This window comes from Lygodium microphyllum, chromosome 20 (genome assembly GCF_053477565.2).
Source record: "Lygodium microphyllum isolate KBCC chromosome 20, Lygodium_microphyllum_v1.1.10, whole genome shotgun sequence".
Classification (NCBI taxonomy): domain Eukaryota; kingdom Viridiplantae; phylum Streptophyta; class Polypodiopsida; order Schizaeales; family Lygodiaceae; genus Lygodium; species Lygodium microphyllum.
In genome coordinates this window covers 26,405,289-26,549,467 of record NC_141154.1, presented here as the reverse complement: position 1 = coordinate 26,549,467, position 144,179 = coordinate 26,405,289, and the positions used below count along the sequence as shown (strand labels likewise).

The window sequence follows — 144,179 nt, the reverse complement described above, 5'->3', positions numbered from 1 at the left end:
AAAGCCTCACAAATAAAGACACACAAATGAGCATACAAGGAAGGTTTTCCAGACCATACCTCCTCTGTAACCTGATAGGTCAAGAGCAATACATGGAGACCAATTTATCAAGTGCATGGTAGTAGTAATTGTCTCAACCTAAAAATGTTGTGGTAAGCCTACCTTGCTAAGTATATTGCGAACTCGCTCTTGAAATATCCTATTCATGTGCTCAGCCATATCATTCAAGGGTGGGGTATACAAAGTGATCAATTGATGCTTAATGCCTCTCTCATCAAAATTGCTTAAAAGCTTTAGAGACATACTCACCCCCATTATCTGACCTTAGGTATTTCAGTCTATACTCAGACTAGTTCTCGACTAAAGCAAGCCAATACTAAAATGTAGCAAAGACTTCCAATTTCTGCTTAATAGGATATGACCAAAACTTATTCGCATAGTCATCAATGAAGGTAATGAAATACTTCGCACCACCTAATGACTTATAGGGCATGGGACCACATACATGTGAATGAACGAGAGCTAAAGGCTCACCTATGCATGTCATACCAGACTTGTTATGCGTATTACGTGTTTGCTTGCTATATAAATAATGATCACACGACTGAAAGCACTTATAGTCAAGGGGTGGAAGATACTACAAATGAGTAAGCATTTTCATTCCTTTAAGGACATATGCCCAAGGTGACAATGCCAAAGAGATACATGTGACATTGCATCCACTGCCAAAATATGGTTTGACCCAAACATAAGCAAGGAGTAATTTGCCATGAGGAATCACCAAAAGAAACCACATGCATCATCCAAAGTGCTAGTAGACATATGGCTCTTTGTGAGAGCTGGTACATGATGTACATGATGAATAATAAACATGTAGCCAAACTGGACATCACCAATACCAACTATCTCCAATGCTAGGTCATTACCCAAACAAACAGATCGAGTCAAACTACGATAGGAGTGAAACCACTCTCTATGAGGGGTCACATAAAAGGAAGCCTCTAAATCTATCAACCAACACTGAGTATATCCTAATAAAGCATTAGTTAGCTATGAAGTATCAAGAGAAGAAGATCCAAGTGTGAAATCATCATTGGAATCAATCTACACAACATTAATCTCTTCAATCTTAACACTGGACTTGCTAGGGACGATGTTGCAATCATCATTTTTGTCATGTACTTTACCCTTGCCCTTTTCTTTGTGCTTGTCCTTGCGCATCTTATGGTGCTTTGGCCAAATATGCCCTACTTTCCCATAATAATGATAAGTCAATAAGGACTTATGGCCACGCGACTTACTACAAGATTGTCCATGTGACCGAGAGTGAGATTGTTGAGAGTCTCTTCCATGTTGATCATTACCACCCCTACCATTATTGCCTCTAACTATCAAAGCATGAGAGGTGCAAGAAGCATTGAAATTCTTTTTGTTAACCTTTTCAAACAAGAGTACACCCTCTACATCCTGCAACTATAACCCATCAATAAGTATGTTGGCACACATAGTAGTACAAAAGGTATTCCATGTTTCAAGTAGTGTAGCTGAGAGGAACAAGGGAAGAAGAGTGCCCTTGAATTCAATCCCTACGAAGACAAATGATTGATAATGGAATGAAACTCATTTAAGTGAGCTAAGATATAGAAGTATCCTCCTTTATGGGAAGGTCCATGAGTTGCTTCAACACATACATCTGAGAAGCATGGCTCTATTTGTCATAGACATTGGGAATCTTTTCCCATAATTCCCATGCGAACTGCCCATCAAAGACAATATTATAGAATGCGTGCTTAGAGAGGGAAAATATGATGGTGGACTTGCATAACTCATATCATTCAACCCAATCATTTGCATTAATAAGTTCAGGCTTGACACCCTTATGTTTCAAGGGCCTAACCTACATTTTTTGCATAAAAACTTACCAAATTTTGGCCTTCTAGTAGTTGTAGTTGGTGCCATCCAACTTGTCAATATTACAAATAGCATTATCATTTGACCCACCAGCCATATTGAAGGCAAATAAATCACAAACTATCAAAGCATGATGCTGTAATTACTACAAACATTCCTAAAACCACTGCTAGATCATGCTAAAAAAGGGGGTACTGGCCAAGTAATGAACTGTCTATAGTACTCAATGCAAAGAATTGTCAAATGAAGGTGATTGCTTGCACAAATAGTGCAATAAGCTACAATTACAACATGCTAAAGATGGAGTATATCAATAAGAAATCGATGCAAAAAAGGGCAATCACTGATATAAGACAAAATACAACTACCAGGGAATAGATCCAAATCATAGTGAGTGAAGATGTGATTGGCGTCGAGAATTATCAAAGGATCAATGTGTCAAACTAAGATATATCCCATAGACATAACCATCATGCATGGAATGGGTCTCATGGGTGACAGAAGAGACCAACCAAAGGCACAACGAATTGAGCAATGTAATGGAAGCTTAGTAATAGCCAACCAAGATGTATACATCACTGACAACATCTTGTGACAGACATAGGCATTGGCCCAAAAGTAATGTCAGATCAGCCCACTAATCATAAATTGCATATATAAAGCATGACAAGAGCATATACATGTTACTAAGTCCCATAGTCTCACTCGAAGTCCCTCAAGCTCAATTACATAACCAAATGCTCAATGTAATATCCAAATGTCAAGAAATGGCTCCTTCTAGAATAAAAGTCAAATGCTAGATGAGCAAACAAAGCTCAAAACATCTTGTGGAAGGCATTTGTACATCCAAGTTCCAAGTAGCATATAGCCAAGATCATCTGATCCAAGTAACTTGCAAAGCTCTTACTATTGGAGTATCAAATAACCATATATAACATTGAATGACAATCAATGTCAAGATTCAAAGCTCCAATCTTAGCTCAAAGGAAATCAAGAAGCATAACCAAGCATATAACACAAACCATAAGCATCAGTATATCAACCCAAGTAGTCGATAAGCATCGGGGAGCAATAGGCATGTATTTCATCAATTAAATGAGCTTTAGCCCTGGTTATTACAATAGTAAAAACCCTTTTTAAGACTAAGCAAAAGAGAGCTCAAATATGTCCCATAGCAGTCCAATACATTGGATAAATATCCTGAGATGTTCCGACATCAAATAGACATCCCAAAAAACATAAGTGACCTCCAGACAATGAGTGTGAAGAGCTATTTAAAACTGTAATACAGTAAACTGTCATAAATTGTGAGCTAATGGTTGAAGCTAAGAGCTTCAACTAATGACCAAACTCCTTCCAAAGATTGCCAAGAGTTGGAAGGAGTGGCAGGAGCTAGAGGATGGGCTCGACTGATCAAGAATGAGGGGACAACAAACATGTGCAAATCATGCTAATGTTATTGCTCCTATTGCTACCTTTGTTGATGGCACTAGGGCTCAAAACGATGGTGAATGACCTCTAGCAATGTGTGATTCACCTTCCTTTTATTCAAATGTCACTGAAAGAATAAAGAATAAAGTGATAGTGATGGGTGTCCACCACCTGCAATGTACAGGTGTACTGGTATGTGAGTACTATCAGTGTAACTAATACACGAGTGACTAGACACAAGCACCTTTACCCCCAACAATTTACATAGCTCATCCAACTCATTCATGGCATCCTAATCAATGCCTTTGGGCTTTAGAATTTTGGTTTTTAAAGTCCTAACCTACTTCTTTTGAACCAATAAATACCATATTTGCATCTTTAATAGGCAAAATTTGTGCCATCAAGCCTTTCAATATTGAAAATAGCACTATCGTTTGAAGAAGTAGCCATAATGACAGTATACCAATGAAAAATCCAAGAGAATGGGATTTTAAAAATGACTCTAAATTATCCCCAAAAACTAAGCCAAAAGAAGGGTAAAACAAGAGAGAATACCAAAGTATAGAGTTGTCCACTAACATTAAGTGCCAAAGTACAATATTTTCTCTCCAAAACAATGTTTGAAACTGTAATTGTAGCAATGTTGAAATAAAGACCGTAGTATATGTCAATCCAACTATGGAAAAATAGCTAAGAAAGAAAGCTCCTACTAGCAAGGATATCCGAGTAGCAAAATGGGATGCAAATAACGGAACGAGCAGTGACTGAGTATAGATCACTAGGTAGCAAAGAGTATCATGAACTCAAAGTGTCAGTAAACCATACATCCCATAAGAATATTCATCACTAACAAACTATTGATAGAGGTAAGTGCTAGTAGCCAAAGCATATGGAATCAAATCAGCCCACAAGCCGAAGTAACTACATCCAATAGCATATGAGAGAGTTCCACTATCTCAAAAAATCAAGCTTTGCCAAGTAAATATAAGTGTCTCCTACTAGAAGAAAATCTAGAATGCAAAGTGAGCAAGCAAAGCTCAAGAAATAAATATCAAAGCATCTAGGAAGTCCAAGCACATCACAAATACATCCAAGAACATAAGTGTCCAGTGAAGCTTTAATACTCGTAAGTGAGTAAGCACAAAAGCTCAAAGCAACAGTAAGCATGGAAGTTCAAAGCGACTAATCAAATCCCAAGTGCACTAAATGTAGCTCAAATCCAAGTGCCAAATCATGTCATAACCATATCTAGCCCCATACATAAATGCTAGATATGTGCATACCCAAAATATCATGCATGTACAATATGCATTTAAAGCATGAAGCTCATAGTTGTATGCTTTCTCTTAAAATTATTATGACAATAATAAACCTCTACAAAACTAAGCTAATCAAGCTCTAAACAATCCAAGTAGCATCTCAAAGCATAAGCATGCCATCTGGGTACCAAAATAGCACCCCTAAAGCATCAAACGTGCATTATGGGATTTACTATTTGTTGTCTAAACTTGTTTTTTTTTGTTTTGTGTAAAATAGAGCACTAAAAATTACACAAAAGTAACTTTATGGATTTGTAGTTCTCGTTAGGCTCTTCATTTCTAGCTAATAGGATGCCTAAATCGGACATTGTATGCAAAAATTATGACCAAAATATGTCAAGCTGCCATAGCCATCCACGACTTTTATAGCATCCTCTGTATCCACTCAAAATGGGTAGAATGACTGCTTCTCGACTCAATAAGCTTGACTAAGTCGTTGGGAAGCTCCTCAACAAGTCGGCAACAATCTGAAACAAGCAAGGAGGAGGGAAGACTCAATGCATACATCAAGAGAAAAAAACAATGGCTTCCATGAAACCTTGAACTAAAGCTTTGAATCCAAGCTAAAACAAAGGATAAAGAAGCTTCTCAAATGCCTGCTATGATACCCATTGAAAGATAGAGCTTGAATGGAAGTACATAAGTGGAAGCAAGAGCAAAGCAAGAGCTATGGTGGATGGAGCAAGAGAGCAATAGAGAGACAGCATATGTAGAAACTCCAACAATCACAATGTCTGGTTGGCCTTTCCTTATTCAATAGTCACTAAAAGAATAGAGAATAAAGTGATAGTGATGGTGGGCACCCGTTACCTATAGTGTACAAGTGTATGGTCATGATGTGTGAAGTAAATACATGGTGGCATAGGCACAAGTGCCTTCACCCCCAACAATCCAATCCTTGAGTTTCTTCTCATGATGTCCGAGAGAGGGGTGAAATGAGTAGTTGCCACATGAGATACCTAGGAGGATAACACCAAGGCCCAATCCTAAGAGGATTTTCCAACATTGTAGAGGTATAAAGCTATAATCAAGAAGAGCTTATACCAACTTGATGATGAGTATGGTTGCTCTGTTACTATGGTTCACCTCTTACAATAGGCTGATGTCTGTCTCCTCCACAAATAGTACTACGTTGCTGATGTGAGGCCTCTTAGTATGTTGAGAAGATATTAGTGGATGATTCATCAATTGGTCCTAATCTCCACCAAGTAATCCTTGAAGCTATCCTCGTGATCCATCTTGCTCATTAGTGATAGTGGAGATGCAAAATAAAAGTGTGGATACCAAGGCAAACATGGAAGAAGAAGTTGTATGGTAGGTTTTTTAAACTTCTTTTTTGTATATTTAAGAGTGGCCAATATTTCCTTAGAGAGAGAGAGAGGTGAATAAGAAGAGGAAGAGTAATGTTTCTATGTCCTTGCCCCAGCACCTACATCCAATCTTCCTTCTTCCATGGTTGTTTTGCCCTTACTTGTTGGGAGGTTTTCTTGTCACAAACTTACACTAGATGAATGCTTTAAAGCTCACTCGTTAGTCAATTACTACATAAAAGCCTTCAAGGTCTCTCACATTGGCTTTTGATCTCGCAAGAAGAAGACTTGCTCCCTGCGCCCCCCCCCCCCCCCCAACCACCACCACACCAGCCCCAAATTTGCCAACATAAGGCATGTCATAAATAGACACAGTATATCTAAGAATGATCAAATAAATCTTAAGAAAATTCCCTTACAGTAAGCCCTCTTTTAAATCTGATGTAGATGATGGTGGCAACATGTCTAACTCAAGAGGTTAACCCCTCCAAAAGGGTCCTCTTCATGCTAGCATTGCCACCAAAGGAGGGAATAGGTTGAGCAATGGGCATGAGCAATGGGCCTGCCACCTTGCTAGCCACCATTGGTCCCTTGTCCTCTTAGCTCATTCCCTCGGCTTCCTCCCCACTGCAAGTGCTAAGAGAAAATCTTGAATTGGAAAAGAGAAATTTTAATTCCAAAAGGGCCAACAAAAATGTTTGTAAACTTATAGACCAAACAAAGTGGATTATGCACAAACAATTCTTTTCATGACTTCACTCTAATGCAGTGCATCATTGCTAAGGCAACACCAAAGTAAATCGTGCTACTTCCCTTCTTAGACTTAAAATGGATGAATCCTATATGGTAAGATATGCAAAAAAAAAAAAGACTTTAATAGACTCTTGACTCCCCACAACCACTTTTCCCTACCGTTTATGATTTTCCATTCATTGGTAGGTGTAAAGAGTAAATTTTATGTGTTTTTCGTATATAAAAAGCAATGAATGTGCACTTTAACATAAAAATAAAGGTATCCAAATGCTAAACCTCATGCCCTAGCCCCACCGTACATTCACAGACACGTTCATAATTTTCTATAAATTTTTGGCACAATCTATTTTTTTCATATCAAACCCATTTTTCTTGATTTTTCCATGATTTATTTCAAATAAATTACTATATTTCTTTGATTTTTTTGAGTAAATAAATTAAGTCACACTCTAATCCACCTTGATATTTAATTTCATCCCAAATAAACACAATAAATCGTTGCCATGTTTCTGCATCGTGCAAGCAAAAAATGCCCCTCCCCCATCATGAAAATTAGGGCTCTCTTGAGGCACCAAAGGTCATATCTCTTGGCCACTAAAGTCTCATTCACACTCTCCATGCTCGGTCTTCATCTTCTCCCACATTCGGTGCCCAATTTCACTTTCGAAAAATTTTCCTTATCCGTCTCAAAATCCCGAACTGCCTAGAGCTTGTCCTACTTCAATTTGGCACCCAAAAAGATTTATGAAAAATTTGCAACCATTGTGAAGCCTGGCTTTCGAAGTAATTTGAATTCCCGTCTTTCATGTCCACTTAAAATGATCAAATCCACGTCCTCTACTTGCTTTGAGCTTTGGTTTTCACCTTGAATTCTCATGATTTGGCACTTGTCTTGCATTTCCTTGGTGTTTAAATGTCACTCTCATTGGCAACCACATGATAGGGTGATGTAGCCTATCAAATCCACAAACTAATTTGCACATAAAGAAATTATAAAAAGCATCAAGCTACTTCAAAGAAGGATACACAACAAAACACATACATAGCTCTGACCCTATCCCATCACCAAATCAAGGCATGAAAATCCACAAGGGATAGGACAAGTATAGCCTGATAGAGAGCTAGAGCTAGTCACTATAATCAACTACTCCAACAAAGTCACATATTTCATTTCTAGATATTTTTAATTTAACACTTATTGATACTTTAGAATTTGATACTTAGTATGTACAAAGGAGGAAGCTAAGCATATTGTGACCCAAGGAGAATAGGGCATTGTCCTCAGGTCCTATCTCAGTACCCAAGAACCTACCAAGCTCTCGCAAGGCAACACTAAATCCTTTTTCTTTCGCTCACTTTTATTTTTGCTCCAACCATACTTATTTATTTTGTCTAGCTGTACATCACCCCTAGGAATACAAGGCATTGGCCCCGGGTACCGTGGATCTTAACTCCTCCCCAGAAACCTATTAGGCCTTCGCAAGGTGATGATTATCTGCTCTTTAATTTTTCTTTTGTTTCATTTCTTTGTCTTTTGTTCAGGGGGTTAGAACCCCTTTTTACAAACCTCCATATACTATAGTCATTGGATATATGCATTTTTTCTTCTCTTTCTTTTAACTGGAAGGCTTCTCTAACTACCTCACAACTAGTACAAACTCAAAGAACCAACTACCTAGTAGGCTAGCAGAACAGGGTCGCTAAGGACTACCTTCTAAAACAGTTCTTAGAGTGCTCGACAATGTTTTCACAGGAGGCAGACGACTGCTTGCACCTTCCTAGACACACATCACCTAAACTTTGGGATTTCATGTCTTGAATGCCGGTTTCCAACAAAATAAAAATTCCCATATACATAACTATTCAGCATAAGGAGAAAAACTAGTAAAGGAAAGATATCACCTAGACTTGGCCTCAACAAGCATTGACACAACAAGAGGCTCCCTCAAGGCTCCATCGAATCTGTTAGGTATAGCAGTAAAACAAGAAACCATTAACTACACCCGCACCAAACAAAGACATCGCCCTTTTAGCCTAATGACAATCCAGCATTAAATTCAACCAAAATGACCCTCTTGGCCTAATGAAATAAACAAAAAAAAGCACCATTCAACAACTTATTGTTGAAAACAAACCCTTGGTCCCCATATAACTCTATTGAAGCATGAAACTAGACAAAAGATATGGGTTGCTCAACCCCTACCTTAAGTGCATCACAAATCAATGGCCAACTCCCTACATAAATAGCAAGGGGTGTCTGATGAATATGACATTGAATGATCTTTTGCAACCATGACAAAATAGGAAGGTGATCAAATGCTACCTAACTCATCACCCAAACTAGTCATCAACAGCCAAGATAGGATGTGTCAATAAGAAGTTCCCATAGTATTCCTAGACTAATATCTAAAGGCAATTGTAAGAGCCCATGAGGACCACAATTGAAATTTTTTTTTTCAAAAAAAGCACAATTGGCTAGGGAATCCACAAAGTTATTCCATTGTTGGGGAATCGGCTCGCAAGTCACAGTCTTAAAAATTTGTAACATATCCAAGGCTACACAATGATACATCCACAGAATGGGATCCCTCACACAACATGTCCCATTCAATTGGTTGATCACTAGTTGAGAGTCACCTTTCAATAATAAATGGCAAATACCACCATGTCGAGCTATATTCAGCCCATGATTAATGCATTGTATTCTACCATATTATTAGTAAAAGAGTTTCCTAAATGTACTTCCATTTTCATAACAACTCTACGCCATGTATCTTTAATGACCACCCCCACACTCTCATGTGTTTAGCGAGCCTCGAGAAGCTTCATCAAAATACAAAGTATAGACCCATTCTTCATTGATATGCCATGCCATATCGATTAGCCTACTTGTACTTATGATAGTCAAAGTCTGTCGACATAGAGGATGCATAACAAGTACAATTCCTTCATCCTCACCAAACTCAATAAGGATGCTAAAAAGCACCCTATGACAATTGTGGTAGTAGATCTTAATATCCCAAGTAAAAGTTCCATCTTACCACTCAGTGATATGATAACCTTTACTCCACTATATCACTCGACCTTGGTGGTAACGTTGCTCTAAGTACGGATCTTCAAGATAAGGAATGATTCTACCTATCTAAATGCCTCGGTACCCACTACATGTTTAAGCTGGATCTTGAAGGATCTGCAAAGGCGCCAAGTCCAATGTCAACCCTTACACATAGTAAGGCTTCAACTTATTAAAGTTCACTTTAGTTTTGATTTCTACCCCTTGAAAACCCACTAAAAGGGCTGTAGAGCCATTCTTTCCTATTCGAATAATCTTATATGGGCCATCGCATTTGGGTTGTAGCTTATTAGGAAATAACTCACAACGAGCATCATAATATAGCACCAATTGACCCTTCATGAATTTATATCTTTTAGCTTGAAGGTCATGAAGTGCTTTCATCCTCTCCTTCCCTACCTCTTAATGTAACAAAGTCTGCAATCATATTTCATCAAGATGTGCAAGGGAAGCGAACCTTTCTTGCAATGCTTATGCCTCACCCAATGAATGATTTAGAGCAAACCTCACAGTGGATAACTTAATTTCCAAGGTAAGGCACATTCTTGCCTATATACCAACTTGAATGGGGTGTGGTATGTTGCTCTCTTGAATGTCATGTTGTTATAATCCAGGACAGCTATATGGAGTTTCTTGTCCCAATCGCGCTTACCCTTAGATATTTTCTTGGATAAAATCACCACAAGCTATTTGTTAGTACTCTCTACTTGTCCATTTGCTTAGGGATTATATAGGGTAGTTTTATTGTGTTTAATTTTTAGAGCTTCCATCAAGGCTTCTATAACCTTGTTCAAAAAGTGCATCCCACAATTAGACACTAACTCTTTTGGCAGACTGAAATGATAGACAATTTGTTCCATGATAAAACTAGCTATTTCCTTGGAATTATCCTTTATTGTAGCTTGAGTTTCAGACCACTTTGTAAAGTAGTCTGCCGCCACAATGATATAACACTTCCTCGTAGTCGATGAAGGATGGATAGATCCAATGAAATCGATGCCCCACTTAAGTTGGGAAAAGCACTCCATGCACTGCTAGTGTGTCACACTTAGTATTGGAGCTCTCTTCATGCAAAGGCTGTAGGCGTGGAGCGATTTAGATAGGAAAGCTAGTTGTGGTTCATCATTATGGGTGGATGAAATAAGAATAAAGGTGGGAATAGAGATGACAAGGAAAAAATCTCGATGGCCCTAGGAATGGTCCAAGCTAACCTCCAATTGAGGTAGACAAAGGATATGCAACTAAACCTACAAATGAGATAAAAGAAGTGCTTCACGATGGGGATGTGCCTCAGTGCGACACCGACCTGATGGAGGCCATGCGGGAGATGATGAAAGACTTGTTGGCCACCATGCTACCCAAAGCTTTTGGAAAGGCTCAAGCCGAGGATTGATAATGACGGTGATCACAGAAGATGTAAGAAGAAATATATTGTTAACCTCAGCACACAAGAAGAAAGTAGAAAAAGTGGAAAAGTGCAAGTCGAGACCTAAAAGAGGTGGCCCATAAGGAATTCAGACACAACGGAAGAAGCAGGAAGGGAAAGGGACGAAATCGCAAGGGTAGCCTCAAAAGCTAAGTCAAATACAAAAGCACATTTTTAAATGCAAGGCACCCCTAAAAGTTTTTGTAAAAGAGCTCCAGGCTCCCTCCTATTCAAATTGTAAAGGTAGATGGGCAATAGAAAGAAAGCTAGGAAGATAGGAGGACAATGAGAAAAAGGGCCTAGGCCATGGTAATCCATGTAAAAAATGGGATAAAGGGATGACTGCCCAAAAGGGATTTAGGGTTTTGTATATAAAGTTGAAAAGTGAATGAGGAGCTCATTCTTTGGTGTGTGGCAAAGCGGACTCGTCTTCTTCTCTCCTTCTTGCTTGCTTGTGTGTACTGTTGAGTTAGCTGCAATGGAGCTTCTGTGTAGAGATACAGGTTGAGAGAGAGAAAAGAGACAGAGACACACAATTTGTAGTACTAAAGATTATATCTCAACAATGTTTTAGATATGTACTATGTACAGCCTGGCCCTTACGCGCAGACACGGGCACTACCCTTGATTCCAAAAATTTCCCCCCTAAAGGCAATGTGCCCAAAGGTAGAGGAAAAGAATCATCTAAGTCTAAGTATGTACAAAGCTGAAGAGACTATACTTATCCAATACCCATCATCTGCAGCAGGCAATGGGCAAACCTCTCTGCTGGAAGACCCTTCGAAGGTCTGCAGGGTTATCATCAGTGTGCACCTTGACCAACTCAATTCTCTTGCTATCAAGTATCTCTTTGATGAAATGATACTTCACATGTATGTGTTTTATCTTTCCATGAAAGACAGGGTTCCGTGCTAACATGATAGCACCTTGACTATCACAGTGGAGAACAAGAAGCTTAGTAATCCCAAGCTCAGCAACCAAACGTGACAACCATGAGGCCTCTTTGCATGCCTCAGTGGTGGCAGCCACATACTCTACCTCCGTAGTAGACAGTGCAACACACTTTTGGAGCCTAGATATCCAAGAGACAAATCCCCTTGTGAAGTTAAACACATACCTTGTAGTGGACTTCTTGCAGTCCGCATGTCCAGCATAGTCTGCATCCGTAAAGCCAACAACAGATGCCTTCTGTTTACTAAAGAAGATGCACAAATCCTTTGTGCCCTTGAGGTATCTCATAATACCTTTCATTGCTTCCCAATGCTTCTTACCAAGGTTTGCCATGTACCTACTAACCACTCCCACTACAAAGGAAATGTCAGAAGGTGTAGCAACCATAGCATATATCAAACTGCCAACGATTGAAGCATTTCAACATTCTCATCATTAGATATAGGGCTATCCTCTGCACTGAGTTTCACATATGGAGGCAATGGAACTCCAAATGCTTTCCCCCCCTCCATATTGAAACGTAGCAAAATCTTGGATACATACTCCTATTGAGATAGATAGAGTAACCCCTTCAATCTATCTCTGAGTATCTACATCCCAAGAATGTGATTGGCATCACCAAGATCCTTCATGTCAAAGCTTCCATGAAGACTTTGCTTCAATGAATCCAAGGCATGAGTATCCTTGCCAGCAATCAGCATGTCATGAGCATACAAAACCAAGATAATCAAGTTGCCATCTACTACCTTCTTTGTGTACAAGCAGTGATCAACTTGACTTCTCTGAAAGCCCTGAGACTGCATGAAAGTATCAAACTTATTATATCATTCCCATGATGCTTGTTTCAGCCCATATGAACTCCATTTCAATTACAAACCATCATCTCTTTGCCTTTAGCAACAAAACCCTCAGGTTGCTGCATATATATGTCCTCATGCAAATCACCATGTAAGAATGTAGTCTTTACATCCATCTATATGAGCTCCATATCTTCAGCTCCAACCAAGCCCAAAATGGTTCTTAGAGTAGTCATCTTGACTACGGGAGAGAAGATCTCGTCAAAGTCAAATCCATGTTCATAGTTGTATCCCTTTGCAACCAACCATGCTTTGTACTTTCCCAAAGAACTTGAAGTGACCTTCATCTTGTAAACCCACTTGCATGGAAGAGTTTTCTACCCTTTAGGCAGCTGCACTAAGTCCCAAGTACCATTCTTATCAAGTGATTCCATTTCCGACAACATGGCCTTGAACCACTTCTTGCTATCGAGTCTAGTCACCGTCATTGCTTCTTTAAAGCATGACGGTTCATCACAATCCATTAACATGACATAATCTGCAACATACTGTGCACCAAGAACAAATATGTCAAGTGGTCTCGATGGTCCAATCGACCTATGAAGCAAAGGCTCAGCATTTGCTGTGGCTATTGGGCATGAAAATTTTCATTTACAGGTTGTTGTCGTGAAATACAGGCCTATAATTCTGCATGTATAGGTTGCTGTCTTGAAATTCCAGCATGCCATCCTGATAATTCAGGTTGTCCTAACTACATTTTTTCAGGCTAAAACTGTGGTGTATCATGGGCAATACCTTGCTAGTCATTTCTAGCACCATTTCTTGCATTTTCAGGAGTACTTACAATAGGTATACACTACTGTCCACTAGGCACAAATGACTGTCTAAAAGGTACATCCTCCCTGAAAACAACATTCTTGACTTTCTCAGTCTTCTCAGGCTGCTTATGCGTGCGATCTTCATGAAAGATGACATCATTGCTGCATACTATCTTTCTTTTCTTGGGATCCCAATGTCTGTACCCCATCTCACCCTCGTCACCATATCCTAGGAATATGCATTTACAAGACTTTGGTTCCAGTTTGCTGCGTTCTTCTTTCCGTATGTGCACAAAAGTCTCGTAGCCAAACACTCGCAAATGAGCAGCACGACCACTCTTCTTGAGGGACTCTCCCCCCCAAAGACCTACTTGATGACCTATTAATTAGATAAACGGCTATCATAACAGCCTCTGCCCAAAAGCCATGGGGTAATGTAGCATGAGACGGCATCGTATGGACCTTATCCTATATGGTCTGATTCATGCGCTTAGCAACTCCATTTTGGGGTGGATTATGAGGGGCAGTGAGCTCCCTCTTTATCCCCTTGTTGTCATAAAATGCCTAAAAGGCTTTGGACACATACTCCCCACCGTTGTCAAAGTGAAGACACTTAAGTATCTTATCAGTCTGGTTCTCAACCAATGCCAAGAATTTTTGAAACCTATCAAGCACTTCATCCTTACTACGAATAGGGAAAACCCAAACCTTTCATGTGGCATCATCGACAAATGTAACAAAGTATTTCTTTCCTCATAAAGATAACCCTGGCATTTGACATACGTTGGAATGTACTAGCTCTAGATGCAAAGATTTCTATGAAAGAGACTTTTTATGAGATGTATGCGCATGCTTACCATAAACACAATGATCACAGTGCTCAAAATCAGCATAACGAAGACAAGGCAAGTAACCCCAACGAGAAAGTACTTCCATTGTTGTTTGACTCATGTATCGTCCAGCCACAAGGAAACATTTGGCTGCTCGATCACGATGTCAATATGGTCACGCGCACTAGATACATGAAGTGAATACAAAGTATCACTCTTGCAACCTCTAGCAATAACCCTAGATGAAACCCATCATCATCTAGCTAACCAGTACTAATCAAGATCTTCTTGAGGTGTGGAAAAAGCCTTACATTCTAAAGAGTGAAGACATATCCATGTTGAAATTACAGTTGCACATTGTCAATGCCTACAATGTCACATGCATAATTGTCCCCAAGATTGACAACACCATGTCAACCTCCTGTATAGCTTGTAAACCACTCACGGCGAGGGGTGACATGAAAAGAGGCACCTGAATCCAAAATCCAAGTGTACATGTCATCATCCATATCGGCTATCAAAGCATGTGCATTGAAACGTGAAGAGACAAAGAGTACATCATTCCCACTGTCGCTCTCATGGGTGACTACATTCACCTCTTTGACCTTTACACTACTCTTCTTAGCAGGCTAACTCTCTTTCTTCTCTTTCTTGCTGTCATATGTCTTCTTGCCCTTCCCTTTCTCTTTCTTCCATTTATAGTAGTCACGTTTAAAGTGACCCTTCTTACCACAGTGATGGCATTCAACATCCTTACCACATGATTTATTGTGTCCCTTGCTATCAGATTTGCCTTTCTGCTGTGAGCTACCTCTCTAGTATGCAAAGCACTAGAAGACTTACTGGATGCATTGTTCTATCGATTTATTTCTTCCATGAGTAGAGCACTCTCTACATCAACATACAAAAGCATAGCATTAGAATTGCTTATAGTAGTCTTGAAGGTATCCCAACTCTCTGGCAGAGTGTAAAACAAGAACGTATCTTTGAACTCATCATTAATATTGAACTTCAAAGCAACAATCTGGTTGAAAATGGAGTTAAACTCACTAAGGTGAGTAGACATTGCAATACCCTCTTTCATATGCAAATCCATGAGTTTCTTTAGCCAGTAGACTTTGCTTTTGCAACACTCTTCTGGTGGGCATACAATTCTGTCAGTTGCTTCCAAATGCCATAAGCAAAATCCAACCCTTCAATGTTAAATAGCAAGGCATAAAAAATCGATAGCTCAATGGTCGAGCGTGCAAGCTCATTTAGCTCATCCTAGTCGTCTTGCTCTACATCAATTGGTTTTGTTCCCTTGACTTTAATCGACTTTGCTTGCTTCTTCTACAACAAGATGTTATAGCACTGTTTTTGCCAAATTGCAAAGTTGTGTGCTCCTTTAAGCTTCTTGATATGCATAAGATGATTGTCACTACTGCTAGTCATGATTCATAGCCAAATAATTGTATGACAGTAAATTACAGCTAATGCCAAGCAATGGAACCTCCAAAATCCACTCAATAGTATGTTAGGAATATCCCCAAGTATGTAGCAGCAAGAACATACATCAGTTCATTGCCCAAAATGCCTCAAAAGCATTCAATGATAGTAAACATACCAATTTCTTGACAAAAACAAAGTGCATTCCTGAAATTCTTGACAATACAGGTGGTTGTCCTGCAATTCAAGAGTACAGTCCTGAAATTCCTAACAATACAAGTGGCTATCCTACAATTCAAGAGTGCAGTCCCCCAAACATTTAAGAAAAATCTGTCCTGAAAATTCAAAACTGAAATAACCTCTCAAACTGACTAAGATTGAGCTCCAAAGGCCATGCAAAGCTACTCAAAACATCAAATTTCCTGACAATGAGGTATGTTATCTTGGATATGCAGCCATGAAACTGTCCCTGAATGTACAGTAGTAGACCTGTAAGTCAAGCTGATCCAAAAAATGACATTTTATCACTACTCAAATGCATTCTAGAATCAAATCCAAGCATGTAACATCAGCCATAAGCATGAATACATGGTATAGAATGCCGGAGACTAAGTCTAGAAGCAAGACATAATGCATATGCAATCAAAATGTCATTCAGCCCTATTATTCCAACATTCACCAAAAATTGAGTAAAATATTAGTCAAAATCAGACCAAATGCACTTTAATACATAGGCATATCATTCCTCAGTGTCTTGACATCACTTCAGCATGTTAGGCATCAACATGCATGTCTAAGGACCAATGTCTTTAAAGGACAGAGAGCTACCTGTAAATTGCAGGTTGTGGACTGTGTATTCTAGCCACAAGCACATCTACAATCTGAGCCAAATCCTTGCTAAGATTAGCTCAAAATGGCCTTAAGACAATGCCACATGACTCCCAAAGCATCTAGCATCAAGATATCCACTAGCCATCAAATGAGCATGATCTGTATGCACCAGACACACAAACATATGTGCTGCTTTGTTTATTTCAGATCTGAATACTATGTATTTTAGACTTGAAGCTGAATGTATATCAATCCCAAGTGTAATACTATACTTCAATGCTCAATGCTAAGCATTAGATGCAAAGTTTGGAGCACAACCATGATGCCAAATGAAGAGGAGCAGCTGCTATAGGTCTTGAGCATGTTGAAAACCATATCTGCATATCCATGTTGATGGCACCTTCAGCCCTGAAGAGATTAGAATGCTGGTCCAAGTGTTGGAGATGATGGGGAAGGTCCCCAAGTGGCTGCCAACAAGCTCAAATGAAGAGGGAAGCTTCAAGCTTCAAGAAGAAGCTTTAAACCTTGCTGCCCTACCTGTAGACTCTTCACAGTGAACTCTTCTTCAACTTCAATCTCCTGCACCTGAAGAAATGCCAAGCTCCTGATTGCTTGAACCAAGTTCTGATACCAATTTGTTGAGTTATCTGCAATGGAGCTTCTATGTAGAGATGCAATTTGAGAGAGACAGAAGAGATAGAGACACACAATTTGTGGTATTGAAGAGTGTACCTCAATAATGTTTTAGATAGGTATATCTACTATGTATAGCCTAGCCCTTACAAGTGGACACAGACACTGCCCTTTATCCCAACATATGCTTGAGAGAGGGAGTATGAGAGTGTGAGGGAGTGAATGTGTGAGGGTGAGGGATCAAGGAGAAGAAGCTCTCCATCATCTCCTCTCTTCTTCTTTTCTCTTCTCTTCTTTTGTCTCGCACGTGGCTATGGAGGATGGAGCTTGAAGGTGGAGGCTTGAGCTTGCATCACGAATCGTGGAGCTACTGGTGTGCTTGAGGGAGGAGGCAACTCATTTGGGCATCAAGGTAAGCTCACTACACCCCGGTAGGATCGAAGGTGCATCAACTAGGTGTAGCGGACATGGCCAAAAATCGGTGGCACAAAGCGATTTTCGTTCCCATGGTTTACGTGTTGGTGGAATCAGATGTGATTCACAAGTGTCTGATTCCTAGAAGGGAACGCTTGGATGCTCTGGGTCTGTCAGATTCCCAGAATTGGATGGCCTACAATCAAACCAATCAAAATCGGACCAACCAAAATTGCCCGGACCACTCAAACTCAAACCGTTCGATCGGCTAATCGGACAACCCAATAATCGGACCACTACCACATGTCTAATCTTGAGGATTAGACACTCAGAATGACCTTGTCTGCTGATTCTAAAAATTAGACATTCGAACCACTATGTCTGATTCCTAGAATCGGACATATACAGAATCGAACACCTATCAAATCGGACATCTGATTCTTGAAATGGAACACTATAGAATCAAACTCTGCAGAATCAAACCAGATTTTGACACATCAAAATTGACAAAATTAGCGCGTCCAGGATGAGAGAGAGTACGACCCGCAACATGAGATTTCACCAAAAGCCTTACATGCAAATTTAACCCTAGAAATCGCAGTCAAACGTCCAGGCATAGTGCTGACACTCATATGAGCATATTCGACACACTTAGAGTTGTAGGCTAACCAGCAAACCCCATTTGACCTTGAGCACAAGTTGAACCACATAGCACAAATGCTAGAGACTAGAGGAAGCGGCTAGGAATCGAGCCTAGATCCCCACTAGGCCAAGTACATAAATGAGAGTGTGAGAGCTGCAATTATCACCTTGTATTTGCATCCACATTGTTTTCCAATACTTGATGTGCACGTAAGAAAAGTTGAAGGCCTGATTTCACACGATGCATGAAAGTGAGCACGCACACACACACTGAGTGAGTTTAATTGAGGATTGGTTGTAAATAATAAGGAACTCACTCAGACCTAATAATCAGAACAAACCCACTAGTAGGAGAAGACCTTAAAACGTAGTCGGGTGATTGAGAATCCCAAGTATGTCAGAGACATTGCAAGGACTGACACCATTGGAGAAGACCTTAAACCTAGTGGAGCACAAGACCACGGATATGGCAGAGTCAAGCACTAACCACAAAAATGGTGAAGAGCTTCACCTAGGCAATTTCCCGACTGAAATCCAATGGCTAGTCACCAATTACGACCTATAGACCTAGACAAACCACCACAGTAGAACATCTGAGGATATCATAGCGGACCTCGAAGAGGAGAGGAGACTAGTGTAGGAATCTTTGCAAGGTGTAACGACCTACAATCAGGAACAACAAGCCAGAAGCTTGCGGCAGAGCATAGAAATGCATGAGATTCACTGCTAGCCCTAGCAAGCAAAAATGGGACAGGTCTTGATGCAGACAGGGAAATAGTGCTAGAAGGCAATCTCACATTTACGAAGCGACTGCTAGACAACTCATTAGTAGAGCATACCTCTGCTGCAATAGCAACCTCATTGCTTGCAGGTTTAGGAGGTAACTAGGGCTCTAAGAGCCAATTAAGATTCCCTATCGTGGCTAAATAGCTAGACAAGTACCAGCCAAATGATGACCCATACAGTTTCGTAGAGCAATTCAAGCAAGTCTGCGAGGCCAATGGCCTCACCGATCTTACTCTGCACTCACAAGTTTTCGATCTATGCTTAGGAGATAAGGATAGGACCTAGTACATGAGTTTGGATGACGCGGCTGAGTGGACTGACTTCAACAACCTCAAGAGTCTCTTCATTAAGAGATTCTCCGAGCATGGGTACTCCGACAACCTTCTAATGCGGTTGATGAACGTCAAGCAGAAGGACAAGGAGGACATAAGAGACTACGTCACTCATGTGCGGAGTCTCTTCAAGAGAATCCCAACTGGTGAGTGACCTGCCGAAAGAGCGGTCTCCACAGTCTTCATCAATGGGATACGAAATGAGGAACTCTACAAGGCCTTGGCAAGCAATTCAAGCTTGCAGCGAGATGTGCTAGCTAGGGTCTTTGACACGAGGCAATCATAGTGGATGAATAGCTCAAAGAGAGAAGCTCCAAGAGCTTGACTCAAGAGGAGACAATTGCTAGAAACTCTAAGAGAGTTAACGTCAAGTGAAAGATCAGGTTCAAGTACTCAGGATAAAGGGAGGGCCACATATGCAAGTCAGGAGCTAGAGGAGATGAAGACAGATATAGCTGAATAACAAGAAATCATGAGATGACCAACACGCCCTCATGTCCAATGCGTGTATTGTGGTGGAAACCACCTACTAGTCGAGTGTCAAGACCCAAGGTCTCGACCTTGCACCAATTGCGGTAGGTTCGGTCATGATGTCATGCATTGCTGAGACTACCAAGGAGACTCTCGTACTCACAACCATATGGAGAACCTTACCTAGTGAATAGGCTGTAAATCATTTTCGGAAGGGGAGTCCCATTGGCTCTTCCAACACCTAATGATACCAAACCAATCATTCCTAGGATGGAGATAAACCCTACAAGCATATCTAGACCACTTGGACCTTACGTAACCCATCCACTAGCTCTAGTCCACTATCTGGAGGAGTCGAACAATGAAGAGCCTTATGTGCACCCCTATGTATCATATGATGAAGAGGGCAATGCAATTATTATGGATTACCAACCTGTACTGGTGATGGTGTTAGGTAGAGATAGAGGTAGAGGCTTTGGAGGAAAAACCCAAGAACCAATCTCGTGTTCGACTTCTGGACACCTAGGACATATCTCCTCACACTGCCCCAAATGGGAGCAAGCTAATCAGGAAGATCTTAGATGCCCAAATTGTGGAATCACTCACCTATTTGTCAAATGCCCTAGAAGAAAGCCACCCTCTAGTGCGACAAACAAGCCATTTGGGGTTGTTTGGAGTTAAGACATTTAATGGAGATTACACACCCATCCCGTTGCATGTCATGACCCGTGCACGCAGATACAGCAAGCTAGCATATCATTGCTAGGGCCGAGCAACTTAGATGCAATATCAATCAGAAAGAAAAGCCATAGACAAAGGAGAAAGAAAGCTAACGCTAAGGTCATGCTAAAAATCGAGAGTTCCATGACGCTACCTACGGAAAAACAGATGACGAACGCAAAAGCAAAAACATCTGCTCCAAAGATGACCGAGAAGGGGAGTGCAAAGGTCCAACCCAAAGTGCCAACTTGAGGCTATCAAAAAGGTCAAAGAGTGGGTGAAAGAAGCCTAGGAGCATCTAAAGGATGTTGAGTCCATATTGGAATATGAGATTGATGATCTCTCAAGCACAAGCACACCAGTCTCGCCTCCACGATCAAAGTCAAGGAACGCAGTTTTACCACAAGCAGTGCCACTGAAGCAGAGCCTACACACTACGGGCCAACAAACCAATTAGACCCATTGGCCGAGAAACGCAGAGTTAGGAGAGAGGCAAGTAGTCAATGACCTACTCATCATGCTAGTGACCACCCTGGTGACTCTAAGCCTAGGAGATCTACTTAGGCAGTATCCAAAATTGTGGCAAGAACTGAAGCAATGGATTGAAGGACCAATGGAGCAAGGGGTAGCTGATCTACACGATCATGATGTGGTATCTTAGATACCTTGTCAGATGTTGCACTCGATGCCCAAGTCCTTGCATGTCAATGCTTTTTGGGAAGGCACCAAAATGCATACAATCTTATCATTCTAGCATTAGGAGACACCACGAGAAATGGAATTGTAGATATAGGAGCAGGAGTTAGTGTGCTGAGCCACATAGTACTCCAGGACTGGGGCAACCCACCTGTTGAGAATGCTAGGTTCAATGTCACCCTGGCCAATGGAATGAATGCGCGGCCATTTGGAGTGTTAAGGAACTCGCTCTTGAAGATCACAAGAATCCAATTCTCTATTGACTTTATAGTCATGAAGGGAGTGGACTATGACATCCTGTTAGGCCGGCCCTGGATCCGCCGTAATGCATGGGTCATAGAAGATTTGGGCAATGGTTTGATCTTCTTGGGAAATCAAACAAAGGAAGTAAGAGTAGAAGTGGACACATGAAAGACCACACCAGTTAACATGGATGCCATCTCCACCATGCTAAAGGGTGACACGCAAATTAGAAAATCTTACAAACCACTGACCAAGTATATCCCCTATCCTAAGGATGAACGAGATTGGATGCACATGCTAGCCAATGTCGATCTACCATTCTCGAATGATGAGGAATATGAGAAAGCTGCTAGGGCAAGTGGTAAGCCTAGTGACACACCCTCAGTACTAGTATGCATGATGGCTAGGAGTTCACATGGACAACCTAACCCTATCAACGTACGAGAGGCCACTATCACGGAAATTGCAGATGAAGATGAGGAAGCCGTAGCTCCGGCTTACCTACACATGATTGTCACTGCCAAGCAAACACATGCCATGATGCATTGATTGATGAGGGTTTTGACTTTAATATCTTGACTCACAATCATTGGACTCAAATCGGCCAACCACAGTTACAGCCCACTAATGCCAAACTCAACCCATTTGGGGGTCGACCATATGCACTTCTAGGAAAGTGCAAGGTTGCAATCTCTATTGAGTCTGAAAGCATACCGATGATCTTTTATGTGTTGCCAAAAGCAAAGGATGCAAGTGTGGAATCACTGTTAGGACATATGTTTAAAAAGCAGACACTTTGCAACATCAACTACAACTCAAAACGTATTCACCTTGCTATCAGCAATGTACAAATAGTCACCACTTTCAGTAAGGATAGCATGGCTCCATCAAAGCCTGCAAAGCCATCGATAGAGCAACCCACCACCAAGCCTAAGGAGGGGGGTTGTAACTCATCACAACCTACCAAACCTCAAAGCCAGCAAACCGGGAAAATCAAAGCCAAGGCCCATGTACCACAGTTCAAATGGATGCCTAAACATCAAGGGCCACCATCCAAAAGTGCACAATCACGACCTCGCAAGGCTATGAACTCGTATTTAAAACCTAGGAGACAGAGAAGGAACTATAGGCATCGACGAATAGTCAAGTGATTATGGGTACCCAAGATCTTATTGCAAGTGAAAGGTTATTATGAGGGGAACGCTGGATATGGGTACCTAAAGCCAAGATGGCCAAGGGAACTACTCAAATGCCACCTACAACCTTGACCACACCAAGGCACATGACAAAAAACATCCCAATGCCACAAATGACTTAGGGTGTGAAGCCCATATAACCTCAAACACATAAGTTGGCAAAGACTCAACAAGTCTATCGACCAAGTTGCCATTCACACACTACCTCAACCCTATCTTACTAGTGCCCCTAAGACCTCTTCACTTGCAATCGATTACTTAAAGATCATGTCATGAGCCACCCTTACCTAGATCAAGCCCTTACTGAGAGACAGAGTTACACATTGCTAGCAGGATCGACTTTGGTAACTTCCTCACGGATGTTCTCACCTACATCACTCAAGTAGGCATTCGTTCTTTCGACATGGACCACTATGCTAATCTTGAATATAATCCAAACTTTTATGATTGGCTCATGTGGAAGTAAACCACCACAAGCCAGTGTTGAATGCCCTTGACCCCTCAAACCTTAATGCTAGGAAGGATTCTAGGGAAGGTGGAATCAAACATGTGAACAGGTAAGGTGAATGAAACACACAAATGAAATCTCTATCAGTGACCAAGAGCGGAAGAGAGTGGATAAAAATCAACTCGTGACTGATGAAAAGTTGCAAAATCTTTGGAATGAATGGATTACTTGAAGGAAAAATGCTCTTCTTTGTAATTAAGCATGTTATTATTCCCTAGAAAGCATAATTAATTCATGCTTACCTTTCTGCAAGAAATTACCTTGAGGACACTAATGGTAAACTATGGCATTAGGGAACGCACAAGACAGCTAAGGGTGTTAGCCTGCAGACACAACGAAAGCCTGGACGATATGAGGGAAAAAGCAGATGACTGGGTGAACATCAGCAAAGAAAGAGAGAGAGCCCTAATGAGCCAGCTGGCCCTTGTAGAAGGAAATAGAGTGCTAGCAAAGAGTAGGGAAGAGGCCGCTCAGACAATACTAGAAGCCCAACAACGTGCCTTCCTCAGCACTATAATGGATGTCACAGAGTCAAAGAAGGAGGAGGCTATTGAATCCCTAAAGAAGAAGCTAGAGATTGCATGCAAAGCAATAAGATATGGGCTATGTGTTCAACCCCAGGAAGAAGGGACTAGCCTAAGCTGCAAAGAGCAAAGGGATTACTTGCTAAGGGTACGGTTGATGGCCAAAGAGGTGGACCTACTAAGCTTCAAGGAAAAAGAGCCTAGGAGTGAAGGTGAAAAGCAAAGGCCACTTCTAGAAGCCAGGCTAGAATTTGAAGAGGAACTAGGACCACAACCTCCCTCTCCACAACCAAAGATGCAGGAAGAAGTGGACCCCACTGCCGAGCGTAGAGCAGAACTCGAAGAAAAGGGTGATGATGTTGGAGCAGGCAAGGAGAAGATTAAGAGCCCAACTAACAATAGCCATTCAAGATCCCATTCCACCATGAGTGGATTGCTTCCCAATGGATTGGAATGCGAAACTCATAGTGTGGAAGCAAAAAGAAAATGGCCGCCAACCCTTCGACTTCACCTTCAAAATCCCCTCCACCTTATGCAGATTCCTATAGACCAAAGTGGTGGAGGGGATAATAAGCATGGGAGGAAGGCTCGGCAATAGGTGGCACTAGGAGAGGGAGAAAAACTTGACACAATGGAAAATGAAGGCACCCGAATACTAGAAAGATAAAGTCATGGAGGTGCTCCGCGCAGTCCAAGGCTACGAGTCCAAAGTGGCAAAGGAGAATCTATGATGGCAATGTAGATGCTTGGATGTCATTTTGCAATACACTACCCTTCGAGAGAGATAACCCCACATATATGCCATATCCAAGAAGGGTAGGGGTGGATTTCAACCTTGACATCTATGGCAAATATGATTTTCCAAAGATATATAATGTAAATGCCACCAGGCTGGAGGATGCCCTACGAAACTGATCCATGGGACTCAATTGCCCATAGATCTAGGATGGCAATGTAGATGCTTGGATATAATTTTGTAATACACTACCCTTTGAGAGAGATGACCCCACATATATGCCATATCCAAGAAGGGCAGGGGTGGATTTCAACCCTAACATCTATGGCAAATACGATTTTCCAAAGATATATAACGTAAATGCCACCAGGCCGGTGACCTTCTCTGAAATCGGATCTATGGGACTCAATTGCCCATTTTCTCAACGAGTTCACTTTTTATCCAGATCTTGCCTTTATTACTGATTTCAATTATCTAAGATTGCTTAGGGTACTACTTAGATAGGGGCCTATGCCACATGAGTGCCACCTCTCACCACTCTTTTTTTATCTCAATGCCGGCATAGATAGTTGTGCAATGGCTAGGCTAATTATGTGTGTTGCCCTTCTACCCTCTTTTTGTGTAGCCCTCTTAGAGGATATGAGCGACAGTCGTTTCACTAGCTGCAACCATCCCTTCCTATCCACCACCCCTCTTAATGCTCAACTAGGCCTAAAAGGATACATCCAAAGTAGACAGTTTCTTAGCAAATCCGTTAAGCCTCCAACCCCTCCCTCTCATATCTCTGATGATGTGGTGCGCAGATCGGACGCAGGTAGCTCACGTAGTGAATTCCCAAAGGTCCCCAAGAACAAAGCACTCTACTTTTTAGCACAAAAACCAATGAGAAAGCAAGCACGACATGAGACAAAAGACAAATTGGGTTGAATCTCCCCCATGCCTTGTGTGAGCGCTTCACAAAGCATGTATTTAATATATATTTCCAATCTTTTTGCTCAAAAATAGCCCAATTACAAAAATATGGCAAGCTTTTAGCTTTTGAGTTTGCTTTCTACCAAAAATAGGAAAATAAAGCTAATGGACGGTGCCCAAAGAGTCTGGCACGCCCAATCTCAATGTCCAAATAAAAATAACATATCCAGGCGCATAAGCGCATACAAAATAATAATAAATAGTCGATGTCTCTATAGACATAATCAAAATATAGGCGTGGCGCCTATCAAAATATAGTCGAAAGATCGGAAACCCGCTAGACTCCAATGCTTTCCTCCGCACTGCTGCTATCTCTACACATCAACTGAAGCATTCACAATCGTTAGTAAAATAACACAATTAAACCGACAAAAGTGAATACCTAGCAGTCTTCAGCTACATAAATAAATCAACTGGTTAGAAATAAATCCTAACCTTAATTTATTACGAGTGCGCACTCTAAACTCATAAACGTTTATTAATTTAATATGCATTTTGCGGAATCACCCGCTATGGAATCACCCATGTACACACTAAATTAATGAAACGCCCGAAAAGGACAGGCGTCCCCATCAACTTCTCGCACAAAGAATCCTCTTTGCGTATGAGCCCCGGTCATCTAAGTTTACGGAATCCACCGTAAAACCTCACGGAATCCACCGTGGAATATGCCTCCTGGCATCATACCCCCGGGGTGGGATAGCAATTGACCTCAATTGCTATTAGCTCAATGTGGAGCTAACAGAGTGGGGAAAGCATTTAAGTCTCTAGCGTGCATCCATTGTGCTTCTTCTACAGGATGGTTCTTAAATTTCACGAGATATCTAGAGTACCTTCGGCCAGTTCTAGTGGTCATGTAATCAGTGTCTATGATGGCTTCTGGTTCAAGGATTTTAGTCTCTTCTTCTAATAAAGGTGGGTTTTCATAGACAGGGTGGATAGGTAATTGTCCTCTAAATGGTCTCAATAAACTAATATGAAAGGTATTATGAATTTTCCAATGAGATGGCAGTTCTAACTTGAATGCATTGTCATTAATCTTATGAATGATTCTAAATGGTCCGTAGAATCTAGGGGCTAATTTAACAACTGGATGTCTATCTACACTTTGCAGTCTACGCTTTTCTATTCTAAGCCAAACATAATCATCTACTTTGAAATTCATGGCTTGTCTTTTCTTGTTGGCTTGTTTGGTATATGATTGTTGGGCTTTAGCAATCATATCCTTTACCTCATCAAAAATAGTGTTATGCATAACAGCAATATCATCGGCACTTTGTATTCTATTAGACAAAGATGCAACAGGTGTAGATAATCTATGTCCATAAATAACTTCAAAAGGTGCTTTCTTTGTAGATGTGTGAGGTGTATTATTGTAAGCAAACTGTAATAAATGCAAATGAGTATCCCATGTTTGAGGTTTAGAGATAGTGTATGCACGTAAAAGATCTAAAATAGTGCTATTTGTGGCTTCTGTTTGTCCATTTGTTTCTGGATGAAATGCAGATGAGAAATCAATCTTTGTGCCTAGATTTGCAAACAGTGTAATCCAGAAATTATTACAAAATCTAGAATCTCTATCTGAAATAATCACTTTCGGCAATCCATGGTTAGTAAAAACAGTTTTCAAAAATAACTGTGCTGCTTGAGATGCTGTTAAAGTTTTCTTACATGCAATGAAATATGCTTGCTTACTAAATCTATCTACAATTGTCCAAATCATGTCATGGTTAGATTTAGTATTTGGTAAGCCAGTAATGAAATCCATAGATATATGTTCCCAAGGTTTAGATGGAATAGATAAAGGCATTAATAACCCATACTGTTTACCATGATGTCTTTTTATTCTTTGACAAATCAGACATTCAAAAACAAAATTAGACACATCTGCATCCATATGCGGCCAATAAAAATCTTCAGTTAACATGCGTAATGTAGAAATGATACCTCTATGACCTTGATATGGGGGACAATGAATTTCATTTAAAATAAAAGATCGGAATGGAATAGTAACACACAGTCTCTTTTCAAAGAACATGAATCCATCATTATATGATAATGAATCAACAGGAATGAAATTATTTTGAACTAATTTTTGCCAATCAGAATAAAAAATAATATCCTGGTGATATGTGTCTTTCATAGCAATCAAAGAATCAAAAGATATGATAGAAATGTTATGAATTGCAGGTCTTCTACTCAATGCATCGGCAACTACATTTTCTTTTCCAGGTTGGTATTGAATGATAGGATGGAAACTTTGAATGAATGAAGCCCATTTGATATGGCGGTCAGAAATTTGGGGTTGGCTAAGTAGATGTCTAATGCTTTGCTGGTCGGTCTTTATCATGAATTCTGAACCCATTAAATAATGCTTCCATTGTTTCAATGCTTGGACAACTGCTAAGAGTTCCTTGTCATAAGTGGAATATTTGAGCTCAGAGGGTTTCAGCTTAGAACTAGAATATGCTATTGGATGGTTGTCTTGCATTAGCACGGCTCCTATTCCTGATCCGCTAGCATCGGTCACAACTAGAAAGAATGGTCTATTAAAGTCAGGCAATTGTAGAACAGGGGCATTGGTCAATGCACGTTTAAGTAAATCAAAGGATTTCTGCTGGTTTTCAGTCCATTGATAAACAATACCTTTCTTAAGAAGTTTGGTCAGTGGTAAAGCAAGTAATGAGAAATTACGTACAAACTTCCTATAGAAACTAGCAAGACCAAGGAATGAACGTAGTTCATGTACATTTTTAGGAATAGGCCAATGCAATATTGCGTCAATTTTCTTAGGATCAACTTTTATTCCTTCTTTTGATACAATATGCCCTAGATATTCTATTTCTGTCTTAAAGAATTCACTCTTGTCAGGATTTGCAAACAATTGATTTTCTTTCAGTAATTGAAAAACTAATGATAAATGCTCATAATGCTCTTTTTCACTTTGACTGAACACTAAAATATCATCAAAGAAAACAATCACACAATATTGATATTTTAGAAAAATACGGTTCATCATTCTACTGAAAGTGGCAGGTGCATTAGTTAATCCGAATGGCATAACTAAGAATTCGTAATGGCCAAACTGTGTCCTGAATGCAGTCTTAAATATGTCGGATCTATCTAACCTCACCTGATGATATCCAGATTTAAGGTCAATTTTACTAAATATAGAAGATCCTTGCAGTTTGTCCATAAGGTCATCAACTCTAGGTATAGGATACCTATTCTTTACAGTGATCTTGTTTAATGCTCGGTAGTCAATACACATCCGATAAGTATTATTCTTTTTCTTGACTAAGAGCACAGGTGCACCGAATGGGGAACTGCTAGGTCGAATTAAACCTCTATTGAGTAATTCTTCTACTTGACTCTGGATTTCTTTTTGCTCTATTTGATTGTGCCTATATGGGGCTTTGCAAGGTGGTTGTGTGCCAGGTATTAGGTCAATCTTATGGTCTTCTGGACGTGATGGAGGTAAACCTGGTGGTAGATCTTCTGCAAAACAGTCCTTAAAATATGCGAGAAATTCCTTATGTCTAGGGTGCATATGAGTTTCTTTTGCATGCAATTCATTCACCCAAATGAGATATGATTTAGTATTCTTGCGTAGTGCACGTTTTGCTTGAGTATGCGAAAGCAGTGGAAACATATGAGATGCATGCATACCAAATAATGTAATAGATTTTCCTTGAAAATTAATATTCATTGTGTGTGTGGAATAATCTATATTGGGATTATGTTGGTGTCTCCATGGCATTCCTAGAATAATGTCGCTAGACTGTAATGGGACAACTAAGAAATTTCTTCTTTCAATATATGGACCAATTTGAATTTCTAAATCTTGAACTTCTTGTGTGCCATTGTACATAGTGCCTAAAAATGCAGCTTTTATGCGATAGTGCGTAGGTACTGTATGCAATTTCAATTCCTTTACCAATTTTGCTGAAATAAAGTCATGCGTACTACCGTCATCATGCAATACAGTTCTTTCTTTTCCATGCACCATACATTTCATAGTCAACAATGAATGTAAAGTAGGCATACCTGGTAAAGTATCGGAAGTAGTAGTAGGATCATCTTCTTCTTCAGTGAAATCTGGCATATCCTCATGCTCTTCTTCGTCCATGGCTCCAAGGTAGTTGATATGTGCTGATGGCTTCTTTGAATGACAATTTGCTGCGAGATGCCCTGGCTGGTGACACTTGTAGCATACAATGGGCTTGGCTTTGGTCACATTATTTGCAATGGCTGGGAGTCTGGGTATATTTGGATTTGCTTGTTGAATAGGCTTAGGATTTGGATTGACAGTGGATGGTAATGCAGGTGGTTTAGGCCAATTCTTGCGGAAAGATGGTGATGAAAAACGACCTGGATTAAACCTTCTGAAATTTGAATTGAATTGTTTAGATCCATAATTACCGTTTGCTTGGAATGGCTGTGGTCGTCGATCTCTTCCACGTAACTTATCTTCAGTGTCGTGAGCTAAGGAGATGGCATCTTCAAGGGTAGCAGGCTTGAACATATTCACCTCAGCGTAGTAATGTCCAAGAAGTCCAGACATGTACTTCCGCTTATGGGTCGTCTCTGGTACGTCTTCAAGCATGCGTAGCTGTAGGAGTGCATTCCAAAAACGCTCTGTATACTGTGGGATAGGCTCACGGTCGCGCTGTTGAAGTAAATCCCATTGCTTGATTGACTTCTCATGAAATTGCGGTGGAAGAAAATTTTGCATAAACTTCTTCTTGAAATCTTCCCATGTAGCAGGACATTCTATGCTCTTGCGGACGACAGTCCACCAAAGTGATGCTCTATCTATCAGATGATTAGTAACACACTTGATTTTATCTTTCTCAGGATAAGTTTCCTCATGGAAATAGTCATCAAACTGGCTAATGAATGATAAAATAGTCTTTCCTTCTCTTATGCCATTGAAAGTGCGAAACTTGAAACTTCGTTTACTTATCTTGGATTCCTTGCGAATGGTTTGTGCTTCAAGAGTGGCGTCGATGGTACGGCGAATCAGATCTTCAGCTTGAGGTTCTTCTTTGTCAGTGGACGCTCCTTGTAGCTTTGTCAATTGCGCTTGCAAGGCTTGCCTAGCTCTTCGCTCTTCGTCCAATTGCAACATGATAAGATCCAGCTTTTACTCCATGGTAGGCTCGGGTAGGTCGTCTTCAGCCATAGGATCATCCATATGTGGGGAAGTCATCCTGTAAAACTCAACAAACCTTTCTCACTCAAAATCAGTTAGCGGGATGAGCGTAGCTCAAATTTGGGGTTACAAGGCTATGTATTTTTGGGTATTTTCTTCTTCAATTTTCAGAAATTCTGAAATATTTCTGTCTCCGTTTGCTGAAAGTACTTCAACGAACTTGCAGATAGGTAAAACAGCTTGCTGCGAACAACTTTCCAGTTCTGAGTTTTTGCAAACGAACAAGTCTTCTAGGAGTTTTAGGCAATAGTCAGTTCTGATTTAGTCTGACTTGCAGAGTTGCAGACTTAACAGACTTGCAGGGTTGTGAACTTGCTGAACTTAGCTGATTTGCAGGACTTGCAGTACTTGATTAGTGTCGACTTGCGAAACTTGTCTTCTGGAGTGCGTGACCCGGAGTTTGCAGACTTGTCTGCCTTAGCTGACTTGCAGAAAGCTTAGAAGCTTTGTTGGACTTAGTGGATTAAGAAGCTTAAAGCTTCTTAATCCGTCGTGGATTTTGAGGACAAGAATATGTCCTTGACGGATTTGCGCCGCCCAGAACAGCCTCACGCCGCCGATAATCGAATCGTTGTTTTTTTAAGCTTTCTTAAGCTTATACTAAGCTTAGTAAGTGATAACTTTAAGCTTTGAAGCTTAATGAAGAAAAAGAATTACTCTTTTTGTCTGTTAACCACGATTTGATGAAGAGAATTGATGAGTGGTCCTCCGCCGACAGAGAGTGGTCCTTCGCGATCTGAGAGTGGAAACAGGGGTTCTTGATCGCCAGAAGTCTGCCTGTATCGACGGTTCGCGACGAGATTGACTGTAGAGGTCGTTTGTTCCTGGAGCTCCGCCTTCGCCCGAGATTGGTAGCGATTGGAAGCCCTTGATCTCTGCTCCGCTCTGATACCACTGGTGCGCAGATCGGACGCAGGTAGCTCACGTAGTGAATTCCCAAAGGTCCCCAAGAACAAAGCACTCTACTTTTTAGCACAAAAACCAATGAGAAAGCAAGCACGACATGAGACAAAAGACAAATTGGGTTGAATCTCCCCCATGCCTTGTGTGAGCGCTTCACAAAGCATGTATTTAATATATATTTCCAATCTTTTTGCTCAAAAATAGCCCAATTACAAAAATATGGCAAGCTTTTAGCTTTTGAGTTTGCTTTCTACCAAAAATAGGAAAATAAAGCTAATGGACGGTGCCCAAAGAGTCTGGCACGCCCAATCTCAATGTCCAAATAAAAATAACATATCCAGGCGCATAAGCGCATACAAAATAATAATAAATAGTCGATGTCTCTATAGACATAATCAAAATATAGGCGTGGCGCCTATCAAAATATAGTCGAAAGATCGGAAACCCGCTAGACTCCAATGCTTTCCTCCGCACTGCTGCTATCTCTACACATCAACTGAAGCATTCACAATCGTTAGTAAAATAACACAATTAAACCGACAAAAGTGAATACCTAGCAGTCTTCAGCTACATAAATAAATCAACTGGTTAGAAATAAATCCTAACCTTAATTTATTACGAGTGCGCACTCTAAACTCATAAACGTTTATTAATTTAATATGCATTTTGCGGAATCACCCGCTATGGAATCACCCATGTACACACTAAATTAATGAAACGCTCGAAAAGGACAGGCGTCCCCATCAACTTCTCGCACAAAGAATCCTCTTTGCGTATGAGCCCCGGTCATCTAAGTTTACGGAATCCACCGTAAAACCTCACGGAATCCACCGTGGAATATGCCTCCTGGCATCATGATGAGGACTGAATATTCATCTATTTATTATTTAATTATTTAAAAAAATAAAAAAATAGACCATGCAAGAAAATACAAAAAAAAGAGAAAAGCAAAGTAAAAGAATAAGAGATCACGAAAGGAAATCACAAAAAGAGCAACCAAACGATCTCGCTCCATGTAGGCCACACTAAAAAGGGATGAAGGTAAACACTGAATATTCTAGCAAGGCTCTCTCAAGGATGAGGGAGAACCTCCCAAGGCTCTCACAAGAAAAGCACGAGGTGCAATGTAATTCATTTTATAAAAAGTGTTGGGTTTCCTCCTGTGCACGTGGAAAAGTCTCAACAAACATAGGTGAAGGGATGAGGCAACTTGAAGGGAATCCAAAAAAGCCATGTTCCACTTTTGTCATCATAACCTCGAAGGGAGAGAGGGGATCCATCCAACCTCAACAGCACAAGAAGAAAGTGGAAAAAGTGGAAAAGTGTAAGTCGGGACCTAAAAGAGGTGGCCCAGAAGGAAATAAGACACAACGAAAAAAGCAAGAAGGGAAATGACCGAAAGCGCAAGGGCAGCCTCAAAAGCTAAGTCAAAGGAAAAAGCACATTTTTAAATGCAAGCGCCCCTAAAACTTTTTGTAAAAGAGCTCCAGGCTCCCTCCTATACAAACTGTAAAGGTAGATGAGCGGTAGAACGAAAGCTAGGAAGATAGGCGGACAATGGGAAAAAGGGCCTAGGCCACGGTCGACCATGTAAAAAAGGGGATAAGGGGATAACCGCCCAAAAGGGATTTAGAGTTTTGTATATAATGTTGAAAAGTGAATGAAGAACTCATTCTTTGGTGTGTGGCAAAGTGGACTCATCTTCTTCTCTCCTTCTTGCCTGCTTATGTGTGCTTGAGAGAGGAAGTGTGAGAGTGTGAGGGAGTGAATGTGTGAGGGTAAGGGATCAAGGAGAAGAAGCTCTCCATCATCTCCTCTCTTCTTCTCTTCTCTTCTCTTCTCTTGTCTCGCGCATGGCTATGGAGGATGGAGCTTGAAGGTGGAGGCTTGAGGTTGCTTGAGCTCGCATCAGGAATCGTGGAGCTACTGTGTGCTTGAGGGAGGAGGCAACTCGTTTGGGCATCAATGTAAGCTCACTAAACTCCAGTAGGATCGAAGGTGCATCGGCTAGGTGAGTGATCGCCATAGGTGTGCGCTTGAGACGCTTGAACAATAAGCGATCTGTGGGTCTTGGTGGTTGAGCGTGAGCTCACCACTACTACAGATATGAAGGATTGGGATGATTCCTTGTCAAATGAACTAGGGAAGTATAAGCCCCAGGCTCCAAGGAAGTATAAAGGAGAAAGGGACTTTATGGATCTAAATAGATGGATACATGAAGTAGATGGGTACATGAGGCTACTCAAACTTTCAAGCAAGAGAAAAGGACTAGTGGTGGCCCAGTTGTTGGAGGGTGATGCTTCAAAATGGTTGATGTATGAAGAAGAACAATATGGCAGGAAACTATAATGGGATGAGCTGTAGAGAAATATGAAAGATTAGTTTGTACCAAGGAATGAGCCATTTAAAGTCAGAAATGAATGGAGGAACCTCAAGCAAACTACTGGAAAAATGAGGGACTATGTGCAAAAGTACAGATCCCTAATGCTTTAGCTACCAAACATGGATGCTACTACAAAACTACATGGTTTTCTATATGAAATGCAACCATGGGCTAGAAGGGAAATAGAAAAACAAAAGCCAAAAAGTGTAATGGAGGCTATGACTATGGCCGAAAGACTAACGGACTTTGATGGTAGGCAAAGCAAGTCAGGGCATCTCGCAAGGAGGTAACACCACTCCCGCAAATTCAACATGGGAAAATAGATAATTTCAAGGATCCTTTCAAGGAAATGCTTCTGGAAGAAGTGGGTGGATAAACATGCAACCCCTTAGGCTAGTGTACAATGAGGGAATTCAGTCCGAGTCAACTCCTGGAAACAATTTTGCCAGCTCTGGAACTACAAACTCAAGGGTGGGCCAAAGTAATTACACAAATAGGGGAGGCCATGGAGGGGGAAACAGGTACAATCAAGGTAGAGGAGGCCCATTGACTTGCAATCTATGTGGGGGACCTCACTTTGCATGGGAATGTGTAAGAGATGCAACGGCCTCAACAAGTGGATCTAGATTTGCTTATGCTCAAGCAGAAACGAATGTGCATGTAGAAGAATTCCTTCTCAAATGGAAACAGTGAATGCAAGTGGCCCAAGAGAGTCTAAAAAACAACAAAATCTTGTTTGACAAAAGATATAATCCTAAGAGGAGGCACAAGCATGTAGAATTCGTCCCAAGTGACTTGGTTCTTATCAACTCCAAAAACATTGAACTGGCCAAGAATCTTACTCCCAAGTTCAACAACATGTACTATGTTCCATACAAACTGGTGACCAAAATCAATGATGTGACATACAAGATACAACTGCCACCTAATGTGTTAATTCATGATGCTTTCCATGTGCGGTGATTTCATGCAGATACCAGGTGTGGGCGGCAAAGACCCATTCTAGCTCAATTAGCCCAGCTTCCATTTGAGCCAAAACTCATCTTGGGAACTCTGCTCATTGCCAAATATCCTGAGTTCTTGATGAAGTGGAAGGACCGTCCAATCAAATAAGCTTCCCGTGTAGCCAAACCAATCGTCATTGAGCATGCTTGTGACTTGTTACTCCAATTCTATAATGAGCAAGAAAATCCTAACTTGTATCATCCTCCTTTATCTCATGAGTGACTATCGGCTTCACAAGTTGTAAGTGAGTAGTGGGCATATCAATTGTTGCATTTTCGACGTTTTCTTCACAAGTTGTACCAGACGGTGGGCAGACTATTTGTTGTTTTCTCAAGTCATTGCATCCACATATGTAATCGAGTTAGTGGGCAAGGCACTCAACCTCAATCAAATAATTGTAGTTTCAATAAGAAGTCCTTGTCTCACACTTGTATGCAGTCAATGGGCAAGGCACAATCCCCAAATAGAAGTCTTTTGTAGTGGCCAGACACTGATATGCTCTTTAGGAGCTAATTAAGACCCCCGATTTTCTAAGTCAACTAGTACCACTCTCGCTCAATGAGGACATTGAACTTTCTCATAGGGGGAGTGTATGAGGGAGGTCAAGTGTGCAAATAAGCACTGTAACAAACTTTCATCTTGCAAATATTTGATCTTTGTCACAAAGCTTCACTCCTCATGCTCTTCCTCTAAGCGTGAGCTCCCAAGGAATGCTCTTTTGATACCAACTAGGAGGGAAGCTATGGTGGGATGCTAGACAGAAGTTCTAGAGTACAAGAGGATAGAGAGAGAAGCACACAAGAGAGTTTTGTAGGTACAATGAATGGTACCCTTGTTCTTTATAATATTCACTTATATGTGATTATATAATGTATAATTATACAAGGGATGACCATTTACTAGCTATTGGTCATTGGCCTTTATCCCAACAAAGGAGGGATTTAATCAAATCTCTATGAGACATGGCCAATCTTATGCAAATGTGTAAAATGTGGTTAAATGAAGAGATCTCTCACCAATCTATGCACAAGATGTGAATTCCACATAGGTTCCCTCTCTTACAAGTGATGAGTTCAATCAATGGACAAAATTCACCATTGATCATGGGTACTTGGTTCATGATAGTTGGATATGTGCATTTAGGAAACGAAGACACGATGCCAAGTTTCTTTATGATTGTCATGATAGTCTTAGTGCAAGTCATTTAGGGATAAGAAAGACCAATGCACATGTACATAAACACTTTTATTGGGATATAAAACAATATGTTATTTAATGCCAAAAATGTCAAGTAAACAAAGCTTAGCACCTAAAGGTAAGTGGGCTATTGCATCCTTTAGAGCTGACTAATAGCAAGCGGAAAAGTATCTTTATAGATTTTATTATTGGATATTGCACTATCAATCATGGCCATGATGCTACTTGGGTCATAATGGAAAAATTTACCAAGGTGTGTAAACTAATTTCAATAAAATTAATAGTTAAGCCTTCCAAGTTAGCATGGCTAATTTTGGACACCTTTGAATGGTTATTAGCAAATATCGTAAGTGATCATGATCAAAATTCTAATAGTTACTTTATGGAAGAGCCATATTTAAAAGGTTAGATACAATGCCCAATCTAAGCATCCCATGATTACCCTCAAATGGATGGGAAAACTAAGTGGGTAAACTAAGTTCCAAAAGATATGCTATGAGCATAGCTAAGCATTAAACAATTTAATTGGGAAGGTTATCTACCCATCTTAGAGTTTGCTTATAATTGAGTTAAGTAGGTGACTAGAAGGTTTAGTTTCATTATGCTTGTGCATGGGTTTCAACCTCGATCACTAGCCATGGTGATTTGGCCAATGAGACAATCCAATCTGTAAAGGACTTTCTTCAATATCGTTTTGATATGCTAAAAGTAGTATGCTTGAATGCCAAGCAAGCTTAAGAGTCTTGTAAGAAATATATATATGAACATGGATGTATGGTTGCTTTTGATCAAGGTGATAAGGTCTACTTATGTGTTCCAAAACATTTAAAATGTCTAAAGTCTAGATCAATTCTCAAGTTGTCTCCAAAGTATTGTGGCCCATTCACAATCCTTAAACGTGTTTGGTGAAGTCACATACAAATTTGATCTATCATCCTCAAGTAGAGTCCATACAATGTTTCATGTTAGTCAATTGCAAAGGCAACTTGGTAATGATGATAGTCTATGGACTCAGGAGTGTTAGTAAATATCATTGAAGGATTGGTTCAATCTTATGAACTAGAACATATCTTGGATTTCCATGAGTATCATACATGCCATTAGGTTAATAAACAAGTTTTGGTTAAGAAGAATGTTGAACTTAATGAAGGTTCTACTTGGAAGAACATTAACGTATTTAAGAAGAGATTTCCTACTTTTGTTTACGAGGATGAAAACTCTTCCAAAAGGGGGAAGTTACATCAGAACAAAGGGTCTTGAGTAGATACAGTTTGTGGAAAACTGATAGTGAATAATGGGTTGGCATGCTAAGGCATTGATGGGATTAAGGGGTCAAGAGGTAGCTTATATTAGGGCATATGATGCCAAGAGATGAGTAAAAAGGTAAATGGGCAAATAGGTCAACGGATGGGTGATTAGTGTGAATGGAGTTACTTAAAGTCGGTTTAAATATAAAGTCCATGGATCTTCCTAAATATACTAGCGTTACACTAAACTAGGCTATTTGGTTGAGTGGTTGGGAGATTAACTGAGGTTTTTTGAACTTTCATGCTCATGAGAGGCTATGGTTTCCACACATGCATGATAATTGTCATGTGACTGCTAATTCTTTAAGGCTCATTTCATAGTCATTTAGACGCATGTGGGACTCCCTTGAAAACAGGGAAGCTTTGTATTCACATGTTTGGACAAAAATTCAACATGTTAACTTTTCCTAATATTTAATAATGGAATTAGATTAACAAGTTGGAACTAGGCTTTATCTCATGTATTGCTATGTTGTAGGTTCTCAATCCTTGCAATGTAAAAATGGGATACAAAAATTTTGGGCGATGAGTATAGGCTGATCAAAATTCTCGTCTTGGACATTTTTTTAAAGAAACCTCCATATGTGACATGTCACCCACATGTGTGTGTACTAAGATTTTGTGTGGACAAATGTATATCCCCTCAAAGGCCCATTTCACAATTCTTTAGACTTCTGATGGATAAAGGGGTCAATTGGAGAATGGGTTCCAATAACGAAACATATTCTTGGTGGTAGTGGGGGTCAACCATAGAATGATAGTACAACATGTACACATGTACAACAGGATGAGGAAATACATCATCTCATCCCACGCCTATCAACCTCGTAAGGAAGGCAAAGCGCTCTATAGAGAGGCTTTTCATGAGCAGATCTGCAGGATTCTGGTCAGTCGAGATCTTGACAAGATCAACAAACTTGTCCTCAACGACCCCACGTATGAAGTGATACCTTACCTCAATGTGTTTCGTCTTCGCATGGAAGACCAGATTCTTGGCTAACTGAATAGCACTCATAGAATCCGAATGCAGTGTAAGGATAGCATCAATACCAAGGTCAGCAACCAAACGACCCAACCAAATGGCCTCCTTCCAAGCCTCAGTGGGGCTGCAACATACTCGGCCTCTGTAGTAGAAAGGGCCGTGCATTTTTGCACCCTGGACATCCAAGAAACAACACCTCCAGCATATGTGAATACATAGCTAGAAGTGGACTTCCTTCTATCTGCATGTCCTGCATAATCAGAGTCAGTGTACCCCATGACTCATGTATCCTGGCTGTCATAGCATATGCACATATCTGCAGTGCCCTTCAAGTACCTCATGATACCCTTCATGGTATCCCAATGCTTCTTGCCAGGTGTAGCCATATAGCGTGCCACAACACCAACTACAAAGGTAATATCTGGACGAGTGGCTATCATGGCATACATAAGACTGCCCACTGCGGATGCATAGGGAATCTTGGCCATCTCGGCTCTCTGCTCATCTGTCTGCGGACAATCAGCCTGTGATACCTTCACATAAGAAGGCAATGGACAGCCAATAGGCTTTACGTCCTGCATGCGGAAGCGCTCAAGGACTTTATGAATGTACTCCCTCTGTGACAAGTAGAGGAGTCCCTGATGCCTGTCGCGTTTAATGCGCATACCAAGTATGTGAGCGGCTTGTCCCAGATCTTTCATCTCAAAGCTCTTCTTGAGCTGAGCCTTAAAAGGCATCTAGCTTTCCCTGATATCAGCATATCATCCACATAGAGTACCAAAATCAATAAAGAACCATCACGGGCTTTCTTCGTGTAAAGACACGGATCCATAGCACTCCTGCTATAGCCTTGTGACTACATAAAGGCATCAAACTTATGATACCACTCCCTAGGTGCCTGTTTCAAGCCATAAAGACTTTTCTTCAATTTGCACACTAGGTGCTCCCTGCCAGGTTACGTGACTTCCCACGAGACTTGGACCGAGATTTCTGAGAATCCCGTCCACGGCCACTGCCACTGCCACTGCCATGCTTTCCATATCCATCATTCCTGCCTCTAACTGTCATAGCATGCGACACACAAAAGGCATCCAAATTCTTATGGTTAACCTCTTCTTGCAGAAGAGCACTCTCAACATTAGATAATTTCAAGGTAGCAGTAAAGGCACATAATGCAGTGCGGAATTCATCCCATGACTTATTAAGAGTACCAAGCAAGAAAAGAGGAGTGACATCCTCTGCAAAAGTGATGTCCTGCGAAGTCAAGTTCTTGAGTATAGCATGGAACTGGCTCAAGTGAGCAGACATGGTCACATTCTCCTTCATGCACAGATCCATAAGCTGCGCCAGCCAATACATCTGACTCGCTGGGCTTTTCTTGTCATAGAGATTCCTGATTTTATCCCACAACTGCCATGCACTCTGTTCTTTCTCAAATACATTGTAGTGAACCTATTCTGTGAGAGATAATACAATAGTGGACTTGCATAACTCATTAAGTTGAAGCCATTCCTCATCTGGCATATCTGCAGGTGGATGCCCGCTCAACCTCAAAGGTTTGATCTGTGATTTCTGCACCAACATCTGCCAAATCTGGCTCTTCCAATAAGAGTAATCCGTATCATCAAGCTTAGTGATGTTGAAAATAGCATGTTCAGTGGACGAACTCGCCATAATGCAGGCTGGAAGACTACAAACAGTTCAAAACTGCTTGCTGTTTACTGCAGAAAATGACAAAAAAATCACCAAAATCGAGAGAAAATGGCGAGAAAAGTGTAACCAAAACTGCTGCCCACCAAGTACTAGTGAAAATACATCATTTCAAAATATTTCAGCATGAAAAATCTATGTCAGTCCATACATATATGCTTGCTATAATAAATTACAGATTTCAGTAAATGAGAGCTAACAGTGCCAAAATTGGATCCCAAGTCAATCAGATACTGCCAAGACCAAAGCCGGCATCGTGGGGGCATAACATAGGCATATGACAGTCGATAAGCATGAATCCAATACCCAAACATGTCATACAAACATCTGCCAGTGAGTAGGCACACCTCCTTCTTAATGGGGCAAAGTGTTCCTGCCACTACCAAAACTTGACACAAGTAGGTGTCAACTCACAAAGATACGGATCCAAATTTGAGACTCAACTCATAAGCATACAGTGAACCAAGATATATAAACCATGCATCATCCCAAAGGGTAAGAAATCCCAAAGTCTCAAGTGTCTGTAACTGCTCAATAGCATGTAACTGCTCAATGCATAAGAGCACCGCTTGCTCAATGTCTGATAAGCATTCAAGAATGCTCCCACTGGCACAAAAGCTGTATGTACGAGCTCAAGAGCTCAAACCAAGGCAAGACACAGTGCCAATAGCATAAGTCCAAGACAATACATCAATAGTACATCCCGAACATGTAGGCTGTAGAGCATCCGTATGTAGCATCCATAAGCATGTAAGACATCAAGTACATCCCAATCCAAACTCTGACGAGCCAAGTAACATCCAAGACAACTCCAGATAATCCAAAATGCATCCAAGGTAGAGCTTCAATGAGCACTCAAGCTCAACGTGTGCGTAGGATAATCAACCGGGACATGAGCATCAAGCCGTAGGCAACGGGTATGCATAAACCCAAGGAGTATCATTGTCAAAGCATATACCACTGTCAAGCATGAACCATGTCAATGAGTGCATAATGTCAAAGCTCTTCCAAAAGCATCCAGAATGAAATCCAAGCTCGAAGTCGTACCTTGAAGATCAATACTTCATGGCATATATCCAAGACATAGGCTGGAACCAACAGGCATAACCCAAGGCATGTGTAATAGCTTCAGCCCGCTTTTATTACAGCCAAGAATGACTGTCAAAACTGAGAAATTTCAGCATGCAAAATCAGCTCCAAATGGTTGCCAAACAATAGGCATACATTCCCCTAACATGTAGGCATCATATGGGACCAATCGGGCATCAAATGACAATGCCGGGCAAGCATAAACATCAAATGTTACTATAGCACTGTTATAAATAGCCTGTGGACTGTTATGATAGTCCCAAAACAGTGCTAAATCAGACCATAAGCAATGTCAATGCTCAAATCTTCGATACAAAGCATCAAAGCATGTGCAAATGCCTCAAATGAAGCCTATTTAAGTGCCCAATGGCCTGGAGCTTGAGTAGTACCTTGTGATGCAGATGGAGACCAGCCTAGAATCAGGCGCAAACAACGTGGACAGGGCTGGAGTGGCTGCTGATTAGCGTGGCCATAAAAGGGGTGGTAGGGGGCTTGAGGAGTGGCCAATGGTGGTCCACAATGAGCCCCAACAAGTCTCTTCCAAGACCAAGTGAGATACAAGAAGAGAGAGCTTCAATGGTGGCTGCCCCTTTCTGTTCACAGCATGCATGACCTGAAAACAATACAAAACCCTGTGGAGAATGAAGCAATACCTCTGATTTAATGCCCTGAAGGTGCCCAACAATGCTGGGAAGAAGCTCGGGAAGTCGCGGAGTGACGAGAGCTCGAAGGAGTCAGATATGGCTGCCGGAAAGGAGACCCAATGCAAGTTGGGAGTCGATGGGAAGTTGAGAATGTCACAAACCAAGCTCAAGAGTCCGAAAGCCGAGCTCTGATACCAGTTGAAAGGTGAGAAGGATCAAAGCTTGCACGTGAGAGCTATGGCGGGAGAGCAAGAGCAAGAAAGAGAGAGACAAGAAATGGGAATTCCAACAGTCACAATGTGTGACCGGGCCTTCCTTTATTCAAATTATCACTAAAAGAATAAAGAATAAAGTGACGGTGACGGGTGCCCGCCACCTGCAGTGTGTAGTGGCGGTGACTGTCAGTGTAGTAATACACGGGCGGCTAGGCGGAAGCACCTTTACCCCCAACAAATTTATGGTTAATCATCACTCAAAAATGTGTGAGAGATGATTGCCTTATGGCAACTAGGATGTTCCCATTGGGCAAGGATGACCGTTCAAACCCCTATTTCATCATTGGACCCACCACTTGGTATGTTTTTCCATAGAGTGTTTTTGATTGAAGAGCTCATTTTGTTTAATGTGATTTCATGTTTGACCTTCGCCATAGGGTCATTGTTCATCACATGAGCAAATAACTAATTTGGTACTTTGCCTTCATATTGTGAACACGTTTGAAGCAAGAGGGCTACAAAATTTTCATGAGAGAGAGAGAGAGAGAGAGAGAGTACGCCGTGCAATGAATTAAGTGCTTTACGACGAGTCCCTCCTAGCCTACTCTTTTCCTCCACAAAGAGTTGATTGGAGAGATGTTGGACCATTGGCAGCTGTTGACAAAAGAAAATTTTTGGGCGGGGAGGAGAGGTCGGTCACTTTTTCCAAAACTGGGACAATTCTCAGGCAGAGCCAGCCTATGTGCACCACCTGCACCAGGCCCCTCTGCGTGTGCAACCGCCCTAAATCGAAGTGTGCGTAAGGCTGTTAAGACCGTTGGGGAATCTCTGTCTTCAAAGAAGGGGTTCGTAAAGTCAAGTGGTCCTCAGTCTTGACAGTCCCGTCACCATGGAGGAGGCTTCTGTTGTGACTGCCCCAGAGGAGGCCTCTGACGATCTCGACAAGGATGACTTGCTCACCCTTCGCCTGCTGGATTCCATGGATCAGCTCCTGCAACTCAGAGATTCCCTTTCCCGTACTTTGTCCCGCGTACGTCTGGATTCCTTCTTTTGTCGACGTGATGATGTCTCTCTCAGCAAATTGAGCTGATAGAGTAAAACAGCCGTGAAAGATTTGGAATGCATTTGTAACTTCTCATGTGGACTCTGTGATTACAGGGATGGATGGAGATGGCGGCAGCACGGTACGCGATGGGGCCTTCCCGCATCAGTCAGGCACTTCTTAGTTTGAAACCATGCCATCCAACTACTGTGGTCTCCATCTCACGGTCTAAGATTCTTGGCCCCGACGAGGGTATGCCAATTCTCATGTAAGTGATTATGCGCTGTATGCATTCTATTTGAACGAAGACCCTAGGAACTTCACTTGGCTATGCAGGAGAAATTGAAGACTGGCCACGGTTTGAAGTACACCAGCATATCTCTGAGAAGGGGAGCGGTCCATCCTCTGATGGGGACCTGCTTATGCCCAAAACAGCGGAGTTAAACTGTACACAAGGTACTCTCTTTGCACAAGTTCTTTTTGAGAAGACATTAGAGGAATTAAAACTAGACTTGCATGGCTAGCCTTGTGAGGATACACTAGTGTTTGCATAGACAGTACAAAGAGTTTATGAACAAGACTAACACACAGTGAACATAGACAAGAATGCATATGAAGAAGAAGAAAATGAACTAATGCTAAGGAGCATAGCCATTGTCTTTTGTGGGAGCTGCCTGGGGGAGAGTGCTGTCTCTGAGATTGGAATCCAAGTGTAGCAAACCACCGATATCGGAAGAAATCTGATGTAGTCTACTCTGATAGTAGCATAGACGAAGTAATTGTCCCATGCAACAGGCCTGGAGAGGATAGATGGTGACAAAGGGCTGAAGACAGCAAGACAGCAGGCTGGATGTCAAAATGCATCTATGTTAGCAACTGAGGATGACAAAAGCCAACTGTGTGCAGCTTTTTGATTGCTTCTGGAGTCAAAATGCAGCATAGGAATAAGGCTGCAGATGAAAACACAGCATGTTGGAGGTGCAAGAGAAGCATGTGACAACTCCAGAAGATGAATGGCAAGCTGGCCACTTGCCTACAGGAAGGCGGTGAAAACACAGCCACTAGAGGTGTGTGGATTGAGGGTGGCATCAATAGCAATAGGGGCCAACAATAAGTAGATGGGTGGCAGTCTAGACAGCAGCTGGAGGTGAGAAGAAGAAGATGATGATGATGACGGAGGAGATCTGGCACTGAAGGTGGGATGAACAGATGAAAGTGTCAGTTCAATCGAGTCTCCCTTCTATTATCTACAGAACACCAATTTAAGGCAGTTGTCCTATTGAAAAGTTTTGTGTTTCGTATTAACTGAATAAATGCTTTTTGGCACTGATTTAAGAGCCAAAAAAAGCTAGCAAAATGTGATAATATAAATGGCAATTTCAGGCATCTAAACACCTCCCCAGGCCCAAAAAGGACGATGAAAGAGAGTGAAACGAAGGTTCTGGCCCTGACCTAAAAGGCCTCGCTTCAAAGAGACTAAGGTGTTGGGCCAAGGGTGTCACATAGGACTACCCAAGGACCTTACCGAGATCATAAAGGTGATGGATATCTTCTTTTGAGTTGCGCAAGTTGTCACCCCAGTGAAATCAAGACATCGGATAGAGGGTGCCATGATGGACTATCCATCGACTTGCAATGATGGCGAAGGTGATGAGCACTACTATGGGACTTACGATTTTTGCTTTTGTTATTGTTTCTTTTTGTTTTTTAGGTTGGTTTGTTTGTTTTTTAGGTTGGTTAGCTTAGTAGTTCATACGAAAACAAAACCCAAAGTATGAAATCACAATCAAGGGAGCTGATGTAGAAGTACGATGAAGTAGATGAGGGTAACTGTGACATTGCCCAACAGAGGAGGACCATGGAGAGAAGAAAAAGAAAATAGATGGAACCCCAAATAATAGAAGGTGCATTGGTAAAAGAAATTGATACAAGGCTGCATAGAATCAATCCTTGCACGGTACAAAGGTGCCTTAGTGACAGCGCTGGGCTGATGGTAGAAGATTTGATTGACGAAGATGTGGGAGAATGATGATGGGTGAAATGATGGACGAGTGATCTAATATGGGAGGCATGGGATGGGGTAGCTTTATATAGAACTTGATTAGTGAGTAAATGTATCTTTATTGGGTATAGTATTGAGAGCAGAGGCTATCGGGCTGTATCAACTGGTGATAGGCAAAGTGCTTATCTGTAGAGACATCGTCTTTACTGAAATTCAGAAATGCCTTTGCGTGATGATAAAAATCAGCCAATTGTTGGCCCCGAAGATGTGTTTGATTCACTTGTGCCATTATTCAGATCATTGTCTAAGATTGTTGAGCATGCACCTGCTCCATCTCATGCACCATTGCTGCTGTTCGGGAAGCAAAGATGGTGCCTAGATGGCAGTTGGATACCTTATGGGACGATAGATAGGCTGCCCCTCTTCCTCGACATACTAGAGCAACTTCTTGTTAGGCATCAAGGCACTTTATAGCCTGTGCTTTATTAGCCACTACTTGTCATGAAGAGACTCTTTGTGTTGAGGACCGTGGAGGATAAATATTGGCTGGATACTATGCAATTAGAGTCAGAGCATCGAACAATACTTGGGAGTGATGTGACTTGCCAAAAGGCAAGTGTGGCATGGACACTAAGTGGGTCTTTAAGCTTAAATGTCATGCACCCAGTAGCATTGATCACTACAAAGCTAGACTTGTGGCTAAGGGTTATACTTAGAGACAAGGCATTCATTACAAGGAGAACTTTGCACCTACCTTACGCATGACAATCATCCGTACATTGGTAAAAGAAATTGATACAAGGCTGCATAGAATCAATCCTTGCACAAAGGTGCCTTAGTGACAGCGTTGAGCTGATGGTAAAAGATTTGATTGACAAAGATGTGGGAGAATGATGATGGGTGAAATGATGGACGAGGTGATCTAATATGGGAGGCATTGGATGGGGTAGCTTTATATAGAACTTGATTGGCGAGTAAATGTATCTTTATTGGGTATAGTATTGAGAGCAGAGGCTATTTTGTATCAACCGGTGATAGGCAAAGTGCTTATCAGTAGAGACATCGTCTTTGCTGAAATTCAGAAATGCCTTTGCGTGATGATAAAAATCAGCCAATTGTTGGCCCCAAAGATGTGTTTGATTCGCTTGTGCCATTATTCAGATCATTGTCAAAGATTGTTGAGCATGCACCTGCTCAATCTCATGCACCATTGCTGCTGTTCGGGAAGCAAAGACAGTGCCTAGCGCAAGTGTTGAAGATCCATGCAACCCCCTAGTTTTTTTTGAGTTTTGTGGAGCTAGCGCGTGTAAGAGTGCATTTGATCCACAGAGTAGACCCGCTTGTAGACACACTCGCGTTAAACAACCACACCTCCTCTGAGGTTTTTTGAGTTTTGTGGACTTGGCGACAAAGCCTATAAATAGGCTGAAAATAATGGCTAAAAGAATGCAGGTCGGCTGCAATTAATGCAGTTGATTGCTGCAGTCCGACTGCAGGCCACGTGGCACCTGGTCGACTGCCTGCCATGTGGCGTCTGCCTGTTCGGGACTTGCTAACAGCCCCTCTCAGATCCTGGACATGGCAGAAGGCTAAGGGATCTGGAGTGCTGTCGAAGTAAAGCTTGGGGAAGCACCTTGGTAAACAAATCTGCAAGATGTTGGGATAAAGGCCCTTCATTCACCTCTGTGTATAGTACATGTGTATTATTTAGTTGTACATGTGAATGCACCCTTACTTGCCCTAAGTATAAATACATTTTATTCTTTGTGTACCAACACATTGTTGGTACACCCAAAATCAAATCGTACTTTCACACACTCTCTCTTTCTCTCTCTCTCTCTTTGTCACTCTTACTTGCGTGCTTACTCTTTCACCCGAGCTTCAACAATTGGTATCAGAGCTTATGGTACAAGATCGTGAGGCGTGCAGACGGTTGGAGTTCGTGTCCAACAGGGAGACGGTTGGAGTTTACGTCCAGCAGGGAGTCAGCTGGAGTTCCTGACCAGACTGGAGTCGGGCGACCATGCTACTAACCAGCGTTACCAGTTTGCACCAGGTGACAACATGCAGCGGGCAGCAGGAGTGTGGCGACCAGTAGGTGTGTTGTGACCAGTAGGTGCCACGACTGGTCACGGGCAGGCGGCGTGACTGACTTGAGACAGGCGCCGTGTCCACTAGGGAGCGGCGACCAGCGTGAGCAGTCGGGCAGGCGTGACGTGCTAGCGGCGGCCCCTCCCCCCATGCACCATTGCTGCTGTTCGGGAAGCAAAGACAGTGCCTAGATGGCTGTTGGATACCTTATGGAACGATAGATGGGCTGCCCCTCTTCCTTGACATACTAGAAATTTGTGGGACACAACTAACTGAGACTGCTGGAGACAAAGCCTATAAATAGGCTGAAAATAATGGCCAAAAGAATGCAGGTCGGCTACAATTAATGCAACTGATTGCTGCAGTCCGACTACAGGCCACGTGGCACCTGGTCGACTGCCTGCCATGTGGCGTCTGCCTGTTCGGGACTCGCTAACAGCCCCCTCAGATCCTGGACACGGCAGAAGGCTAAGGGATCTGGAGTGCTGTCGAAGTAAAGCTTGGGGAAGCACCTTGGTTAACAAATTTGCAAGATGTTGGGATAAAAGCCCCTTTATTCACCTCTGTGTATAGTACATGTGAATGCACCCTTACTTGCCCTAAGTATAAATACATTTTATTCTTTGTGTACCAACACATTGTTGGTACATCCAAAATCAAATCGTACTTTCACACACACACTCTTTTTTTTTTTTCGTAAAAGGTAATTGTATTAATTACGAAAAAAATACAAGATTACTTGATTACAAGATACATGATGACACAAAGCCATCATGTGAAGAGGTTTTCTCTTTCTTTCTCTCTCTCTTTTTTCTGATTACAAGATACACGAGGGCCCTAGGCCAACGTGTGGGGAAGCCCCGTAGTAATGCACTGAAAAGGTTACACCAATCATGGCAACGACCCAGAGGCAATTGCCATATGCCACGGATGCAAATCCTCCCGAGGGAGCAAGTCGGAGTGTCGGGTGAGATCCAGCTGCCAATGCAAGAGCCCTTTAAGCCTGGCAATATGTCGGGGTACATTAGAGGCCGAATCAAAGAGAAAAGCATTGCGCGTGGTCCAAATGTGCCAGCATCCCCAATATCTGAAAAAGTGAAATAAGATCTTCACATGCAACTGTGGCGGTGTGGGATACGTCGGGCGCACAAAAACCCAGTCGAAAGGAGTTAGCGAGGACCCCACCACCGCGCGCCAAATGTGCGACAAGAGTGACCAGATATTCTTGGCGAGCGGGCAAGAGAGAAAACGATGTCGGGCCGATTCCGCCGGTGTGGTACAGAAGAAACAATTGCCATTCGAGATGCGACGCTTGGCAAGGGCCGAGGCCAGAGGAAGACCACCAATCATCACCCGCCAAAGAAAAACCTTGCATTTGAAAGGTGTCTTATTTAGCCAGCCCTCCATCAGCGTTTTCTGCCCCACCATGACAGCGATTTCCGCAGTCCCCAAACAGTATTAGCTTTCTCACCCAGCCATTGGTGATCTTGAACGAGAAGATGATACACCTGATTAGTAGAGGCCTTTTCCAGACTCAGCCGGCCTGCAAGGTCCCAGTCCTGCCAAGGGCGATCCACAGCCAGGACAGGAAAGGGTTGCCTACCCTGAAGCTCCGACGAAAGCTGCTCCCATAAATCACGGTATCCACGCGGGATCTTGAAGAGTCGCCTAGCAGTCCGAAACGATACGAGGACATTGCGAGTGGCAAGGGTAGCATCCGCAACCGACGTCACACCTAAACGGGCCATGCGATTAAATCTTGGTCTGAGCTGATGTTTATCTTCCCATGAAAGGAGTCTCGATACTGCCAGCAATTCCAGCTGAAAGGAGTTAGTCTGCAAGCGGGCCCCTACTGGGTGCCAACGGGCCTTTTGGAGCACCACTTTCCAAGAGCCGACCAAGTGTAGTAACAAAGAGGAAGAGGGACTGGAAACACGAGAGTCAGCATTAAGGACATGCCACCAGGAGGCCCGAAGCCGTGTGTTGCCATGGCGGAGCCCGCTGTCCTCAAGAAAATAACGGGCTATGATGGTCCACGGGTGATGATCCACACACATGGCACGAAAAAGGGACCAACGGAGAGCTAACATATGAGTGTGTGCATCCAAAATAGCTCCACCACCCATGCGCTTAGGGGTACATGCATGTGACCATGAAATCCACGAAATGCCGGCCTGCAGTGAATCCTTCTTCCACAGCATGAAACGGATGGGATGAGTGAGAGCCTTCAAAGTAGTAGGCGTCCATGGCAACAAAGGCAGGAAATACGTTAGCATTGGTAGCATGATTGTTTGGGCCACTTTGAGGCGGACATGGAATGGCCACGCTTGCGACTTCCAATACATAAACTTCGCCGCTAGTTTTTGTGAAATCCACTCCAGCAGGTCTTTTGGTCGTACATCCACCCCCAATGGGTATCCAAGATGCCTGACAATGGAGCCATGGGAAACCACTTGGCCTTGCCAGCCTAAGGACTGTAAATCAGGCTCCGTACAACTGAGAATGGCTGACTTAAAGGCATTGATGCGAAGCCCAGAGGCCTGACCAAAGAGTGTCCAAACATCTAATGCCCTTCGAATGTTGTCCCTGTCCGCCCGCAAAATCATAAAGGTGTCATCAGCCAAAGATTGGCTAACGAAGTGCTGACCCAACGGAAGAGACAGCCCGGCCAGCTGAGCAGAGGCTGCCATGGAGGATAACATTGAAAGGGCTGGGTGAGTCGCCAGGGCAAAGAAGAGAGGGCTCAAAGGACAACCCTGTCTGACCGAGCGTGCAAGGACAAATGGCTCTGTAACCCCACCATTAAGCATAACTCTGGAGGAAGCCGCAGCACTAATGGTGTAGATCAATCGGGACATCCGGGTACCAAAGCCCATAGCAGACATGAGGTCTGCAATGAAAGACCAGTCCACATAATCAAACGCCTTTTCCAAGTCCAATTGAATCAATACCACTTCCTGACCGGAGTGCCGCGCATAGTCAATAGCCATTTGCACATTTAAGATATTATGCAGAATGTTGCGGCCCTTAATGAAACCATATTGGAGAGGATGCACAATAGCTGGAAGGTGCTTGTGAAGCCGATTCGCCAGCACTTTGGAGTAGATTTTATACATGGAGCCCATCAAAGAGATTGGTCTCCAGTCTTGGAGCTTTGACGGCGAAGGGACCTTTGGAATTAGTTTGATAAGGCCTTCTTTCCATGAGGAGGGCATGACCCCCGTTTCCCAAACCTGCTGAAACATGGCCACCAATGGCTTCACCAACTGCGTGGCCGAGGTCTGAAAGAATTCATTAGTGAGACCATCCCAGCCAGGACTTTTATCCGTCGGCAGGTGCAACAAAACATCCATAACCTCTTCCTCGCAAATATCCGTCTCCAAAGTGGCTTGCATATCAACTGGAACCTGCTGGCGGACCAGATGATAGAAGACCGAGCGGGCATGCGTAACCTGGCTAGAAGGCGAGGAAGAAGAACCAAGAAGTTCCATAAAATAGTTTCTGCACATAGTAACAATGGTCTGCGGATCCGTGACCATGCGACCTTCCGAATCCTGGAGTCTGGTCATATTTTCGCGAGCCGGAGACACATGCAAGGCGCGAAAGAACTTATGAGACTGGCAGGCACTATCTTGCAATGTGTCAGTCAAGTTGTGCAGCTTGGCCTGTTGATAAGATTTCAACTGAAACACTTGAATAAGATGGGCCAACCGCCTCTCCAGAGACAGCAGAAAATCATCATCAGGGGAATCCAGAAGCAAGGAACGGACCAAAGCCAGTAAGACTTCTGCTGCATGTCGACGTCGGCGGCAAAGCGAGGCATGATGGATCCCATACTGGCAAGCAACCCGCTGCACATTAGAGAGCAGCCGTGCAAATGAAGGCAAGTCCTCAGAGGCGAAGTCCAATAAGAACCTCTCAATCAGCTGCTGCATATAGCCCTGGAAAATTGAATGCTTCAAATAAGAGGAGTTGAAACGTAAAGGGAGCCTATCCAGCAATTGCACAAAAGGTGCAATAGAGTGTGCCCGCATCTCAAGCTGGAGGGGGAAATGGTCCGACTGTGAGAGTGCGCAACGGAAGAGGAAATACGAACACGGAGGGAGAGAGAGAGAGAAAGCAGAAAATAAGGAAGAGAAATCTGCACTGACTGAAATGAATGCTGAATACACTGAAATGGACTGATCAGTCCCTGCACGCAGCCCACAGCGTCAGTGAGGGCACCAGATCAGGCTGATGACGATGGCAGCACCACCACGGGGGAGAAGGAGTGTCGGAATCTGCAAGAAGACAACTGACCAAGTGGGGAGGGGGGCTGCCAATATATAGGCAACGGACAAACCCTAACCCTAACCCTAAAATGGGCGCAAACCCTAAAATGGGCGCAAACCCTAAAAGTGCCCTAAAATGGGCGCCCCACAACAGTGACCAAAAAGGTGGCCGGGCAGCCAGTGGCTGCCCACTAAAAGAGGCCAAAAAGAAATACACAACCTAAGACAGCCAGTCAAGAGTGACTAGCCTCCCCCATCATAACACATGACAGACATGTCAGAGCTCCTAATGTCCTCGTCTGACTCAGACTGAGGCTCACAGGCAGGAGATGACAAGGCATGACAAACATGACTGCTAACACCCCCTCTCAAATCCTGGATGTGGCTGAAGGCCGAAGAGGAAATAGATCCTGGGGTGGCAAGAGGAATGCCAATGTCGATGAAGTCCGTCGAAGTAGACTGCCGCTGAAGGAGCTCCTCACGATCCTGGAAAGCCCCCTCTAAAACACTAGGGGCCAGGGAATCCACAGCCGCATCACCAAGAGTGTCCCCCTCTGAAAGGGATGGGGGGTACGAGGGAACCACCGGAGGAGAAGGTGGGGGATGGGAAGGAACCTGTGGAATAGAAAGTGCACAAGCGGGAACGGGTGTAGCAATAGACTGCCTCGGAGGACCCTGCATCAAAGAAGGGGAATGGAGCCTGTAAAGCCCGCTCTCCTGCCAACCTGTAGATAAGACAGCTCCTGTAAGAGAATCCTCAATAACAACGGCATGCTCGGTGAAGATCACTCGTGTGCCAAGCCTCGTAAGGCCATAAACTGAGAGGAGGGAAAGGCCCAAGTCCGGAACATGTAGGGCCTGTGAAAGGAAGCTCGTAGGTCGGTCTGTAAACAAAGGCAATGTGCCAACACCACTAATAGGCACCGATAAAATGTCACCAACAGTGACTGAACCCTCTGATGGACGGAGATCCTGTAACAAATCACCTCGGGGAGTCATATGACTCGAAGCACCACTGTCCACTAACCAAGGCTGCGCAGAAGACACTGCAGCCACGGAAGAAGGATCCTCCTCCAAAGCATGGATATGAAGGAACACTGACTCATGGGTAACAGCTGGTGTAGAGGTAGAAGAAGGCTCCGATGTAGATCCACCCTTCGCTCCCGGACGAAGGTGAGGGTACTTCTTCCAGCATTTCTCCTCTGGATGTGTCCCTTTCCCACAGTGTGGGCACTTCGCTCTCTCTGAATCTGAGTCAGAGCCTGAAGAACTGTCCTTCTTCTTAGCCTTTGACTTCTTCTTCTTCTTCTTCTTCTGTCCTCCCAAACCTGCAACAAAGGCTCTAGTGGAGTCGGATCCACTAGCACTGACCTCTCTGAGTCGCTCGTCATGCTCCAAGACAAGCGGGGATAACTCCTCCCAGAGAAGCTTCTCACGGGTCCTCGATGTAAGAAGGCTGGTGGAGAAGACATCAAACCCAGGCGATGGCAGCTGAGTCAAAAGAATCATAGCCATGTCTTCAGAAGATATCGTCCGACCGAGGGATGCAAGCTCATCCCTCATATCCTGTAATCTGTTGATGTGGTCCTTCATGGAAGGACTATCATCAATAGCGAGCATCCGCAACTTCTTTTCAAGAGATATCCGGTGGGCAAACGTCTTCTGCTGATAGAGAGACGCTAGCTTCTGCCACACGTCCGCTGCAGTCTTCAACCTGTGAACATGAACAAGGACAGAATCCTGCAAACTCAGAAAGAGGAAAGATCGGGCTCTAGAATTGAGCCGATCCCATAAGGCTGCACGATCCATAGATGTCCCATCTGAGGGATCCACCATAGGCCGGGGAATAGGAACAGAAACAAGCTCCCAAAGATCGAAGGAGTCCAAGATACACTCCACCTTGCAGGACCATAGAGAAAAGTTGGAGCCATCCAACCGGTCCTCTTTGGGCAGCTGAGGAAGTACGGGTACCTGTACAGGGGGTACCAAAGGCTGCATCTTCGGCCCACTGGAAGGGGATCGCCGAGATACATGAATAGAAGGGGGACGGGAAAGAGGAATAGACTCCGGACGACGGTCCTCGTGATAGAAATCACGCCTCCGTTCAGATGAATGTCGAGACAAAAGCTCATCATCTGAGTCATCAAAACCTGTAGACTGATGAGAAGACATCTTCCAATCTGCAAACACCAAAACACAAGGGAAGGTTGCCGGTGCCGAAACACAAACACCAGAAGCTCCTGAGCTGGCCGCCTTGCACAGAACGCAAGGATGATGTCAAACGCAAATGCTGACGATGCAATCACCACAGAAAAACAGCCGCCTGCCTGAAAACGCAGCCTGGGAAGTAGTCGCCAGCAGGAAAAGAGCCGCCGGACGATGGAACAACAGCCAGAACAGCAAGGCGCAGGCTGGAAGGATGTCGCCCAGCTGGAGGAGGGCCGCCCAGGCTGAAAACGCAGGCATGAAGAGGGTGGTGATGTCGTGGCAGCCACTGGAGAAGGCGCCAGCAGCAAACGCAAATTTGTTGACACCAAAACAGGCCGCCCTGATCAAGGAGATGGTGCAGAGGATGACGCCTCAGCTGTTGGAGACGTCTTGACCAGCAAACGCAGAGTTGTGGGTGTTCTCCCGCGTAAAACTCAGCTCCGTGTACTCTCAGTTTGGCGATGATACCATGTGAGAGTGCGCAACGGAAGAGGAAATACGAACACGGAGGGAGAGAGAGAGAGAAAGCAGAAAATAAGGAAGAGAAATCTGCACTGACTGAAATGAATGCTGAATACACTGAAATGGACTGATCAGTCCCTGCACGCAGCCCACAGCGTCAGTGAGGGCACCAGATCAGGCTGATGACGATGGCAGCACCACCACGGGGGAGAAGGAGTGTCGGAATCTGCAAGAAGACAACTGACCAAGTGGGGAGGGGGGCTGCCAATATATAGGCAACGGACAAACCCTAACCCTAACCCTAAAATGGGCGCAAACCCTAAAATGGGCGCAAACCCTAAAAGTGCCCTAAAATGGGCGCCCCACAACAGTGACCAAAAAGGTGGCCGGGCAGCCAGTGGCTGCCCACTAAAAGAGGCCAAAAAGAAATACACAACCTAAGACAGCCAGTCAAGAGTGACTAGCCTCCCCCATCATAACACATGACAGACATGTCAGAGCTCCTAATGTCCTCGTCTGACTCAGATTGAGGCTCACAGGCAGGAGATGACAAGGCATGACAAACATGACTGCTAACACCGACAACGCATATTGCTGCAAGACCTTCATTTCCAGCATCTCGGGAAGAAAATCATCCCCCTGCATGATATACATTCTGTCCAGTCGCGACCAGGTAGTTGCATATTGTGCGGAATGAAAAGTAAACCCTGAAAAAGAAGGGTGAAGCCACGACCAAAGATCTTGCTTGAGTACGTGCAAAGCAAAGGAACTCCACACCCGGCTTTCTGGCGTATCCATTACCGAATGCCCTGAAGTGGACTGAGAAGAGTCAACACACATATTGAAATCTCCCATCAAAAACCCCCTTCGGCCGAGTGACATGGAGCCCTGCAAAGTGGACCAAAGATCCCGTCGGGATGCGGGATCATTCGGAGCATAGAGGCCCAACAGCCATAAAATCTCTCCTTCAAATAAGACTTCGATCACCAGAAAGCGGCCCTGCACATCATTTTTAACAAGGACAGGCTGATATTTCTCATGGACAATCGTCAGCACGCCCGAATAGTGCGTAGCATGGGTCCCTGCATAAAACAGACGGAATCCATGACAATCCATCACTTTTCCTGCTTCACTGTGACTTTTGTGCTCAACTGCACACAATACATCCCACTGGTTCTCATGCAAGATGGTCCACATGGCATGTTGCTTATGTCGAGAGCAAATGCCTCGCACATTCCACGTGGCTATCTTCATGTATCCTCAAAGAAGGAGGTCAGGAACGAGGCGCCTGCTGCCTCGATTTCACCTTTTCCGCGAGCGCATCCAGGACACCCTCATCTAGAAAATCAGCCAATACTGCAAAAGAATTCTGGCGACCTGCTTTGGAGGTAGAAGGGAAATCCACTGCCTTGGGAGAGGGGCGGGGATAACGCCGATCCCAGGGTGTAATAACATTACCTTTGGCATCGAACGCCAGCTTGGCAGGTGGGCCTTTGGGGCCGTCGGTATAGGCTCTCCTTGGAGACTGATTACGGGGGGCAGACGGGGCCGTAGGACGCGCAGCCTGCTGTGAAGTGGCCATTTCTTTCTGGCGCGTATACGTGCGCACGGAATCCTGGGAAGCGGTAGGCCCAGGATTCGCCAGGCCTGCATCCAACTTTTTACATTTTTTGGGACGTGCCTCAATCCAGTCAGTGCGACGGGAATCCACACTCAAGACCTGTTGTTTGCCTTTATCCATGACATGAGGAGACTGGAGGGCTTCCTGGGGCGTGGCATCAAGCACCATGTCGTCCTTGAACAGCACAACCTGCGCATCCTCCGAAGACGATTGCTTTTCAGGGCATTTGGCCATGAAATGCCCCAATTTACCACATGAAAAGCAGTGTCCCGCAAAGTTGCCCCATTTTAAGCGAAAATACAAAGGATGCATGCCCGAACAATTGAGGCGAAGCCACGCGGGCCTTTTCCTGGCCGTGTCCCATAGCATGCATAAACGGTTGCGGTTCATCGCCCTGAGGCTTGGGGGAACCAGCACTGTTCCCACAACTGCCATCGCATCCTTCAACATGGGCCAATAGACCGCCGGACAATTTTCCACCTCCACCCACACCGGGCATTCGCGTTGAAGCAGACGCTGGAAGTCGGCCATGGGGCGCCATGGCACAACATGGACCAAGCGGCGATCAAAGAATAGCGGCAACTTGGACAGGAGCTCAGCGCGATGCGTTTCCGATTTCAGCAGCACCTCATAAAAGCCGCGAGGTCCAAGGAAGATCTCCTCAACAGACTCCCCTTGCAATAGATGGTGCAACCACTAGCGAATATGCGAAAGCACTGGGATCCTGCCAGTGAAGAAAAGTATAACTGCACGGTCATAAAACACCGAGAAGGATCGCAAGACTGATTTGGGGTCCACCGTGGCTTCCAGCACATCATCCGTTCCCGCAACAGAAAAAGATTCGGTATTATGCTGGACATAATCGCCGAGCAGAGTATTGGCGAAGTCCAGCAAATGCTCCCAGTCAATTTCCTGCGAATCCACAGGATCAGAGGCCACTTGCGCATAGGAGCGTTCCGGAGGACTCATTGGCTCATCAGACGTATGCTTGGAGCGTTTGCCGGCAGGCGGCAGTTCAGAACTCGGCGGCAACTCCTCCGTGCATGGCACCATATCTTCCGGCTCCTCTGCATCGGAATCAGGGCCAAGGGCTGCCACCGTCCGGTCAAGAAAATCCATATCCAGGCCAGCCATACTGCTGTCTTCACACTCGTTCTGGCAGAGGGCGAGCTAGGTTAGGTGAGGTCGATCCTGCGCAGGGACGGATTGCTGGTCCCCAGCTTCACGCAGGATCCAGTCAAGTCTGCGCTGCCCTGGGGGAAGGGGCCAGGCGGCGCGCAGGGCAGGACGGCGAAGAAATCACAGGGCAGGGCGGCGCTGCACGCAGGCAGGTCAAAGACGTCACGTAGGGGGTGAGGAAAGGCGACAGGGCAGGGGGCGACGAAGGGCGCGCAGGGGGGCGACAGGTCAGGGCGGTGCGCAGGGCGGCGCCAAGCCCGCAGGTCAGACGGGCGGCGGCAGGGCGGGGCACGCAGCCAACGGGCGCCAGCGGGGCCTGCAGGCGATGGCGACGGGGGCTGCAGGCGAGGGCGACGGGGCACGGGCGACGCAACAGGCGTGGCGGACAGGGTCGCGACGAGCAGTCCCGCAGGCGATGGCGATGGCGATGGCGACAGCGGACAGGTCGCGATGGTCAACCAGTCGACGGCAGGGCAGGGCACGCAGGCGAAGCCATCGCGTCTCTCTCTCTCTCTCTCTCTCTCAGCCCTCAAAGGCTGCAGATTGCAATATACACTCTCTCTTTCTCTCTCTCTCTTTGTCACTCTTACTTGCGTGCTTACTCTTTCACCCGAGCTTCAACAATTGGTATCAGAGCTTATGGTACAAGATCGTGAGGCGTGCAGACGATTGGAGTTCATGTCCAGCAGGGAGACGGTTGGAGTTTACGTCCAGCAGGGAGTCGGCTGGAGTTCCTGACCAGACTGGAGTCGGGTGACCATGCTACTGACCAGCGTTACCAGTTTGCACCAGGCGACAACATGTAGCGGGCAGCAGGAGTGTGGCGACCAGTAGGTGTGTTGTGACCAGTAGGCGCCACGACTGGTCACGGGCAGGCGGCGTGACTGACTTGAGACAGGCGTTGTGTCCACTAGGGAGCGGCGACCAGCGTGAGCAGTCGGGCAGGCGTGACGTGCTGGCGGTGGCCCCCCCGTCCCATCAGTTTTTTCAAAGAAATAAAAAAATTTCTTTGATTTCAAAGTTACCCCCCTTTTTTGCCTTAACAAGGATTCACGCGTGGTAGCATAGATTACAGATTTGTGCAAATTTGAGCCTGAAAATTTTGGGCTTTTTCCAGATTTGGTTCCGTTTGTGCCTATTAGTGACATTCGTGTTAGAAATTGTAGACATTGTGCTTGTTGACCTCAATCAAATTGGAGATTTTACCAAATTTGTCGGAATTTCGCTCATTTGAGTAAAATTTCCTAACATTGGACCCTGAAAAATTGGGGCTTTTCATATTTTTGCTCAACTGGGTCAGATTGGCTGACATTTATGCATTGTCGGATCTGTAATTTTGGGGTTTTGTGCAGAATTTGGTAAATTTCTGCAGTATCTGTCCGTGTGGTGGCTAGTTTATGTATAAATAGCAGAGATTTATTACTGTTTGGGGAAGAACAACAGTGCATTTGCTGGTTCAGCTTGTGCTTCTGTAGTTTAGTGCATTTACTCTTGTGTTCGTGATAAAAATGGCAACTTCTTCCAGTTCAGACATTAAGAGTTTGATGGAAATCAAACGGTTTGATGGTCAGGGCTTTGACCTTTGGAAAGACCGTATGCAGGGCATATTGTTCTTAAAGGATTGTGAGGATGCTTTGCAAGAAGATAAGCCCGCACAAATGTCTGATGCAGATTGGGCCAGAGTTAACAAAAGGGCTGTGGCTTACATAAAGATGGGTGTGACTGATGACATTTTGATAGACATTAAGGGTTTAGATACTGGTTATGCAATATGGGAGAAGTTGAAAACTACCTATGAGATCACGACACTTGTTAATCGGGTGCATTTAATGCACAAGCTGGTGAATATGCGATTGGATGAGTCCAAGCTTGCAACAGCTGAGCACTTGAGTGTATTTACTGGCATTTTAAATCAGCTCAAGGATGCAAATTTGGATTTTGATGATAAGTTGAGGGTGATCTTTCTGATCATGACACTGCATGATTCTTGGGAGACCTTGGTGTTTCTCTTAGCAATAATCCCAATCTCTCATATGATGGTGTGAGGGGTTCAATCTTGAATGAAGAAATTAAACGTATGTCTAGTGGAGAAGGCAACAACTCAGCTTATAATGTAAGAGGCAGGGCTGAAAAGAAAAATGCAAATGCTGGACAGAGAAACAGAAGCAAGAGCAAAGGAAAGGAAAAGAGTGACATCACTTGCTATCATTGTGGTCGGAAGGGCAACAAGAAGCCTGATTGCAGGTATTACAGGAAGGAACAAGAGAGAAAGAAGAATGTAGGAACAAAAAGAAGAAAGAGGATAAGATAGATGCATCTGAGGCAGCCAAAGGCAAGGACAAGGCCAATGTGGCCTCCATTGTAGTCATAGAAGAGCTCTCAAATACAGAGGGTGATGTATTATGTGCAGTTGATTATGATGCCCTTGTATTTCACATGCAGGATATGCAAATTACCAAGGCTGATATGATTGATGCACTTTTGTTAGTTGATGATGGTGTCACTCAGACTTGGATTGTAGACTCTGGTGCCTCTTTTCATGTAATTCCTTGCTTGGAGTGTTTTGCTATGTTCAATGCAAGCAGTTATGGAAAAGTGTACCTTGGAAATAACCATGCTTGCAGCATTGATGGGATTGGCACTGTACACTTGTCTTTAGATAATGGGTAAGAGCTTTTGTTGAAAGATGTCAGATATGTGCCTGGCATCAAGAAGAGTTTACTATTTGTTGGTCAGCTTGACTTGCATGGTTACAGTACATTGTTTGGTAGTGGTTTGTGCAAATTGAAAAGGGGTTCCATGATGATTGCAAAAGGAACCAAGAAGGGCACTTTGCATTGTTTGCATTGTAAAGCTTTGAATGGAAAGTTTCTTGCAGTTTCTGAAATTGGTTGTCATTTGGAGTTGTGGCATAAGAGACTAGGTCATATAAGCCAGAAAAGACTTGATGTCCTTACCTCTTTGAAGAGGGTTGATGGAAAAGGCTCTAAACTTGATTTTTGTAATGACTGTCGTCAGTTTGGAAAGCAAATGAAAAATTCCTTTTACTTTAGTGTCTCTCGTAAGTCCAATGTCTTGGACTTAGTGCATTCTGATGTATGTGGTATGCCTGTAAAATCGTTGGGTGGTGCTGCATATTTTGTCTCTTTTATTGATGATTGTTCCAGGAAGATTTGGGTTTATGTATTGAAAAAGAAAAGTGAAGTGTTTGTTGTTTTTAAAACTTTTCATGCATTTGTGACCACCCAGACAGGTAGAAAGTTGAAATGCTTGAGAACTGATAATGGGGATAAGTTCACATCTATTGAGTTTAAGTCCTTTTGTGACTTGCATGGAATTAAGAGGGAGCTTAGAGCTCCTTATAGCCCTTCTTTAAGTGGGGTGACTAAAAGATATAATAGGACTTTATGTGAAAGAGTGTGGTGCATGCTGTCCACTGTTAATCTCCCTTATGAATTTTGGGGAGAGGCACTTAAAACAGCGGTTCACATTTGCAATCGCTCTCCAAACAAGTCTTTAAATAATGGCATCCTTGAGGATGTTTAGTCTGGCAAATCGGCCTCATATGACCTTTCGGTTGGATGCCTTCGTACATGTTAGAGATAAGTTGAGGAACAAACTTGACCCGAAATCCACCAAAGGCATTTTCATGGGCTATGGTGATGAGGGTGAATTTGGCTACAAAGTATGGTTACCTCAGTCTAAGAAAATTATTCGTAGCCGTAATGTTGTGTTTAATGAGGTAAAATTGCTGAAATATACTTTAGCCTCCAATGAAAACATGAAAAAGGTCAAATTTCAGAATTTGCAGCCACCGATTACTTCAAATGATGAGCCTCATGGCTGTACTACAGGCTGAAATTGACGATCGGCCGGTTATTTTTGAGCCAGATGATGATGGACAACAAATAGAAGCACAAGGAGGTCATGGACAACAAGATAGACTTGCTGATTATGAAAATGAAGGTGCTGTACAGAATGAACAGCATGTTGAAAATGGCTTAAGCAGCCAATAAATGTTGAAAATATATTATCTCCAGATGTAGACCCAATTCCTGAAAATGTAAATCATTGGGTACGCAGGTCTATACACGCAAGAAGGCAACCACATAGGTATGACCCCTCCTTGCATTATGTGATGCTTATGAATGAGGGTGAGCCTCTTACATATAAAGAGGCCAAGTCATGCAAATTCAGTAGTAAGTGGGAGCTAGCTATGTAGGAAGAGATTAAATCTCTGTATGCTAATGATACTTGGGATCTTGTGTCGTTGCCCAAAGGAAGGAAGTCTTCCAAACAAATGGGGTTACAAAGTAAAGATAGTTGATGGGAAACCCAAGTACAAGCAAGATTGGTTGCCAAAGGGTATGCACAAAAGGAAGGGATTGACTTCAAAGAGGTCTTCTCACCTGTTGTGAAGATGACCACTCTACTTGTGCTTTTTGCTCTCACTGCTGTATTGGACTTAGAGTTGTACCAAATGGATATAAAAACAACTTTTTTGCATGGTGACATTGATGAGGAAATCTACATGAAACAGGCTGAGGGCTTTGTAATTCCTTGAAAAGAGCATATGGTGTGTAAACTAAAATGCAGCTTGTATGGGCTGAAGCAAGCACCACAGTAGTGGTACAAAAAGTTTGACACTTTTATGCTCTCTCATGGGTTTACACGCAGCCATGCAGATCATTAATGTACATGAAAAAGGATATAGATGGCAGCCCCATCACACTTGTTTTGTATGTGGATGATATGTTGCTAGTTGGGAAAAGAAAGACCAGCTTGGATGCTCTCAAAGATCAGCTGAAATCAGCTTTCTCCATGAAAGATTTGGGGAATGCAGAGCATATATTGGGCATGAGGATTTGTAGGGATAGAATACAAAAATTGCTGTTTTTATCTCAAGAAAAGTACATTGAAAAGGTAATGGACAGATTTAACATGGCTGAAGCTAAGTCTTTTGGGATACCCTTGCCTCCATATCTTAAGCTTAGTAAAGCCAACAACCCAAAAGATGACATGGAAGCCAATGCTATGAAGGGAGTTCCTTATGCATCAGCTTGTGACTCTCTTATGTATGCTATGGTTGCTACTCGTCCAGACATTGCTCATACAGTGGGAGTTGTTAGCATGTTTATGCCAAATCTTGGCAAAACACATTGGGAGGCTGTCAAGTGTATTCTTCGATACCTAAAGGGCACACAAAAAAAGTGTATTTGCTATGGGCGAGGTGCACTTAGTTTGCAGGGTTATTGTGATGTAGACATGGCAGGTGACTTGGACACTCGTAGGTTCACTAGCGGGTATGTCTTTAGAGTTGCTGGTAGGGCCGTTTCTTGGTGTTCTAGGTTGCAGAACATCGTAGCACTGAGTACTATTGAAGCTGAATACGTATCAGCTACTGAAGCTTCTAAGAAAGCTATATGGCTGAGTAGACTTAGAGAGGATCTCGGCATGTCTATGGATACTGCAGTATTGGGATGTGATAGGCAGAGTGTTGTGTATCTGGCTAAGAATGCCATGTATCATTCACACACAAAGCATATAGATGTGTGATATCACTTTATCAGACAAATTCTGGAAGATGGTCTAATCACATTGACTAGAACAACCTTGCAGACGTTCTCACTAAAAGTCTAAGCAAAGCTCAGCATGAGCATTGCATACGACTAGTGGGAGTTGGTTAGAGGCTCACTTCGGACATTTAAGTGGGAGGTTGTTGGGATAAAGGCCCTTTATTCACCTCTGTGTATAGTATATGTGTATTATTTAGTTGTACATGTGAATGCACCCTTACGTGCTCTAAGTATAAATACATTTTATTCTTTGTGTACCAACACATTGTTGGTACACCCAAAATCGAATCGTACTTTCACTCACACACTCTCTCTCTCTCTGTGTCACTCTTACTTGCCTGCTCACTCTTGCAGCAAAGCTCCAACACAAGATTGTCCTCGGTCTTGCAATAGAGACAAGAGAAATGGTTGCATCCAGAGACTTCTCCCGAATGAAATGGTACTAGATCTCAATATGCTTAAGTCGAAGGATGAAACACAGAATTCTTGGCCAAGGCAATGCAACTCTCATTATTGCATTGTAGAATAGTAGGACATTGTTTGTGGGCAGCCATGCTTCTCTAGAAGCTTGCGAAGCCACACTGTCTCACATGTAGTAGAAGACGCCGCCCAATACTCTGTCTCAGTCGAAGAGAGGGCAATTGTAGGTTGCTTCTTGTTGCTCCAAGAAATAGCACCAACACTCAAGGTAAAACAATAACTTGCGGTGGACCTCCGATGTTCCACATCACCAGCCCAATCTGAATCACTCCAACCTATAAGGACCAAGTCCGTAGTATCTGTACTTGCATGATAATAGATCCCAAATCAGGAGCTCCCCATAAGAACCACAAAACCCTCTGAGTAGCTTGCCAATGCATCATCTTGGGTTCACTCATGAACCCGACCAAAACATCTACAGCATAACATAAGTCAACACGAGTATTAAGAAGCTAGATCAATAAACCAACCAATTGCCTATAACAGGTAGTATCCGCCAAAGGGAGAATCGGAATAAGCAGTAGCCTTTCAATTCGGATCCATACGAGTCGTAAGAGACTTGCATTCCTCCATCTCACATGTAACCAAGAGTTCCTGAACATACCGTTGTTAGAAAATAAAGATCCCCCTCGGAGTTTGATAGATCTCATGACCTAGAAAGAAGTGAAGAAGTCCTATGTTCGTCATCTTAAACTTCTCATGAAGTGCTGCCTTCGTCTGCTCGACCATCTGAATATGGTCACCTGTCACAATCAAGTCATCCACATAAAGGATAAACAACACGCGACCTCCACCTGAGGTGTGTACATACAACTGGGGGTCAGCTTTGGAAAGCCGATACCCTAATTTCTCTTGGAGAAACGAGTCAATCTTTTCATTCCAAGCACGGGGAGCCTGCTTAAGGCCATAGAGAGCCTTTTGCAACTTGTACACCTTACCATCAAAAGAACCGAATTTCTCTTGGAGGAACGAGTCAATCTTTTTATTTCAAGCACGGGGAGCCTGCTTAAGGCCATAGAGAGCCTTTTGCAACTTGTACACCTTACCATCAAAAGAATCGAAGCCTGGAGGTTGCTCAACTTAGATCTCCTTCTGCAACTCTCCATTCAAGAAGACAGACTTTACATGCAACTAATAAACCGACCATCTCTTGTGGCTAGCCAAGGCAAGAACTACGCGAATAGTGGCCATCCGAGCTGTAGGGGCAAAAGTATCATGGAAATCAATGCCTAGGCGCTGTACAAAACCTTTAGCAACAAGGCGGGCCTTGTGCTTATCCAATGTGCCATCATTGCGGTACTTGGTCTTGAAAACCCATTCGACTCTAATGATCTTATGAGGAGGCTTCAGTACGAGATACCAAGTTCCATTCCTCTCAATCAACTCCAGCTCTTGCTCCATTGCTTTTCGCCAATGATCATGTTGTAAACAAGCTTAGTGTGGTGTGCTTGGTTGCTCCGACAACGCCGTGGGCCATCCTGTGGTTGCCACTCCTTAGGGACCCCCTCAATCCCTGCATCACGAAGAGTGTCACGAGCCCAATGAGGAGGCTAGATCTTGCCTTGTCGCTCTCCATTTGTTGAAGTTTCTGGAAGGCCCATCGATTGCGGGGGAGCAATCAATGAATCCAATGGCTAGGAACTAAGCTCCTCATCTGAAGAAAAGTCCTCAAGAGGCACAGGCTCTAGAGGAACAATTGTTGGGGCCTGGCTATCACCGAGATCTCCAAGAACAGGGTGTTTCTCACCCCCCTCTGGGGTTGGAACATCCACGAACCAAATGCCACAGCTCGTGTAGACATCCCGCTTAACAGGATCACACAATCGGTAGCCTTGAGATTGCAAGCTATAGTTCACAAACACTTGTCTTTTGAAAGCTGCTTCAAATTTGTCACGCTGTGTCTTCGGGATGTGAACATAAGCATCACACCCAAAAACCCTGAAATAAGAAACATTCGGCTTGGACCCAAAGTACGCCTCATAAGGAGTCATACCAATAATAATGGGGTAGGGGAACAATTAAGGATGTGAACTGCGGTAGCCACAGCCTCAGCCCATAGATATTGAGGGGTTTGACGATGCTCCATCATGGTAAGAGCCATCTCAATCACACTGCGATTCTTCCATTCCAAGATGCCATTTTCCTGAGGGGTGTTTGTATTGGCAAACTCCTAGTGAATAGCACGGTTTGCACAGAAATGAGCAAACTCATTAGAAACAAATTCTCCGCCCTTATCCGATCATAAGGTCTGTTGCTTCCGGTCCGATCAGTTCTCCTCAAAGAGCAAGCAATCCTTAAAGTTGAAGATGGCCTCGGACTTTAGCTTCAAGAAGTAAGCCCAGTTTATCCTGCTGTAATCATCCAGAATTAGTATGAAATACAAGCTCCCTCTAAGGGACTTCGTCCTCATCGGTCCACAAAGATTGGTAGAAACAAGCTCCAAGGGTGTTGAAGACTGCCTTGAAGCCTTGCTAGGAACAACATCACGAGTCTACTTTCCACAGATACAGGATACACAAGGTTGTTGACTCACCACAATATTCGGCAATCCTCGAATAAGTTGTCCCTTTGACGCCTTTTGAAGGTAATCATAATTGAGGTGGCCAAACTGAGCATGCCAAAGCTCAGATCGAGTTTGTGAGATAAAAAGAAGAGAAGTCAAGGTAGAAGAAGACCGCAACTTGTAGACTCCATTCTCCTCATAACCTGAAGAAAGAACCTGTCTCGATCCTCGATTAAGAGTCCGAAAAGAATCCACATCAAATTTGACCAAAAGACCGAGGGTACAAATCTTGTGCATCAAAAGAAGATGGTACCCCGAAGTCGGTATATAAAGTACCTCGGAGGTATGAGCACCACCACGTCCATTTGGAATAAGATGCATGTTGCGCCGTCCCTGAATAGGAATAGACGAATTATCACCAATGAGAATCTGACCATGGGAAGGCCGTAAATGAGAAACACTTGTTGATGAAGGAGTCATGCACTGGGAGGCACCACTATTAACAATCCACTCCCGAGTGTATGGGGCTATCAACGCAGCATCAGAAGTTACTAGGGTCGAATTCTCAACTGCCTCCAAATGGAGGAAAGCAAGTGATGAGAGAGCAGCCACCGCTCTAGAATCCTTTGAAGATTTCTCATTCTTCTACTTGTCGGGGCAATCCTTCTTCCAGTTGCCACAAATGTAATAAGTAGACTCCTTGTCTTTGTCCTTCTTAGATTTGTCCTCCTTCTTTTGGTCCTTCCCCTTCTTTTGAGAGCACTGACCAACACGCTCTACCATAGATCTTTCAATGTCAGATACTTTGCTCTTCAACATAGAGAAACTGAAATTTGTCTATGATATGTAGCAAAGTGTCACGAGGACATGTATTTTTGAAACCTCACTTAACATGTGGATTAATTTTTAATCACATGATTAAGTAAATGTTGCATATGTAAGGTGCAACTGGGGTTAAAGTAAATTTACGAGCTCAGGACCCGAAGAAATCATGGGATGTCAAAGGCAAAAGTTGCTATAAGTTATGCCGCATAGATACTTGGTGGTATTTGGTGCCAGTTGTTGGCCATAAGTGTCAGTTGGTGACACTAGAGAAATGGCGTTTAATGGTACCTAACACCAATTTGATGTTCAAAGATGGTGCAGAGACACTCGAGAATGGAAGTTGCCTAGCCAATTTAATTATTGGCCAATCAGATTATTTTTCAAGGTACCGAAATAATTAGTAGATTAATTTTCAGTATTTAAAGACTGAAAATTAATATTTAATTATGAAAAATATTGGAAAAACCATTTAGGAAGTCTGCCACTTGTCAAAAATGCCCATGCAAGACTGAAAAACGTCTTTAGAGGCTAGACAGAGGCATTTTTTATAAATTCAGCCTGCAAGAGAGAGAGAGGGAAGGCTACTAGTCTGATTTGCAGCCATTGGAGGAGAAGACCAATCAACTGGAGGAGACAGTATCTACAGGCTGTTGAGACAGGAGGGCAACAACAGTAAATGATTGATTTTCTTCAGTTCTTTGTATCTACAAGCTGTTGTGGCAAGGCAATAGTTGCATTTGACTGATTTTCAGTCATTCTTTGCGACAAAACTCTGAATTTTCTCTCTCCACAGCTTTTCCTCTCGTCTCCCAGCCATTTCACAGCTTTGCTCCGAAGATCTTAGCATTTGGACCCTTGGAGGCTGAGAAATTTCAGATTTCTCTACTGTAAACCCTAATCTGCAGTAGAAATTAGGGTTTAGCAACAGCCTTGGGAAGCGTGCTAGAAATTAGAAGCTCCAAGACTTGGATTCAACAAGACTGAAGCTGTTTGGGACCGGCAAATAATTTAATTTGGAGCATTTTCCATCTCCATCTAAGCGGGTGAATTCAAGTGGAGGGACCGGCAAATAATTGAATTTGGGGCATTTTCCATCTCCATCAATGCGGGTGAAGGCCAATTGATTGCGCGAATCAAGGGGCAAATCGGATTAAAGACTTGCTGTGATTCATCACAGCAAGGGGAGTTGGAATACCGAAAGGGATTGAGAGAATCCCATTGTAAATCAACTTCTTCATTAATAAAGCTAAAGAAATACCGAAAGGGGCGCCAATTTTGAGGCCAATCGGGTGTGCATTGTTCAAGATCAGTAGGCAAATTTGTATTTTCAGATTTGCACTAATTGTTTGCTGCTGTAATTAAGTTGTAATTAGGGATTTACCACCCATCCACGGAAGGAAGGCTGGTTACACAAAGACTTGAGGAGTTATATGACCATAAAAGTGCAGCCAACTAGGTTTATTGGTTGAAAATTTTGATGGACCTTCGTATGAAGGAAGGTACAACCATGTTTGTACATTTGCATGAGTTTAACTCTATTTTCAGCTAGCTGATTGCTTTGAAATTTCACATTGATGAGGAGTTCAAGGCAACCTTACAAGGCAACCTTTTGCTATGTACTTTGCTTGAAAGTTGGGACACTTTTAGGACAGCAACGAGTAATTCTAATGCTATGTTGTTATATTCAGATGTGGAGAGCTCTTTACTCATGGAGGATCTCAATAGGCAAAATATATCAGCAAACAAGTCCTCCAATGCACTGCATACTAGAGGCAGATCCTAGCAAAAGGGCAACTCTAACAACAAAGCATGCAGCAAGTTTTGTGGTAAAAATGTGGACTGCCATCATTGTGGCAAGAAAGGGCAAAGACAAAAACATTAATAATAACAAAGATGAGAAAAAGGACAGCCAACATGCAAAGAAGAGCAGTGTGAAGATAGAAGAAGTCAATGTAGTCAGTCACGAGAGTGACAGTGGCAATGTTGTACTCTTTGCTTCTTCTTTTAGTGCACAATCATTGATTGCAGATTCTAATGATGATATGCACACCTAGATTCTTGATTCAAGTGCCTCATTCCATGTAACACCGCATTGTGAGTGGCCCTCTAACTATAGTGGTGGTAGATATGGTGTTGTCCACTTGGGGGACAATTATGCATGTGATATTGCAAGGGTTGGCAGTGTGCAGTTAACATTTTAGCACGGTTCAATGTTCACTTTGCATAATGTGAGGCATGTATCCTAGCTCAAGAAAAGATTGATAAGCACAGGGCAGCTAGATGATGAAGGCTATCATACCACTTTTGGGGATAGCAAATAGAAGATATGTAAGGGCCCTAGATTTGTTGCTAAAGGCTCTAAAAGTGACTCTATATCCATTACATGTATCTAGTGTGCGTGATCATGTTGTCACCATAATCGAGCAGCCAAGTGTGTCTTTGTGGCATAGCCGCTTGAGACACATGAGTCAAATTGGAATGAAAGCGCTTTCTTGTTTGGGTTATTAACCATATTTTAGGTATGCTGATTTTGATCATTGTATTTTTAGCAAGCATACTCAAACATCACATAAAAAGTCTCTTTCATTAAAATCTTCACCCTTAGAGTTGATACATTCAAAAAGGTTGTCTCTAGGGAAAAATAAATATTTTATCACCTTTGTTGATGATGCCATATGCAATGTATGGGTTTATCCGATCTGTTGTAAAGACGAGGCTTTGGATACGTTTAGAAATTTCATGGCACTTGCTGAAAATATGACCAACAAGACATTAAAGTGTCTTCGTTCTGACAATGGTGGGGAATGTGTGTTCAAATCCTTTCAGGCCTTTTGTGACAACAAAGGGATAAAAAGGGAGCTCACTGCCCCTTATAATCTGCCCCAAAATGGTATTGTAGAGCGTATATAGGACTATTCAAGAGAAGGTCCGTACCATGTTGTCTCATGGTACATTACCTCATGGATTTTACGCAAAGACTTATAACAACTGTACACTTGATAAATCGGTCACCAAACAGGTCTTTGGAGGGGAGAGTTTCTCAAGAAGTGTGGGCAAGCCACCTTTGTATACACACTTGAGAGTGTTTGGTTGCGAGGCATTTGTGCACATACACAAAGAACAATGCAGCAAATTGGAGCCAAAGTCTTGTAAATGCATTTTCCTAGGATATAGGGATGAGGGAGAGATGGGGTATAAGTTATAGGATTCCAAAAAAAGGAAAAGTATACGTAACAATGATGTAATCTTCTAAGAAGATTGCATGCATAAACAGCCCAAAAAGATAGAGAAAGTGAGAAGAGTTGTGTTTTGAGAAGAAATACGTGTAGGACAATAAAGAGTGCCCATTATACAATAGCAAATACTTGGTGTAAATGACCCTATAAATGCAGGAAATGATGTTGAGATTGATCAGCAAGAAGTTGCCCATGATATACCACAGTTTCAGCAAGAAAATGCGCCATTGAAACAACTGGAACAGGTAGGACAGCCTACTGAACCTTTGGAACAGCAAGCTGTTAATGCAGATTTGCAGGTTGAACAGCCAACAAACACTGATCATTGGGTTCGTATGTTGACGAGAAATACCAAACAGCCAAATAGGTTTGTTTCTAGTGCTAATTATGTTGTTGATTATGTCATGTTGATAGATTATGGTGAATTGTCATACTTGAAGGAAGCAATGGACATAGAGGACAACAAGAAATGGCATAAAGTTATGCTGTTAGAGATGGAATCTCTAAAAAAAAATGGTACTTGGGATTTGGTACATTTGCCTAAGGGGCAGAAAATCCTACCATGCAAACGGGTTTACAAGATGGTCATGTCTGGTTCCTCACCAAAGTACAAAGCATGACTTGCTGCCAAAGGGTACAAGTAGGAACGTGGGATTGACTTTGATGAGATCTTTTCTCTTGTAGTCAAAATGGTTACTTTACGAACCATATTTGGTTAACGTGGGTTTGACTTTGATGAGATTTTTTAATGGCTACTTTACGAACCATATTGGGTTAGTTTGCATGTGAGGATATGGAACTCATACAGATGGATGTAAAGACTGCTTTCTTACATGGTGATCTACATGAGGACATGTATATGCAACAACCAAAAGATTTTGTGGCTAAAGGGCAAGAAAAGATGGTATGTAAGCCATAGTTACCTGGAACGGGAACGGAACCCCTTGGAATGGGGGAACGTCCAAGGTCAAGGAACGGGAATGGGGGGAATGACACATGTCTTAAGTGCCCCAAATATGCCCTGCATGACCCAAATTGCCCCAAAGAATGTCCCTCTAATTACCCCAATACCCCTCAATGCTTGAAATTGACCCAAATGTCCCAAAATTGACTCGATTACCCCCATAGCTCCAAATTGCCTTGAATTGCCCCAATTATCCCAATTTCCCTTGAAATTAGACAATATAAATGGATGAATACCTTGGGATTGAGGATAGGCTGAAATTTGATTGTGATTTGCAAGAGTTGATAATGCATCAAATTTGAACTTTGCATGGACTCCTAATTAGCTTGTGGGTTGTCTTGACACTTTGAATCTTCAACCTGAGAGAGAGAGAGAGAGAGAGAGAGAGAGAGAGAGAGAGAGAGCTTTACGAAAAGAGAGAGAGAGAGAGAGAGAGAGAGAGAGAGAGAGAGAGAGAGATTAGTGTGTGCACATTAGGCAATGGAGATGGGTGAATATGTAGTAGAAGCAGTGTGACCCAAGCAAAAAGAAAAAACCAGAAAAAACGTCAATTTTCGGTCAACAAGCCTGGAACGGCCGTTCCAAACAAGGAACGACAGGGAATGGTAGGGAATGGCCTTGGGAACGGCAGGGAACGTTCCCTAGCCGTTTCACCTCCTTGGAGGGTTTAGAACGCGTTCCTACAAGCCGGAACGGCCGCCTGTTTCTATGATGTAAGCTCAACAAAAGCTTGTATGGGCTGAAACAAGCACCGAGTGAATGGTATCATAAGTTTGATACATTCATGCAATCTCCAGGATTTAAGAGAAGTCAAGTGAATCACTACTTGTATACCAAGAAGGCGGCAGATAGTAGCCTTATTATGCTGAATTTTCATGTGGATGACATGCTAATTGGTGGTAGGGATATTCATGCATTAGATGCCTTGAATCAAAACCTACATAGCAGCTTTGATATGAAGGATCTTGGTGAGACAAATCATATTTTTGGTGAAACCGGTCTATAACTCACATAAAGCGGTAGTTTCTTTAATTAACACCTGGTCTTCTCACACACACACACACACAAACAAAGACCTCTCTCCCTTGCTCAATACCAGATTGGCCCTGAAGACCGGTGCTCCTCTTGGTATTCCTTTATCAATTAAAAGATGGAAAGTTACAAAATAAACATAAGGACAGTACAGCATGACCCGAACAACATCCCTTTTAGGAAAGCATTTTCTGTGGCCATAACTCAATGATTCATGTGCATAATTGCAGTCTGTAGAACTCTGTATTTATTGTTCTTACTGCCCAGCATATCCAGAACAACATCCCTTTTAGGAAAGCATTTTCTGTGACCACAACTCAATAATTCATGTGCAGAGTTGCAGTCTGCAGAACTCTGTATTCACTGTTCTTACTATCCAGCATATCCAGAACAACATCCCTTCTACCCTGGCATCATTCCAGCAGTAAAACAGTCCCCACAAACAGCACTAAATCAGAGCTAAAAAACCCTCTTTCTGTGTGGCATGGTCATCACTTTCTTTAGTTCCTTCGATGGAATCAGCCCATCATGCAGAGCATTTCCTCTGAGAATAGAGAGAGAGTTGACCAGAGGGAGCAAGCTCTACATCCGTACATGAGTAAGAGACGAAGAAGTACTCTCCATAGCTGATGTACTTGCAGCAATCTACCCTCAGCTCCTCAAAACTTCACTCTCAGATCTGCCCCTCATGCCTGTTACGTTTTTTTTAATGCTCTCTCTCTCTCTCTCTCTCTCTCTCTCTCTCTCTCGGGAATTTGTGCCACATGGCATACATGTAACAATTTTCCCGTTTAAACCTTGCGGTCTAAAATTCTCCATGATTGGTGCAAAATTTGACCTCGGCACAAACCAAAGAATTAATCCTTGTGCAAAAACAAAGATAATGACGTGAACAGATTATGGGGTCCAAAAATAGTAACTCTCTAAATTTTAGGGATGGTGTTACGGTGACTTTTATTCTGCGAGCATTCTCACATATGCATCTTTTGTCTTGGCCAGACTCATTGTCCTGCACCATCTCCAGTAGCTAAGCACACAGTCCTAAACCACTGGCATTCTATTCTTTAGTGCCCATTCAATATGGAACCGGTCCTAAGGCTCAGACAAACCATTAGTCCAATTTGTTCCAATGGCTCTCTTTTGGCCATGCAAAGATACCGGCTTAATCTAAGAGAACTCTGGGGGTAAAAAGCAACAACAACTAAAGAAAAGAAAAATAAAATATTTATATAAGTAAACAAGGAAAGCAACTACAGAAAGTATCACCACCTGGTGACATACCCTCCTCTTGAAAGAAGCAAGCGATCTCGATTGCATGCCACACATGCTAACGGATGACATAGACGATAACAAGATTCTCCATGTTATTAGTACCATCGCATGTATCACTCGCGAACAGATGATACGGGGCAATGGTAGGAGTTTTCCCACTACCATTTGTGTCATTGCAAGTTTAAGTCTTACATAGGTGGAGGATCACATCCTGTATCCAACTATGATTACTAGGAGCCTTTTTAATATACATGTTTCCGGATGCAACATAGGGCGATAGCATGTATCCCCGAACTATTAGTGTCACAATATGTATAATCATTCAACTGAAGTGTAACAAATACGACTTCAAAGCACTGAGATTTCATTCAATGATACACATGTTAATGCTAAGTGTAAACCATGTGCATTATTCAATGAGACGCAGTATTCAATTGTACAATAGAGAATGCACATTGCTTCAAAAAGCAAGTCAATATAGATTCCAGCAAGAAAGCTTCTTGGTAAAGTTGCAATAATTGAGGCGAATCTGCCAATTCAGCCTCTTCCATCCATTTGGCATCCATTGGTGAATAGTTCTTGAACTTCACTAAAAATCTTCTTATAACTCTACCTTTTACTTTCCTATCCTTATATGCTAGGATCTGTTGAGGAACTAGAATCTCATCTAATTCCTCTACTTCAGGCTATTCCTCTTAAACCATATCTTCTGGCAGTTCACCAATAAAAGGCCTCAATAGGCTCACATGGAATGCATTATGAATTTTCCAATTCTCTGGCAATTTCAACCTATGTGCCACGTCATTGATCTTCTTTGAGACTTGAAAAGGGCCATAGTAACTCATACTCAACTTTGGAAACAAATGTTCCTTGCTCTTCTGTTTTCTCAAACGTGCCTTTTCAAAACGCAATAAGACCCAATCATCCTTTTTGAATAATAATTCCCGACGATGACTATCAGCAGCTCTTTTCTATATAGCTTGTGACTTTAACTTGACCATAATGATCTACTTCAAAAATGTTATCTTTTGTTTGCAAAATGGGAGGGAGTTTCTTTCCACCTTCCACAATCTCAAAAGGTGCTTTGCCAGTAGATGAGTGCACTGTAGTCTTATGATCTGAAACATAACACTTGGGTAGATCTAAAAGAATCGAATTTGCTTCTTCAGACTGTCCATCAATTTGTGGATGGAAAGAAGATGAAAATTTCAGCGTAGTGCCTATGTTTTCAAACAATGCTTTCCAAAACAAGCTAGTCATTCTTGGATCTCTATCACTCACAATTGACCATTGCATTCCATGGTACTTGAAGATATTATGCATAAATACCTTTTTTCTTACATGAATGAAATGTGCCTGTTTGCTGAATTTGCAAATGATAGTCCAGATTCCATCATTCCCTGAAGAAGTTCTTGGAAGATAAAAAATGAAATCCATGGCAATACTTTCCCATGGCCTTTTTGGATTAGGTAGTGGTTGTAATAACCCTAGTGTCCCCTGTCTATCAAATTTGACCTTTTGGCATACAAGGCAAGATTTGACATATGCATCAACATTAGATCTCAAGGCTGGCCAATAGAAGAAAGTCTCTACCACTTTGACTGTAGCATCAATACCACAATGTCCTGCATACAGTGGAGCATGATTTTCTAATAAAACTTTTGGCTTTAGTTGTTTTGTAACGCATAGTCTTCCATGCATGATGTTAAAGCCTTCTTTGAACATATAATAATCATGATGTTGGCCATTGATAAACTGTTCATAGATTTCAGAGAAATCTTCATCATCAAAATACTGCTCTTTCATATCAGCCAATTCATGGTGATAAGAAATTGAAACAACTGACACCTGTGGTTTGCGAGATAAAGTATCTACAACTACATTCTTCTTGCCTTCCACATACACTATCTGAAAATGAAACATAGATAGGAAATTTGCCCAATGCATGTGCTTCTCTGACAATTTAGCCTGTGTGAGAAAGTATCTAAGTGTTTGATGATCCGTTTGCACTACAAAATGAGCACCAAGCAAACAATGCTTCCAACTAGAAAGTGCATGGATCACAGCCAATAACTCTTTCTCATAAATTTGGTAAGTCCTTTCAATGACAGAAAGTACTCTACTCTGGTATGCCACAACTCGGCCATTCTGCATTAATACAACACCAATGTTGTTTCCACATGCATCACACTGCACTACAAATGGCTTAGACAGATCTGGCAAAATAAGTACTGGATTTGTAGTCATTTTCCCCTTCAAACATCTAAATGCTGATTTCTCTTTGTCAGTCCATTGCCATTTGACATCCTTCTTTTCAAGCGCATGTAAAGGAGAAGCAATCTTTGCAAAGTGTCTTACAAATCTTCTGTAGGAAGAGCATAGGCCAAGGAAAATGCGGACATCATGAATGGTTTTCAAGTCTAGCCAAGAGACAATTGCTTCTATCTTTGCAGGATCCATCTTCACACCATCTTTAGAAACTATATACCCAAGGAAGTGAATCTCTTACAAAAAGAATCCACTCTTCTTGCCATTAATGAGCAATCTGTTATGCTTAAACTCATTAAAGACTGTAACTAAGTGTTTTCTATGCTCCTCTTTATTCATTGAAAAGATAATCATATCATCAAAGAATGTGCCAACGAAACTTCGATAAGGGCGGAAAATTCTATCCATCATCGTGTTAAATGTAGCAGGAGCATTAGTCAATCCAAACGGCATGACTAAAAATTCATAGAGACCAAATGTCGTTCTAAAATCAGTCTTATGGATATCCTCTGGCGTGATTCTGATCCGATGGTACCCACTTTTCAAATCTATCCTGCTAAACATTCTTGCTCCCTGTAATTGATAAAGAATGTAATCTATGCTCGGAATCAGAAACCTATTTTTGATCATGTTCTTATTCAAGGCTCTGTAGTCAATACACATTCGCCAAGAGCCGTCCTTTTTCTGAACTAGCAACGCAGGTGAACAAAATGGAGAACTATTGGGTTGAATTAGTCCCTTCTCTAAAAGCTCATTAACGTGTGTCATAATCTCTTTCTGTTGCGCTGCACTGACCCTGTACGATGGCCTATTGGGTGGACTAGTCTCTGGAATAAGATCTATGGTATGATCTTCAGGGCTCTCAGGGGGTAACTCTCCTAGTAACGAATCTGAGAAACAGTCGTTGAATTTATCCAAGAAAGCCTTTCTACTTTCATCTAGTACATACACATTACTGTCAACTTCATTAACTTGCTTTTTAAAAACCAAGTACGCAGAAATATGATTTTTCATTACAGAAGTAATTGGAGAAGCAGAAACAACCAGGACAGACTCTCCTTTAAGCTTCACATCTAACACATGAGTCTTGCCCCTATGTACAAGAGTAATCGTTTTATTGTAAGTATCCAAGATAGCATGCTTCTTGTGGCACCATGGAATACCCAACAGAACATCACAGCTCTCTAAAGGCATAATATGGAACTCCTCTGTGTCCACATAGCTTTGAATGTGCATACGGAGTTTGCCAAGAATGGGGGTGATATGTTCAGTATGTCCTGGGCATGCCAAATCAGCCTGTCCAACCGGTCCCATTTCCTTTAGACATATACCCAGCTTAGCTACCAATGCTGGTGAGATAAAGTTTGCACGAGCTCCAGGAACAAAGAAAATAAGCACTATGGAATCTCTAATCTTTCCCCAAGCTTTGCACAATTCTGTAGTATCATTAGCTGATTGATCTCCCACCATATCAGGCACTAAGCCAATGCTGGGCTTCTTTTTACTTGGCGCATCTTTATCCTCCGCATCTTTAGAAGATTGCTGTGGGCACTTAGAAGCAATATGGCCTTTTTGTTCACATATAAAGCATTTCCCAGCCATCATTAAGGCCTTTCTTTCTTCAAATGATTTGCCAAAAAGTGGCCTCTTTTGTCCTTTGCTCTGTTTAAAAGAAGTTTGAGGTTGCTGCTGAAATCTTTTCTTCCAAAAAGACTTCTTTGTAAAGCTGGTCCTTTCTAGAAATTGCTTCTTCTTCTTGCCAGGATCCTACTTAAATTGAGAATCCTTCTTTTCAGTGCCTTTAAAGCTGTTAGCTTTTCCTTTCAACAATGCATTTGCCACACCGGCATTTTCAATTAACTGTGCCATATTTGTAACCCTGGTCTTGTGTAAACGCCCCGAACAACGTAGTATGCTTAACAATTATGATATTTGCTTGTTTTCGAGATTTAATATAAAAGAGAATGAACACTTAAAGCTGAAAATGAAAATTACTCACAAAATTACAACCATGAAAATGTAAAAGTAATGGAGACAGGATTGAGGGTTGAAGATGGGCAACCCCCCCCCCCCCGAAGGAATGTATTTCTGCTCAACCCAAGTCCCTTAGGGAAGAGCTCAGTTACAATCAATCTAAGAGTGAGGAGAAGTAATTCTCACTCTCACAAGATCATGCAAAGATGTACAAACACACGTGCATTATCTATTATGTAATGATAAGAACTGATTTCTTTACAGTATGAGAGAAGAAAGAGGGGAAATCAGCCTTTCTCCATCGTTGAACAGTAGTACATGGATAGGGCTTGCTTCTTGTTGCTAAAATGGAAGAAAGAGCTTGAGAAGGAGGTGCTGTAATGAATTTACAGGCTTGCTGTCCTGTAAAACAGCAGTGGATAGAAGAGAGAATATGGAGGAATTTGATAATAGAGAAGTGGGGGATGATGATGGGGATGGATGGGGCCAGTTTCTGGCTATCTGTGGGTGTTGTACATGAGTTTACAGCAAAGAAAAATGATGCTGAATGAAGAAAAACGAGCTTTTATTTATAGGAGAGGGAAGAGCTAGTACAAAAGGGGAAAGTGGAGTAGCACAAGACAAGTGTCCAGCCACGTGTCATGAGATGTGACAAGTGGTGGAACACTTGGAAACTTGTGTGACAAGTGTCTTGACACTTGTCTCTTCTCTATGGCCTTCCTTTTTGGGCTGAATACTGTCAAGAATAGAAACAACCAAATTTAGTAAGCACAGTCAGAGTACAGAACTTACTATTTTTAGAATGACATTCCTATTTTTTAGGACTAGCATTTTTAGGCTAATTCGAGGCTCCTAAAATTTAGGGATCTCCTAAAATTTAGGGACCCTCCCAATATGGGTGTCATATGAAAGCTTTTTCCGTGTACATCACAAAAATGGTATCAGAATCTTCATGTGACTTTCCTATGCAAAGAAATGTGCATTTTAAGCTTTCAGCCCACACATGCACATTATACAAGCATTTCATGATCATGTCATCTTGTTGATTGTAACTGTATATTCTGGTGGATCTAGCCCACACTTCAAGGCATCAATCCTTTCTGTGTGCGAGTCTAACCCTGATATGCGTGAGTTCTAGTCACAGGCGCCTAATCGGGCCATATAGGTGGAAGTGTGAACTATCTTTTCTCGAACCCACTGTATGGGTCCACCATAACCTGTGACCACTCATTAGTGGCCAGCTCCAATGCACACTGAACTATCTTTTCTCGAACCCACTGTATGGGTCCACCATAACCTGTGACCACTCATCAGTGGCCAGCTCCAATGCACTTTTCTTTATATCTAATTAGTGCAAAGGAAATAAATTTAATAAATCATTATATAGACAAATTAATGAAAAAGGATACAAATTCTGTTTCTATAGAGTTGTGACATCTTGGTACAATAATCCTTGATGGCTTTGGGCAAACCGCAACAGTACTTTTCAATTTGTTCTGACAGGGGCATTGTTCTGTAAGAACTCACGGGCAAAAGTGCTTCCCAAAATTTCTTATTGTACTCTTCTAAATCCTCACAATTTGCCGCGTCTAATTTATGCCATGCAGTCATGACATCTACTTCAAACGCGTTAGTTAACCATGAGGCTGCAAACAACTGTTTGAAATGGACCCAAGTGGCAGGTGCATATCCTTGCATCAACAATATGTTCCACCACTGCAAAGCTTTACCTTTCAAAAAAGTTGCAGCCTTCCGTACCTTAGAAGTCTCAGTAAAATTCTCTCCAGTGTAAGCTGCATCAAACTGCAATATAAATGTCAAAGCTTTCAGCTTATCTTGCATACCGCTGAAGGTTTGAAACTTTAATGCCTGACTACCCTCTTTGTAGTCTTTAGGCTTTGCACCTTTTGGTGTCAGGTTGTCATAGGCAGGCGGCTGTAAAAAGGGGAGTCCCGTAGGCGCATTATCAACATTCATTTCACCTGTCTTAGCTGCCATATGCCCACTAGGCTGAAAAAAACCAGCCACTGCATTTTGTACTCCAGGCATCAAATAAGGACTCTGCAAAGTCTGATACAGGACTGTAGATCAACATTAGCATAAAGTGGGTTCACTGTCTCAATAGGCATCATTCCTGGTGGCCCTCTAGGCAAGTATCCCTGATAACCCGTGGGTAATCCAGCCATTGCTTGAAAAATTGACCCACCACCAAAGTAACCAGGATAAGTAGCAAACTGAGGAGGAATAGTCTGCTGTGCCACTTGTGCATTACTGCCTTGACCATTCACTCCCCGGTCCTGTGCTTGTACTTCTTGTTGCACTGGACCTGTCTCCATGTTTGGTGTCTTTTCCGCATGCTTACGCACGTTAGAGGTTTGCCTTTTTGAGCGCTCCACGGTATGATGTGATGACTCAACCTGAGAATCCTCATTATGTGACTTCAAAATTTTTTGCATTCGAGGATTCTTTATAAGCTGTTGGAAAGAGCTAACCATACTGAGAAGTTGTGCCATAAACAAGTCCTCTTGTTCTTGCTCCTCATCTTGTGGTTCAATGTCGGTTCTAGAAGGTGCTGACACCTGTGCACCGATACTCTCTTCGGTATCCACGAGCACAAGAAGAACTCTCTTCTTCATGGGGAAGTTTTCCTTTGCCTTTGTCCATGTCTGCTATCTCTCTAGTTCTGTAATCTCTGTAAAACCTGTGTGTATGGCCTTTTCACCCAAAACTGTCCGAGCTTAAATTCTTACAAAAAAGAATTCAAATCCCGGGGAAAGAACCATGAAACTGGTCTATGACTCATATAAAATGGTAGTTCCTTCAATTAACACCTGGTCTTTTCACACACACACACACACACACACACACACATACACACAAACACCTCACTTCCTCGCTCAACACCAGATTGGCTCCGAAGACCGGCGCCCCTCTCGGTATTTCTTTATCAATTAAAAGATGGAAAGTTACAAAATGAAATGTTTCAAAATACATAACCTGTGAACAATTGGTTTTCATATTTTCTAAGTAATTCCCAGCTGCATAAGGACAGTATAGCATGACCAGAACAACATCCCTTTTAGGAAAGCATTTTCTATGACCATAACTCAATGATTCATGTGCAGAATTGCAGTCTCTGTAGAACTCTGTATTTACTGTTCTTACTGTCCATCATATCGAGAACAACATCCCTTTTAGAAAAGCATTTTCTGTGGCCATAACTCAATGATTCATGTGTAGAATTGCAGTCTGTAGAACTCTGTATTTACTTTCTTACTATCTAGCATATCTAGAACAACATTCCTTTTAGAAAAGCATTTTCTGTGACCATAACTCAAAAATTCATATGCAGAATTCCAGTCTCGTAGAACTCTGTATTCACTGTTCTTATTGTCTAGCATATCTAGAACAACATCCCTTCTACCTTGGCATCATTCCAGTAGTAAAACAATCCCACAAACAACACTAAATCAGAGATGAAAAACCCTGTTCATGTGTGGCATGGTCATCACTTTCTTTAGTTCGTTCGATGGAATTAGCCCATCATGCAGAGCATTTCCTTTGAGAATAGAGAGAGAGTTGACCAGAGGGAGCAAGCTCTACATCCGTACATGAGTAAGAGATGAAGAAGTACTCTCCATAGCTGATGTACTTGCAGCAATCTGCCCTTAGCTCCTCAAAACTTTACTCTCAGATCTGCCCCTCATACCTATTACGTTTTTTTTAATGCTCTCTCTTTCTCTCTCTCTCTCTCTCTTTGGGAATTTATACTACATGGTATACATGTAACAGTTTTCCCGTTTAAACCTTGCGGTCTAAAATTCTCCATGATCGGTGCACAATTTGACCTGGCACAAACCAAAGAATTAATCCTCATGCAAAAATGAAGATAATGATGCGAACAAATTATGGGGTCCAAAAATAGTAACTTCCTAAATTTTAGGAATGGTGACCCTTGCATTCCTAAAGTTATTATGAGCAACTTTTATTATTGCAACCACATCAAAAAGTGTAATGTGGCTCAGTTACGGTGACTTTTATTCCGTGAGCATTCTCACATGTGCACTTTTGTCTTGGCCAGGCTCATTGTCCTACACCATCTCTAGTGGCTAAGCACACAGTCCTAAACCACTGACATTCTATTCTTTAGTACCCATTCAATATGGAACTTGTCCCAATGGCTGCCTCTTTTGTCCATGCAAAGATACTGGCTTAATCCAAGAGAACTCTAGGGGTAAAAAGCAGCAACAACTAAAGAAAAGAAAAATAAAATATTTATATAAGTAAACAAAAAAAGCAACTGTAAAAAGTATCACCACTTGGTGACACTTGGCATGCATATACTTAGGGACAGATCGAAAGGTCTTCTTTATGAGTCACATCATGAGTATATATCCAAGTTCTAATGATGAAGAGGCTGAAATGGTCAAGATTTTATATGCCTCAGCTGTGGATAGCTTGATGTATGCTATGGTTGCTACACGTCCGACATAACATTTGTGGTGGAAGTAGTTAGCAACTACATGTCACATCCTGGCAGAAAGCATTGGGAAGTAGTGAAAGGTATTATGAGATATCTTAAGGGTACAAAGGATTTGTGCATCTGCTTTGGAAAGCAAAAGGCATCTATCATTGGCTTTACAAATGCAAACTATGTTGGTCATGCTAACTGCAGGAAGTCTACTTCAGTGTTTGTATTCATCTTCACAAGGGGAGCAATTTCTTGAATCTCCAAGCTACAGAAGTGTGTTGCATTGTCTACTAGAGAGGCAGAGTATGTGGTTGCCACTAAGGTATGCAAGGAGGCTTTATGGCTTTAATTTCTGGTGGGAGAGCTTGGTATTATTGAGACTCTTGTTCTTTATTGTGATAGTCAGAGTGCTATTATGCTAGCATGGAATCTCGTTTTTCATGCAAAGATGAAGCACATAAAAGCGAAGTATCACTTTACCAGGGATGTACTTGGCAACAGAAGCATTAAGCTTGTCAAGGTACATACAGATGATAATCTTGCAAATCCTCTCACGAAGGGGCTTCCAACAGAGTGGTTTGCTCATTGTCGACAGATGATGGGAGTTGGATAGTATATGTATTTCAGCTTTGTATATACTTAGACTTAGTTGATTCTTTTCTCAACCTTCAGGCACACTACCTTTAGGTGGGAGGTTGTTGGGAATAAAGGGCCACCGTGCCTTTTATACGTGCACATGTGTGAATATACCCTTAGCACTTGTACTTTAGTACTTTACATATAACTATCACAAAAACCTAAAAAGAGGTACACTCTTTCTACCCACACATTGTGCATTCCTCTCTTTCACTCTCTACTGCTGCTGCTCACTCTCTCACACACACACACACACACTCTCTCTCTCTCTCTCTCTGCCATTGCTACGCGTCAGCTACGACATGGAAACTACATATAACTATAGTACTTCACATATAGCTGTCACAAAAACCTAAAAAGAGGTACACTATTTGTACCCACACATCGTGCATCTCTCTCTTTCACTCTCTACTCTCTCTCTCTCTCTCTCTCTCCCTCTCTCTCTCTCTCTCTCTCTGTGCCATTGGCATTGCTAAACATTGAACCTTTACTGCGCATCGATCACCACATGGAGACTGCATATAAATAGCAATAACAAACAAAAATCGGTCGACTTGGTTCTATGGTGGCCATAAATGCTCGCCAACTATATAAAAAATAGGGGAATATACTTATCACCATCATCAATGCTGGCTGCCCTATCCTGGACAGTGTGAACATAGCCCAAACTCGCTGAAAAAGAAGTACATTGTGCTGGAAAATAACCAACCAGTGTAAACACACCTAAAATTCGACTGTAAAACAAATGCAAACTCTAGAGTCTAAATAGAGCTGCCTCCTCCATCAAAACACGTGACAAACTGAATATCAGAGCTCCTAATGTCCTTGTATGACTCAAACTGAGGCTCACAAGCAAGAGATGATAGTGCATGATAAACATGACTGTCAACAACACACTGTATGGCACTCATGTAGCTTTGGAAATATATCCTTTGTTTCCATTGACTCCGCCAAGTGATTTAACCATTTGTGCTTCATTTTTCATAGCAACGCTACCTATACAACATTAAGCAAGAAATCTCAACATCACAATAACTCAATGTTGTTAGCCTGCCTATGTTAGTTATGTTAGTTTGTCATCTCTTGGTTGTGAGCTCCTTCCTTATGTGCATTCCTAGGGTAGTTCCTACTTTTCACAAGCTGCCTACACCTGCCAAACATTGTCATTGTCGTTTAGGATTTTTTTGAGGTCTTCCCTATTTTTTTGGCATTTTCTTCAATGACTAGCATTAAATGCTGGTCGGCCAGCTTTTTTGGCACCTATTGATGCAACTTGGCCAAAAGAGCAAGTTTTCATCATGGAGGAGCAGCCCACGTCTTCAAAATGCAGATTTTCAGCCTGTGTTTGCTACATTTAATACACGTTTAGGTGGTCCAATCCCAGTTTGATCTTCCTGACAACTAGGCAACAGTCTCCAGGACTAAGGAGATAGCATTCAAGCATTAGGCAGCATCTATTTCTGCATTTTGCAAAAAATGTAAATTTACGTCTTGCAGGTAATCACATCCTACTGTGGGCGAAAACTTTTTGTGTAGGTGACAACTTCTTGGTGGCAAGCGACAACTTTTCCCTAGACGACACATTTACAGTCTCTATAGCTGACTACCTTCTTTCTTTCTTATTGTCTCATCCAAACGCAACTTTCTAGGTGATTGCAGGATCGAAGATGTCTTACCAATTCACAAGCTTTGATGACTCAGAGGAGGAGCTGTTAAGAAGACTACTAGGGTTTGCACTGAGGACACACAGAGTGTACGACCACGACAGAAACACAAAGACACAGACACAGACACAAACACAGAGGACAAAACTCAAACCCTAAACGCAAAACTCAAAATTCAAACCCTAAACACAAAACTCAAAACTCAAACACAAAAACTCAAACACAAACAGAAGAAGGGAGAGAGAACACACGACTCTGAAGTGAATGAATGCTGTAAATGAATGTAAGAGTGTACAGTGTGCTCAAGGTCAGAGCAATGTCGGAGTGTGACGTCCACCGAAGACGGATCCCAAGTCTGTGACCACCAATCAGAGTGTAGGAGTGCTGAATAGTGAATGGCAGCAGGGTGGTCACCAAAACACAGCAGTCTGGAGGTTGGAAACTAGTAAACGCAGCAGTGTACCACCGATCGGGGGCTGGAAACTGCACACAGTCTACTGTAAACAGCAGGCTGAAACAGTGTCTGAGAGTGTCAGGGGCTGCAATGCTGAAAACGCAGGCTGGCTGACCCTGGAGATGATGGACAGCAGGCTGAACAGCAGTCTGGGACAGTCTAGAGCAGTCGCCAGCAGCTGATAGCTATCGCCTAGAGCAATGGACAGGCTGAAGATGATGTGGCTGCAGTCGATGATGGCTGGACAGCAGATGGAGGCGGGCTGCAGGCTGGAAACTAGGCGCCAATAGCAGCAGAGGGTGTGTGGGCTGGTGTAACCTGCAAAACAAGGATGATTGCTGAATGGGGGCAGCCTGTCTATTTATAGATGTGGAAGGGTGCCCCAAAAATTAGGGTTTCCACTAAACTTTCTTGAACCGCTCCCCTTTTTAGGGTTTCCATTGAACTCTCTCGAACCGCTCCCCGTTTTAGGGTTTTACTCTAAAAGAGCATTTTTAGTGTGTTTTGGGGCTGTTTAAGAGGCTAATCGGTAAGTAATGCATATTTTAGCTCAACATCCCCTCTCAGGCCCAAAACTGAGCCGAAAGGTTAGGCCAGCCATTGTGATGTTTATGTACCCCAAGGCATCCGACCCCAAAGCAGCCAAGCCATCGGACAAAGGGTGCACGTCAGTTGCTCAGTGGCCTACCAAGACTACAGAGGCGATGGTTATCGTACCAAGGGAATCCAAGTAGTCACCCTAGAGAGGACAGGGCATCGGACAAAGGGTGCACGTCGGCTTCCCAGTGGCCTACCAAGCCCTACAAAGGCAGATGGAGCTACATGGAACTTTTGTGTTTTGTTTTTTTTAATTTAATTTTTATTTTTGAATATGTGTGGTAAATTTTATGGGATGCGGCCGATTGAGGAATAGTGACCCAGAAGACGGGAGTAGGGAGGGTACACCCAACACATCACAAAACAGTACAAGCTAACCTATCCACTCAGGGTGTTAATGACGAGGAAAAGTAGGTGATGAGGTATCCATGTGATGAAGAAGGATGGTGGTGTGGTAACAATAGCCGCCGGTGGAAACAGCTTAGGATCCGCTCAAGTGGTGCTCTGCATAATGAGATACAAAGTATGCTACATTCTGAAGAATGCTCATGCAGCAGGTGTCACTTGGACAGTGTCCCTCATGGAGAAATTGTTCACTTGCCCAAGCGCCCTAGTACAAAGATGATGAAATCATGCAATGTAAAGGGTAAGGTACAACAGGGGGGAGAAGTCGATGTCGAAGACAAAGTGCTGAAGCCTGTAGAATGCCAAGAAGGGTAGGAACCCCCTCTCAACCTGGATGTAGATGCCGAAGAAAGAAGAGGAGCCCGATGTCGGTCTTCGTGTGGTACCGAGAACCATAAGGAATGAAGAGGAGGAGGAAGTATCCCAGCTGGAAGAGCTAGGTAGAAGTTACCGCCATGATAGCATCAAGAGAGATGTTGCACGATCCGCCTCGGGAGGGGAAGCCTTCATGCTGGTAGAAGAGCAAAACTCCAAGGATGATGAAACCATGAAGGAACGACGCACATCCCAAGTCTCTAGCCCAAGTAGGACTGGGCAAACTTGCATGTTAGCCCTACACTGAAAACAAAACCTGCAAAGGAGATCAAAGTCTGCAATCACAGAGGTCAGTAGTGAGATGCTCCAAAAACAAAACAAAACTAAAATGAAAAGCTAACTGAAGGAACAGGTGCAAAGATGCAAATGTGTATGTGTGTGTGAGTAAATGCAGCGGAAGCCTTAAAATGTAGAGACAAAAATCCTATGGGCTTGACTCTAAGAGCGCGAAAAATGAATGCTAGACTGACCTAGGGTATCCGAAAGGACCTAGAGACATGCTAGTCTAAGAAGGTGGCTACCATCGCGTACGTCCAGTAGTAGCAGGGCTCTGCCAAGGGAACGCCTGACGAGGTGGGGAGGAGGTGAGATAGATGCATGAAGTGCAACGGGATCGAAACCTGCAGACCAATCAACCAATCCTTCAGGAGTAGAGAAGGATGGCCGCTGAGGCTGTCCGGGTACCACATGTCCTGTAGTCGCTGTTGGGGCTGGAGGAGCAGATGGGGCAGCAGCGGAAGGCGTAGCTCCACTGGATTGTGAAGTCGCAGCGGTTTGCTGAGGCTTTTTAGGTGGAAGACCTTGGGCCTTGGAGCGACACTCCTCGTCCATATGGCTTGCTCTCTGGCAGTATATGCAAAACTGGTTTTTCTTAGGGAGTTGCTGCCAGATAGGTCTTGATTCTTTGGTTCCATCGGAGGAAGAGAAGTCACCCTTTGATTGGCTTGCCTTCGCATCTAGCGAGTTCTTGCCACTGGTGGTTTTCCCTCGCGAAGAAGAAGCAACCAATCCCCTCTGCTCTAAATAAGGCTGTGATGAGGGTTTCTTGTGGACTTGATTATGCAGCCATGCGTAACGCAAGAACTGGCACTTAAACTCGTTGAAGGTTGGCAATCGAGGTTGGGAGATGATGTGTTGAATGAAATTGAAGTATTTTGTGGGCAGCTTATTCAAGAAGAATGTAACCTGATCGTCATCTGACTTTGGAGAGCCAGTAGTGGCGAACTCGGCAAGTAACCACCTATAGTTAGCCAACTTGACTTTCAGATCATCCCCTTTCTTAAGAGAGAACTCTTGAAGCTCAAAGTCGAGATTGATGCGCCGAGTGCGATGACGAGCCGCATAGCGGTCGAGAAGGTAACTCCAACACTTTGACGCGAGTGGGAAGTGCTGCAACTGAGAGTGAAACTCAGGAAACAATCCGTGCATTAGCTCAACATTGGCTGTAGCATTGCGGACTCTCCATTGAAGGATGTAGTCAGGGTGAGCTAGTCGAGGGTCTGACATAGGCTCTAGACCAATGACGAGGTCCCAAAGATCCTGAGACTCAAGCACTTTTTGCATGAAATTCGACCAGGTAGTGAAATTTGACCCGTTAAAACGTGTCTTATCCGTGAAGGCAGTCTTGGCCGTTGCAACAGGAGTGGTAGTGCTTGGGGATGGATAGTGTGAAAAAGTGTAGTGGGGGTTTGTTGTGATAGTACTCCTCAAAGTCCTCCTCTGTCATGTTAGTGAAATCTGGTGAAGGTGGAGTGTCGTCCTCCTCACCGAGTCCATAATGCCGTCTCAGGGCCTCCAATGATGGAGAAGCCTGATAAGACATCATAGGAACCGAAGAAGGTGTCTGGGACATTGTGATTCGGTTATGAGTCGTATTGTGTGCCTCGCACAAAGACTAGCTCTCAACAATATCCGCAGGATACTCTTTACAAGAGCACTGGCTCTGATACCATGTTAAGAAGAGTTCTAAGGTTTGCACTGAGGACATGCAGAGTGTACGACCACGACAGAAACACAAAGACACAGACACAGACACAGACACAGAGGGCAAAACTCAAACCCTAAACGCAAAACTCAAAACTCAAACACAAACAGAAGAAGGGAGAGAGAGAACACAACTCTGAAGTGAATGAATGCTGTAAATGAATGTAAGAGTGTACAGTGTGCTTAAGGGCAGAGCAATGTCGGAGTGTGACGTCCACCGAAGACGGATCCCAAGTCTGTGACCACCAATCGGAGTGTAGGAGTGCTGAATAGTGAATGGCAGTTGGCTCGTCACCAAAACACAGCAGTCTGGAGGCTGGAAACTGGTAAACGCAGCAGTGTACCACCGATCGGGGGCTGGAAACTGTGCACAGTCTGCTGTAAACAGCATGCTGAAACAATGTCTGAGAGTGTCAGGGGCTGTAATGCTGAAAACGCAGGCTGGCTGACCCTGGAGATGATGGACAGCATGCTGAACAGCAGTCTGGGACAGTCTAGAGCAGTCGCCAGCAGCTGAGAGCTGTTGCCTACAGCAATGGACAGGCTGAAGATGATGTGGCTGCAGTCGATGATGGCTGGACAACAGATGGAGGCGGGCTGCAAGCTGGAAACTGGGCACCAACAGCAGCAGAGGGTGTGTGGGCTGGTGTAACCTGCAAAACAAGGATGATTGCTGAATGGGGGCAGCCTGTCTATTTATAGATGTGGAAGGGTGCCCCAAAAATCAGGGTTTCCACTAAACTTTCTCGAACCGCTCCCCGTTTCAGGGTTTTCGCTGAACTCTCTTGAACCACTCCCTATTTTAGGGTTTTACTCTAAAAGAGCATTTTTAGTGTGTTTTGGGGCTGTTTAAGAGGCTAATCAGCAAGTAATGCATATTTTAGCTCAACAGGAGCTTCTTTCTAGGCGCTCTTCTGAGCAAAAATGTGATTTTCGCGATTATAGTCAGTGAGAGGAGTCCCCTATTCGCACCCATTTCCCTTCTATTCATCTATCATAGAAGGCTCTGTCTGAAGTGAAGATGCTGTCCTTGATACCCTCAATGCAAGTGCCTATCTTACCTTCATTACCCAAAGAAGACAAACTCGATGGTTTGAACTATTAGCTGTAGTTATGTGAGGTGGAGTGCATCCTCGACATCTTCAATCTTTGGGCTCTTGTTTTAGATTCCATCTCGGTCTGAAGAATCGAGCAACCTTGTGGGATCGACTCAACACTTAAGCTCGATTCTTTTGCTTTATGAGTTTGTAGAATTCTGTCCTTGTGCATGTTCGCAAGTTAAAGACTACGACAGAAGTGTGGAAGAAGCTTCCATCTTTGTATCAGCACAAGACGTTTTCCCACAAGATTTACCTTGAGAAGAAGTTGCGGATACTCAATCTTGATTCCACCTCTATGAAGGAGCACATCACGAAGATGGAGAACATGAGAGGTAAGCTTGCCTCTCTTGGTCAAATGATGTCCTCTGAAGACATGGCTACAATCCTTCTGACTTAGATGCTATCTCCTCGGTTCGATGTCTTCTACACTAGCCTTATCACATTGAGGATCCACGAGACACTCTTATGGGAAAAGCTTTCACTGCTTGTCTTAGAGCATCACAAGAGACTCAGAGATGTTGGGGCCAGTGGTTCTAGCTCCACCAAGGCATTTACTGGAGGTACAAGTGGAGGAAAGAAGAAGAAGGTGCCAGCTAAGGAGACGAGAAGCAGAAGGACAAGAAGGATGAGAAGAAGAAGCCCAAGTGCGCACATTGTGGGAAGGACACTCATCCCGAGAAGAAGTGTTGGCAAAAGTACCCCCATTTGAAGCCAAAGGAGAATGATTCGAAGGATAGGAAGGTTGCCTCTGCAATGATAGAGTCTGTCTTTTGCATGTCTTTGCCAAGGAGGATACAGCTCTTGCTTCTTCCGCTCAAGAGAAGCCTTGGCTCATTGATAGTAGGGCCTCTTCTCACATGACTTGTAGACAAGATTGGCTTCAGGATCTAAGTGTCAAAGGGGGCATAGTCGCCAATGGTGACAACTCTACCGTTCTCGTTCGAGGAGTTGGGACTATTCCTTTATTCCCAAATAGGTAGTCTTCTTCGGCCAAAGTTCTCTATGTAGTGAATTTAGGTTTTAACCTATTGTCTGTTTGTGGTCTTACATGGTACCCGCGTTGTATTTACATAGGATGTGATGATAGTGGAGAATGCTTCGGACAGGATCCTAGGATGGTGGGCTTTACACACTCACAACGTAAGCCGCGTGGTCTTCCCACGAGCTTGGGCTGCTTTGGCATGCTCATTATGGTCATCTCAAATTTGACACTATACGACGGGCTTCTTAGATGAAGATGGTGGAGGCACTTCGTGATTTCCCTCCTATTCAAACTTTGTGCCCTAGTTGTTTGAGAGGCAAGCAACATAGTTAGCCTCATCCCCAGGTTGCCACTAGGAGGGCTTCTACTCCACTTGAGTTGATTCATACTAACCTTTGCAAACCTATAGTTTTTTATGCTAATTATCAATGACTTTAGTCGTTATGTGTGGCCTTATTTTTTTGAGTACAAGAGCGAGGTATACTCCCATTTCTACAAGTGGAAGGTGTTTGAACTTTATGGAGACATAGACTACCTTCAAAGTTTGTGGCGTACGAGCCGATCATGGTGGAGAGTTTACTTCTAACCTCTTTCCTTAGTTTTGTAGGGATCATGGCATCTGGGTGGAGTATACACATCCAAACACACCTTCGGAGAATGGTGTGGTGGAGCATGTGAATTGGACCATGTTGGAGATGGCCCAATAAATGTTGGAGCATTGGGGTCTTCCTCATTTCCTTTGGGGTGAGATGATAGCTACTACGGTTCACATCCGAGGAGGAGGAGGGGGAGGAGCTGAAGACGAAGAACGGGTACTAAGAGGCAACCTGCAACCTAGCAGGAAGTAGAGTGGAGGGTGGGGGTGGGTCAATCGATGACAAAGAATCACTTGCAATAGAACCATCAATAGGATCCTCGAAGGCCGAGGCCTTATCCAAGATCACATCCCTACTCATCTCAAGCTTTCATGTCTTCGGGTTGTAGAGTCGATAGCCCTTTGTGGTAGTGCTGTAGCCAATGAAAATGAGCCTCCTAGCCTTTGAGTTGAGCTTTATCTTCCTCTTCTTCTTGTTCACATGGACAAATGCATCACATCCAAGGATGCAGAAGTGAGACATGGAGGGCTTTCAACCAAAGAAAGCCTTGTAGGAAGCCATGTCCTATAATGTAAAAGTCGGGGAACACCCATCGTGTAACAATTTTTGAGCCAAGAGACACACACCAAACCTTTGTTCCCCACCTTTGCTCAGTTTTGTTTCAATGCAGCAGTCTAATAGCAAAGCAGGGATAATGGTTAGCTATGGATGGTGGTGTTGTCAAACCAATGGATCTGAATCTCACGGATGGTGTTGGTCCTTTCCTTTCTGAACTTGCAGCTCTGAAAAGCCTTAGACTTTGTGGAGAATTGGGACCCTCTTTTTTTGGGGGGGCCTGGGGGAAAGGGGCAGGGACTGTGGCTGCCAGGACTAGTCCTCGGGGTGAGGGGGCAAATTGTGCCCACAGACTGGCAGCAATACTGCTAAAGATGGGAGTTGCAGTAGCAGCAGTGTTAATGATCAACAAATAATCTTCATGTTCCTGACATAAGAGGGGCCAGACTAAGCTGGTCAATATGAGAGCCGCACTAGCAGCACTAGCAACGTTGATGACAAAGAGTATGAAGTGTGTAGCCTTGGGCATGTCCAGCACCTCAATTGTTGTATCAAAGGACGCAAGGCCTCCTATTTGCAAAGGCTCGGGGTAAATTTTACAAAGGCAGTGCTATATTCAATATTAGATTTTTGGATTGTGATTAACCTTTAGTCTGCAATAATTTTCCCATGTGTGATGTAATGAAGTTGATGCTTTTTCCCATGCATTTGATTTAGCTTTTTTGAATCCTACTGCCATGTGTTGAGCTTACCATATTGACACATGATTTCATCAGCTTGTGGTCTTTCAAAAATTTATACTAGGCTAACCATGTGAAAAGTTAAAAAGGATCACAAGTGCTCCAATGTAAGCACTTAACATGATCAATAGCATATTTACGAGATTGAGAAATTGTGGATATAAAACTTTAAACAATCCTATTGCAACACAAACTGCCCATTATGGAGGAGGAGGTCATATTCTTAAGCGATTGAAAATATAAGTGGCTGCGCCCAATCTGCAGTACACTGAATAGAATGAACCACATGTGCTTGAAACTTTTCACAAGTGTCTCAATTGCGTGTAAGACAAGCCTAGAGACTTTTCTCTTGATTATTGTCATTAGCTGTTGTCTATGGCTTCATGACAAATGCATTAACAATGTTTCATGCAATTTGGATTAATTACCTGTCCTTGAAGAGTTGGAAGCTGCTGGTTTGATGGGTTTTAATGTTAATTCAAGTATCAAAGGATGTTCTCTTCATAGGCTTTAAGTGTCCCATATTATCATGATGCTTTCTTCAAAACTGTGATCATGGATATGTTGGAAGAAAGTGACTGATGCCTTTTATTGGAAAAAACCAGAATCCAAATGTCTTCTCATACCATGTTTCAAGTGCTTGTAATATGCTACTTTTTAATATTCTAGTTCTTGAAAGGTGTCTCAAAGGACGACATGATTGGAAAGGACAAGGAGATTAATGATAAGATTATGGAGGAATCAAGAAGTCAGGTAACGAGCTCTTAAGCTTATTAAATGTTTTTGTTGGCTTATCTTCAATATATATATCAAGTTGCTTGCAAGGTCTCACTCTTTGTATTGCTAGGGTGACATTTTTCTAATATGAGAGAGAGAGAGAGAGAGAGAGAGAGAGAGAGAGAGAGAGAGAGAGAGAACCTTTACACACACGCGCGCGCGCACACAGACACACACACACACACACACAAAGAAAGGTTAAGGTCTACCAAAGACCAAATTGGAGGCATATCCATGTACAAGAGAATATCCTTACGGTATCAGGAAAGTAAAAAAATGAAAAATCTTATCTAATGTGCAATGAGTGCGTGTCTCATTGTCTATGCGAGGCATTAATATATACAAGTATGTCCATCTAGGGACGTGAGATTACATGTGTGTGAGGTACAACATTGCCATGTGGGTGTAAGATGCGATAGCTGGGGGGGTGGGGGGGGGGGAACTCTAGGACCAAGCTCCTGAGTATCTCTTTGGTACAAGACAAGAGCTAGCATAGTAGACCAAGTACATTTCATGTTGTTGTCGAATTTGGGTGACCTCTCTTTGGTCAGTAGGGCTGCCTCCTACTAAAGATGTCGGGTTGTCTTGTGATTTTGATCTCTTGTTCCCTGTGTGTGTGTATGTGTGTACACACACACACACACACACAAAGCTCTTGCAAGTACACAACAAGTTGAATAGATTGATGTGATAGTTTGTGATAAAAGTACAAGTGATAGGGCTTGAATATATAGCCTAAGGTATCCACCTACATCTTTGAACCTTATTAAATGCTAAGTGGTGTAAAAGATTTTCACACCTAGACACATACTTTTACACACAATAATGTGTGTTCACACGAGGATAAATAAATGTAACAAATCCCCCCTTGGGGTCATGTGTTGTTGAACCTGTGACACGAAACATACGAGAAAGAAAAATAGAGGAGGAGTTTTACCTCGAAGAGGTAGTGTCTAATCTTGTAAAATGATTTTGGAAAGGAGATATATAAGTGAGAGAGATGCACCGTGAGGATCATGACATGGTCTACTGAAAGCTCAGGGACCTGAAGTAAGGCATAGTTCAAAGGTGTGTGTGCATGGCTCAGAGGCTAATCAAAAGCTAGTGTGGCTTAAAGGTATTGGGCGCATGACCGAAGACCAAATACATAAGTATAGCTTTTGGGATCAACTCAGAGGTCATGTGGGATGTGGTTACAAAATCTCCCCTGAAATATAGCTCCTAATAGAATCATAAAAGGGAAGTACAAATTGTTTTGGGTAAAGATCCGGGCAGAGTATCCCACACAATAAATGTTTGGAAAAGTCTTAATATATGCACGAGCATGGTCAATGTCTAATTCTGAAAAAGCATATACACTAAGAGCCTTATTAGAGGTGGTAGGTGGCTTGTCATTGATCAACAGTGTGACCAACACGCATGCAATATTGACACTTGGGCGGTTGTTTCTTGGTGTAGAAGGCTACCAGTGCGATGTCGGAATCTTTGTTGCGCCTTTCGTCATCCAAAAGGATGGTGACCATTTCTTCATATTTCATCTCTTGAGCCATCTTGAGTGCTGTCACGGTTTCATGGAATTGTGCTTCTTTCATCAGGCTATTAAGAAGTATAGCCTTTTTATCATCATCATCCAGACGGCTTTTGAGAGCGGTCAATTGTTGGTAAAGAAGGCTTAAATGATCAAGATGTTGTTTAAAGGTCTCCGAAGGATTGTAGAAGATGCTAAACAATTGCATCTTTACAAATATTTTGGAATTATTAATATATTCCCCAAATGTGATTTGAAGGCCATGCCGCCATCCCATACTACCTCTTTTGCTATTTTTGCCACTCTTGATGAAGTTGTGCATTGCTTCGAACATGCTTTGGCTCATCAATGGAGACGACTTTCCATGCACCTTCTTGCATGTGCATAAGTTGGATCTTTGTTTTCTAGATGGAGAAGCCGGCGCGGGAGTATTTTTTAATCGTGATGCCATATCTTGACATCTTGATGGTAGACGCCACGGGAAAAGCTCAAATTGAGAAATGATGAAATTTTGATGAAGAAATTTGAAGAAAGTAGGTTCAAATTTGAAAAGCCTCAAATTTTAATAAGTGACTGGAAATCTCGAGAAAAAAAAAAATCCCTAATTTCATGTGAACTACCTCTAACAAGCCAATGTTTCAATTTAATTGATTAAAGTTTAAGCTTTTAATTTTGGGCTTAACTTCAGATGTCGGGCCATGTTAGTGATGAGACAGGAGCTGTTGTTGACATCGTCTCAAGATGTGGAAGCCTGTAGGTCAATGGGTGAGGCAGATCACCATCCTAGTTAGAATGCAAATGGAGCATCGACTGACTGATGGGAGGCAATGCTTGGGTGCAATAGCACGTGGAAACAGACTTGACAGGTGCATGAATTGATCATGTATATGGGATGGCATCCAATCAAGTAAGGCATCGGGAGGGGGGGGGGGGGAGGGTACATCCACACCAATAGGATAACCCAAGTGTCCGGTAATATCTCTTTAGAAATCACCACTCTTGGCCAACCCAAAATTTGCAAATCACTTTCCATGCAAGAAAGCAATGTAGACTTTTGAGTATTGATACGAAGTCCTGATGCTAAAGCAAAGAGATTCCACATAACCATTGCCCGATTAACATTAGTACGATCAGCCTTAAGAATCATAAGAGAATCATCTGCCAAAGATTGGCCCAATTAGGGCTTGGCTTGAGGGTATGCTGTCATGCAATGACTTGTTTAAGGAAAATGGAAATGAAAAGATACAGGTGTCAAAAGTGGATGCAGCAATGGAAGCATAAACATGTGCTGTAATAAACTGCTGAACACAAGACAAAAGAGAAAGGAAAGAAGGAACACCGAAGAACACAATATAGATGAGAACTCAGATGTATGCTCACGAAACAGAATCCATATATCCAACACAAGACAGTTGCATGCAACGGTGAGTCACTGGCTCTGAGCACCGGCACTGGCTCCTCTCCCCAGCAGAAGATCCACAAGTGTGATGATGAGTGATTGATTGACTGAGGAGGAATAACTTGAATAAATAGGACAAAAATATGTCCTCACGATGATCAGGTTGGCCAGCAATAAATGCTAAATATGACCAAAATGAAGACCATAAAAAATGCCTAAAATATCCTAAATAATGCCCAGTCCTAAAGCATGCATAGACTCACACATGAGTTGACATATCTGCTAACACCCTCTCTCAGATCGTGGGTCATCTGATACAATACAATGGTACAACGATAATGAATCATAAACTAGACAACATAGAACCACCAAGTAGAACCATGGAGACCCAAGCAGTGTGGGTGTGCAAACCGCCACCAAGGTGCCTTGGAGAAAACATAATGTCGATGTCGAGCATACCAACACCTGAAAATAGAGAAGATCATAGTATATCTCTGTGTTTGTCCCAATGTCTCTCAGTAGCATACATGAATAGCCTGTCAAAAATGCCTCTGGAACATACGTGACCATGGATTCCTCACCTTTGGCTAGATTGCCAAAGTGTCCCCTCATGTGAGCTCATGACTAGGAAACCAATCCCATTCTCTATCAAATAGCCCATCATGAACCTAGATGTTAATACCTAGCTCTAGGATTTGAACTTGCCAGACTTCAATTGATGCATCAAGGAAGTCTCTCTCTGGACTAGTGCATCTGTATAGATGTATAGATGAGATGCAACTGCCTCATCTTTCCACCCTCTCATGCTCCCTCTTTGGCATTGGAGAGTTGTGAGGGATGCCGTCATCACCGCCACTAGTAAGCAGCAAAGGACGGGGCCATCAATCCCTTCCTACGAGCCGAAGAAGCTGATCCTTTCCGCACCTTGGCCTTCACTGTGGCCGGAGGATCGGAGGCTGAGTGTGAGGCAGATGAGGACTCATCAAAGGAGTTTGCATCCCACTTTGTCTTGGTCTCTTGCTTCCTGGAAGCTGCTAACTCTTTGCAGTCCTTCCGTAAAAACGACCTTTCTTCCCACAGTGGTATCAATGGGTCTTCTTCTCGGAACCCCTCTCTGAAGTTGGAAAAGCCTCACTGGAATCTCCATAAGATGATGAAAGCCGCCCTTGTAATTGGAAAGATGCCTCATGCTCAAGTAGCATCAAGGTCATATGTGTAAAATTGACAGGAGTGGATGATGTCTGCACCTCAAAGCATTCTTTGTATATACACTAGTATCAAGAACATCATTCTTGTCAAAGTCCGAAAAATTATTCTGATTATATTGTACATACTCCCCGAGCAATGTATATCCAAAAGATGCTCCTTGTACAAGTCCTCGGAATCATCTGATTGTCCAACCACTTGAGCATAGGCAATGTCTGACCAGTGGCTTCAGCATTTGTCCCACTCGCAAGGGTATCCTCAACATTTTTGGACTGCTCTACAACTGGCTTAGGATGTTCAGCATCAAAGTTTGGAACCATTTCATCCTCATCCGTATCAGGGTCCAAGGCCTCTACCACCTCATCAATGAATGTTGTATTCAGCTCAGACATAGAGATATAGACTGATCATCAAATATTGTGCCAACTACTGCTCATTCAGATATCTCTCTGGAGTGATCCACCAACACAGACCAGATTGGTTGCAGCTCCACACCACGTCCCCAATCTACAGTTGCTGAAACTTGAAACACAGGCCTGGTTGCAGTCAAATCTACCTGTGTACTGACTTGAAACCCTAAATTTGTTGTCACAGATCTCCCCTAGTGTGTCACCCTGCAGGTTGTCTTACTGCAAGTCTCTCTTGCACATGCATCGCCTCAGGGAAGGTCATCTTATTCACTGCAGGTCACCATGTTCACTGCAAGTTGCCAGTTTTATGATTGCAGGTGGGCGGTATATGTTGTTCCATGGAGGCCAATGACAGATTTTATAGAACTGCTCAAGAAAGAATGCCCAGTTTGGGTTTTCTAGTTGTGTATTATGTTGTTCCATGGAGGCCAATGACAGATTTTATAGAACTGCTCAAGAAAGAATGCCCAGTTTGGGTTTTCTAGTTGTGTATTGGCCTCTTTTTCTGATGCCATGGCTAAGATAGGCAAAATGTTGGTTCCTTTTAGTCCTCCAGCCGTCAATCAAATGAGAATATAAATGCTCTGGGATACTTCTTGGAAGCAGCTTGGTTGCCTATGAATTCTCTTGGTATGCATTTCTTGTGCTGCCGTCTCATATGGGGAGCTTTTGCAGGATATTGCTTCAGTTTTGGCCAATTAGGCCATTTTGTGGCAGAGTGCACCGACAAGAGAGAGGAGGCTTGGCATATGCTGTAAATGATGTTCCTATTGTACAACAAGATGGTTTTGTCTGATGATGCTCATGGTTGGCAAGATTGGCAAGAAGTGCATTCGAAGAAGGGCAAAAAGTCTAATGATGTGCTGCTTACTAGATCTTTGGATGACACAAAAAATGTTTTGTGCACCTACATGCATTGTAAGGATAAATCCTCTTCCTATACTACCAATATGACACTATTGACTGCTAAGATAATCTATAACACCCTCTAGTTGCTCCCTCTATCTGCAGCACCTCCCCCCCCTCAGGTAGCACTGCGATGTGATTTGTAATTCTCTCAGAAGGGACGTGTAATGGAAACCTCTGGTCAGACGCCGGCACACTTAGCGAGTGCCCCCTAGTCAAACACCTTGCGCGTAGTCCTCTCTGAGGAGCAGCTCTTAGCCGTTCGAGCTAAGGAGCCGGAGGTAATGGAAACAATGATTTATGGTCAGGTAGGAGGACATTCCCCAACCAGGGCCCAGCTTTGGGACTGGAGCTAATGGAAACAATGATTTATGGTCAGGTAGTAGGACATTCCCCAGCCAAGGCCCAGCTTCGGGACTGGCTTCACTCCACGCTGCGCATCGGCACAACGCAGAGCGTGGAGGCGGTCCTATTGGGCCAAGGGATCTTCATGGTTTGACTCAGTTTTGTGATCGCAGCTCGCGAGTTACTCGCCAGTTCACCATATGCGTCCATGAAGGGAATCATATATATGGTCCCTTGGTACAATGGCTTTACTGTAGAGGCGTTTGCACTCCACAACAGGTTTCTTTGGCACCCAGTCACCCTTCTTTTCCCCGGCCTGGCGATTGAGTGTGGTGGAAGACTTTGGACGGCTCTTCGGCACTGTCCTTCCTGCGCCCTTCGCGGATGCAATGACAATAGCATGAGTCCCAAAGGTACGGGTGGCAGTGAAAGAGGTCAAGAATATCTCACAGTTCCTAGAGATTGAGACAAGCGGGCACTCCTTTAGGTAGCAGGTCATTGTGACTGGGCAACCAGGGTAGTGCCTACGCTGCCACGACTTTGGGCATTAGGCAGCAGTTTGTACGCGTTTCGGAGCCACGGTGGCTCCGTCGACAGGCCCGCAGGTGGACACTGACAGCTTCACACAGGTCCAGAGACGACAGAGAGGGAGACGGCAGGGATGAAGGTATGCATGATATTCACTCTTTGGATGTTGCGCGTAAGTCTGACGATGCTGCAGGGCTGTCGAGACCTCCATCAGGGATGGGCCTGTGAGAGTGCGCTGCGGAAGAGGGAATACGAACACGGAGGGAGAGAGAGAGAGAAAGCAGAAAATAAGGAAGAGAAATCTGTACTGACTGAAATGAATGTTGAATACAAACGGGAAGGCGGAAGGAGACTGATCAGTCCCTGCACGCAGCCCACAGCGTCAGTGAGGGCACCAGATCAGGCTGATGATGATGGCAGCACCACCACGGGGGAGGAGTGTCGGAATCTGCAAGAAGACAAGTGACCAAGTGGGGAGGGGGGCTGCCTATAAATAGGCAACGGACAAACCCTAACCCTAACCCTAAAATGGGCGCAAACCCTAAAAATGCCCTAAAATGGGCGCCCCACAACAGTGACCAAAAAGTGGCCGGGCAGCCAGTGGCTGCCCACTAAAAGAGGCCAAAAAGAAATACACATCCTAAGACAGCCAATCAAGAGTGACTAGCCTCCCCCATCATAACACATGACAGACATGTCAGAGCTCCTAATGTCCTCGTCTGACTCAGACTGAGGCTCACAGGCAGGAGATGACAAGGCATGACAAACATGACTGCTAACATCCCCTCTCAGATCCTGGATGTGGCTGAAGGCCGAAGAGGAAATAGATCCTGGGGTGGCAAGAGGAATGCCAATGTCGATGAAGTCCGTCGATGTAGACTGCCGCTGAAGGAGCTCCTCACGATCCTGGGAACCCCCCTCTAAAACACTAGGGGCCAGGGAATCCACAGCCGCATCACCGAGATCGTCCCCCTCTGAAAGGGATGGGGGGTACGAGGGAACCATCGGAGGAGAAGGTGGGGGATGGGAAGGAACCTGTGGAATAGAAGGTGCACAAGCAGGAACGGGTGTAGCAATAGACTGCCTCGGAGGACCCTGCAGCAAAGAAGGGGAATGGAGCCTGTAAAGCCCGCTCTCTTGCCAACCTGTAGATAAGACAGCTCCGGTAAGAGAATCCTCAATAACAACGGCATGCTCGGTGAAGATCACTCATGTGCCAAGCCTCGTAAGGCCATAAACTGAGAGGAGGGGAAGGCCCAAATCCGGAACATGTAGGGCCTGTGAAAAGGAGCTCGAAGGTCGGTCGGTAAACAAAGGCAATGTGCCAACACCACTAATAGGCACCGATAAAATGTCACCAACAGTGACTGAACCCTCGGATGGACGGAGATCCTGTAACAAATCACCTCGGGGAGTCATATGACTCGAAGCACCACTGTCCACTAACCAAGGCTGCGCAGAAGACACTGCAGCCACAGAAGAAGGATCCTCCTCCAAAGCATGGGAGTCATATGACTCGAAGCACCACTGTCCACTAACCAAGGCTGCGCAGAAGACACTGTAGCCACGGAAGAAGGATCCTCCTCCAAAGCATGGATATGAAGGAACACTGACTCATGGGTAACAGCTGGTGTAGAGGTAGAAGAAGGCTCCGATGTAGATCCATCCTTCGCTCCCGGACGAAGGTGAGGGTACTTCTTCCAGCATTTCTCCTTGGGATGTGTCCCTTTCCCACAGTGTGGGCACTTCGGTCTCTCTGAATCTGAGTCAGAGCCTGAAGAACTGTCCTTCTTCTTAGCCTTAGCCTTTGACTTCGTCTTCTTCTTCTGCTGTCCTCCCGAACCTGCAACAAAGGCTCTAGTGGAGTCGGATCCACTAGCACTGACCTCTCTGAGTCGCTCGTCATGCTCCAAGACAAGCGGGGATAGCTCCTCCCATAGAAGCTTCTCACGGGTCCTCACTGCTGCAGTCTTCAACCTGTGAACATGAACAAGGACAGAATCCTGCAAACTCAGAAAGAGGAAAGATCTGGCTCTAGAATTAAGCCGATCCCATAAGGCTGCATGATCCATAGATGTCCCATCTGCGGGATCCACCTTAGGCCGGGGAATAGGAACAGAAACAAGCTCCCAAAGATCGAAGGAGTCCAAGATACACTCCACCTTGCAGGACCATAGAGAAAAGTTGGAGCCATCCAACCGGTCCTCTTTGGGCAGCTGAGGAAGTACGGGTACGTGTACAGGGGGTACCAAAGGCTGCATCGTCGGCCCACTGGAAGGGGATCGCTGAGATACATGAATAGAAGGGGGACGGGAAAGAGGAATAGACTCCGGACGACCGTCCTCGTGATAGAAATCATGCCTCCGTTCAGATGAGTGTCGAGACAAAAGCTCGTCACCTGAGTCATCAAAGCCCGTAAACTGATGAGAAGACATCTTCGATATCTGCAAACACCAAAACACAACAAGGGAAGGTTGCCGGTGCCGAAACACAAACACCAGAAGCTCCTAACAGAACGCAAGGATGATGTCAAACGCAAATGCTTACGATGCAGTCACCATAGAAAAACAGCCTCCTGCCTCAAAACGCAGCCTGGGAATAGGTCGCCAGCAGGAAATGAGCCGCCTGAAGATGGAACAACTGCCAGAACAGCAAGGCGCAGGCTGGAGGAGTGTCGCCCAGCTGGAGGAGGGCCGCCCAGGCTGAAAACGCAAGCAGAAAGAGGTTGGTGATGACGTGGCAGCCACTGGAGAAGGCGCCAGCAGCAAACGCAAATATGTGACACCAAAACAGGCCGCCTTGATCAAGGAGATGGTGCAGAAGGTGACGCCTCAGCTGTTGGAGACGTCTTGACCAGCAAACGCAAAGTTGTGGGTGTTCTCCCGCGTAAAACTCAGCTCCGTGTACTCTCCTTCGGCTCTGATACCATGTGAGAGTGCGCTACGGAAGAGGGAATACGAACACGGAGGGAGAGAGAGAGAGAAAGCAGAAAATAAGGAAGAGAAATCTGCACTGACTGAAATGAATGCTGAATACAAACGGGAAGGCGGAAGGAGACTGATCAGTCCCTGCACGCAGCCCACAGCGTCAGTGAGGGCACCAGATCAGGCTGATGATGATGGCAGCACCACCACGGGGGAGAAGGAGTGTCGGAATCTGCAAGAAGACAAGTGACCAAGTGGGGAGGGGGGCTGCCTATAAATAGGCAACGGACAAACCCTAACCCTAACCCTAAAACGGGCGCAAACCCTAAAAATGCCCTAAAATGGGCGCCCCACAACAGTGACCAAAAAGTGGCCGGGCAGCCAGTGGCTGCCCACTAAAAGAGGCCAAAAAGAAATACACATCCTAAGACAGCCAATCAAGAGTGACTAGCCTCCCCCATCATAACACATGACAGACATGACAGAGCTCCTAATGTCCTCGTCTGACTCAGACTGAGGCTCACAGGCAGGAGATGACAAGGCATGACAAACATGACTGCTAACAGGGCCCCCCTCTTGGAGAGCAAGATTCAGAGTATTTTCCATTTTTTCAGACTCTTCCGTCCTCTCCGGTGCAAGGTACTTTTGATTCATCTTTTGTGCCTTCTTCTTTTACCTCTTCTATTTTGCAATATATTGGTAGAGATCATGTGGAAGAAAGGGTCCAGTCTGTTGACTACGGAAAAGGTCCTCTTGAGGACCAATTCTTGTATGTTAACACACGTCGAGGGAATTATAAGAAAACGCAAGGTAACTCTTCTTCTGTCCTTCCTTCTTTTCCGTCTACTTCACATAATCAGAATGAATTTGGTGTTCCTTTCACTTCATTACATGGTGCATCATCATCTTCACAGTTTCATTTTTAGTCTTTAAATGATAAAAATTAACAAAAAGAATCTGCACCTCATACACCTCACTTTCAAAACCCACCCATTCCACCACATTCTTTCGCTGCTTCACCACTTCCATTTACACCATTTACATTTCCATTTCAGACACCTCGTGTCGCACCGCACATCACACCGGGGGATTATGGAAACATAGGCACATCTTTTAGGACCTCATCTTTCTCTCAGTCGGGTGGTGTTCCACCTACCTTATATACACTTTCGAGATCATTGCAGCTTGGGTATCCCACTCAGTCTCTCCTGAGTGTGGATCAGTTGCCTCCACAGTTTGCCTCCATGGCATTGTCTAGTGGACCTTCTGGTCATCCTGCTGTGTCCCAGCCTCACTTTGGACAAGGCTACCGTGTCCCAGTGTCTCCACCTACACCGGCATCTTATGGAAACATTCATGTTCCAGTGCCTCTGTATCAATCGGTACTCATTGGACACTCACAGCCTGCTTTTGCCTACCCATCTCTTCCCCCTCCCTCTCTCTTATCAGATACACCCACCTCCATCATCTTACACCATCTACTCGACACCTCATGGTTCTAGCTCATCTTTTGCCAAGAATGCATTTAATGGCAAGACTCGTTTTAATGGGTCAAATTTTACTACTTGGTCGAATTTGATGAGACATGTCCTTGACTCACAGAACCTATAAGATCTTGTGCAGGGGTTGGAACCCCAACCCGATCCCGCATTTGTTCCATACGAGGTCGTCCGGTCATGGAAGGCTAGGAATGCCTCTGCTATTGTCGAGCTGATGCAGGGCTTATTGCCTGAGTTTCATTCTCAGCTCCAGCATTTTGACTTAGCGTCTGAGCGATGGGCCTACTTGACTGACTGCTATGCGGCTCGGGATAGGACCCGTCGTATTAATCTTGACCATGAGCTTCAGCTTTTCAAAATCACTGACCGGGATAACTTGAAAGTCAAGTTGGCTGAGTATCGGCGTCTCGTCGCTGAATTCTCCACTATGGAGACTCCCAAGTCCTCTGACGATCAGGTCACATTGTTCCTAAATAAACTCCCCAAGAAATACTTTAATTTTGTGGAAGGAATAGTTTCAAAGCCTACCATGCCTACATTCTATGAATTTACGTGTCAGCTGTTGCGTTACGCACGGTTGTTCGATTAGTTTCATATGAATTTCTCTTCAGAGGGGGCTCTTCTTGCTCATTCTCAGAAAGGGCAATAAGGGAAGGGCAAACCAATCCAAACCTCCACTCAAAATCAAAATCAAACTTCAAAGCTAAATCCATCTGGGGATTCTCGAGGAAACTCCGAGTCACAACTGAAACCAGGGTGGCAGAATGTACCTAAAAAGACTAGGTATTGTCAACATTGTCAAAAGACTGGCCATTTTGATGACAAGTGTCGATCAAAGGCACGAGGCATAGCACCAAAACCTAAGTCTAAGATCCTCGCCCCTCAGTCAGGCAACCCCCAGCAGGGGAGGCAGGGTGATGGCAAGGGGCAATTTAAAGGTCAAACTCACACTGCCACCACATAGCCATCTCAGTCGACAACGTTCTCAACTCCATAGGGCTTGTCTGACTGGTCTGCAGAGGTCCACATTGTCTCCGTAGAGACATCCGATGCGAGTCTCGTCCACGTCTATGAGTTGCCTCCCGACGAGGTTATTGCAGAGGCCCACTCGTCGCGCACTTCAGCTCCAGTTTGGATTGTGGACAGTGGAACTACACATTACATGACTCCTATAGAGGACATTTTCCATATCCGAGCCCCTGCAACCGGGCGGGTCCGTGTAGGAAACAACTCCTCGGTCAATATTCAGGCTCAAGGTTGCGTCCGGATTTGGCTTCGCTGGACAATGTTATCATGTCTCTCAACTTGGGGTGAACTTGTTATTTGTTCAGCAGCTTTTCCGGTTGGGGCGAGTGGTTGTCTTTACAGCAACCACAGTCAAGGTCCTTGACTCTTAGACTGGTTTAGTGATTGCTCGCGGTGAGGCACAGCCTAATGGTCTATACCACATGACATCTTTCTCATCGAGCCGATTGTCGAGGGCTCCGTGTTCCATAGCTTCCAGGCCTTAGCTACATCTCGGGAGCCTATACACAATGAGCGTCTTTGGCATTTTCGCTTAGGGCATCTCGATTATGACTCACTTTATGAGTTGTCATGCCGTGAGCTAGTTGAGAGCCTTCCACGCCTGAAGCCAGCTCGAGATGTCTGTAAATCATGTCAGCTCGGGAAGCAGCACCATATCCCATTTCCTCAACAGTCTACACATAGAGTTGAGGAGCCTCTTAGATTGCTTCACGTTGATCTTTGCGGGCCGACATAGCTTCCAGGCCTTAGCTACATCTCGGGAGCCTATACACAATGAGCGTCTTTGGCATTTTCGCTTAGGGCATCTCGATTATGAATCACTTTATGAGTTGTCATGCCGTGAGCTAGTTGAGGGCCTTCCACGCCTGAAGCCAGCTCGAGATGTCTGTAAATCATGTCAGCTCGGGAAGCAGCACCATATCCCATTTCCTCAACAGTCTACACATAGAGTTGAGGAGCCTCTTAGATTGCTTCACGTTGATCTTTGCGGGCCGACATAGCTTCCAGGCCTTAGCTACATCTCAGGTGCCGTGAGCTAGTTGAGGGCCTTCCACGCCTGAAGCCAGCTCGAGATGTCTGTAAATCATGTCAGCTCGGGAAGCAGCACCATATCCCATTTCCTCAACAGTCTACACATAGAGTTGAGGAGCCTCTTAGATTGCTTCACGTTGATCTTTGCGGGCCGACATAGCTTCCAGGCCTTAGCTACATCTCGGGAGCCTATACACAATGAGCGTCTTTGGCATTTTCGCTTAGGGCATCTCGATTATGAATCACTTTATGAGTTGTCATGCCATGAGCTAGTTGAGGGCCTTCCACGCCTAAAGCCAGCTCGAGATGTCTGTAAATCATGTCAGCTCAGGAAGCAGCACCATATCCCATTTCCTCAGCAGTCTACACATAGAGTTGAGAAGCCTCTTAGATTGCTTCACGTTGATGTTTGCGGGCCGACATCCACAGCCGCTTTGAACGGCGCGTTGTACTTCTTTTTGATAGTGGATGATCATTCTCGATGCATGTGGGTGTACTTCCTCAAGCATAAGTCAGATGCTTTCACATATTTTTCTGCTTGGGTGCTGTTGGTTCATAACCAGATTGGTCGTCATGTCGGGTACATGAGGAGTGATAGCGGTGGTGAGTTTATCTCCCACGAGTTTTCCGAGTTTCTGCAGAAGTATGGCATTTCGCGCCAGCTCACCTCTACCAACTCCCCTCTCAGAATGGAGTCGTAGAGCGTAGGAACCGCACAGTCATGGAAATGACACGCTCTATGCTGTTCGCAGCAAAACTTTCTGAGCGCCTTTGTGTCGAGGCTGTTAACACTTCGGTGTACATCCTCAACCGGTGCCCGACTGCGGCTCTTCCTCAGAAGACCCCGTATGAGGTATTTTTTGGCTCTCGGCCTGTTATTTCCCATTTCAGAGTCTTCGGGTGTCGTGTGTACACACACACGCTTGATGACAAGATAGGTAAGCTTACTCCGCGAGCTGATCTCCTTATTTTTGTGGGATATTCCTCTGAAGCAAAAGCCTATCGTTTGTTTGATCCTCAGACAAACAAGGTGATCGTTAGGTGGGATGTTGTTTTTGACGAGAGGGATATTGTGCAGTTTTCTGCACCGGATTCCGATCCGCTTCCTTCTTCCACATCATCCGAGATTGTGCCTATTGAGCCTGGTCTACTTCCCGCTCCTGACATTCCTGCAGTTTCTTTGGCTCCCAGGCCCCCTTCGCGAGACCCGTTACCTCGCTGGTACTAGCAGACCATGCGGGATTCGGGGATCCTACCACCGGATTCCACTCCGGAGGGACCTAGAAGATCCACCCGGCTTGCTCAACGCTATTTACAGCTGATTACATAGCACATTCTGAGCCGGATACATGGTAGGAGGCTCTTCCATGTCCTCAATGGCGAGAGGCCATGGAAAAGGAGCTAGAGAGTATTGACCGAAATGAGACTTGGACATTGGTGGATGGTCCGAGCCACAAAAAAGTCATTGGGACAAAGTGGATTTTTAGGACAAAGCTAAAAGCTGATGGGACTTTAGACAAGTACAAGGCTCACCTTGTGGTGCAAGGGTTTCGACAAAAGCACGGCATTGATTATGAAGAGACCCTTGCCCCTACTGCACGGTTGACTTCCTTTCAGTTGCTACTCGTGCTCACCGCTTACCACGGCTGGCCGATACATCAGATGGATGCCAAGAGTGCCTTCTTGAACGGATACTTGGAGGAGAAAGTCTATGTGGAGCAGCCACCGGGCTTTCCTTTAGGGAACCCTAGGGATAAGGTATTCCGCTTGCAGAAAGCTCTTTATGGGTTTCGACAAAAGCACGGCATTGATTATGAAGAGACCCTTGCCCCTACTGCACGGTTGACTTCCTTTCGGTTGCTACTCGCGCTCACCGCTTACCACGGCTGGCCGATACATCAGATGGATGCCAAGAGTGCCTTCTTGAACGGATACTTGGAGGAGAAAGTCTATGTGGAGCAGCCACCGGGCTTTCCTTTAGGGAACCCTAGGGATAAGGTATTCCGCTTGCAGAAAGCTCTTTATGGGCTGAAGTAAGTGCCGTGGTCTTGGTTCCATAGAATGGATGAGTTCTTATAGACTCATGGATTCCATTCTATCCCTTATGACCCAAACTTATATGTTCGATCCACACCAGAGGGGGTTAGCTATATCGTGCTGTACGTTGATGACTTACTCATCACAAGTTCAGATTCTGCTGCCATAGCGGAAATTAAGGCTAAGCTTAAAGCTACATTTGAAATGACAGACCTTGGTTTGCTGTTCTATTTTTTGGGGATGGAGGTAGTTCGTTCTGGTGGATGTATTTTTGTGTCACAACAGAAGTACGCACTTCAGCTTGTGGAATAGTACACTTCGGATCAGACACGGCCAGTGGCCACGCCTCTTGATCCTACTGTCCACTTGTAGAAGGATACCCTAGGATAGCCCTTCGATGCACGCACATATCGTTCTGTTGTAGGAAAACTTCTTTGGTTAATTCACACTAGGCCAGATTTAGCTTACTCAGTTAGCATACTCAGTCAGTATTTCACAGCACCTAGGATGTCACATTGGATTGCATGCCTGTTGGGGGTAAAGGCGCCTCTGCCTAGCCGCCCGTGTATTACTACACTGACAGTACTCGCCACTACACACTGCAGGTGGCGGGCGTCCGTCACAGTCGCTTATTCTTTATTCTTTTAGTGACAGTTTGAATAAAGGAAGGCCTGGCCACACATTGTGGTTGTTGGAGTTTCCACTTTTGTGTGTCTCTCTCTCTTGGCTCTTGCTCTCCATCCGCCATAGCTCTCATCGCCAAGCTTCTTCCTCTTGGGTTCCACTTCCCTTTCAACTGGTATCAGAGCAAAGGCATTGGAGCTTGCTCGGCATTCTTTTCAGCTCGGATTTAAAGAGCTTCAACCTGAGCTTCAATGGCAGCCATGGCACCTTCATTTGTAGGTACGTTTTGATCTCCTGCCTCCTTCTCGGGCTTCCAGACCTTCATCAGCTTCTTCCCGGGCTGCATTGGAGCCCCCCTTGACCTTGCCAAGTGCCCTCAAGGACTGTTCTAGATCCCCCAGTCCTCAGGAACAGCCAGCGTAATTTTCGACGCATTTTGAGGAGGCTAGGCTGATCTGCTCCCCGGCATTTTCCTGCTCCTCCTCGGCTTTCTGGCACTCTTGGCAACCTTCCCGAGCATTGCTTGACTCCCCGGCATTGGTGCTTCACTCCTGGTGATCGATTCGAGTGCTTCCCCCTTCAGCCCTTTGCTGTATACACAGTCCCAGGACTGTCAAAACAGGGCAGCACTTGACATTTACTGTTTAATGCTTCTTGGCATTGCCCGTTTGATGCCTATTGATGCTCGGGTGATACCCGGATGTTATGGGATGCTATGTCTATGCTTTGGGAATGATTTGGAGCGGATTTGAGCACCGTTTGAGCTTCATAGAATAGTAAATTGCTTGCTATAATACAGTGGGCTGAAGCTCATTTACTTGGTGTATGCATTGGTTCATGGATACGGGGTGCTTCCTGGAGGTTTGAATGATCATACCGATGTATCTAGAGATTGTCAAATGCTTCTTCTTGGTTTTGGAATGCTTTTAAGCTTGTATTAAGCTCCGACTTGGTTGTTCTTCACTGGCATTTGGCTTCAATTGGCCTGCTTTGGACCGGTCTATGCCTATTGTCACTGCTTGACATTTAGGCTTCTTGCATTTATGCCTTGGTCAGATATGGATGCCACTTGGTTTGCCCATGCTTGACAATTACTTGGAGCTTTATCTTCAGATGTATTTGAGCATTTTGGATCTACTGGGCATTACATTTGGTGGTCAGTTACATGCTCTTTGAATTCTTTCAGGCTTATGCTTTACGGGTCTGAGATAGCTTGGGATTTATGCTCCGGATGTATCCTACTGGGATTTGGCATGTCTGATACTATGTATTTGATGTATTAGAGCGTTGCTTGCTCTCTTTGCATCTGACTTCACTTCCAGTGGGAGCCTCTTGGTATATTCGGATGTACATAGAGACTTATTTACAGATGAGCTCGAGCTTGTGGGGCAGTTACATGCATTTGCTCTCTTCAGAGCTTTATGTCTGCAATTTATCTATAGTGGGCTGATTTGATACGCCTATTGGGGCATGCACCTACCTTTGTCACAGGTTTGTCAGTTTTGTATGCATCTTGGATAGTTATGTATTGAGCTTCTTGCTCTATCAATTATGCTTGTGCTTGGTCTCTTCTCTTATCCCGAGACCCATTGCATGCATGACTTTTGGACCTATGAGATGTCTCTTGCCTGTGACAGGTTATTGGTTTGACAGTTCTTAGTACCTTCTTGCCCCTTGAAACTCATTGTTGCAGTGACATATGTATCTGTGATTGCTTCATTTTGGGACAGTTTTACATATTGCTGTCATTTATTACAGCAAGCTGAAATCTGCAGATTTTGAGCACTTCTATGAGGGTAATACTTACTATTTGATGTTATCTTGGTTATATTTGGTGGACAAGCGCTTCTCTTGGTGAAATCCACCCTTTTAGTTAGTTTTAGCAGTGGTTTTAGTGCATTTTCTGCTAATTACAGCAACCTGCAATTTTACATTTTTTGCTTTGATTTAGGACAGTATGACTGGTCATCTGAAAGATACAGCTCTCTTTAACATTGCCAAGTTGGATGGTACCAACTATAGGTATTGGAAGTCCCAAATATGGCAGGTTCTGGTGTAGAAGTTGTAGATTAAACCCTTGCGTTTCAAGGGTATTAAACCTGAGGATATGGATGATGATGTTTGGATGGAAGTTGAGCTATGCAATTCTACCATTATTTTGTCACTCTAGAAGAGGTCCATCATAATGTTGTTGAAGATGAAAATCAAAGCGCATGGGATTTATGGGAGAAGATTCAGGAGCTCTATGCGCAGCAGAGTCCTGCGTCACAGATGTATTGGCTGAAGGAGTTAATGGACCTTCGCATGATCATCTCATTTCAGTCAGTTTCATGCTATCATGAAGAGTCTGTTGTCACAGGGTATTGGGTTTAAAGACAACTTGCATCCATTGTTTCTGCTTGGCACCTTACCTGAATCGTGGGATTTATTCCGTATTGCCATATGCACGAACAAGCTTGATGGGCTAAAAATCAAAGATGTTGAGAGTGCTTTATTGACCGAGAAAATCAACAGGCGAAACAATGATGCTTCCTGCTCTTCATATGCATTGACCATTAGAGGTGGCAGAAATGGCAGACATGATAATGATCATAAGGGCAGGGACTCTCAGAAGTCTAGGTCCAAGTCACGTGGTTGTAGACTGCAGTAAGTCCCATGGACGGAAGTCTGATCTTACCTATCATTATTGTGAGAAAGTAGGACATATTAGGCCGCAATGCTATAAAATGCGCGATGATAAGTGTAAGGAAAAGGGAAAAGAAAAGTGCAGGAAAAGTCTTCTGAGCGCAGTATTATACCTGCAAAGTCCAGTGTGAAGATAGAAGAGGTTAATGTCATGCAGGCCACTGATTTAGATAATGATTATATACTTGCAGCTTCTGCATGCGATACCTTACAGACTTCTGAGATACATTTTATGTATACGCAGCGCTAGCTCTTGGATTCGGGTGCGTCCTTTCATGTGACACCCTGTAGAGATTGGTTTCATACCTATCGTACCATGTTTGGTTTTGTGCGTCTTGGTGATGACAAGTCTCTTGACATTATGGGCATTGGAGATGTTAGGTTGCAGTTTCCTTCTGGCAATTTTTTTGTTTTGCATGATGTACGGCATGTATCTACGTTGACTCGCAGCCTTATGCCAGTTGGACAGCTTGATGATGCAGGGTATTTTGTGTCCTTTGGAGACTCTGCATGAAAGATTACTCGTGGCAGACTTGTATTTGCAAGAGGTGCCAAGTCTGGCAGTCTCTATCCCTTACTTGTATCTGGAGCTACATTGGATGATGTTTTGTCTGTGGGTTCTATTCCCCATGTATCCCTTTGGCATGCTCGTTTGGGACATATGTCTCTTAAAGGAATGAAAATGCTCCGTGCTTTGCAGTATCTTCCGCCTTTTGACTCTTGGCATTTTGATTCTTGGTGGGGCAAAGTACTTTGTTACTTTTATAGATTACTCACGTAAGGTTTGGGCTTATCCCATAAAGAAAAATTCCGATGTCTTAGACACATTTCAACGTTGGCTTGCATTGGCAGAGAACCAGCCTGGGAAAAGGCTCAAATGCCTAAGGTCAGATAATGGGGGTGAGTATGTATCATGCGCTTTTGAGCAGTTTTGTGATGAGTGGGGTATTAAGTGTCAGTTGACCGCCCTTACATCCCACCCCAGAATAGTATGGTTGAACGCATGAATAGGACCATTCAAGAAAGGGTCGATAGCATGCTCAGCCAGGCTGGCTTACCGCAACACTTTTGGGTTGAGGCAGTTACTATTGCAGTGCATCTCATTAACTTTCAGGTTGCAGAGGAGGTATGCGTAGGCAAGCCCCCCTTTTATGATCATTTGTGTGTCTTTGGATGTGAAGCATTCTGCCATGTGCCCAAGGACAAACACAATAAGTTGGATCCTTAAAGTGTCAAATGCATTTTCATTGGCTATGGAGACGCAGGAGAGATGGGTTACTGTCTATGGGATCCGTAGGCGCGGAAAGTGATTCACAGTCATGATGTCATCTTTCATGAGGACAAAATGCATATGCAGCCTGAGAAAGTGATTGAGGTACGCAGAGTTATCTTTCAAGAGGAGCCACTTGCTCCCGTTCAGCCGGCTCCACGGCTAGCTAGACAGCGTGCAGCATCACCTGATGCTCATGGCCCAGATGCTAGACATGCTAATGTTAGACATGATGTTGGTCAAGTAGCAAGGCCTGGATTGAGGCGTTCTATTAGAGATAGACGACCTCCTGACCATTTTGCGCCCTCTATGGATTATGTACTGGTTACAGATGCAGGAGAGCCTCTCACTTATGATAAGGCTATGCGCAGGGGTGATTGTCACTCTTGGGAAGGACTATGCAGTCTGAGCTTGACTCATTGCATAAGAATCAGACTTGGGATTGGGTTTCCTTGCCTCAGGGTAATAAGACTTTGTCATGCAAGTGGGTGTACAAGCTGAAAAGTACATCTGGACACCCCAAGCCGGTATACAAGGCTCAATTGGTTACTAAGGGTTTTAAGCAGGAGCATGGTGTTGACTTTGATGAAGTCTTTTCTCCTGTGGTCAAGATGACCATCCTATGCTTAGTCTTGGCCTTGGTTGCATAGCTTGACCTGGACTTGTACCAGATGGATGTCAAGACGGCTTTTTTACATGGGGACTTGCATGATGAGTTTTACATGGAGCAGCCTAATGGCTTTATAGACCCTGGCAGGGAACACCTAGTGTGCAAGCTAAATAAGAGTCTATATGGCTTGAAGCAGGCACCTAGGGAATGGTACCATAAGTTTGATGCATTTATGCAGTCACAGGGCTACAGCCGCAGTGCTATAGATCCGTGCTTATACATGAAGAAAGCCGGTGATGGTTCTTTACTGATTTTGGTACTCTATGTGGATGGCATGCTTTTAGTAGGGATAGCTCATGAGGAGCTAGATGCTCTTAAGGCTCAACTCAAGAAGAGCTTTGAGATGAAAGATTTGGGACAGGCCTCTCATATACTTGGTATGCTCATTACCCGCGATCGATCTTAGGGACTATCTATCTGTCACAGAGAGAGTACATTCATAAAGTCCTTGAGTACTTCTACATGCAGGATGTTAAGCCTATTGGCTGTCCATTACCTTCACATGTGAAGGTTTCACAGGCCGATTATCTGCAGACAGATGAGCACAAGGCCGAGATGGCCAAGATTCCCTATGCATCAACCGTGGGCAGTCTTATGTATGCCATGATAGCCACCCATCTAGATATTGCTTTTGCAGTTGGGGTTGTGGCACGTTATATGGCTACACCTTGCAAGAAACATTGGGATGCCGTGAAGGGTATCATGAGGTATCTGAAAGGCACATCAAATATGTGTCTTTGTTATGGCAGCCAGGATACAGGAGTCGTGGGATACACTGACTCTGATTATGTAGGACATGCAGATAGTAGGAAGTCCACTTTTGACTATGTGTTCACTTATGCTAGAGGGGCTTTCTCTTGGATGTCCAGGGCACAAAAGTGTACGGCCTTTTCTACTACGGAGGCCGAGTATATTGCAGCCACAGAGGCTTGCAGGGAGGCTATCTGGTTAAGCCGTTTGATTGCAGACCTTGGTATGACAGATGCTATGCCTACACTGCACTCGGATTCGATGAGTGCCATTCAGTTGGCCAAGAATCCGGTCTCCATGCGAAGACGAAACATGTTGAGGTGAGGTATCACTTCATTCGCGAGGTCGTTAAGGACAGATCTGTTGACCTTGTCAAGATTCCGACTGAGTAGAATCCTGCAGACTTGCTCATGCAAAGTCTCACTATGGAGCGCTTTGCCTTCCTCAAGAGATTGATGGGCATTGGATGAGGTGACGTTTTTTTCCTCATCTTGTTGTACATGTGTACATGTTATACTGTCTTTTCTTTTATTCTCTCTCTCACTGGGGCAGATTTGCCTTTAAGTGGAAGGTTGTTGGGGGTAAAGGCGCCTCCGTCTAGCCGCCCGTGTATTACTACACTGACAGTACCCGCCACTGCACACTGCAGGTGGTAGGCGCCCGTCACAGTCACTTAGCCATGATGGATATCCAAGGCGTTGCTTCGTGCTCAAGGGTATTACGCAAGCAATCGATGGATTTGGGTACCAAAACTCCCTGCTAAGCCACCTCTATCAGAAGCCCAAATTATGTCCAAAGCAAAGAGGCATAGAAGGAAACCTAAATGAAAATCCAAGTCTCGAACCAAAAATATTGGAGTAATTGAGCCCCGCACTATTGAAATCAAGAAGCCAAACATGGCCTATCAAAAAGTAGATCCCCAGCATGGCATACTTAGCAAGCAGATAACAGAGGTAATTGTCGAGCGTGCACAAGGTCCACTAGTGCCCAGGGATTATTACTACACTGACAGTACCCGCCACTGCACATTGCAGGTGGCGGACGCCCGTCACAGTCACTTATTCTTTATTCTTTTAGTGACAATTTGAATAAAGGAAGGCCTGGCCACACATTGTGGTTGTTGGAGTTCCCACTTTTGTGTCTTTCTCTCTCTTGGCTCTTGCTCTCCATCTGCGATAGCTTTCACCGCCAAGCTTCTTCCTCCTGGGTTCCACTTCCCTTTCAATGTCTTCGTGTGTTGCGTTATTTGCAATGTACTTTTTCTTATGGCTTGACATATGGCTCTGGTTTATGTTTGCAGGGGTACGCTGATTCTGATAGGGCAGGAGATCCTGACACCCGGCTTTCCCATGGCGGCTACCTCTTTACCTTGGGCACGGCTCTCATTTCTTGGTCCAGTCGTAAGCAAGAGACGGTGGTGGCTTCCACGGCTGAGGCCGAGTACCGGGCTCTCTTCGATGGCACCACTGAGGCCATCTATCTGAGGAGTTTACTGGCAGCGCTTCATTTTCCATGTGCCTCTCCTACAATTGTCTACTGCGACAATTAGAGTCATAGTTACCAGGAACGGGGAACGGGAACGGAGGGAACGGATATATATATATATATATATATATATATATATATATATATATATATATATATATCCTCTAGAGAGAGAGAGTCAACACTAGTCTTAGAATCTAGAGAGACAGATCATATCTATTATCAATCATGAATTATAATTCATGAAATTAGACTCTAGAGACATAATAATCAAGTTTCAACTTTCAACAATAATAAAGATTCAAAACATTGTAACCAGCAATGGATTGTTGCATTCATAATTCAACACTGTAATCAACAATGTTGCATAAGTCCAACTGGCAACAAGTATGCATTGCAAAAACACAAAATATGCACTAAACAGTAAACTTTAAAGCCTAAATAGTAAAGATCCAAGTTACAAGAGCTCCAATTTCCAAGTCAATACTCTAAAGTTCCAAAAGGCTAGCTACTAAGTGCTCTGATTCATGGAAGATGGCTCCACTGTGCCTGAATGCTCATCCTGCTGAACAACATCCTGCCCATCATCATCACCATCATCATCGTCGTCATCTTTTTCCCAACATATAAAAGAATCAGCCTTTGCAACTGATGTATGAGCTAGCAAGCGAAGATTGGAGCTCACATAAACTAGGTCATTCGTCTTCATTGTACCAAGACGATTTCTCTTCTTTGAGTGAATGTGATTGAAGGAGCTCCATAGTTGCTCTAAACAAGAAGAGTTTATTGTTTGGCTAAGAATACGAATAGCCAAACTCTGCAACTCTGGAGCTTCTGCCCCATAGTCCTCCCACCATAAAGCAGCCCCAATATTTGTCCTGTCCTCTAGTGTATCCTCTGTACCAAACATCCCTAATGTTTGTCGATATACAGAGAGCTGATTTTTAATTTTGCGTTGCATTTCACGGCTAGGATAAAGCCTTGCAAGCAATGTGTTCCATGGGCCTGAGAGGGGATATTATGCTAAGAATTGCTCTTAGCCACTTAAACAGCCCCAAAACATGCTCATTTTAGGCTTCTTTTAGCCAAAATCCTAAAACGAGGAGCGGATCAAGAGAGTTAAGTGGGAGAGGATCTAGAACCCTAATTTTCTATAAATTGACAGCCAGCCCTCCACTCTACCCTTAATCTCGTTTTTGCAGATTTCAGGTGTTTCAGCTTGCTGCCCACACCTCGTTTGGGGAGGACATCTCAGCCGAAGCTGTCCATTGCTATCTCCATCAGTTGGCGCCTGATTTCCAGCCCTCTTTATGCAGTTTGGAGCTGATTCCAGCCAAGCAATTGCTGTTCTGTGCAGACCTGCTGCCGTACAGCCTGCCACGTCATCACAGCCCTGAGTTTGCTTTCTACAGGCTGTTCTGCCTGCCTTATTAGTCTTTCTCTCTCTTGCAGTTGTCCTGTTTGCGTTTTTAGTCTCTCTCTCTTCTGCAGGCTTCGTTTTTAGTATTTCTCTCCCCTGCAAGCTATACTACCTGCGTTTTTAGTCTTTCTCTCACATGCTTCCTACGTTTTTAGTTTTTCTCTCTCCTCACTGTTATCTGCATCAGATCCAGCTTCTCACTGTTGAATTTGCTGGTGTTCAACATTTGGAGGCTGCCTTGCTGCAATTCAGGATCCGTTCAGAGTACGACACACTCTCTAGCTCATTACCCCTGCCGTGATCCTTGAGATACAGGAGTTCGAGGTACAATATTCATTCACTACATAGTGTGTTTGTTGCATGAGCATCATAGTATTAGTAGTCATATCATTTCATTTATTAACTGTGTTCATTGTCTCTGAGTTACCCTAACCCTAGCCCTAACTGTGTTCTTTTATCAGTCTGTGCTTTGCCGTACGGTTTCTGTTTATGCTTCTGTGTTAGGGTATTTTCTTTACAATTTGCAGCAAGACAAGTTTAATCGGATGGCTAGGCTGGGGTTAAAGATAGTCCGTGATGGTGTTATTCGTGGGCAGCCCTGTCTTTATTCTTTCAAGCATATTCATTAGTACTTTAGGGTGCTTCGTGGATTTAGTGACATTTGGTCGTCCTTACAGGACAATCTTCAGAGGTTCTCTTCTTTGCTTGCGTTACAGCCACTGGATCCATGGCGTGACTGGATGTTTGTGCTTCCTAATGATTTTGAGAAAATGTTAGCCAATCAGATATATCATCAGATGGTGGAAGCTAAGAGATGGGTCACGTGGAAAGTTAATAAGTTATGGCATCTTAGGGATAGCAAAAAGAAGTGGTGGGAAAGATTTATCCAGTTTTGGAAGTCTAAGGTTCCGTATCAGGGTAAAGTGTTCATGTGAAGGCTACTCATTGGGGGTCTTCCAATGGGAGAAGTGCTTCGTGTGCGAAAGATCTCTGCAGGTCGTTGTGTTTTCTACCCTACATGTGATGAGACATTGCTTCACCTCTTTGTCTCTTGCCTTGTTGCGCAACAAATCTGGAATTTCATTTCCCGAGTGTGGTCCTCAGTAACTCAGCACCACATTCAGATTGTTCCTACCTATGGGAAATATGTCCTCTATGCCTTCTTTGCATTCAGATTGTTCCTGCCTATTCCATTTCCTTAGATGGACAGCCTATGGCATATATGGCGTACTCGCAATGCCTTTATTTTTGATTCAGCATTAGGCATCCATAGGGATGTGGCCCATGTGCGTGGATTAGTGTTATAGCAAATCTCTTCTATGATGTCAGCAGACCTGGTTCTTCCAGATATTGCTGCTCCCTGGCTGGCGATTATTCACTCTAATCCAGCTGTTCCTTCTGTGTGATTTATTAGTATTGTTCATGTAATAGGTTGTTCTGAGAGCCTGCAGCCTCATGCAAATATTTCCGGTGAGAGTTTATGTCTGTTAGCTCTATGTTGACCTAATGGTCTATTGTAAATATTTACTTCTTAATACAATTTTCACGGAAAAAAAAGAGAGAGTGAGAGTGTGTGTTTGCGCCTCCTGGTACGTTACCACTAATAATGAGTGGAAGTGCAATATACTAAATCTCTAAGGTACTGAAGTACCCAACTAAGAGGGCAATCACACATGGAAAAATCCTTTCCCAGCACAAAGGTAAATGCATCCATTAACAAGAGAAAATTCATGTTTGAATGACTAAGATGAGCTTGATATAATTGTAACAAAACATGCCTTGGAGTCAATAATGTGACTGTATATAGGGTACGGTTGATCAATCTCCAAATGGTAGTAAGCTTGAAGCCTTGTGGGAGACTTCAAAATTTTCTTTGGAAGAGCATTTGTAATTTGTAACATAGTAACCAAAAAGCACATTTCATTGTGGCGAAATGTGAAACCTCAAAACAGGCAAAACATTTCATTTTGTTTCACAAAGCAAGGTCATGAAACGAAAAAAGTTCATGAAACGGAACTTTAAAAAAAGGTTGTCTTTTATTAAAAAGAACATTGAGACTGTTTTTCTTTTACAATTCACATTTTTTCCACCCTCGCGTGCTTCATCACCTCCATCTCTTCTTACCTCGTTTTGTGTCATGAAATGTCACAAAATAGAAAAGTTTTTTAAAGAGTTTCTTTTATTAAAAAAGCATGATGTCTATTTTTCTATTACAACCCACCTTTTTCCATGTCCTCCACACCCCAACACCTCCTCCTTGTGTGTCTTCTCCTCCTCCGTCTCTTCCTACTCCACCTTCTCCATCTGCACCTCATCTCTTCCTCTTCATCCTCCACATCTTCCACATACTCCACCTTCCCCTCTACCTTGGGCCTCCAACTCAAGTGAAAATGCCTCCCCACAAGGTTTCCACTCATGAACATCAGTTTCTAGTTTCACTTTACATATTATGTATTATATGTATGTTGTAGCCTATACATTTTGATTTCTGAGTCATGAATGCATTGGTGTGGAGCTTTGTTTGTGAGCTTGGGCAGTAATGATTCATTAATTTAACAAAATCTTGACAGGCTTGTGTTCCTGTCATGTTAGAAAACTGGAAGTCGTGAGTAAGGGTACAATATTCACTTGAACGCACACGTAACAGTCACTATGGTAGCTGTAAATAAGAGACTACGATCATCAGGAAAAAAGTGTGGCTAATTCAAGGTTGAAAATGTGTGAATTTCAAGTGCTACCACGCTGTTAGCCAATCAAAGAAGTGCCTTGTGATACTGTCGTGAATTTTGATATTTTATGTTTTGTATCCCTGGGTACTGATAGATGCAGATACCGATGAGGAAAGCATCTGGGAAAAATGACTTGAAGCAAACAGCTGATCCATCAGTCTGGTTTGGTACATTGGTCTCACCACATCTCCGAACTGCGCAATCCTCCTTTGCAGCAGGTTTTCTAGCAAGCTTCACTATTTTAATGTTATGAGTAAACATCTTTCTCTGTTTTGGTATTGGTAATGCATAGCTTTGATATTTTCATGGTTTCTATGATATGATAGCACTGGAGTCTCTGGTTGAGCTGGCCACTTTACAAAGCTCTGTCAAGACAGCATACTCTGAGGTCACTAAAAGTGGAGGCTACTCTAAAGTGGAGCATGGAAGTGCTGCCGATTCTTCCTAACAATATATTCAAGTCCAAAAGGGTGGATTGAATAACTTGCATCACAAGTATACATTTAGTCAGCTGAGAAAGTAGTATGATTCCTTGAAATTCTGTTGTATGACTCTGTTTTTCAACGTTAAGAGGTTTCAATGTAGAAAATGGCTTCTTGGGAACAAGAATGAATATGGCAACATGATAGCTTTGTTTTTCTTTATAAAGGTTGCCGAAATTAGAGAATAATCAGATGTACAATTGGTTGTTTGGTCAGCATGTGAAATCCATATTTACCACTTTGCAAAAACAATACCCCAAAAAACATTGTACATTCTTCTTCTACAAAGCATGCAATGGGATGCAATTTCAATGAAACCATATATGTACTTCTTGTAATAGGAGCATAGACCCAAAAAGATGTGGATCTCATGTACATTCTGCAAAAGTGGCCATGAATGTATTGCCTCAACCTTTATAGGGTCCATATGAATACTATCAGTTGGGTATAATGCCCCCCAAAAAGTGAATCACATGCAAAAGAATTCGCTTTTTTGTCATTTATGACCAACCTATGCTTACACAACTCATTGAACACAATGTTCAAATGCTTTCTATGCTTTGTTTCATTCTTTGAGAGCAAACAATCATGTCATCAAAGAAGGTTCCCACAAATCCCCTATGTGGAGAACAAAAAGGAGATGAGCTAAATCAATTCTTTTTCCAAATAGCTCATTCACTTGGCTCATAATCTCCTTCCACTGAGCTATATTAACCCTATAGGAGGGTGGCTTATTGGGTGGGCTACTTCCTAGGATAAAATCTACGTCATGATATTCAGGCCTTTCAGGCAATAGTTTCCTTAGAAGTGACTAAGAGAAGCAGTCAACATACATTTTCAAAAATGAAATGCAATCATTGTCTAACTTTGACGTGTTTCCAACATTTTCATCAACCTTGTCTTTAGTAAAAATCAAGTATGCTAAAACATGAAGCTGCAAAAAGAGTACATTTGTTGTATTTGCATCATGACCAAGACCATTTGAAGCATTTGCATGACCAATACTCGTTCCTTGAGCCCCATAAGCATTTGGGGGTGTAGACAGATTACCAAACATGCCACTTTGTGCCACAGACATCAAACCAAACTATGCATAGGTTGCTGCGTACCATAAGGGGTTGTGCCATACATTCTTGTATGCGGTCCTTGACCAACCATTGTATGAACAATTTTGCTACCTCCAAAGTATTATCATGGTTGCCTCATCATTGCTTGCATGCTCGGCTATCCAAAATCGATTGGATTAGTACTTCCGTGATGGCGTTGCATTTGCATTCCTTGCCCATTGGCACCACCTACTTTCCTTCATTAGTATCATTAGGAGCTTCATGAGAAGGCTTTGGCATTTTTCTCAATGCATATTGTTGTCTCAAAGTTATAGAAGATTTCTTCCTCTTTCCCTTATTGCCCTTCATTGGAGCATTCAAAAATAAAGTGAATTGGGGAACCTTTGTGAATTTAGCAAAGAGATTTGCTACCGTCCTTATTCAAATACTATTCCCCTTGCTAGTCATTAGTATCATTTTGCCTTGAAGGCTATGCATATTGACCAACAACAACATTTTCACTTTTTTTTTCCATGTTATGATGTCTTCTTAATGTAATTAATCAAATGAGCACAAATTGAGCACTAGCATAAAGCTTTTGGCTTGGAATTAAGTGGTCGGGTCCACCAAGTCAAGGGATTTGATGGTGTCTTGGCAACAAAACCATGAAATCACATGCATACTTTACTACAATCTTGGACATTGGACACCCTGTTGGCCCCAAAACTTGGTATTTCTTTATCTTATATTGCAATTGGGTGTAGTACAATCAAGATTCTTCAATCTCCTCCAATGATCCAAATGGCCCCTACTATAATAAATGACCAACAAGCTTTTCAATCAATTCGCCTCATCTTCACCTAGGACTTGTCCAAAATTAACCCTTGGTTGGCCAAATGCTACATCAAATCAATTGGGGTGGGCTAGCATTTGAAATCTCTAGAGTCCCTCAAATTCCAAATACGATTGATTTCATTCTTCAATGCCTCTAATAGCACGGGTCCCAAGGTGGCTACTAAACTCTAATTCCTACTATAAATTAGGATCTACAACATAAATTCATGTGATGCCTACCAAATCTGGTTGAAATGTGCTCAAAATGGTTGAGATTTGCTTAGAAAGATTAAGCATAGGCTAGAGAAGGTGAGAGAATGCTATGGATAGAGAAATTTTAGAGTTCCATTATGGAAAACCTCTCAGAGATGGATGCTTCCCCGACTAGGTTGGCCCAAATGTTGTTGCCACTACCAAGAGGGCCAAAACTATTGTTGACTAGTTCCTACTATTGTCACTAGCTCCTCTAGGGCTCATAAATGTTGTCACATGTAGCTATTGAGTCTCTTGTTACAGTTGCTAGTCCCAAAAGGTCCCCCACAACTATGGAAACTAATCACCAACATGTTTCCCCTCCCCCTCCTCTCTCTCTCTCTCTCTCTCTCTCTCTCTCTCTCTCTCTCTCTCTCTCTCTCTCTCTCTCTCTCTCTCTCTCTCTCTCTCTCTCTCTCTCTCTCTCTCTCTCTCTACATGAATGCCCTAAATCTGCCTCCACTAGCCCCAAATAGGCTTCTCCCCCATTGCATAGGAATTTTTTCCAACCAAGTGGTAGCCTTCTTTTTCCATTTTCTATTAATTTTTACCCATTTAATTATCTTTTTGAATTGATTAATTCTAAAAATTAATTGAGCCTTCTGACCCTACCCAAAATTAGATGCACCATCAACAATTTAACTGCCCATGCCATTTGCAACCCCAAGTGGTCCTAAGCCTTAATTGACCCCTTCATGGACATGAATTAATTAATAAATGCCTAGTTCCTAGTGTCACCACTGACACTTATAGGCCAATTAATTATCCTAGGGCCAAATCGACATTAGTTGTCACCTAGAACCTAGCTCACATAACTAGTTACAACTTTTTTCTTTAATACCCATTGCTTCCTTGAGGTCTTGGGCATGTTATCGTGAAATAGTTGCTTGCACATCACATGTGCATATCAAGATTGCATATTTGATTAGTAAATCAATCAAGTAACTCTAGCATAAGCAAAGCATCCAAAAGTTTCATGTCCATGTGACATCATAGGTAATTCTGGACTCTTTGCAAACTTTAATATATAATTTCATTTCATTTCTCTCTTTTATTTAAAGAAACAGGGAGAGTCTATTTGGTGTTTCCTAGCTAGATGTTTCTTTTTTAAAGCTATATTTCATGATAGCTTATTATGCTTAAAATATATCTATTTTTTCTCAGTTGACACCTTTTAGATGTTAATGGAGCTCTATTTTTTGCTCTATGTAGCTTATATTCTTTTTTTTTAAACTTGGCTTGCTTCTCTCTCTTTTGTATCTTGATTCACAAGACATTGCCTTTGTCAAAGCCATGATGTCTTAGAAGGGTGTGGGTTTCACTCAATTGTTCACATGGGGCATCTGTAGATATAATATGGTATGAGAAGCAATTGGCTAATGTGGTTAGTGTAGCCATATTGCCAAGTTGATTGAGTAAATATGAGGATTTAGGGGGGACCCAAGGGATCTTCTTTAAAACATCGCATATTGCCCAAGGTGCCTCATTGTGAGAATCCTTGACCTTGGGTTCAACACAAGTCTTGGTAAATATATTGAGATTTATTATGAAGATTGGTTCAAAATGTGGTGACCATATGAGAAATTTGTTAGAGATACATCCATCCAATGTTGTTTGTGTTCCTTCTAGTACATAAGGCCTTCAAAGATTCGTTTTGATAAGCTTTGTGTGATGTTATGAAATTTGAGCTTTTTACTTTTTCTTTCATAAGGTATTGTGGATAATCCTAATGGTTATTAGGAAGGATGATTCATTCTACTTGTGTGGATAAGGGCAATTATGAGTTGGGTATGAAAGGGTGTTGAGAGCTCTATTGGAAGCAATATAAACTTGATCCCTGAGTTTCAAAATCTTGGGGAAATGTTTAGAAGCTCAATTGATGACAACAATAATTCAGATGTTGATTGTTTCCAATGAGTTAGTATACCATCATGAATTACAATTTTTTCAGCTTTGGAAAATAGTTTTTTCCAACTTCAAACCTTTTTTGACATTTGTTGTAAATGGAAATATGAGATCATTTAATTAAATAGGTTTTCAACTACCAAGAACTTTCATACTTTTGAGTCTTAGGTTGCACTTTTTTACATTTCTTATTCTTGATACAAAAATGAACTATTGAAGAAGTCAACCAACATAGGTCACCAAAGTTTTGGGGCAAATGGACTAGCATGATGCTCTTCCTACCATATTTAGTTTAACACATAAAAATGACTTTATTAATTAACCTATTAAGAACAAGGTTCATTCACGTAACTTAATCGCAATATGAAAATAATAGAAAATAATCATTTCAAAAAATAAATATTGTATTACAGGCTAGGTAATCTTGTCTTATTACACCAATTGAATAGTCCAAGCTAGGTAATCTTATTTGATCATATCAATCTTGTCTTATTACACCAATTGAATAGTCCATGTATAGGGCTCTGCCCAAAGGTGAAAACTACCAATCCTCCCTCAATATGAAGGCCTTCCAAGAGAACCATCTCGTGCTCATAGGGCGTTAAACTAATTTTCGATGCTTGCCCAAGGAATTTATAGCGAGAGCCTATTTGTATCCTTGTCACCTCTTAGAGCTAACATTTAATTCCTACGGAGAGACCTCTCATGTTTGGTGCTAGTTCTAGATCTAGAGTATATAAGACAACCCCTTGGTAAAGGGAACCATGAGTAGCCTTGGGGGAGGTCTAGCACATATCCAAGACTCAACTTGTGTTGGCACAAACTTTAATTAGAATATATAATCAACAAGCAATCTTCCTAATGCATTAAACAATCTTTTAAATGCAATCTATGCATTGGAATTTATTATATGTGTCATTTTTCTAGCTTGAAGTTCAACTTGTTAAGTTGTTATGAATGTAGGGAAGGCATCAGCCTAGCCTCTTGAAAAGAATTTGATCCTTTTGATTGTTTTTGACATCTAAAATTGCATTTGATTTCCCTTCCTTGGGAATCTTTACTTCTTCTAAACACAAGCACTTAGAGTTGATTATCTTTATGGTTTCTTTGTATCATACTCCCCTTTATGGACATACAAGTTTAATTTTGTGACTCATTAAGGCTATGGAGAGTTTCTTTTAACAAGGATCTAAGAACATAATATATTTAGGCATGTATAATTCTCTAAATCCTTACCAAATTAATCTACCTTATTTATTCTTCAAATTGAGTTTTGTAGTAAGAATTACACCTTACTAGTGCAAGGAAATGATATCTCATGTGCTAAGATGTATTTACTTAATTTTTTAATAATGCTATTTGTATTAATAAGGGTGAACATTTACATTTCCATCTTAAAAATGACGGGGTAGGCTAGGTCTTAGATCTCAATGAGCTTACATACTTACATACTTCATACTAGGGACTCATTTTCTTATAGAAAAGCCTGAAGATCAAGTATTTAGGAGCCAAGATCTTTAATAAAGCAAGGCACTTTTTGGCCAAGGTAGATGGGTTTTGAGGATTTGGACTTGCTCTTCCAAAGGCAATTTCATTTCTCTGTTTCCATATAGACTTGATTGCAATCGTTGAGAGGGTACTAACCAATTGCTAAGAAGCTTGATCTAGGGCACCTTGAACCTCGAATAGAGCAGTGTGTGTCCATGCCAAAATCAATCCTAAGATTAGAGTTTTTTAGCCATGATCTAATTTTTCTCCAAAGTGGGCCAATAGCAAGTCAATCCCAAAATAGATGCTTCTCATCATCTTTGTGATGCTTACAGAGTGGGCAAAGTGGGGTGATGCAGATCGCTTAGCCAGTGTCCCTCTCATTGGCAACTTCTTGGATAATAGCCTCCACCTAAAAAAATTAAGTCTGAACGATGGTGTGGCTCTTACACTCTCTTTAGTTCAATTTTCATGTTGATGGATAATGTCTCTTCCACTTCTTAAGAATGTTGAGCGAGATGGTGGACACAACAAAATACCAGTCTCTCTTTCTTTTGCATTTGTCAAGTTGCCTCCCTACACCGCTCTCTAGAGTCTATAGCACAAAGGAATGCTAGATTTTTGAGGTTGACCACTCAGGTCTCCTATATCCGAATATGTTGTTTAGCCATAGCTGCTCCTCATATGTTAGGTTGAAACAATTACCTATTTCTTGCATCAAGAGCCAAGAGATCTACTCTCAATTCCAAATTTTCTCCCATCTTCTCAATCCCCTGGCATGATGCCTCTTGGCCATGGTGTAGTCACTTGCTGCAAGAGCAACAAGTGGGTCTTATGCAAATGGATTCATCCTATTGGGGGTAAATACGCCCATGCCTAGCCGCCCATGTATTAGTTACACTGATAGTACCCACACAATGTATTAGTTACCCACACACCTGTATACTGCAAGTGGCAACACACATCAGTGTCACTTCATTCTTTATTGTTAACCGTCAGACAAACAAGGTGGAAAGTCTGGAAAAGCTAAAGTAGAAGACAAAGGCCAAGGAAAAGTGAAAATGAAGACGAAGTCGTGCCAAGAAAAATCTAGAAACACAAGAAGCATAGAAAAGTCCTAAATAAGGAAAAAAGGTGCACAAGGAAAAGCGCAAGTCAATAATTTTGTAAAAGAGCGCAAGTGCATCATGATTTAATTTAAGGAGCACAGGGCTCTCACCCGTGCAACTTGTAAATGTAGATGGGCGGTGGAAAGGAAGCTAGGAAGATAGAAGGACAATGGGAAAAAGGGCCTAGGCCACCGCCGGCCATGTAAAAAAGGGGATAAGGGCATGACCGCCCAAAAGGGATTTAGGGTTTTGTATATAAAGTTGAAAAGTGAATGAGAAGCTCATTCTTGTGTGTGGCCAAAAGTGGCTCTCTTCTTCTTCTTCTTCTTCTTGCTTGCTTGCTTACTTGCTTGAGCTTGTGCTTGAGAGAGGGAGTATGAGAGTGTGAGGGAGTGAGTGTGTGAGGGTGAGGGACCAGGGAGAAGAAGCTCTCCATCTTCTCCTCTCTTCTTCTCTTCTATTCTCTTCTCTTGTCTTGCTCGCGGCAATGGAGCTTGGAGCGTGGAGCTTAAGGATGGAGCTTGCTTGAAGCTTGCACTTGGATCGTGGAGCTACCGGAGTGCGCGGGAGAGGAGGTAACTCAATCGGCATGAAGGTAAGCTCGCTACACCCGTAGACATGGATGGCGTGTCGGCTATGTGAGAGGTAGCCATTAGTGCTTGGCTTGGAACACTTGAAACAATAAGCGGTCCGTGGGTCTTGGCAGTTGAGTGAAAGCTCCCACATTTCGGTTCTGTTGCCGGGACCAATGGATTTAAGCCTTGAGCACTTCAAATCGAGCATTGAAGTAGGGTTTTTCCCAAACCGGTGCTTGAGGTAGATAGGTAGGAAGCGAGGGATTTGAAGAGGTATTCGATCTCCTTAGCAAGTAGGTTCTTGTTGTTTTGGACTTGGGAAAGCATGATGGAGTAGTGTAGGTATTTTCCTTATAATTTTTTCTTGCATTTAGAAATGATAGGAAAAAAACGTTGGAGCAAACAGTAGGGTTTTCTGTTGTTGTATAACAGGCTGAAACAGGGAAAAGAAGGGCAAGAAATGAAAATTTGGGTTAAATGTTAGTAAGAGAAGCAAGATTAAGGTGAGTGCAGGCTTGGACAGGGTGATAAGGGGCCAAGAGTGGCAAGAAAGGCCACATTGTGCATTGCAAGGTTTCAGGAGAGTAGGAGAGAGAAAGAAAGCTTTGTTGAGTGGATCCGCTTCGATCTGGCCATCCGAGAGTTATTTGCCTAGCCCAGGTAATTCCACACCTTCCACTGCATGAGTAGGTTGGATCTGGAGCTGCTCGACAAGTAGGACGGCCTCCATCACTCGGCGTAATTTATTTTTTAAAGTCCGACGAAAAAACATGTCGCGCTCGGCCCGTCCGAGTGACTGCGATTCTAGGCCGAGTCCCAGAATCGGCCCTCGGACTGCTCGGCCATTCAGCCCTCAGCCCTGACGACTCGGCCCAACCCTACTCAAACAAGTTGACATTCGGCTCGGTCGAATTCACCACTCGGCCCTCGGTCCACTTGATTCGGCCCACGTGGCTCGGCCCTCAGCCCACTCGGCCACTCGGCCCTCAGACAACCAAACTCAGACTGGTCGAATTTGACATTCGGACCAGTTACATTCGGCCCTTTCTACTCGGCTCTCGGACGGGCCGAATCAGGCATTCGGCCCCTGCAATTGGGCCGAATTTGGATTTTTTTCAAATTTTAACCTGTAGTCCGTGAAACTAACCGAGAGACCATATAGAGCTGAAATCATATCATAGATCGATCACTGGGCTGCAACTTAAAGCAAATACTTCAAAATTTGGCTATAATAGTCCTCCAAATTGCACACAGTGTTTACCTTAACGGCCCTGGAGGCCGGGGGGACTACCCCCCCTAGACCCTCGCATCTCCTAGAGTGTCCCCTCCGCATCTCCCCCAAGTAGGTTGGAGAGAAAACGCGCGCCGTGACAGGTCTTCCAAATTAGACCCTAGTGTAGTAATGGCTCTACACAAGCAAGGATTCTCACTTGCAAAAGAGCAACCAAAAGCCCATACCTGGATAGTGACAAACAGAGACCCTAGAGCCTCAATGGGCCACTCTAGCCAACAAGGGCAAAAAGGCCACACTACAAAAACACGTACGTGTTGCATTCGGACTGCATCTGGTCAAAGTGGAAAGCAACAACATCAAGCTACAACAACGAGGATGACTAAATATGACCGTCCTAACGATAGATGCACCTTGAATAGCACTGCATAGGCGATCCAAGACATTAGTGGATAATCCACATCTGGTCATGCAGTTGGGGACTCAAGGGCATTTGTCAGAAGGCTTAAATTTACAAGCCAAGACCCGAAAGACGAAGACATAGTACCATCTGCTTATCTTAGGGTTAAACTCACCACGAAAAGAGAGCATACTATCGATGCTCTGATTGATGAAGAAGCAGATTTTAATATCTTGACGTATGAATCATGGACCCTACTAGGCCAACCAGAGCTCACACCGACTAATGCAACTCTTAGCCCTTACAAGGAACACCCACAAGCACTCATAGGGAAGTACAAAATCCTTGCGACAATTGAAACTGAAAGCTTGCATATCATATTTCATGTTCCTCCAAATAGTGCTAATTACAGGAAGGAAACCCTCGTAGGAAGATCCTTCAAAAGGGCGACCAAGTGTAAGGCCGACTATGTAACACAGAGGATACACCTGACACTACTAGGTGTGAGGATAGTCACAACCTTTAGCAAGGGTGACCTCATCGAACCTTGAGGGAAAGGCAAGGAAGGTGCTGACATAATAGTCAAGCCTACTAACGAGAGTAAGGACTTGGAAGAGTTGATACAAGCACAGGTCGAACAACGAGAACTAGTGAGTGAGGCCATGCCTGAAACAAGAAGGTCAAGAGACAATGCCAAGGATGGGATTTGGACTTACAAATGTCGTAGAAGACCCCAAAAGAAGCCCAAGCCTTATAGATGAAGGCATCGATGGAGGGTCAGCACAATGCCACGATGGATATCCAAAGCATTGTTAGATATGATCAATGCCCCACCCTCATTAGGTGCTACCAATGATCCATGGTGCTCAAAGTTGTAAGGCCCCCATTATGAGGAGAAGCCAAATGTGAGTCTGGACATTGGTTGAGTCCTGACTTGTATATCAGATGAGGTCTATGTGACCGGATAGCAAAAAGGTGACCGTTGTGGGTCTAATCTTTGGGTTAGACAGAGTGGTTAAGCTGGTAGCAACTCGAGGTGCATTGCATCTCGAGTTGCGGGGTAAGGGAGCTAATATCTAGGGGTCCCAGGGGGGCCAGCGGCCCCCTGGCGGGGGTCCAAGGGCAGCCCCCCCGGTCCGATGGTAAAGGGAATATTCCCTGGAATATTCCCTGGCCGACTAGTGGAGGCTTATATGGTAGGTCGATCAGGCCAACCTCACGGCCTTCGCAGGCTATAAAAGCTAAACCCCTTCACAACTATCGAACGCTCAGCTTTCACCCAGCCAGAGTTGTTGTTCCAGCTAGCCTTAAGCTCTTCACCTATCTTCTGTCTAGATCTCCATCTAAGTTTCACACAGTGGAAGCGCACGGGTGGACAAAGCCATCTTTGCATCAGTTGTTTGGAGTTAAAGAATTTACTGATTCTCCTCTTATCTGTTGTGTACTCTCTATCTCTTTCTCAGATTCTGTTCGCTGCGCCGTGTAATTTTTACATGGTATCAGAGCCCAAGGGGCTCTAGAGATCGAAGAGTGTGCAAGAGGCAAAGGCTTCAACAGTAAAGAGAAACTATGTTGACTTTTGGAAGCGGTTCTCGCGTATCAGGAAGCGGTCTAGGAGGTGGTGCTGCTATACCGGCTATTCAAACACTGAGGATTCGTCCACCAACCTTCAGCGAAGGGAAGCTAGATGGTACAAACTACACCTTGTGGAAGTTCAAAATTACAACTATCCTTGATTCTTATGAGCTTCTGGAGACTATGCTGGGGACTGACGCAGAACCACAGCCTACCCCCGACCCATCAAATTCTAGTGTGATGATTCCTCCGAATGCAGATCTTCTATGAGCTTGGAAACGAAGGAATGCAGATGCATTGTGTGCCTTAGTTACAAGCTGTTCTGATAGTATTCTGACTTTGATTCAGCATACAACCAAAGCATCAGAGGCTTGGAATGTACTAAGGAGTCAGTATGAAACACGAAACCAAACAAGGATTCACAACTTGGAGAATCAACTAGCAACGGAGAAGTTTGTTGAAGGAGAGACGGTTGAAGCATTCATCACTCGGATTAAGAATCTGTGCGACCAGATGGCTGGTGCTGGGATACAAAAGACTAGCGAAGAGCTAGCTCGGAGGTGTCTTCGGATTTGTCCACAAAAGTTTGATGGACTAGTAACTGCCCTTAATACTCAGGTGAGACCTCAAGATTTGACTTTTGAGGAGTTTCGTGCATTATTAATGGAGGAGGAGTTGAGGCTGAAAGCCCGAGAAGGAAGCAACAATGGAGATGCTACATTCTCTGCCAATGCAAAAGGCAAAGGTGGTTCCTCCACCAAAAATGATGGTGACAAATAGAAGAAGGGCAGAAAGAAGAAGTTTCAAGGAGAGTGCTTCTACTGCAAGAAGAAAGGACATCCAATTGCAGATTGTCGTGTCAAGAAGGCAGATGAAAAGAATGGTACCCTTAAAAGTAAAGGGAAAGAGACAACCAATACGGCTGAAGCAGAGCTGGAATTATTCATGGCGACCATTGAGGAAGTGTGCTCCTCGGCGCAAGAAGAATCTACCACTCACTCATGGGTGTTGGATAGTGGGGCCTCCCGTCACATGACCAACAAGAAAGGTCTATACAGTTCTATGCAGCCTCTACAAGAATCCATCACTGTGACGGTTGGAAATGATGCTAAATGCCCTGCTGCGGGCACAGGTACTATTTCTTTTGTTGCTGCAAATGGTGAAGTCAAAAAGCTTTCAAATGTGTTTGGGGAGCTCTCAGAGTGTGACCTCACTCAGCATCTCAACATCTCTTGCGAGCCATGAAAGAAGTTGGGGAGCCATTGGTTGAGAACTAGTTTGAGTATAGGCTGAAATACCTAAGCTCAGATAATGGGGGTGAGTATGTCTCTAAAGCCTTTGAGCAATTTTGTAACAAGAGGGATCTTCCCCGTACACCCCATCCCAAAATGGTATGGGTGAACACATGAATTTGACAATTCAAGAGCAACTTCACAATATGCTTAGCTAGAGAGGCTAACCACAACATTTTTGGATTAAGGAAATTACTATTACCATACACTTGATAAATCGCTATCCATGTGTTGCTCTTAACTATCAGGTTGTAGAGAAGGTATGGTCTAGAAAACCTCCCTCATATACTCATGTGTGTCTTTGGTTGTGAGACTTTCTGCCATGTTCCCAAGGACAAGCACAATAAGCTAGATCCTAAGTTTAGAAAATGCATCTTTCTTGGTTATGGGAATGCAAGTGAGATGGCCTATCGCCTATGGGATCCACAAGCTCGGATGATTATCTGCAATAGCCACCATGATGTTTTCCATGAGGAGAAAATATATAAGCAACTGAGCATGTCATTGAGGTACGCAAGGTGATATTTCAAGAGAAACCTCTTGTTATTGTTTAAACCAGCTAGAAACAACAGATGCTTAGTGGTCCAAGTCCTTGATGCTTCATAAGATGTACAAGTCCCACAGCTTGTTTTGAGGTAATCTACTAGAGATAAATGATAGCCTACACAATTTGAGCCCTCTATAAATTATGTTATGGTCAGATGTTGGTGAGCCTTGTTGACAAACATGGATCTTGAACAAAGTTTAGCTTTGGAGGCTTGAACTCATAAGCAAGAGACATGAAGACTGATGACTAGACATAGACTTTCACTCAAGTGAATTAGGTTCCAAGATAGATTAGCTTAGACTCATAAGCACAATCTTGAGTGGATAGAGTTACAGACTCTAAGTACAAAGTACAATAGCATTGCATTAAAAAGTGAACCAAGTACGTGCTTTTATAGCTTTCCAGCTTCTCCACTATCCTCACTATGCATATGGGATTCAGGACATCTCTTCCTAGAGCATACATCATTTGTTATTTCTCAACACCCTCCCTCAAATGATGAGTCCCTACACTTGCTGGCTTTTGCCCCCCTACATGATAACATGACCTGGGAGACTAGCTCATAGCAGCCTAGTCAAGTTAAAGCTTGAGACTTTACATCTTTGGCAAGGATTTTTACAAAGCAAATCCACTACGGAACAAATTCCTCAGAATAATCTGTCAAAGTTGTTGATGGTAGCAGAAGCATCTTCTTCTTCTTCTTCATGCATGAATTGACTTTGGTGGTTGTCATTCTGCATCTGCTGTGCTCTTTTCTTGTGAAAACATTCACTGGAAATATGGCCAATCTTACCACAATAATGACATATCATCTGACTTTTGTTGTCGGTGTTGAATCCTCGACCTCTTCCTTTGGGTCCAGCAGCTCCTTTGGTGTATAAGAGATTTTCCCTAGATGATGGGATATCATCTTTTGCATTCTTGTTCTTCTGTTTGTTCTCTTCATTAAGAAGAGAGTGCTCAATATCTTTAACTAAGAGACTGGGAACATTACTTAGTGTTGAAACAAGATTCTCATATGGTTCGTGATTAACAATGGCAAGTAGCACTACTATTGCCTCATCCTCATCAATGTTCTTTTTAAGAGTCACTAGCTGAGTTTTAAGGCTCTTGAACTTATTGATGTGTACAGTCATAGATAAACTGTCTTTTACATCCAACTTATAAAACTGCATAAGTAATTTTACCTTCGAGTTCTTTGCTTGTGTACCAAAGATCTTGTCAAGTTCTTCCCATGCTTTCTTTGCATCCCTGATGCCAGAAATATGATGTAATACATCATCGGATAGACTCCAGGTAATAATACATACATCTTTGTTATTCATATTCTTCCATGCCTTTATTTTAGGTTAGTCTTCTGTAGCATCTTCCTCTTTAGCATTGTCATCTACATCATCTTCCACAAAGAGATCCGAGAGGTCTTTTCTCATGAGATGGTACATGGTTTTCTCCTTCCAAGCGTGAAAGCCTTCACCATTAAACTTTGATATCTATTCCACTTTAGTCATCTTAGAAGGAGGTCTTACCACGAGGACACTCGGGCAGTGTCTATCCTTTTACAAAGAAATTGAGACTTACAAATGGATTTGATCAATAGCGTTTTAAATCATTACAAGTGGCTGAGAATGAACTTTTGAGAAGCCGAGGTAAATTCAGTGAATTCATGAGTGAGTTAAATACGCAAGTGCCAACTCTAGTGCCGGCTCCACAATGAACAATGCCACACTTTGATGTGATAGGAAGCTGCGCTAGGAGTAGATGAAGAGTTTCCCAGAAGATACCTCAATCTGAAATCACCTGTATGATGAGACCTAAGTACTCAACTAAAGGTAGGTGCACTCTGGCTATGATGGCCAAGAAGAGGTGTGTGAGAATAAGGTAGGAGATGAACTCAAACACTTGTCCTGAGCTGAATTTGAGCTATGAGAAGTTGGAAAAGCAGGGAGAAGAGCTAAACTGAGCTCACCATGGCTCTGATACCATGTTGACAAACATGGATCTTGAACACAGTTTAGCTATGGAGACTTGAACTCGTAAGCAAGAGACATGACGACTAATGACTAGACACAGACTTTCACTCAAGTGAATTAGGTTCCAAGACAGATTAGCTTGGACTCATAAACACAATCTTGAGTGGATAGGGTTGCAGACTCTAAGTACAAAGTACAATAGCATTGCATTAAAAAGTGAAACAAGTATATGCTTTTATAGCTTTCCAGCTTCTCCACTATCCTCACTGTACATATGGGACATCTCTTCCTGGAGCATACATCATTTGTTATTTCTCAACAAGCCTCTTACTTATGATGAGGCCATGCATAGAGGTGATAGTCATTCTTGGGAGAGGACCATGCAATTAGAGTATGCCTCACTGCAGAAAAATCATACATGGGATTTGGTTCCTTTGCCTAGTGGAAAATATGCTTTGCTACGCAAGTGGATGTACAAGTTGAAAAGTGTCCCTAGATGCCCTAAGTTGATATGCAAGGCCAGATTGGTTGCTAAGGGTTTGAAGTAGGAGCATAGTGTGGACTTTGATGAACTTTTTTCTCCAACACTACATTAGGGAATTTGAAAATTTGCATGCACATTGGGAATCCCCTTTATCTTTATTATTTGACCACATGGTCAAATCTTGTTGTCTTACTTAAAGGTGGAGTCTACCCTAAAGGCTATATAAGCTACCTTCCCAAATCCCACTTTTAAATATGGATAAAGATTTAGCCACATGGTCAAATATTTATCACTTACTTAAAGTTAAAACTTGAAAATTTTCTAAATTCTCTAATGTGGTGTTCTCCTATTGTAAAGATGACTACCCTACACTTGGTACTGGCTTTAGTTGCTCAACTTGGCTTAGATCTTTATTAGATGGATATCAAGATGGTTTTGGTTCATGGGGACTTGCATGATGAGATTTACATGGAGCACCCTCTAGAGGCCGCGAGCTCATGCTCATCAACCACCAAGACCCATGGATCACTTATTGTTCAAGCATTTCGAGTGAGCACCTATGGCTATCTCTCACCTAATCGACGCATCTTGGATCCTCCCGGGGTGTAGTGAGCTTACCTCGATGCCCAAATGAGTTGCCTCCTCCCTCAAGCACATCGATAGCTCCACGATTCAAGATGTGATCTCAAGCATCCTCAAGCCTCCACCTCCAAGCTCCATCCTCTATAGCTGTGCACGAGATAAGAGAAGAGAAGAGAAGAGAAGAAGAGAGGAGATTATGGAGAGCTTCACCTCCAAGATCCCTCACCCTCACACACTCACTCCCTCACTCCCTCACATTGTTGGAGATAAAGATGCCTCTGCTTAGCCGCCCGTGTATTACTACACTGATCGTACCTACCACTACACACTGCAGGTGGCGGGCGCCCGTCATGGTCACTTTATTCTTTATTCTTTTAGTGACAATTTGAATAAAGGAAGGCCCGGTCACACATTGTGACTATAGGAGTTCCCATTTTGTCTCTCTCTCTTTCTTTCTCTTGCTCTCTCGCCATAGTTCTTTCAAGCAATCTTCGATCCTTCTGACCTTTCAACTGGTATCAAAGCATGGTTGCTTGAGCATTGAACTTGGTTCATGACTCCTTCAACTTCTTATCGATTGCCTACACTCATTGGGTCTCCTTCCTGGCAGCCATACCCGAATCTCCCAAGCTCCCGTTGCTCCTTGGCTTCCCAAGTACCTACCCGGCCCATTTGGGCACCCTCACGGCATTCCTTTAGAGGTATTGGAGCTCTCTTTTGTTATTTTACTTTAATCTACAGGTTTTGTGAAGCAGGGCAACCATGTCCTCTTGCTTCTTGTGATGCCTACTCTCTACCGGTGACTTTGCCCTTCAAGAGGAGGGAGCTCCTGGGGGTCCTTGACTATTCCCCCAACCTTGCCGTGACCTTGCCTAGCCCTTCCATAGGCCCTAGATTAGTTTGAGCCAGCTTGAAGACCTACAAAAAAAATCTTTTTTTACTTCAGCCCTCCCTTGGCACTCATTGGCAACTTGAAAACACTTCATTTGACACTAGGGAACACCCCCTTGATGCTCGACATTGGTGGTCATCATTGGCATTGATTTGTGGACTGTCCAGGACTGTTTTCCACGGTCCACATGCAGCCACAAATAGTGTTACATCAGCACTTTATGTTTATGCTTGGTTGGCATTGACATTGGTTGCTCAGTTGGTCTCGAAAGCGCCTCGAATGCTAGAGGAATGTATGCCTATGATGTGAGATGCTTTTGGGGCTGAATTTGCTCAATCATTGACTATTTTACATAGTCCATAGGCAGCCCAAAACAGGGAAGTCCCCTGTCATTACACGTTATGCTCATGTTACATAGTCATTTGATGCCCGATTATGCCTAGTTGGTGCCTATACATATGGGAAAGTATGCCTACGGTTTGTCTATGGTTTTGAGCTTGGATTGAGCCATTGTTTGCTCAATTTAGACATTTATTTGCTGCTAGAATATTCAGGGCTGAAGCTTATTTTCTTATGTTTGGATATGCATGTTGGATTCAGGCTATGTCTTGGATGTATACATTGATGTAGTGACTCTCAAGGATCGACATAGAGCTTGGATTTGCTCTTGAATCATTGGTTGAGCTTGACTTTGCTTCACATAGCATTTGGATATTCATCTTTGATGTACTTATGGTATGTACTTTGCTTATGTCTGATTGGTCTTTACATGCTTGGCCTATGCCACTACTACACTATGCTAGTTACATTGTTTGGAGTTGGATGCTACTAAGCCTTGCATTGGCTTGACATTTGATTTCCCGGAGCTTACTTTGGCTATTTCTTGGCTTGCCAAAGTTACAGTTTGGATGTACTTGATGTCTATGGATGCTATGTACTAATGCTACATGGCCTATATGCTCATGAGATCGATGCTTGATCTTGCATCTTCTGGCACTGGTGCTATCATATGTCCTTGTTGAGCTTCTTTGCTTAATATTTACGGCTTTTGTGCCAGTGGGAGAATCTTGATATGCTTGACAGACATTGAGCAGGTGGTTTATGCTACTTGAACATCTGGATACTTGAGACTAGGATCTTCACTTGGATGTTGCATGGTTGCTCGGGGGGTCCACTAGGGTTTACCGTATGGTACCACATGAGTATAAGGGAGGGGGGTTATTTAAGGAAAGGAAGGTACATTTTATAAGGTAAGGTCCTATAAATAGGGGGTAGATAAGGGGTATTTTCATATATTTATTGCACGCAGGTGACGTCTCCTTATTACTACTAATGAATCCCCCGTGCATGGTTGATATGCGGTGGTCCTCATAGATGTACTTGGGCTAATTTGGGCTTTGCACTCCTTGAGTATACACCTCTTTGTGTTAGGTCTTGTTAGTGTTGTGTACACTTTGTCCTATTACACAAGGAGTGTCGGCTTATTGACGGATTCATTTGACATGCTTAGGTGTTTGCTCGATGTTTGTAAAATTGTCACATGTTGATTTATGCCTGCTTGATGTTGGTTATGCTTTGACAGTTCAGTGGTTGACTTGGTGCATTCATTTTGCCTACAGTTTGCTCTCATTATACTTGGCTGTAATTTATTACAGCAAGTAGTTATGAATGGACCGACATGGAATTTTCATGCTAAATCATCCTGGTTTTATGTATTTTTTATGGTACTTGGTGGGCAGCATCATTAGCTATCAATTCGTGGTCATTTTTCCTTGGTTTTGGTGGTATTTTGGTTGTTTATAGCAAAAAATAGCAAGCAGTTTTGAATTGTCTGCACCGCTTTGGACTACAGTATGGCATCTTCTTCTATTGATAGTGCTATCTTCAACATCACTAAGCTTGATGGTACAAATTATGCCTACTAAAAGAGCCAATTTTGGAAGGTATTGGTGCAGAAATCTTAGATCAAGCTACTAAGGATGCATGGTGAGCAGCCTAAAACTATGACTGATGATGAATGGGATGAGTTTGATGAGTTATGCAAGTCCACCGTCATCTTGTCTCTCTCTAAGCAAGTGCATTACAATGTGGTTGAGGAAGCACAAAGTGCTAGGCAACTTTGGGTTAAAATTAAGAACCTCTATGAAGACAAAAAAATTCCAGCAAGTCAAATGTATTGGGGCTGAAGCAGCTTATGGACCTACACATGAAGGAGAATATAACAATGTATGCTCATTTGAGTCAATTCCATGCTATTCTCAAGAACTTGACTTCACAAAGAGCATTATCTTCAATGATAAGGTTACTCCATTGTTTTTTCTTGGGACTCTGAGTGAGTCATGGGATGTATTCTGCACTACCTTATGTGCTCTTGCTACTATTTTGAACATGCATGTTGTAGAGAGTACTCTTCTACAAGAAGAGATCAACCGTAAGAACTTGGATGCCTTTTGTGTGTCACATGCTTTGACTGTTAAAGGCAGAGAATGGAAAGAATGACCATGGGAATGGCCCTGGCGGCAGAGACTCGCAGAAGTCTAGGTCTAAGTTGCGTGGTAAGTCATACAACAAGTCTCGTGGGAGAAATGCTAATGTGACATGTCATCATTGCAGCAAGAAGAGTCACATCCGCCCACAGTGTCATGAGTTGCGCAATGAGAAGCGTAAAGAGAAGGGGCAAGACAAAGTACATGAAAAGTCCTCTGATCACAGCGTGGTACCTACGAAATCCAGTGTAAAAATAGAGGAAATCAATGTCATGTAAACTGATGACTTCGATGGGGAGTACATACTTGCAGCTAGTTCTTGTGATGCTACGTCATTGATCAAGGTTCACTCTATGTATGCGCAGTGCTAACTTTTGGATTCTGGTGCTTCATTTCATGTTACACTATGCCGTGAGCGGTTTCACTCCTACCGCATTGTCTCTGTTCAGTTTGCTTGGGTGATGACAGGTCACTTGCTATTGTTGGCATTGGGGATGTACGGTTGCAGTTCTCTACTGGCAATACTTTTTTGTTATAGGATGTACATCATGTACCTGCGCTTACACATAGTCTTATGTCTGCAAGGCATCTTGATGATGTTGTGTTTCATGTTTCATTTGGGGATTCTGCTTGGAAGATCACATGTGGCAGACTTGTGCTTGCTAGAGGTGCCAAGGCTGGCAACCTCTATCCTCTTGTAGTTGATGGGTCCTCTATTGACCATGTTTTGTCAGTAGGTTCCATCCCATATGTATCTCTTTGGCATGCCCATCTCGGCTATATGTCCTTGAAGGGAATGAAAATGATTTCTAGTTTGTAGTACTTACTGCCCATTGACTATGCATGTTTTGATTCATGTGAGCATTGTCTTTATGGCAGATAGACTAGGAATACACATAAGAAGTCTGGTAGGACACGCATGAGTGAGCCCCTGGCATTGGTACATTTGGATGTCTGTGGGCCTATGCCCTATCAGTCTATGGGTGGTGCAAAGTACTTTGTGATGTTCATTGATGATTTTTCGCGTAAAGTTTTTTCTTACCCCATTAAGCTTAAGTCAGATGTCTTGGCTATGTTTTAGAGATGGCTTGCATTGGTTGAGAACTAGACTGGGCATAGGCTAAAATGCCTTAAGATTGACAATGGGGGAGAATATGTGTCAGGTGCCTTTGAGCAGCTATATGATGAGAGGGGTATTAAGCATCAGTTGACCGCCCCTATACCCCATCCCAGAATGGTTTGACTGAGCAAATGAATAGAATCATCCAGGAGCATGTACGCAGTATACTTAGCCACATAGGCCTACCACAGAGCTTTTGGGATGGGGCAATCAGTACATTTGTGCATGTCATCAATAGATCGCATTCTAATGGTTTGAATTTCCAGGTTGTAAAGGAGGTATGGACTGGGAAACCTCCGTCTTACGCATATCTATGTGTCTTTGGATATGAGGCATTTTGCCATGTGTCCAAGGACAAGCGGACTAAGTTGGATCCTAAAGTGTCAAATGAATTTTCCTTGGCTATGGAGATGCAGGCGAGATGGGTTACCACCTCTAGAAACTCCAGCAGAGGCAGAAAGTCATCCATAGCCATGATGTAGTCTTCCATGAAGACAAGATGCATAGGCAACCTGAGAAGGTGGTAGAGATACGCATAGTTATATTCCAGTAGGAGCCACGTACTCCTATACAGCCAGTTGGACAGCCTGCAATAGTAGTTGGTAAACATGGCTAGGGTGTTGAACAAGATGCTAGACATGCAGTAGAGCTTGGAGTGAGACGGTCTACTAGAGCTAGACATCCACTTGATCGATTTAAGCCCTCGATGCATTATGTCTTGGTTAACAAATGTAGGAGAGTCTCTCACCTATGATGAGGCTATGCGCAGGGGTGACAGTCACTCCTGGGAGAGGGCTATGCAGTCTAAGATGAACTCCCTACATAAGAATATGACTTGGGATCTGGTTGCATTGCCTAACGGCAAGAAGGCTTTGCCATGCAAATGGATGTACAAGCTGAAAAGTACCCCTGGGCACCCCAAGTCGGCTTGTAAGGAAAGACTTATTGCTAAGGGTTTTAAACAGGAGTATGGAGTTGACTTTGATTAAGTCTTTTCTCATGTGGTCAAGATGACCATCCTGTGCTTGGTTTTGGCCCCAGTCGCGCAGTTTGACTTGGATATGTATCAGATGGATGTCAAGACTGCATTCTTGCATGGGGATTTACATGATGAGATTTACATGGAGCAGTCTAAGGGCTTTGCAGAACGTGGTAAGAAGCACCTAGTGTACAAGTTGAAGAAAAGTCTTTATGGCTTGAAGCAGGTACCTAGGGAGCGGTATCATAAGTTTGATGCATTTATGCAGTCACAAGGCTACAACAGGAGTGCTATGGATCCGTGTCTTTACACGAAGAAAGTGCGTGATGGAACATTGCTTAGCTAAAGAAGAGCTTTGAGATGAAGGATTTGGAACATGCCTCTCACATTCTTGGCATGCGCATTAAGCACTACAAGCATCAGGGACTACTCTACCTCTCATAGAGGGAGTATATTTATAAAGTCCTTGAGCATTTCTGCATGCAAGACATCAAGCCTATTGGCTGTCCATTACCTTCTTATGTGAAGGTTTCACATGCCAATTGTTCGCAGGATAGATGGAGCAAAGGGTCGAGATGGCCAATATCCCTTATGCATCCGCCATGGGTAGTTTGATGTATACCATGATAGCCATTCCTCCAGATATTGCCTTTGTAGTTGGTGTTGTGGCACACTATATGGCTACACCTAGCAAGAAACATTGGAATACAGTAAAGGGTATCCTGAGATACCTAAAGGGCACAATGGATATGTGTATTTGCTATGGCAGCACGAGTTGTGGGGTACACAGACTCCAATTATGCAGGACATGCAAATAGTAGGAAGTCCACTTCTGGCTATGTATTCACCTATGCTAGAGGTGATGTCTCTTGGATGTCCAGGGTTCAGAAGTGTATGGCTCTATCTACCACTGAGGCTGAGTATGTTACAGCCATTGAGGCTTGCAAGGAGACCATATGGTTAGGCCGTTTGGTTCATGACCTTGGGATTGATTCTATACCTACGCTGCATTCGAAATCTATAAGTGCTATTCAGCTAGCCAAGAATCCAATCTTCGATGCGAAGACGAAACGCATTAAGGTGAGGTATCGCTTTATACATGATGTCGTGGAGGACAAATCTATTGACCTTGTCAATATCTCCACTGATGAAAATCCTACAGATCTGCTCACGAAAAGCCTCACTACTGAGCACTTTGCCTTCCTCAAGAGATTGATGGGTGTTGGATGAGATGACATTTTTCCTCATTCTGTTGTACATGTGTACATTGTACTATATTTTCTTGTTCTTTTCACTCCTCACTGGGGCAGATTCGCCTTTAAGTGGGAGGTCGTTGGGGATAAAGGCGTCTCTACCTAGCCGCCCCTGTATTACTACACTGATAGTGCCCGCCACTGCACACTACGGGTGGTGGGTGCCCGTCACCGTTACTTTAGTCTTTATTCTTTTAGTGACAGTTTGAATAAAGGAAGGCTTGGTCACACATTGTGATTGTTGAAGTTCTCGTATTGTCTCTCTCTCTTTCTTGCTCTTGCTCTCTCGCCATAGCTCTTCTGAGCAAGCTTTGATCCTTCTCACCTTTCACACACTCCCTCTCTTAAGCACACACAAGCAAGCAAGAAGAAGGAGAAGAGAAGAAGATGAGTCCACTTTGCCACATACCAATGAATGAGCTTCTCATTCACTTTTTGAGTTTGTATACAAAACTTTAATCCCTTTTGGGTAGTCATCCCCTTTTTTACATGGCCAACCATGGCCTAGGCCCTCTTTTCCATTGTCCTCCTATCCTCTTAGCTTCCTTTCTACCACCCGTCTACCCTTATAATGTGCACAAGAGGGAGCCTGGCCCTCTTTTACAAAGTTTCAGGGGCGCCTTGAATTTGCAGATGTGTTTTCCCTTTGACTTAGCTTTTGAGAGTGCCCTTGCGCTTTCGGGTGTTTCCCTTCCTGCTTCTTCCGTTGTGTCCAATTTCCTTCTGGGCCGCCTCTTTCAGCTTTCGACTTGTGCTTTTTCATTTTTTTCATTTTTTCTTATGCTTAGGTTAACATTACCCCCTCCTAGTCGAGTGCCAGTCCCATGGCATTGATGGGTAGTAGTTGGAAGGTGGGATGGGTATAGCCAGATGGCTTTTTGAGTTTGTATACAACCCATTGCAAGTGATGGTGTTGGATGGATCAGCCCTTGAAATTGAAGATGGTGTTGGGACTGGTTCCTCCTTGACATTGACGGTGGGTGAATTGGTCCTTTGAAATTGCAGATGGTATTGGATAGATCCCTCTTGGAGAATGGAAGGTGAGCAAATCTATCTTTTGAAATTTAAGATGATGTTGGTGGACGGATTCCCCTGGAGATTGGTAAGTGGGTGGATCTATCTTTAAAATTGATGATGGTGTTGGAAAAATCCCTCCTCTCGCTCTCTGAGGTTGTTATGACGCGAGCTTAACATGGCTTTTTCCTATTCTCTTCAAGTTGCCTTATCCCGTCACCTATGTCTATTTAGACTTTACTACTTGCACAGGAGGAAACCTGACACTTCTTATAAATTGAATTACATTATGCCTTGCGCTTTCCTTGAGAGATCCCTTAGAGGTTTTCCCTCATCCTTAAGAGAGCCTTGCTAGAATATTTGGTGCTTTCCTCCATCCTTGTGAGAGCATCCTTTATCCTTGACATGACCTCCCTCATCCTTAAGAGGACCTCGCCAAAATATTTGGAGCTCCCCCACGTTTTTTCTGAGGTTGCCATCTCCTGCACTTTTCCTGCTTGAGCTGAATGAGCTTCTTCATTCACTTTTTGACTTGGGCTTCCTTGGTCTTTCTCTCCTTCCTTTCGGCTGCATGGTGATATGTTGTGCAATAGAGCAGTCGTATAAGTCGATGATGATGTGGTTTCATGGCAATTGGTCTTGGGAAGAAACTAATCAAACGGTTGAGATGGTGGGAACCAAGAGTGAGTTGAGTGGATGATGGGGCCTCCGAAGTTGGTGGGTTGCAACATTTGTACTTACCTGAAAAGAAAAGAAAGTGTACTACATGAGGGTGTGTCTACCTTACCATGTGGTGCATTGTGCTCGTGCTAGTGGAACTGGAAGTTGGGTCGACACTAGGTGTTGTCCCACACTTGAGGACCAATTATTGCATCGTTCTAGGTGTGGTGCACGGCTTAGGGAGATAGGTTTGGAAGTCCTACCCTTGAGGTACCCTAAGCATGAAGTGGGGAATCAAAATGGGCTAGGGGGTTAGGGACAGAGCCAGTCGACCAAAGCCACTGGACGTTTCTAACTTGAGGACCCCTAAGTGTAGTGAGTGTGACCTACGTGTGTTTTTTTTTGTATGCCACACATTGATCTAGCCATTGCACATATATCTTTTCCGAGGTTGAGGTCAAAAAGAGTAGTGGGGGTGGCATTCTTGTGAAGTAGGATCTTGTCTTAAAAACCTTCCACTAAGGAGTCAGAGCTTGCTGCCCCCTTTCAAAATTTAGCCCTTTTTCTTTAGTCGGATTTTGCCTCTCTTCTCCCATGTGCTCTGGTGACTGTGCTTCTTTGGGCCCTACAATTTGCGGTTGAACGTGTAGCCTATGCCTTAGAGCCCTGTGGGTAATCTTTTTTCCTTAATGACTCAATGGCCTCCTCTTCCTTAGATTGTGTGGCGTCCAAGAGAGTGTGGAGGAAGGCGTGTTGTTGGGCTTCCAAAGTCACCTATGCGGCTTTTG

The 144,179-nt window shown here is 43.3% G+C and overlaps 1 protein-coding gene and 1 pseudogene across 2 annotated transcripts; one reads left to right on the top strand and one right to left on the bottom strand.

The window, feature by feature from the left end:
- The first annotated feature begins 43,099 nt into the window (after positions 1–43,099).
- On the top strand, positions 43,100–120,075 carry LOC148018764 (coiled-coil protein). 2 transcript variants are annotated; one of them, XM_087701077.1, is made up of 6 exons: positions 43,100–43,431; positions 43,560–43,695; positions 43,780–43,899; positions 92,645–92,718; positions 119,316–119,433; positions 119,542–120,075. In XM_087701077.1, exons 1-6 carry the CDS (start codon positions 43,291–43,293, stop codon positions 119,661–119,663), a joined length of 711 nt encoding a protein of 236 aa, XP_087557203.1. In that variant the 5' UTR covers positions 43,100–43,290; the 3' UTR covers positions 119,664–120,075. The 2 variants fall into 2 exon arrangements, with proteins under 2 accessions (XP_087557203.1, XP_087557202.1); XM_087701076.1 differs by having other exon boundaries at positions 43,102–43,431; positions 119,310–119,433; positions 119,542–120,070.
- LOC148018765 (uncharacterized) lies at positions 75,753–80,043 on the bottom strand (annotated as a pseudogene).
- Positions 120,076–144,179: the final 24,104 nt, after the last annotated feature.

What these genes read in the sequence shown, in the direction of transcription:
- LOC148018764 (XM_087701076.1), top strand. Translation starts at nt 43,291, where the DNA reads ATGGAGGAGGCTTCTGTTGTGACTGCCCCAGAGGAGGCCTCTGACGAT. An exon ending in TTTCCCGTACTTTGTCCCGC is followed by an intron (nt 43,432 to 43,559) that starts GTACGTCTGGAT and finishes CTGTGATTACAG; the next exon opens with GGATGGATGGAGATGGCGGC. An exon ending in GCAATCCTCCTTTGCAGCAG is followed by an intron (nt 119,434 to 119,541) that starts GTTTTCTAGCAA and finishes ATGATATGATAG; the next exon opens with CACTGGAGTCTCTGGTTGAG.